General features: G+C 37.9%; 1 protein-coding gene across 3 annotated transcripts; it reads right to left on the reverse strand.

The window, feature by feature from the left end:
- Window positions 1–18,691: 18,691 nt before the first annotated feature.
- LOC149259929 (uncharacterized) lies at window positions 18,692–79,760 on the reverse strand. Of its 3 annotated transcripts, XM_089419393.1 has the most exons (11): window positions 78,630–79,760; window positions 48,850–48,897; window positions 48,626–48,695; window positions 47,266–47,389; window positions 47,087–47,151; window positions 46,865–46,935; window positions 46,546–46,680; window positions 46,364–46,424; window positions 46,039–46,173; window positions 19,598–19,643; window positions 19,278–19,484 (listed from the first exon to the last, which is right to left on the reverse strand). In XM_089419393.1, exons 1-10 carry the CDS (start codon window positions 79,299–79,301, stop codon window positions 19,600–19,602), a joined length of 1,425 nt encoding a protein of 474 aa, XP_089275519.1. In that variant the 5' UTR covers window positions 79,302–79,760; the 3' UTR covers window positions 19,278–19,484; window positions 19,598–19,599. The 3 variants fall into 3 exon arrangements, with proteins under 3 accessions (XP_089275506.1, XP_089275515.1, XP_089275519.1); XM_089419380.1 differs by lacking the exon at window positions 19,598–19,643 and having other exon boundaries at window positions 18,692–19,484; window positions 78,630–79,754; XM_089419389.1 differs by lacking the exon at window positions 19,598–19,643 and having other exon boundaries at window positions 18,692–19,484; window positions 47,299–47,389; window positions 78,630–79,749.
- Between the last annotated feature and the right edge of the window lie 64,419 nt (window positions 79,761–144,179).

Consider the following 144,179-nt stretch of genomic DNA (forward strand, 5'->3'; position numbering starts at 1 on the left):
AACTTGACCTTTTGTTCAAGCACTTGTTCCCGGAGAAAGTGATACTTGATTGGTATGTGTTTAGTCTTTGAATGCATGACAGGATTCTTTGAAATATTGATTTCACTTGTATTATCACAGAAGATGGAGATAGGTGGATTACAAGTGATTTGCATGTCTTGCAATGTTTGCATCATCCAAAGGAGTTGTGTGCAGTAGGATGCAGCAGCTACATATTCTGCTTCAGTTGTAGATAATGCAATAGAGCTTTGTTTCTTGTTGAACCAAGATACTAATCTAGGACCCATGAAGAATGCACCACCACTAGTGCTTTTCCTGTCATCCACGCTTCCTACCCAATCTGCATCTGTGTATGCATGAAGTGTGAGATTTGTACCTCTAGGATACCATAAGCCATAGTTTTGAGTTCCTTGAAGATACTTGAAAATTCTCTTAACTGCCTGAAGATGAGTTTCTTTTGGATTTTCCTGAAACCTTCCAACTATTCCCACTGCATGCATAATGTCTGGTCGGGTACCTGTTAGATAGAGCAGACTACCAATCATGGATCTATAGGTTGGTTGATGTACTGCTACCGATTCGTCATTTGCGCTGAGGCTGCATCCTGTCACCATAGGGGTACACACTGGTTTCGAATCCTCCATCCCATATTTCTTCAAGATCTGCTTGAGATACTTGGTTTGTGATAGAAAAATACTGTCTTTGTTTTGTTGGATTTGTAAACCAAGGAAATATGTGAGCTCACCAAGCATGGACATTTCAAACTCCTTTTGCATCACCAAGGCAAAATTTTGACTCATGTCTTCTTCATTGCTGCCAAAGATGATATCATCAACATACACAACAAGTATTAGCAATTTTTCATTATCAACCTTTATATATAGATTGCTATCAGTTGATCCTTTTATAAAGCCTTGTTGATGGAGGTATTTATCCAACCGATAATACCACGCCCTAGGAGCCTGTTTAAGGCCATAGAGAGCCTTTTGAGTTTGCATACAAGTTTTGGATCATTTCCAAGAATAAACCCCTCTGGTTGTTCAATATATACTTCTTCCTCCAAGTCTCCATTCAGGAAGGCAGACTTCACGTCCATTTGAAATACTTTGAACTTCTGAAAGCTAGATAGAGCAAGGAACATCCTTATAGCCTCAAGTCTGGCAACTGGTGCAAATTTTTCTTCAAATTCTATGCCTTCTTGTTGTGCATACCCTTTACAAACAAGTCTTGCCTTGTTTCTAACCACATCCCCATTTTCATTCAGCTTATTTTTGAAGATCCATTTTGTCCCTATGACATTCTTATCTTTTGGTCTAGGAACCAACTCCCAAGTATTATTCTTTTCAATCTGCTCGAGTTCTTCCTCCATGGCCTTGACCCAGCATTCATCTTTGCAAGCCTCTCTTACATTTTGTGGTTCAGTGGAGGAGAGCAATGCTAGATAACTTGAAGCTTCTAAAATGGTTCTCCTTGTTTGTACACCTGCCTCTTTCTGCCCCAAAATTTGAGATTCTGGATGATTCTTCTAAACGTATCTGGATGGAGTCTTTTCTTCTATCCTTATCTGTTCTTCTGGTGCTTCATGGGTTTCTTCTTCATCATGAATCTGATTTGATGTTGACGGATAGTCTTCACCATCTTCAAATCCTTCTTCATCAACCACCACATCAATGCTTTCAACAATTTTACCAAGTCTTTTATTATAACATTTGTAAGCTTTTATGTGGGGAGAGTAGCCAAGTAAGATACCTTCATCTGCTCTAGGTTCAAATTTACCAAGATTCTCATCAGTCCTTTTAATGTAGCATTTGCTTCCAAAAATTTTGAATTATTTTACCGTGGGAGTCTTACGGTACCAAAGTTCATGAGGAGTCTGAGTGTTGTTTACCCGGACATTGGTCTTGTTGAGAATAGTAACAGCGGAAAATGCGGCTTCACCCTAGAAGGTTGCAGGAGTTCCAGACTCATCAATCATAGCACGAGCCATTTGTTGAACTGTTCTGCTCATCCTTTCCACAACTCCATTATGTTGAGGAGTCCTTGCAGCAAAAAATTCCCTTCTTATTCCATGTTCTTCACAAAAATCGAAAAATTCATCTAAGGTAAATTCTCCTCCCCGATCAAATCTGAGGCATTTGATTCTGCGATCTAATTGGTTTTCAAACAAAGCTTTGAATGACTTGAACTTTTCAAAAGCTTCATCTTTATACTTCTTGAGTCCTATCCAACACATCCTTGAAAAATCGTCAATGAACAATATGAAATACTCTTATCCTCGTGGTGACCTCTTCCTAGTTGGACCACATATATCAGTGTGGACAAGTTCAAGTGGCTTGCTAGCTGATCCTTCCTTCTCAGGGAAATTAGTTCTGGTTTGCTTACCAATTTGACATGATTTTCATATTGTATTGTTTGGAATTCTGATATCAAGAAGATCTTGAACTGCCTGATATTTGCATGCTTTCCTTATCTGAGAGAAGCTAAGATGCCCCAGTCTTCTGTGCCATAGCCAGTGTTCATCATTCTTGCTTAAATAGCATTGTTGTTTTCCTCCCTTGAGTACGTATAAGTTATTTGGAGTTCTAATGCCTCTGATCATTGTTTTTCCTGTATCAAGCTCACGAACAATACATCCATTTGATCGAAATATTACCTCCGTTCCTTGATCACACATCTAACTGACACTCAATAGATTATGCTTTAAGCCATCAACATACATAACATTTCCAGCCTTGACCTTTTCTTTCAAACGAACAGAGCCTTTACCTTTTATGTATGCAGGGGTGTCGTTTCCAAATGAGACCTTCTTTTCCTTTTCTAAGGCACTATATGACTAAAGTTTCTCTCTATCACCTGTCATATGTTTCGAGCAGCCACTGTCGATGTACCATTGATTTTCTTGTCCTTCTGCATATAAGGTTATCCCACATATTTCCGGTTGTGCTTCTTTCTTTTTCCGTATTTTATAACTCAATGAAACTTGCTCCTTCTGAGTTGCTTGTCGAAACCTGCTCCTACATTCAGAATCTTCATGACCGAAGTTGTTACATATAGAGAATTCTATTTCATTTTCAAGAGCAGAGAAATTATTGTAGGTTCTTTTCATGATTCCTGTCATACTCCTTTGTTTTTAACTTCCCTAGTCATGATGGTCTTGTAGGCAACACATTGAGCAGCTTTATGACCAAAGTTATGACAAGAGAAACATTGGCCATTGAAGAAACTCTTACGATTATCAAATCTACCAACCATATGATTATAGTTCCCATCCATTCTTGAGCCAAATTGAGAATGATTTACCTGTGATCTGTTGAGGCTTCTGTTCATTCTTGAAGTAAATTGCCCTCGATTTACTTGTTGATCTGCATTATGCTTTTGCTGTCGATTGTCCACTTGTTCACTTCTCCTTGCTGCATCAAGATAAATTTTGGAGGTGGATGGCTTCTTTGCTTGCTTCTGAGCTTGAGATACTTCTTCGGAATATCCGAGACATGTCTTGATTAAAGGAGGACGTTGCACTTTGATAATCTCATCTAGAGTTTCAGATCCTTTAGCAAATCTGAGATTAAGGGCTTTTGTTTTCTCAATTTCTTTTCTAAGTCCCACAATTTCACATTCTAACTCTTCATTGTGTTTATCTTTTTCAGCAAGTTGGAATGTTAGAGTATCTATAATCATATTCTTTTCCTCTAAACTAACTTTAAGTTTAGAGATTTCTTCATAAAGCCCTTCTTCATTTGTAGCATCCAAGAAATCATCATCTTCAAAAGCCATCAAAAGTCTATCATCATTACCTGGTTCTTCTTCATCACTATTTGACAATCCATCACTGTCTTCATGAGTGTAATAGCTCTTCTTATTTACATTCTGTTTTTTGTTCCATCTAACAGGTTCCTTACCTTTGTCTAGTTTATCTTTATGAGGACATTTTGCAGCATAATGACTGACTCTTCCACAAGCAAAGCATTTGAAAGGAAGCTTACCTCTGAATCTTCCAGATCCCCGTTGGAGGTTCTTGACAAAATTTGATTCTTCCTCATCTTCTGACTCATAGTAATCTCCTTTTCCTGAAGTCTTGAATGCAACTTCTCTTCTGTCTGATGGTCCTCCTTTTCTCATTTCGTAAGCCGTTAGAATTTCGTGCAGCTGTGACATGGTAAGGCTCTATAGATTCTGCTTTTCTTCTATGGCAGAAACTTTTGAATCAAACTTAGGAGATAAAGATCTTAGAACCTTTTCAACCAAAACCACTTCTTTTATTTCTTCACCCAAGTTTTTCATACAATTTACGATCTCATCTATACGTAGGAAATAGCTAGCCACACTTTCATCATTATGCATTCTGAGACTTTCATATTGAATTCTAAGAGTTTGTAATTTTGCTCGTTTTACCTGTTCATCTCCTTCATAGCTTAGAACGATCTTGTCCCATATTTCTTTTGCACTTTTGAGCTGCATCACCTTGACAAATTCTGATTGAGATAGACTTCCTAATAGAGTATTGACAGCCTTTGCATTTGTTTCATACTGCTTCTTACCAGCTGCATCTGTAGGAGTTGTTGATGGAAATGCATATCTTGTTTCCACAATATCCCAAACTTCTGTACCAAGAGATTGAAGATAAGCAGTGATTCTTACCTTCCAATAGACGAAGTTGCTCCCATCAAAAATCAGTGGCCTGATAGATGCTTCTTTCCCGTAGTTGCTCATGATGATATATCTTCCTTCAAGTGATCAAGCTTTTCCTGAAGGACCTGCTCTGATCCCAATTGTTGGAAATAATACTGAGAGGGGGGTGAATCAGTATTATTAAACTCTTTCTAATTTATACAAATATTTGTAGATCTGACTAATGAGACTTGCGTATACCTTCCAGACTTATAATTTAATGTATTTTTCAGATGTGTATCATTAATCTGTGTGTTATAACCATATAACCATAAACAAGAACAAGAAAAGTAGAGCAAATAGTCACACACACAAGATATAAGGTGGAAACCCAATGTGGGTGAAAACCACCTGCTGCAATATGTCTCTATCTTCTTTCAATTAGAAACTTCTTTTTACAATGATCTTGTACTGGTGCAGTCTTATACCAGTACGCAGGCTTCAACCTGCAGAAGGCTACAACCTTCTCTTTTTCCTCAAGGACCACGTTTCATGAATTTTCAGACTGGATCCATGAATATCAATCAAACATCAAATAGATCTGCAATTAACCAACTTCCTTGTGCAACTACTGAATCAATAACTTCTCAGAACACAGTACCAGTAAACAATTCAGAACCCTGAACACTGCAGTAATGAGCAAAAGCAGCTAAACAATATTTCAAGAAAAGGTCCACAACTTCACCAACAGTAACCTGCGCACATCCGCGCCTTATCTATGTCGAATCTGCGGGTCTCCGCGCCCACACTGTGTCTGTCCTGCGAACTTCGCACCTGCGGTGTGCAAAACCTGCGAACCTCCGCACCTGCGCCTTGACAGGCCTGCGGGTCTCCGCACCTGCGCCTTGACTGGCCTGCGGTTCTCCGCACCTGCGCCTTGTCTGCCCTACGGTTCTCCACACCTGCACCGTGTCGCACCTGCGGTCCTGCGGGTATAGATATTTTTCAGACTTCAAGTATACCCCAGACTAACAGATTTACAGATCTGATCATGCGCCAAGGAGATCTCGACCCATCAGTAGATCCGTCTTGTAATGCTCAGGTTTCTCCTTGATTCAGATCCAGCTATCACTCACCAACCGATCACCAGAATTTCAGATCTTGCTCTTCTTAAGATATTCAACACATGAGTGCTCAGCCAAATGATCTCCTTTCCTTTTTATAGACAAGCCCTCACTCAAACCATGGACCAAAACCATAGAAACCCAATACAAGGGACCAAAAACCTGGGTTCAATACTTTAGAAGCAAAACCACGGACCAAAACCATAAGATCAAAATCGTCGGACAAATACCATGGACTAACCATAAGATTTCCCACGTGCGCGCGTTTTTCTCTGCATGAAAGTTCGTGAACTTTACGACTGCACTTTTTGTTCGGCACACCCGCGAACATGTCCGCACCTTTTGTTCTGCGCGCCTGCGGAACCTGCCGATGACCGCAGCTTTGTGAACAGGAACCTGCGAACCTGCCATTTTCTACCATTCTGAGAGCCTGAACTTGTGATCTGCTACTTGAGTGAATTTCCATCAAGGACAACACTTATGTCATCGAGCGAAACCTGTGTCATAATGCCAACATATGGTTAACAGGTTTCTAATGCATCAGAGGAAGACTTAATAAGCGGGATAAGTCCTGAAAAAATTATATGATGGACAAGATGTGTTGTATTTGACCATGGTGCTAACAAATGGGTTTGAAAGAACCAGGTTTGATGATGGGTCGAGGCACATGATGATGATATGTGATTTGGAGCCGAGAAGCTATGATGAAATCTCCAAGAATAAACTAGCAGTTTTTAGAACAAGTTGTGGGCTTGTGGACGTCTCCTCCCTAACTGAGCGGGAGAGAGGTTATATCGCCTCCACAGTTGAGAGGGAGAGAGGATATAGCTCCTCCCAAGTTGATGGGGAATGAATATGTGGATCCTCCATGGATGAGAGGAAGTGATGGTGTTCTCCATGTGTCATATGCTTGGCCAGGGCTAATCGTCATAAGTCAGGTGCCTGAACATAGATATGGAGAATGAGACTTTGGAAAAGAATCTTGGATAGACATTCTAGTGTTGTGTACTATGACTAGGGCTAACCATTGTAATTGAAGTACATTTGACATGGAAAGAATGGGTGGAGGAAAAAATTTCACGGATGATACTATGATAGGAAATGGTTCTATGAGTGGACATGTTTGGTCCAAGAGAACTATTATTTCATCATGATATCTATTTGGGAATGGTCATATGAGCTAGACTTAATTAGAAATCCTAGGTAGAGTATGTGGCTTGATTGAGAAGAGAGGAAAGGAAGGCCTCCCAACATTATGTGCTTTGATTTTGTGGAGAGATAGAGCTTGTTATGATAGTGACAAGGCCTTCGTCATGTGATAATGTTGGTTGTGATGAAGATGCTTATCAATCTGCAATCCTTTCCTTTAGATGACAATATCTGGATAAGTCATTATGAATACCTCCCTAGTTAAGAGGGAGTGTTGGAAAATGTAACTATGTTCACTCTTCATAATATCATTTTATTGATTATTGTAAATAAAGAAAGAAAAGTAATTGATATATGAATTAAAAGAATTATATTTGTAATATGTCCCATTGTGACATATGAAAGAAAATTTATTTGTATTTGAGATAGTCCCATTCAGATTATCGGAAGAAAATAAAATGAATTTTTATTTTGCAAATCATAAGTCCAGGGGAAGATCAAATCGACCCTCCATCATGTAGGCTCAAGACCCTAAGTGGCACCACATTGAACCCCATGGACAACTATAAATAAGAGAGGCCTTTAGACCTCATTAGCATAGTTTGTATTCTTCTCTTTTAAACATCTACTGCATCTATACGAAGGTGAGAAAGAGGACTCTCAAAAGGACAAGAAATCAAGTAGCTAGAATGAAGATTTTCTACTCTTGGGAAGAAAAAAATTTATGCTTTTGACCTAGTTTCTCTCTTCAGTAGTTCACACGTGTGGGAGGCAGTTTTTGTTGCAGGGAACGAGTTTTTGGGGGTCTGTTGCAGGTCTGAATTTTGCTCTAGTAGTTGCAAGGTCGAACTACAACATCTTGCCTGAATTTGAAGTTGATTGGCTAGAGTTTGCTAGGGAAGATTTGACCTGGACTTGGGAGCCCTAGTTTGTATAGGACTTGACTTGAGCTTGGGTGGAAAGGTTGAATTTTATAATGCACATTAGTATAAAGAAGGATATTTTGGTTTTTCCCCTACGGGAGGGGTTTTCCCAAGTTAAATCTTTGTGTCTTGTGTCTTGTGTCTTGTGTCTATGTGATCTTTATTTTCTTGCATATTAGAATTATTGTATAATTTCTTGATGAATAAGAATAACATTTAATAAGTAATAAGAAAACTCATATAATTCACAAGTCATTATCAAGAATAAGAAAATCAAGTTATTGTGATCAAAACCCTTGATTTTCTAGTAGTTTAGTCCCTATTAAGTTTTAGGTTCAAACCTTGTGAGCATTGAACATGGTAGCCAACCTTTGGAGAATAAACTATCCCAAGGGGGTTACAAGATTGATTGGGCTTTGAACAATCTTGGTGATAACATCCCACTAATAAACAAATTGTTCTTACATCCGTCATTGGGGTTGGCCCTAGCTTTGGCTTCGCATAGTTGTCATTAATTTATTTTAAAAAAAGGCATCCGATGCAAATGGGATAAGATTAATCAATAGGTCTAATGCATATTTTCTATAAATGCAATTTCCTATAAATTGGGGTCCCAAACCCAAGACTTTATTTTTGTTTATTTTAGCTCACAATCCAATACATATATAGCTTCCCTTCAATATAAAATATATTTAAGTTCCAATTTATAAAAGAAATCGTGCAAAAACTGCGGGAATCAATCTCCTTAATCTCCACATCCATTAATTTCTTCACTTACCACCACAATTGTTATATGGTTCAATGTGTCGCCTATTCGTGGATGGTTAACCTCTCACCTCTTAAAGATTGCCCCGAAGAAATACAATTTAAGTGAAAACTATGTAAAAGTTTCTCCATATGCATCTTTCCTTCAAGGCACTTAATTTTCATGGGGAAGCTTTCAAGAAGGATGCAACTTTGGGCAAGAATTTATGATAGTTTAGATGGCTAAAATATTTATTTTGGATTATTTTTCAATAGTATAAAGAACATGTTCCTCTAAATATGGATTATGGGCCTATGGAGAAAACACAAGTTCAAGGTCTCCAACTTCCTATGATTCCAAAACAAAATGTGTCCTTTCAGCATTGCATCCATAGCTAATGTTTCCATATATGTCAGAGTGCATTCAAATATTAAATAATTACATAAAACATCCCTTAGTTAATGTTCATTGAGAAAGAATGTAGGCATAATTTAAATTAATTAATCAATTAATTAACTTGGTACTATTTAAGTTTCTTATAACAAAATAAAAATAATATCAAGGTTTCTTAATATCAATCAAACCATATTCTCAATAAATTAAAGTTATTAAAATATCAGTGTATATTTATCTTGGATTCTCTTTACGAAGAGTTGTGACTATTGTTAGGCAAGATACCTTGATATGGAACATTAAAATTGAAGAATTCATGGCCATATAGTTGATTTTGTTTATAAGTGACTATGTTTATATAACAATTTGACATTGGAAATATGATGGAGGTGATAAAAGGAGAATGCATATAATATGAATAAATCCTTTGTTGCTATGGAAGCAAACTTCAAAACAAAATTCATGGCAATCAATAGCAAACTTGAGAGAATTGCTATTAACACAGAAAGGCAACATCCCCATCATGAATATTAACATTATCTTAGATAAAATATTATAACAAATGCCATTCTACTTAGAGAAGTGAAAGCGAGAGAGGATGATCTTTAGTGTGCACCTACTATAGTATGTTGACGACTCACACCAAATAAATTGGTTTTAGTTTTATGGATCTTTATTTCTTCTAAATTTATAAAAACTACATAAAAAAATCTTTGAAAATACCCATCATTAGCCAAATATTTCAAAATACCCATCTTCAATGTTTAATAAGATGAATAAATTCTCGTGGCAGATTCATGGGTTTTTGCTTTGTACTCAAAGCATTATTTTTTTGAGTGATTATGTATAAATAAAAAAGGGTTTTTACAATCATTCCCTAAAGGTTAGCACAACCAATTAAACCATTGACCCAAGTGTTGCATGTAAGGATGCCATATATCACAAAGTTAAAATCTGATCAACTTCCTTGTGATTACCAATCGTTATTGTAGCTAACAGTTAAATCATCCCCGATCTTGATATATCAGCCAAGAGGAGGGGATCACAAAATGTCACACGAGATTACCAAAACTACAAGCCCATTCAATAAAATGATATCTAATATCCATGAATTACAATATTAATTTAGAATGTGTTTAAATATTTAAAAGTGCTATGTAAGTTTACTTCAAGACTTAAATTCAATTAGTATAATCAACTTATGTGATTTCATAAAGTTGATAACATAATAAATTTGTCGCCTATAGGTACAACGATTATATGTGTGTGTAAAAAGTTGCAATCATCTAAGTTGGGTATCAATTTGTCAACTTCCACATGGAAATTTCATCAGTATTTTCCTCCATTGGAAATTATTATTATGTCCCTGCGTGACATATAGGGATGGCTCAATACTATTAGTTGCATAGTACATAAAAAAAAAATGCAAAAAAAAAAAAAAAAAATTGCAAATTTTTAAGAGATTCTAATGTTAACTTTGGTTTAATCTTTGCAAGTCAGTGGTGCATGTGTTGCACCACCATATTAGGGCTACAATGCCCCTGATAGCAACATAGCAAGTGTACGAGTGATATAAGCTTGAGTACAATATCAGGTGTAAAAGTGATATTATAGTCATGAGTGATATAAGTGTGAGCACAATGCAAAAGTTTGATATTTAATAGTTGCTTAACTTATTATGGGAAATATATTTTGTCCTGGAGCCAAGATGCCCTTTGGAACAAACAATCTTCCTCTTTACAAATCATTTCCAATGTTGTTCTCTGAAATGCTTCTTCCATTATGTATGAGTTTTATGACGACCAAGACATTGTACCACAAGGATGTCATTTTCTCTACAAGCCTCAAGAACGACCTTATTTTGATCCAGAACGAGCTGCAAAGGAGGGCTCTCTAGAAACAATTTGTTGTAATGAAGGATGGATACATCGTAGAAGATATCCTCCTCGAGAGTAATAGTGGATGTGTGAGAATCCCATCTAGAAACGGAAACACAAATGTAAGCTTGTAATCAGGTTAATCAAATATGACATAGCGAAAAATTGGGAATTAAGCTTATAAATTTAGCAGAGAGGAGATCTTACCTAGCGTGTGACTGTAACTCTAATTTCAATGCTTTGCACCATCATTCTCCCTGTCATATTCTCTCCACGCGAAATCTCTTCAACGATCGAACTCGCTGGTCACACCTTGACTTCACAAGCCAGGGAGGGCAGAGCATTCTATACTTCACCAAGTCAGGGTCATGCTTTGGATTTGCTCACGGGTCATCCCCCTTTTCATTCTCTTTGCAACAGATGATTGGTGCAAGGCCCGACCAGACGACTGGGTCCCACCTGAGTCGAAGGACGGGTTGATCAGGACTCCTTTCCTGACTTCATCTCATGGTGTGCCTGAAGGCCTGACTCCTCTCCATTTCATTTTATTTTAATATTATTGTGGGCCATTGATTAAATTTTCCCCTCAAACTATTAATTTGGCAATACAATGACAAATTCCAACCATTAGACTAAATTCCTCTTTCCGAGAGGACCAAAATTGACCTTTGAAGCACTTAATTTGGACAAGGAAAATATATTTTTGATGATGAAACCCACATTGGCACAATTGTTCAAGTTGGCCTCGAAGCTCAACAATCCCTCCTCCAATGCATGTAAGTACAAGTAATTTCCTCCTCATTTTGCATCACAACGCACAACACATTCTTCTCTCTCCTCGTTTGATTTGTTCGTACATCTCGAGAATCACAAGAATCTTTCACACGTGCCAAGGACATGCGTCTCTTCTGATTTGTCAAATTTCAAATTTGTTTCAGGGCCTTGACAAGGGGCATTTTAAATGATTTTTCTTGGGATATTTTTGTTTGACTAGGTTGTATTGGAGGGCACAAAACCCAAGCCATTTAGGGCACTTTAACCACAGACTAATTTCGGACTTTGATCGCAAGCTTCATCATTGCGTTCACCAAGTTTGACCGCTCAAATTGGCATTATTTTGACTAACTTTTGAACAACAAAGGAGGTTGAATTGGAAGACCCTTGATTGAGCTCTTGGAGCATTGTTTTGACTGTTGACTGGTTAGGGCACACATTTCTATTGTTTTTTTTTTTCTGAGTAAAGACTAATTCTATTAAGAAAACGAAGAGTATAGTACAATCAAGCTTGCAAGCAAGCGAAGCAGAAAAGCAAGGGAGCCCAAGGAGATAGGCTCCACCTTGCTCCTTGGCGAAGAATCAGGAGAGGGCTATAGAGAGAATGGAATAACAAAGAACTGGAACTAAGCAGAGAGAACTACCCTGAGGGGGCTATTACTGTCACACGACTTTTTTTTCCTTTTTTCTTGCTTACTTTGACCCATTCAGTGGAGTTTGGCTGAGCCGAAACAAGTTGAAGATTGTTCTGCTCTGGCGGCGGAATATCCTTCTCAGAGTCTGAGGATGAAGTGAAATGAGAACGTTTCTGGGATATCTGAGAGACCGAGGGGTTTGCCGGATCGTCCAAGGGAGCATCCAGCGGAATCTCAACATTCTGCCCATCTGCAACAATTTCCTCCTCATCCGAACTGGAGGAATCTAAATCGTCCATAGGGGGAGGGGGCGCACAGGGGTTCCAACTTTTGGACTTGGGCTTGCGCTTTGAAATCTTCCTTTTGTCGAGGTACTGGGGACAGGAACTTTGGAGGTGTCCTGTCTGATGACAATGGCGGCAACGGAAGGATGTATTCTCGTAATCCAAGGTTTGATTCCAATGGAAATCTCCATGCTTGAGATTAATCTGATCCGGCAGTCCTCTGCTTATATCTATTTCTGCACAGATTCTACCATATGTGTAGAGCCCATTTTCCCTCCGAGAAGAATCTACAGCCAGGTAGCGTCCTAAAGTTTCTGCAATTGCTATGAAGACCGAGATATGCCATAGATGCGCCGGAAGGTTCGGGAGCCTGACCCAAATGGGAATCTTGGTGATAACAGCTGTAGAAGGGTCGAAGTCTGGAAACCAAGGAGTAAGAAAAAGCCCAGCCGAGCCCCAAAACCAAGGGCCTCCCGTTAAGGCCTTCTGGTAATCTTCATTTCGGTCAAAAACCACAATGAAGAATCCTTTTGAACATAAGTATATCTGGCTTTTTTTAGTCCAATTGGTATGAATCCATTGGTATAGATCTGATGTGCGAGGCCATAGCCCATTGAATCTGCAAACAAGTGCGGATTCTGCAAAAAGTTGATAGCGCTCATCAATCCCAGGATGGGAGAGATTGATGGAAGGAATGTCCTCTAATTTGTCTACCAGAAAAGGCTTTGGAGCCTCAAATGGATGGCCTGCTGATGAAGAGGGCTGTGAATGGGCAGCATCTTTGCGGACAGCATCTTTAAAAGAGAAAGAAGGGGCAGAGGAGGTCTGCCTGAAGGAACCCCCTCTCAAACGAAAAGTAGCTACAATAGAGGCGTCCCTCTGAATGTTGTAATAAGAGAGAGGAAGGGTATTCATGAGTTGCTTACCCTTGTATATCAGTCTGAGGCAAGATGAGGGGATCCCTAGCCGACCTTCAAGATTTTGCAAAAGGTCCTGCACAAGATCCGTTGCGCGTGCCCATTGCATTGTTGTCTTGCCCGAGAGGTTGACTTGGATCTGGAAAACCTGTGAATCTTCATGCAGATCCGGTTCAGATCTGGCTCCTCCTACCCGGCTCCAACACTTACAAATCTCAGATGAGAGAGAGCTGGAGCTTTGAAGGGCCTTCTCCTCCTGAACTTGCCGCAGGGGAATGAGAGGAGAAGAGGGGAGGGTCCAAAGATTAATGAGTCTGTCAATGCGCTCTGCCCAGGAGGGCTTCCGGGTGATCCGTCCAGGCAGATCCAGGAAGCTTGAAAAATTTTGCAGATCTAGAACAGGGTAATGGTTGTTCTGGGGGAACACATAAAGCGCTGCCAAGAATGGGCTTCCTTCTAGAGCGGAGAAATTCTTCTTGGGGGCCGCTGCCTGAGGATGGACAAGAGAATACTCTGCGCGTTCTTCCTTAGCCGCTACACCTTCATTCTGATGGGGTCGGTTGGCGCGAGAAGCGACTGCACAGGTCCACGATCTGTCGGCTACAGGGCCGAGGGCTAAACAACTGAGGGGGGCTTTCAGAATATGATGGAAAGCAATCGTATTAGAGCTGGAAAAAACCAGAAATTTGTGGATGGAACGCGCCTCTCCGAAGGCAGGTGTAACAGAAGTGAGGTTAACCAGAAGCTCGTGGGAGGAACACTCATTCCCTGCGTCGACAGAGCCGTCTCGAGGCCAGACGGCGGCCAAAATCATGGAGGCGGCGACATTATTAGGGTTCATCTTTCCGCTCTCGTTTCCTCAGCACACATTGCTATTGTTAACTGTTATTGACTTGGACAAATTTTCATTTGCACCAAAGTTGATTTTCATTGACTCTCTCTCTCTTGTCTACAATTTGGATAATTGCTTGGCATATTGACATGATTGGATATTGGATATTGGTTTTGGATATTCGCTAGTCAAAGCTTAACTTTGACTCTTAGATGATGTACTTTCTCTGTTGAACATTTGAAGACAATCTAATAGAAGAATAAATACAAAGGGTTTTCCCTCTTTTGGGGTTTTTTCCTAGTCATTGATTAGACATTGTGTCTCTTGTCTCTTGGTTGTCTTTCATTGTGCATGTTGTATAATTTTTCTATCTATTATTGCTCTATTGTTATTGGTTAATTGAAGAAGTGGAAAGCGTAAATAGATGATATTGGAGATATTTGAAGTGATAGTTGCAGCGTAGAACAATGCTCGAAGAAAATTTACAAATAGGTTCTTGAAAAATAACACCCCATAACATTAGGAAAAAATAATTAATATTAAAAAATGCAATATTGGTCAAATTAACTTAAAACAAAAAGACACTTCTCACATTTCATTTTATTGATTATTAATGTTTATACTAATTTTTTATAGTTGTGTATATAATTTATATTTGATATTGAAGTGATATTTGAAATAAATGTTTTTCTAAAAATAAATAAATAAATAGTATAATAAGATAAGATGCATAGTTTCATCTTTATTTTTTAAATTTAAATGTGGAAATGGAAATTTTAAAAAAATATATAAAATATCAATTTTTATGTTTGTTAGTTTAAATTTGAAACAACAAAAGTACATATAATAATTTATAACTTTTTAACAATTTATTTAAAATTAAATAAGAAATTTTAACTTAAAAAGTTATATGTTGAGTTTATATTGAGTATTATCCTCATGGTTTTTAGTTCTGTTGTTGTGCATTTTTGAGCGGTAAAAAATATTTTTACCCTTTTGTTTTTCATGATATGTATATCTTTCATAATAATAATAGTTAAAAAGTGTATTCCTTTATTAATGTTATTTTTACAACAACAAAAAATCATAATCATATTTCAAAAAAATACCATAAACGTGATTAAATTTAAGAGAATAATTTATAAGGAAAAAAAATCTTCAATTTCATTCTATTTTATTTTATGAACTAATATATTATTTTAATTGTCTATTAATATAATTTGTAATTTACTTATTCCCCAACGGGGTGCGTAAGAGAGAAAGATGGGCGATGGGATCATGGTTGCCATAGTTATGAGCACGAGGAGATCTGTGCGCACCACCAGGGCAGTGTGTAGGGCATTTGGTTGGTAATTGTTAATATGTGGTATTCCATAATGAGGGAGCTCAACTCTATAGATATCCACTCAGAAGTGAGGGGTCGGTGACTTGCTAGAGGGATTTCATCATCTTAGTGCAACGTCAGCTTATGAAGCTTAGGTCAGCAAGGTTGTCTATGGGATATACTTTGTAGATATCCACTCTAAAGTAGGGGTCGACGACTTGCTAAAGGGATTCCAACATCTCAGTACAACATTAGCTTGTGAAGCTCAAGTCGACAAGGTTGTCTGTGGTATATAGCTCGGGATCAAACTTTCCCTTTTCCTCTATGGATGCTATGCTTCTCGACTAATGTATGTGCGAGGGTTTCTAGCTCAATTTGGGTGGTAGTGCTCTAGAACATGTTTCTTGTTATTTTAAGTTGGAATCCATTTTGAAGGTTGTGGCTCGGTCAAGTTTGAGAAGACATGGCACCAACTCCACCCGAGGTCATGGTTGAGGAAGGTTGTGAGCCAACGAAGCAATGGTGGTGAACCAACTAGGGGTAGCAAAGGAGAGGGGCGAGATCATGGGGCCCACCAAGGTGCAGAGGTGGCCAATAGATACAAAGCCTCCACATCAGACTATGCCAGAGCTATAATGGCTAACTGGGAAGCAATAATTGATTCAGAGGAGGAACCAAGAATAGATGAACTTGTTAGCAACTTAAGAGACATAGTCATGTAGCCTGGATACACCAAGGAGAGAAGATCTCTTTACTCCCAAAACTTATTATTATAAGGGTACGCAGGGAAGGGATTCATAAAGAAGTTACACGGCAAGACCTTGATGGCCAAGGTTTTGGCAACTACACATGTAGGACCTTCACAAACACCTAGAGAGCTAGAGGAGACAAAAAGAGAACTACAAATTAAGTTTTATATGATACAGATGAACGGGCGCTTGCTGAGAATAGTGTCTCATATTGCATACATTGCTCCATCTGCGTAATCAAGATCAAGTGCAAAGGATTGGACACCTATAAACTCCTCTAATGAGTAGAGTTTTTTGCTTATAGCTAGCAACCTCACGGCATGTTCATGGTAGTGATAGATGTCAACAAGATATTTTAGCTATTCTTAGCTTTTCATGATTTGATTAAGACTTGTAATTTTTGGAAAAGTTATGACACCACCAAATGGTCAATAAACCTAGTTTCCTAATGGGCGGGTTGAGACCATTTGGTTCCATATGGAACTAGCATGTACAATTTCCCTCTTTTGAAAAAGAGAAAGACTAAAACCAATTTAACAAAAAATAAAAAAAAAACATATGAGAGAGAGAGAGTTGAAAACAACATAAAAATTTTCAATATTATTAAGAAAACAACATAAAATCAAATCATTAGAAAAACTAAAATTCTCCTATACAAAAATACCATGGGAAAGCAAATCATTAGAAAAACTAAAATTCTCCCATATAGAATGCTTAACGTCCATACCATAATAAAAATAATAACCCTTTCAATGAATTCATTTTATGTTAAATAAAAGCGTAGTTAAATTTTAAATATATAAATATTTTAATACATTTATTTTATTTTTAAATAGAAGTCTAGTTAAAATTTTAAATATAAACCTTTAGTTAGGGATATATTTGATTTTACATTTGACTGGTCAAATTATATAAGTTTAAAATTATACATTGTTTAATATTATTTTCAAATAACATTTCTAACTCAACTAACTATATTTAAAAAAACTTCTCGGAATTTATCAATTCATTTTGATATAAAAATATAATTGATATTTTAAAATAAAAATCTAATTGAAATTATATATATAAATTTCATTGAAAATATTTTATTTCAAATAATTTTAATTCCACACATCATTTCAATCAGATAAACTAAAAATTAGAGGCTCACAATTTATATATACAAATAAGCAGTGACATGCCAATAAGTGGTTCTTGTAGAGCATGTAGTATTCCCTAAAACTGCTTCTGCTTGGCTAAGAGCTCGTCTTCCTCAAACTTAAACAAGTTAACAACCCAAGACCTAGAGGCATCTGGCATGAGAAAAAGCCTGACCCCTTACAGACCACCGGCGGGTTATTCCAGGTGGCATGTTTTTCCTTGAATAACGGTGATGAGTCAGCATGCATTTGCGGATAACAGCTAGAGATGGTTGTTCTCGCTGCTGGTTTGACAGCTGAGTTATGATAGGTTTTCCCACATGTAAAAAAAAGTGGCTCTTGTTTTGAAAGAAATCATTCTTATTTGAGTGATTGAAATCATTCTTATTTGAGTGGTTGAAAGATGAAGCCATAGTTTGCACTACTTTAATGAAAATTTGAATGATCCCAAATAAAACGATCTTTTGTAATACCAAATTTGTCTCTTATACTGCCATATATATTTTGATTGTTTACAAGGATTCAAGACATCATGCTTTCTAAATCTTACCTCTCCGTCATTCATATTAGCTAAAAAAACAGAAACCTTGATAGCATACAAAGAAAACCATTAGACCATTTGAGATTGCCTCAAAATATGGAAACCTTAAAAAAATGAAGAAAACAATACATCATCCAAGTAGTAAGATGGGTACAAAACTTTGAATACCAATGATGAGTCAACCTGCATTTGGGAAGAGCAAACAGTGATGGTTGTCCCAACTGTTGGTTTGACAACTGAGTTAAGTTTTCCAACTGTAAATAAAGTAAGATGAGTACAATCACATTCTTCCTTTTGTAATGCACTTTTGCAATTATTCTGAACATTTTCTACTTCATAGTCGGTTAAAAAGATTGTCTTAAATCTGTACCATGCACATGTCTCAGCATAGTTTGTTTACTTATGCATCGATTTTTCTTCACAAGACTGTGTACAAAGGTTGAATTTTACAGATAATATAAGATAATGTTGGACATATATGCTTATGCAGAGGAAAGTCAAAAGACTGATCCATTGACCATGTTCAATTATATCAGCCGGTATAAATTGGGAGGAAATCTACAAAGGAAACTACGAAAATAAATCTGTACTGTAAATTCATTTTAGGACAAAAAATTTCAAAGCAGAAGACAACTCAGTAATTTGAGGAACTGAACAAAAATATGAGACCAATCTCAACAGAAACAACTGCCAGCATATAGAAAATGATATTTTGTTCCAACAATATTATTTGTACAACCAGCTCCACTAAAATCACAAGAAAAAATTTAACTGCCACCTATGCTGAAAAATAGAAGAAATGAATACCACAAAAAGGTGCTAAACTAGTGCCAACCGCAAGGCCTAGTTATGTAGCACCAGCCTAACAAGGTTGCATACAGGACTGACTCTATAGGAATGCTTGGTCAGATCAGCATCTATTGAAAGTTGAACAATAACTTCACTATTCAGAAGAAAGATAGACCCATAGCACAAGCAACACTTATCTTCCGAGTTTCCACCCTTCATGTAAGCAGCAGCTCAAGTGCTATATGGCAAAAGCCCTGAAGGAACCTGATAGGAAACACAGGTACCCGCCCACATCATTTTGCATGCATTGTGTATTGCTCTGAAATTGTGTACAACAAAGAAGAATAATTCTTCTAGTCATCAGTAATTTACATATGACATCAACCAAAAAAGTGACTGCTCCAACAATCTGAATAAATAACGATCTGTGAACATGAAACCCACAACTGACACCACCAACTCATCTTCTCATAACGAATTTATGTCCATGCCCTTTAACCACTTGCAATAATCTGTCCATAAAGACATTTACTTGAGCTACGCTGAAGATAATTTCTTCTTTCATCCAATCTGGAGCTACCTTGTGCAATGTACCTAAAGAGACAACCTGATAGATGAGCTCTCCGTCTTCAGTTAGTTTATTTTCATGGTGGGCACATTGCAAGTGGAATGAATAGCCTGCATTATAAGAGATACCCAAATTTTTAAATGTTCTGAATTAATCTCTGATGAAATGCACAAACCTTCGTATACAACAAATCCTAGAGCTTGAAACATGCATGAAAATATACCATCAAACAGCTGCAGCATCGGATGGGTGTAAGGAACATACAAAGCCTTGCACAAAGAATTAAATAAAATAAAAAATAAGTAAATAAATAAATAAAACACAACTGAGTTAAGGGTACAACACAAAGCTCAGATTTTCCACAAGCGTCAACAAACCATAGGAGCAGGCAACAAAGGAACCAACATTGGAATACATTTCAAAATAGGAACAGAAAAACAAAGCAAGAAAAGACTAACAACAGCATGTTTCGATAAACAAAATTGGATTAACATTTCAAAATAGAACCAGAAAGCAAAAGAATAAACCCACAACAGCATGTTGTCAAGATAGAATATTAGAGAATACAATTTACATCTTGCAATGTATTTTATTAGTAACTCCATTTCTCGCTACTGTCAATTACTCAAAACAAATTCTGCAGTTGGATCAAAAGGAAGTAACCACTTAACAAAGAGCCGCTGTAATTGTATGTAACTGCTTCGTACATCATTTTAGAAAGAAGTAAAATACCTTATTTTGATTTTCAAAATTCAAGCAAATATTATTTTAATGTGGAAAGGAGTGAAATGTCTTTATGCAAAACACATTGCCATATAGGTCTACCCAAACTGATATCAAGATATCGCCAATTGGTATTACACCTGGTTAATTATGTTAGAACCATACCCGTAAGTAAGGAATTTGACGAACAGTTGAACGCAAGTCAAATTTCATATTACAAGACCACTGCCAATGAAAATTGTAAACAACTATAGAATGGCACGGATTTTGAATTGTCACTTCAAAAGTGAACGGACAATTACAAGCAAATTTCAAGAGAAAATTGGTTTACTAATTGCCACGATAGTGCAAATGATGAGAGGAAATTGCAGAAATATTGAAGATACTTTGAAAGAAGGTACAAACAAATTTTAAAGAACAGTTGAAACATAAACTGATTAGGTCATTAGGACAAGTGCCGAGAAACGGCTTCGCATTCGGCATCTAGTATATACCTTAAAATTTGTCATCGATATGTATTATGTATATCCATATCTTTTCATTATTGACATCTCGAAATCAACATAACAATAATCATATTCATTATCTAAACTGAAACAGAATTATAAATAGAAGACAAATCAGGTAACTAACACTTGCTAATAAAAACTCACAAGACATATACCTGCTCTACATGTAATTAATTGGCTCTAATCTGTTGCTACAAGCCAACATGCATGTTTCCATACACAAATCCAAACAATTAGAAGTCCAAATACTCAGCTGGCCAGCAGTTGTACGAATTTGCAGCAAAAACAATTGAGTAATAATCAACTCTCGTTTCTCACTTACAACATGCATTTTAGGCTGTATTATTGGTCTACTAACCTTTTTAGTATAATTGTTACTGTAAATTTCTTCAAAAACACTCGTTGTAATCAATCTTCTGAAGCTGAATAAAATGCCCAAGTTTGTTGGTTTTCCCCACATTGGGGTTTCCATGTTAAAATTGTATCAAATAACTTTTATGTGTCCGGATTTTTGTTTATTTATTTATGTTGTGCATACTGAGGTATAAACCCAGTGTATTTCTTGTCATAAAATTCAGATCTAAAGAAATTATTTTTTTATTTTTGTTCTGGGTATAATTTTATTGGACATTAAATCTGACCTGGGTTCACGAAAACTAACACGGTATTAGAGCAGTAATCTCTAAGAACAAAACCAAGCGTGTTTGGGATAAGTCCCAGTTCAAGAAATTGCAAGCGTTTAGCAAGCAAGTGTTTAAGGGTTTAGTCTATCATGGCTACTAATATTTGTTATCAATACAAATTGGAAGGGTCCTCAAATTATCTTCAATAGAGGGTCTGAATCACAGTCGTCCTAATGGAAAACAAGTTGTGGAGCTTTGTAAACACCACTATTGTTCAACCCGTCTCAAATCCTATTTATATAGACCTGCACAAGATGAAAGAAGCAAGGGTGTAGAGGATCATTGTAAATGGACTCAAGGACCACCTTATTCCACATTTGTTTGAGAAGTCAAATGAAAGAAATATGGGATGCGCACACCAAGGTTTACCAAAGCGATTATCAAAGCCAAAAGATGGTACTAAGGAACTAGCAACACAACACAAGAATGTCTAAAGGTGAGGTCGTAGCTTCCTATTTGACCAAGATCACTCAACTACAGGATGAGATGGTGATTGTAAGAGAAATAATACCTAAACTAGAAGTAGTGTGTATAGTCTGGAACAACTTTACAAAACAGTGGGATGTCTTCGTCAAATGCTTCATGGGTCGAGAGCACCTTCCGACTTGGGAAAGAATGTAAGACGATTTCATACAAAAAGAGATCAAAGAAGGCACTCAACATGGTGACCATAAGAAGAAATTTGAGAAGGAATAAAATATTGCCCTAACTGATAAGGGTAAGATGAGGGCAAAGGGCCATATAATGGGTCGACTTCTAAAGGTGAGAAGAAGAAGGACCCTAGTAAGATAAAGTGTTTTGCTTGTCATCAGCCATGACACTTCACCAGCCAATGCCCTAATAACAAAAAGTGCAAGCAAAATAAGAAGGTTACTGCTCCAGCTAAAGTGGAAAAATTTATACCTAGATTTGAAAATGAGGTTTCACTCATTTCCCATCTCTCAAGTTCAGTAGCCAACAACGTGTGGTATATTTTTAGTGAGGCTTCTTGCCACATGACAAGAGTGAACGAGTATTTCAATAGCTTGAAGGAGAAAAAATTGACTTCTACAAAGAACTTGGGGACAAGGAAACTAGAGTTGGCACTATCAAGTTTCAATGGGAGTTTGGCAAACCCTTGCCAGTGGAAGATGTATTGTATATTCCATGAAAGACCAAAACTCTAATTTATGTTTCAACCTTGGAAGATAAGGGCTATATTGTGACCTTTGAGAATGGCAAGGTATACATTCGGCCTAAAGATTTTAGGATAGCCAAGGTGATAAGAGAGAAAAAAGGTAACCTATTCAAACTTCAGTTTGAGCTTGCACAAGCGTTGGTAAGTTGCAACGGAGAGTTGGGCAAGTTCCGGCACATGACAATGGCTCATCTGCACCATAGAGACTCAATTTGCTCAATGAGATCGTGACACAACTTCCAAAGCTCAATGTCAAGCAACATGATGTGTACAAAGGTTGTGCATTAGGAAAGTATGCCAAGACAACCTTTCTAAGCATGTCAATCCTAATGTGTGGGCCCATGTAAGCAGTGACATTGACTGAATAACATTATTATATGACCTTCATAGATGACTTCTCCAAGAAGACCTGGATATACTTCCTGAAGGAGGACAAGGTTTTCTTTTAGTTAAATCACTTACAAAAAACCAGACCGAGAGAAAGATCATGTTATGAATAAAATATAGATATAAATAATGTAAATGTAAATAATAATAACACATTATAAATGATTATTAATTATTAATTAATTAGTGAAGAGGTATGTCCCTAAGGACATGACCGTTCATAAAGGGACACCTGCCTAGGGTATATAAGCAAACCCTCATCCTCATTTGTAATCATCTCATCAATTCTTTTATACAATATTCAATATACAACTATTGTCCTACAATAGGCACCTAGTGCAATACAAATCAGCAACAAAATAAATAATCAATGAGGCTCTAAATGGCCTCTAGAGTCCAAAAACAATTCTACAAGCTATGGGGCCATTTGCCTACTACAAGTCTACATATTAGTGATCAACATGGTTGCTACTAATCATGATCAAACTTAGTCAGTTGAGTCTCCACTCTCAAACTTTTCAACTGCTTGAGGCACAAACTTCTCAACTAATTGACTGACTTGAGTCTCAAACTTATGAAGGTACTCTTCCCTAATATGCCCTATTACTTCATTTGGAGCTCTACATAGCTTTACATGGCCTCCTATCACAGCCAAGTGTTGTTTGAACCTGTAAATACCAGTGTTATCAAGACCGTACCAAACTGGTGTGAACCGGTTGGTCCAACCTGTTTGAAGCCAAAATCGGTTTAGACCAGTGTCCTGAACCGTTTTTGGCCAGTTAATTACCAAACCAACCAGTTTTTCTATGAAACCGGTGAATTTGAAACCGACCAGTTCTTGTACGAAACCGGTTGGTTCTTGTATGAAACCAGTTGGTTCTTGTATGAAACCAGTTGGTTCTTGTACGAAACCAGCCGATTTGGTAGCGATCTAACCTTGTTTTATTGAACCAACAAGTTCAATACTAAACTGACTGGTTTTATACATTGCTACCAAGGACCCTTTGAACACGATTTTTTTTTAAATGCAATGATTTATGACAGGGGAGGCCTATTATTTGACTATATTGCCCTACTAATGCTATGTAGTTCATGGTAATGTTAAATTCTTCAAGTAAAAATGACATTCTCCTTTATCTTTCATTTTCATCATTTTACTTAAATTTTTAACATTACCATGAAATGACTGAAAATGTTTGAGAGTGGTTCTAACCTCATTGGATTTCATATGGAGAAAGTAGAATTTTAGATCTCACTCAAAATCCAGCAAACTAAACAGTTTTCCAAGATTTCAGGATTCGAGGGATTGCAACGCTACGTTGGATTTTGTCATGTATGAGGGATGGAACTAGTATTTAATCAAGAGCACCAAGCCCTTTATGTAACTTGATGTCAATGGCATTGGTTGTCGAACTCTTTTACCAAGAGCCTACTAAAAAAAATACCCATCACTCAAACAAAATCTTGAATTTACCATGATTTTTCTATCTTATTTTAATGCTTACACGATGATATTGATGACAAGGACCCCAATATAGGGAATGATTTTGATGATATGTAGGATTTGTTGTGGCATAACTTTTTTGGATGCCAGAGACCATGTGGAGGTTGTTTGCCGATGTATTCTCAATTTAGAGATGGATTGCACTCAGTGTTATTTTGGTTGTGTACCCATACATGCTATATAAATGAGACATTTTGCTTATATGTGTATAAATGGTTTGGATTTGTATGGATGCACATAAATATATATGTTTTTCTTTAAAATTTGAATATTTGATGTGTTTTTGGTTGACTGGGCTTTTGGTCTCATTTTTTTACTAGTTTCCGTTCGGTTCTGACTAGTTCCCAGTCTAAGGGGTCTACCATTTCGATTACCGCTCTTGCTTTGATAACATTGGTCAATATCGCCTCCTTCAATATATTTTTGGTGATATTTGCAATTCATTTTTCCATCAATCATATCACAATGAGCCCACGCAGTTGCCTTAGGATTTTGAAGCATGGTGGCTACCACTCAGCCAAAACTCTCGGTTGTTCTACTTCTCCAGCAAAAACTCAACACTCTCCAAGTTCACAATGAAGCACACAAATATTACAAATGAGATGTGTGAGGCAAATGAGAGGGGAGACATCCTTTTACAGGCTTCTAGAGGTTGTTTTCAGAGGGAAAGAACCCCTAGTTTCCCTCAAAACCACTTGAAAAACTGTGAAACAACCTTATGTGGGGTTCGCAAGCAGCGTGTCAATAAAGCAGTCGATTTATGACAGAACCAATTGCTTTATGGAAAAATCGGTTGGTTATGTCATAAACCAACTGGTTTATGGCCAGTCAAACCCAAAAAACACCTCCTAGCCCTAGATGACCTCGTTTTTCAACTAATTTGAAGGTGCGTCCTAATGAACAGATCTGTTTGACCAATTTAAGGTTCGAACATGTAGGTTTTGAATACTACGGCTGCAACATGCAGCGAAGATGCAAGATGGAGGAGTAAGAGAAAATAAGTGGTGGTGAGGAAAAATTAGCAAGTTAAACTGCCTTCTCAAAACGAGTGTTTCTCGATGGTGAATCATGAATAATATGATGCATTTGCTATAATGTAGACCAAGCATCTAAGTCTACGAAGGAATCAATGATGAGAAGAAAAGAGAGATGTTAGGCATGAAGAGCACTAGAGAGATTCACTAAGAGACTATTGTGGAGATCGTTATATATTTGGTTGAATTAAACATCTAATTATGACATAGTTGTTATGGTCACCTATTGTTATATAGAGGCTTGGCAACTTCTAAGAAATTTATGCACATCACAAAAAATTGAAGGCCAATAATATCCAACTCTCAGAATTTTGTAGGAAATAGTTCTAGCAGCACCACCACAAAACCCTGAGTGAAACTCAAGAATCAACTTCTTGGACTCAATTTCATCAACACATCTAAGTATAATACCCTCAAGATTTCTCCATCCAAGGCCATCCTTCATAAGGCAATACTTGGTTGCTTTTAATCTAAGAGACCTTCTTTTATGAGCAACTAAATGATCAAGACATGATGTCCTTATACCAATCATGCTATCCTAACCTTTGCAGCTCAGGTGAAGGTGAATTGTTAAGACAAATCAAACCAAGAGCTTTCTCATTTCCTTCAGTAAACATTTCAGCCAATCCTTGACCTTTGACCAGCTTGGTGGGTCTAATCTTCAAGTCATATTCTTGAATTTTAGTTACCCACCCAGCGCGAGTTCCTAAGCAATCAATTTGAGAATATTTCTTTGACAGTTGAATGTGGGACAAAAGCAATGATTTTAGAATAACCACATAAGTCTTGAAATGCTTAAGAAACTTGACCAAGGCATATGCTTGTTTTTCCATGGTAGTATAATTTAATTCAAAATTTTGAAGAGCTCTACTAATGAAAGCAATAGGTTGTTCGTGGCCTTCGTTATTTTTCTATCAATAGTATCAGAAGCGAAAGAGAAAATCATGAAATCCTTTTAGTTAAGACTAACTAACACAAGAGCTTTAGCAATAACACCCTTGATTTCCTAAAAAGCCTTTTTGTCGTCTTCTTTCCATAAAAAATTTACATCCTTCTTCAAAAGACTTTGAATGGGCTTGGCTACGTTTGCATTAATTTGGAATAAACATTCTAAGAAAAATTCTTTTTCCAAGGAAAGACTGAAGGAACTTAAGCTTATGGGGAAGGGGAATCTTTTGGATTGCCTCAACTCTTTCAGGATCAATCTTGATCCCATCTTTGAAAATGATGTGACCAAGTAATTTCCCTTCAATTACTCCAAAGGCAGACTTAGTTGGATTCAAGGAAATCCCAAATTTTTTACACTTGTCAAAAACTTGCCTAAGACGACCTATATGACTGATACAATCCTTGGAGAAAACTATAAGATCATCCAGATACATTTCAATCATTTTTCCGATTAAATCCTTGAAGGCATAATCCATGGCCTTTTGAAAAGTAGCCCCAGCATTGGTTAATGCAAACGACATTCGATATATTCAATCCTATGTTGCACGAAACTTCTAGGAACCCGACGTTTCCGAGCGTACTCGTACCCAAAACAATGAAACTCGACCATCATGTAATCATCTATGAGAGTTAATATAGACTTGGTTTTCCTTCTAAATTGTCATATATGGGCCTTATTCCCTTTTTTCTTGCAAAATAATGTGTTATTCACTTATTTATAAATTTGTTTTTACATATATAAACATATATGGCATTTTGGCCAACATTTCAACCGATGTTTCCATTTTTGGGAGGTGACATTTCTAAACGTATTCATTTCAGAAACTCCAAAACGTTTCGGCACTTTGTGCAACTTAGATTCAAACGTACCCCATGGTGTACTGAAAGTTGTCGTGTGTTGATCTTCTTTTTTAACCCATACTTGATTATACCCAAAAAAACCATCTAGCAGCAACATCATTCTTGAACCAATTACTCTTTGCAACATGGTCTCCATGTTTGGCAAAGGGTAATTATCCTTCTTACATGCTAGCTTAAGGTTCCTAAAGTCAACACAAAGTCTAATCGTTCCATTCTTCTTTCTAACAATCAATAGGTTAGAATACCATGTCTAATGCCTAGTTTGCGCAATAATGTCGATTGCAAGTATATTTGAAAGCTCTTTCTGGACTAAGGGAGCCAACTTAGGATTTATTTGCCTAAGCTTTTGACGGAAAGGTTTAGCATTTTCATCTTTCAAAGGGATAGTGTGCTCCATGACATCTTCCCTATAACCCTTTAATTCATCATAAGAAAAAGCTAAAACATCTCGATATTCACGAAGTAAATTGGTTAACTTCTTCCTTTCTTCATCATTAGTACCCTTACCAATTTTGACAATTTTGGGATCACTAGAGGTACCAATGTTTACTTCAATGAATTTGCCAGGATCCATTTTATTTTCCCCTTTCGTCCTTATGGTATCATGTCAATCAAAGTGTTACTCTAATATCTTCATGATCATCAAATCCATCCTCCTTCAAATTTATCTAAAAACTTTCAAATTCATCCAAATTATCAAGAAAATGAATCACTTGCTTTTCATCATCAAAAACTTGCCAATGCTCTAAATTATCTGGAACAGAAGGTCTAAAAATAATTTCCATTTTTATTTTATCCTTTATTAACTCATCAAATAACTGCAAAGTAGAAGCTGCTACGGCAAGTTCATCTGCCAAACTATTTTTCTCTCTTGGGATAGCTTCAAGGTCAAGGGCATCAAAGTATTCCATAGTATCCCATACAACGTTTCGATAATTCTTCAACCTTTGATTTTTACATGTAAATTTATTTTTAATCTACATGATAACTAAGTCAAAATCTCCCTTGATACTAAGCAGCTTAACTCTTAAAGCCTTTGCCAACTCAAGACCCAACAACAAAGCTTCATATTTGACAACATTATTGGTTGCTTTGAATTCCAATCTATAGGCAAATTTGAAAACATGACCAAGGGGAGATTTTAATACTATTCCAACACCTTTACCATGCCTAGATGATGCACCGTCAAAATACATGTACCATACTTTATCTTTCAAATTACCCATTTTCTCATCAACCTTGACCTCTGGGGGAATTATAGAATTAGACAAGATAGCATAATTCCCAAGGCTTGGTTGTTCCTTTATTATTTCATTGTGGGGACTCTTAGGATCTTCAACATGGAATCTCCTTTCGGGCTCTCTATTGAGTCTAACAAATCCATCACCTCTAGGAGAAGGGATCATAGCATATGACCAATTCATCTGAATGCTTCCTCCTAGATCAGAGGCCCATTTTCTAGATAATAGCATACCCAATGTTACTTGGGCGCGGGAGCGAAAGCGGGAGCAAAAACAAGAGCAGGAACGACATTTTCAGAAGCTCCCGGTTTTGGAGCGAATCCCGGAGCGATTTAAAATATATATATATATATATATATATATATATATATATATATATATTTTAATTTTTGATACATATACATCAACAAAAACATGTAGAATGATGAATAGATATAAAAAACATTGAAAAATAAAAAAAAATAAAAAATAAAAAAAAAAAAAAAAAAAAAAAAAAACATAGATTGATCATTGAACCATATCACATCAATCATCTAGAAGTTATAATCTTCATCAACCATGTCCACAAGTTAGTAAAATACATATTACAACTGCAACATATTGAGTCTCGTGAATCATGATTCATCAAATTCAATCTTAAAGTTTCAACTTCAAGCTTTCAAAATTGAAAATTCAATATATAACATTTATCATCATTGATCACCAAAGTTGTACTGGTAAGCTAAGTTTAACCATTACAAGAAATAATATCTTAGATATTTCTAATTTCTAACTTCTAACTATTAACATGAAATGAAATGTTATAAAATGAAACATGAATAATGAAATGAAATGCAACAACTTTAGTCTTTCACGAAGCATCATATTCATAATTCACAATCATTACCAATGAGTTATAATTGCCAACTTCAAACTTCAAATTTTCATTGTCACAGTCATGTATTGTTTACAAAAAATATCATTATGATATGAAAGAGTCAAGAGTCAAGAGTCAAGGACTCAAGACTCAACAATTATGAAAACTAATAGAAACTAGAAAAGAGAAGTAAACTGTAAATCTACATGTGGCCCTTGCCACAAGAGTCTCCAGGAGTATAAGTGGTGGCCTTCTAGGAGTCTCCCGCACAGACCGACGACCAAAACTAGAAGGCACATGCCCTCCACGTGAGGGTGTAGATGGAGGTGGCGACAGCAAAGGAACAAGACTCGGAACTCGAGCACTGCTACTGGATGGTGGACGTGGCATTTGTTGTAGCTACTTCATCTTCATCCCTTATAAGTTCCTCTTCCAGTTCTTCAAGATGTATAGTGCCATCCTCCAAATTGTCATCCTCTGGGTGATTGTCCCAAATTTTATATGTGGGATCCTCATAAGCCCGATCACAGTAATGACTCAACAACCTCAAGTTGTAGTGCACATAAACCAAGCTTTCTGCTCGGTTTTCATTGAGTCTGTTTCTTTTCACGTTATGTATGAAGCTGTAGGTGCTCCAACACCTCTCTGCAGAAGAAGTATTTACAACCTATGATAGAACTTTTTTTGCCAATTTTGGCAAAAGTCCCTGGCCGCCATATGTTTCCCACCATGTGAGAGAATCAAATATGTCCCTGTCTTCCATTACATGGAAGTTACCAAACAAACCAGTGCCACTCAAGTATTTGCCTATTTCAAGGCGCACAGCTGCACATTCCTCCCTGTCAGGTATCAACTTTTCTAATGCTTGCAAATATCCACTAGTTACCTCTGCATCTAAATGGGGTTTGGTCCTAATCCCACCCCCTGGTGCAGGTTGGCCCAACCAAGATGTGGAGTAGTATTTTGGCGTAAAGATATACGCCAACCAATGTAGTGGAAGATTAAGTTTATTCCACCATTCACACACACAATCATGAATCAGTTTGTACAAGTCGGTATCTCTGTTATGAACAATATCTTTTATTTGCCCCAACATGGTATCCATCTGCTCATACACCTCGCCAATCACTAGTTTATTTGTATCTGCAAACTGAATCATGTGATAAATGGGCTTGGTGAAATCCAATACTTGCCTCACACTTGTCCAAAACTGACCATCAAGAGCGGCCTCCTCCACCAATTCAAAACCTCGCCTGTCAGCTGCATTTGTAGCCCTTTCCTTTAATACCTGCCAATGTGGACTTGATACCATGCTAGCCAATGACTCTCTTACCTTCAAAAGGTGCCTGAAGGTGAGGTAATAGCTATCAAATCTGGTCTTCGCAATCTTCAACAACTCCAATCTCGAGTGACTGCGAAAAAGGCCATGGGTATTGCTATGATTTGTAATAAATTTTATCATTTGTTTGCCTTTCTTGTACAAATCACCAATCCATTTGTATTGCGCATTTTTGTTCTTGACAACATCATCCATCAGAAGGTTCAATGTGTGAACCAAACATCCAGACCAAAATATGTTGGGGTATTTATCCTCAATAATTGCTCCCGCTGCCTTACAATTAGGAGCATTATCAGTGATGACTTGGATGACATTGTATGGCCCAATACGGTCAATTGTTTCAAGTAATGTTTCTGCAATGTTGATGGCGGTCCTGAACTTGTCTGAGTAATCATGTGCAGTTAGAAAGATGGCACCACCAACAAACACAGCAAGAACACTTATCAATGGCTTGCCTTTTACATTTGTCCATCCATCAAATACAATTGACACCCCATGGTCAGTTAAGAACTTGTCATTCTATTCAAAGAATGTGATATTTTTGCTTTTCATGATCAAGTCCAACGGTTCTTGCCTTGTCATACCCAGGGCTCTTGTATCCTTTAGGGGCATCATTTATGGCAGAAACCATTTCGTGCCAATAAGGTGAGCGAAGAACAGTGAATGGTATCCCACATGCATAGAGAAACCTATAAACCTTTGAATCCACATCATTCCTACACCCCTCATCAAGGAAATCTGATATGGTTCTACGCCTTAAAGCTGATGACATGTGCCTCCATATCCACTGGCTTGGGAGGGATGCTGAAGGAGTTCTTTGTGCTTGTGATTATGAGCTTGGTTCAAAGAAACCCCTTGATTTTTTAGATTTGTATTGGGCTTCCTCCTCTTCCCTTATGTATTTGGCTCTATCTGCTGCTGACACCGCTGGACAAGTTTTGATTCCTATTTGTTTATCTCCATCCCATGGCATTTTCCCGCAGAAGTGTTTTCTGGCACGGGTGTATGAACCTGTGTAATTATTGTTGCAATGGGGGCAATGAAATTTAGTGGTTCCACCCCCTCTCCCTGCTTCAGGCCTGTTAACATATTTCCAGAATGGGGTTTGGTCTTGTTTAGTTTTCTGAGAGTCATGTTCACCCTCCTCCAGCTCCTCCTCACCGGGGTTTTCATCAAATCCACTTTCTCCAGCTTCTTCATCCCTCTCTTCATTTTGGCCCCTCCGTTTCCTACTCTCCAACACCATAATAACCATAAAAGAGACCAAGAAGAGGAAAATGCCAAGAAATATAGCCAGGTCCATGATGCATGATATTTGTAGGCTTTTGAATCTGCAAAATTTAATGGAAATGGGAATGGGAATATGAATGAGAAAATTAATTTAATTTATTTAGATTAATTAATTTAATTTAGATTCATGATTTTTTTACTAAATAAAGTTAATAAACTAAATTAAACTAACTAAACTAAACTAAATTACTACCTAACTAAGGTTTAAAACACTAAACTACTAAGTTACTAACCTCTTTGCAAGCTTGCTCCTTGCTCCTCGGCGCTTGCTCCTCACTTCTCCTCGCTCTTTTGCTCTTGCTTTCGAGCGTCTACTCAACTCATTCAAGTGATAATGAAATTTTTTTTTACCCCCAAGTGATTTTAAAACATAAATTTTTTAAATTAATTTTTTTTCGCGTCCGCGATTTTTTTTCCACGCGGAACGCTCCCGACTTCACTCAAATCGCTCTCGGAGCGAAAATTTAACGCTCAGGAGTGATCGGGAGCAATCGCTCTCGAGCTGTAATTTTTGCTCTAGGAGCGACGCTCCCGATTTTGGCAAGGAGCGCAAATTGTTTTATCGGGAGCGCGCTCCCGACCCGCTCCCGCTCGGAGCGCGGATTGGGAGCGGGTTCGAAAGGGGGGGGAGCACTCCCCGCAACTCTGAGCATACCCCAAGCATCAAGCACATCAACAACAACGATGCCCATAACAATCATAGTGTCAAGGTAGACAGATAGGTGCACTTGCAAGTCCTTAATCAACCCATGCACTTGTAAAAAGGCCTAGAAATTCTTAAGTTAAGTTGTTCCATAACTCTCTTGGTCATAACACAAGCCGAAGCACTGGAGTCTAACATGCAATTATACAATCTATATCCATTCACAAGCAAAGTAATAAAGAAAGGTTGATGTTCTTTATTATCTGAGTCCATACTTTGCAAATATATAGGGGCATCCTGATAGATAGCCTTAGGAGCCTTTGTCTAAGCAACATTTATACGATAACCTTCAATGGCACTTAATAACTTGGCCTTTTGGAAAGGGAGTCTTCCTTATTTCGGTGACAGGAACCAAAAATTTTGAATTATTTAACCATCCTCCCAAATCAATATTTAATCCAAAGCTTGACTCAGGGTTGAAACTTTAAGAACTAATTTAATTATCATTTTGATCCTTATTTATCCTTTCATAAGTCAACCCTTTATCTTTAGCGATTTCCAGAACTTGCTCCATGGAGGCTTTTCACCAAATAATTTAGCTAACACATCATTCTCATGGCCAAAGTTATTGATACTACAGGAAGATGTAAAAGGTCTAACTTTTTGACTATGCTCTTTAACTTCTACCCAATTTTCCTGAGACAAATGATATTCTTTACCAACAACATTGACTTGATTATTTGTCCCAAATATTCCATTATCAACAATTCTCCTAATAGTGGGACAAGTGGCTTCTTCATGAAAAGCATCGTATGCCCTGCAATAAGACGGAGCCTCATTCACTTGATTTGTAGATTCAAGCGGATTGGGAGGTCTCTGCTCACTAGATTAGCCTTTTCTTTGCCAAGTATTATTGCTTCGATTATTGTTATTCCTAGATTGGAAATTTTCAGCTTGAGCTCTTTCCATTTGGATCAACCTAGACTGCAAAGTACTTATTTCCTTAGCATGGTCAGAGATTAATTTCGAGTGGTTAAGCTCCAAGCTTTTGAGTTTTTGCAATAACTTTTGCATAGTGCATAGGGTCATCATCAAATTCTTTAACTTCTTTACCCTTGGGCTCTTTTAATTTAGTTGCAACCCTATCAAAGCCAAGAACTTCAAACTTCCCCGATGCCTTTTTATCCTTTTCCAGCTCTTCTGCTAAAGCTTGGCAAACTTTATAATCACCAGATTTAGCTCGTATTAACTCATATGAGGTATCAGGATTAAAAGCATCAATGTAAAAATCTAGAAGAGATTTATGAGGGAAGCTTATAATCTCGAGATATTTCCTTAATAATACCATTAAATCTCCTAGTAAACTCTTCAACTGTCTCATTCTCTTTCTCTTTTATGATATTGATAGCCTTAACCAAATGCCTTTCTTCTTTTCTATCTCCAAATTTATCTTTGAACACATTCATGATTGATTGAAAAGAATCGAACATGTTATTGGGCTTTTCTGTAAACCATTCCAAAGCATCTTGCTCTAAGCTAATAAAAAAAAAAGTCTCATTTTTACATCCTCTTGACTGTTACCTCTAGACCACTTACCCCACCAACCACAAAAAGTGCTTAGATGAGCTTTGACACGAACTGTATTATTGCCTTGAAAATAAGGCAACTTATTGATACCATTTTGAGAAAAATCATGGGGATGACCCTAAATGTTAGCAAAGTTACATGGGGCAAATATTTCCATGATATCTCGCTGGAGATGGTCAAGGAAGAGCGAATGGATATCAGAGAGAACCTCCTGTTCGAGATTATCAAGAAGTCTACGAGAAGAGAGCGTGTGTAATCAGACTCTGAGAAACTTTACAGGATCCGGAGTACGATTAAGCTACTTGGATTTCTCCTAGCACACACTCATGTAAAAAATGGAATAAGTGGAGTCGCCACCCGAACAAAAATCTAACTTAGACACCCAAGATCAAAGACGAGAAGATGAAAATCAATGAAATGAACAACGCCAAAAAATGTTGTGCCACTTGACGGGCTAATGAATGGCCGAAAAGATTAGATTATTAGAAAAATGTCGTGAGGACCAAGGACAGAAATAACCAAAAAAAAAAACTTTATCCCTAGCAACGATGCCAAAAAATGTTGTCGCCCAGAATGTCTAGGCATCGTGACAACGACTCAGAGCGGGGGTTGTCACCCTGATCCCCAATCTCTCCATTTAAGTTGTCTAGCAACAGCATACTGAGGGGGTAGACCATACGAAAATGGAATGAAGGGGAACCAGTTGGAAACCAACTAGCTCGGGAGACACAGTGAAGCAACCAAGTACTTGTTTTAGATTTAGCAAGAATTAGAGGATTCGATTAGATTTAGACAATTGATACCAGTGCCTTATGGAGTCAACTATCTTGCTAGGAAATTTATGACCAAGTAATTGATTAGCAACTGCTGCTTGGATGAATAACTATCTTATATGCAATGAAGATCCTAAAACTAATGTGAGATGCAAGAATCTTGGTTAATTCTAGCTAAATGCCTATCTAAGTTTTAACCCTTTGGTCCTTTCTATATTGAGCCTGATTTTGTAGTAAGTGACAGAGAGAAGATAAGGTGAAGCACACAAAGTGTGATTAACGATACCTCTCCTCAATATCTAACATACCTAGTGCCTTTGGCACTACAGAGACTGTGGCTCTGACAACTACAAGGTCGGTGTTTTAACTTTTAAGTACTAAGAGAAACAAGCTTCTCAAGCAAAGATGGATGGGTACTTATCTTTCTATCGACCAAGCTTATGCTTGGAAGTAAATTTTAATTATGCAAAACTAACTTAATATGTAAGTACACGAGATGATTATAAGATGGACCAAGATGAAGCTAGATCAAGGATTGAAAACGCTTATATCACGATTTATTTATGAGTTATATGCCAAAGCCTTAATTGCCAAAAATAATATTCACTTCACAAGACTGTAACTGAAAGATCAACTTCTTAAAACATTCAGCTCGGCAATGTGCTTAAAATATCACAATATAATGCCCAATATGAAATTAAATCACAAGCTTATCACTTCAATTTATCTAGATTCTTTCTAATGCAATTATAGCTCAAAGAGAACAAGAACTTGTTCATAGTTATCTTCCGATCCTTCAAGATCACCCTTTCCTTAAGAATTTTCCCAAATAGTGCCAATCATGTAGATGCTCAAAATACTCAATTTACGAAATGAAAGATATACAATTTTCGACAAGTTGACAGTAGAGAATTCACTAGAAATATTGATCACAATTACTTGAAAAATCTCAAAATTAAATATCCAATAATTCAAATAAATAAATCCACTCTAAGAATTAATTTTCTTTTTAAACAATGAACGATCTCAATAGATATTAAGCATCAAAAATTAAAACCCAATGCCAATGATCATGAAACTTAGATGAAGTGCGTAAATAAATGAAGGCCTAAGCACTTAAATTTCAATAATTAATTCCCAAGAAAAACCATGGAATTTAAATGCTAATCGAATAAGCACTTCAAATAATTCTGGATTTAAATGATTTTCTAAATAACTCAAATCAAGAAAATATTTATTTTTCCGCTTATAGTCAAACTTAGAGATAATTTAAAATTTTAGTTACTTTGACTATAAGAACCTTCCCACAATCAAAAATTTTCTCAAGGCTAAAGATTTAAATTAAATGTCCCATAACCCCTATTTTAAAATAAAACTCGAAAATTTGGCTTTGAAAAATGTTGTGTCAAAAAAATTTAAAAATAAATAAATATATATATATATAATTTCCTAATGTTTATGAAATTAAAATTTAATTTTTAAAGGGGCCAAAAGCCCACACTAACAATAAAATAAAATAAAAAGTTGTTTTTTATTATTTTTTTTGGCTTTGAGATTAGGTCGAAGGGGAGGAGCGGGAACGAAGAGGATGTGATGGACGCATGCTCGAACAGGGAATTATGGAGAACACAGGTCAGAAGAGGGATGGGCAGTGAGGAACATTGGTCGAGGGAAGAGTTGAAGAACGCTGGCAACAAGGAGAAAAGCACGCAAGCAAAGAGAAAAGTTAGCGTGAAACGGTAAGGAGATGGAGGGGAGAAAAAACGCAGAAAGAAAGGGAGTTGTGGAGGTATGAGGTTTAGAAAGAGAAAAAAAAAAAAGCGGAGGGAAATGAGAGTTGTGAGTTAGAGGAAAACGCAGGAGAAAAAACAGAGAGGAAAAGGGAACCACTAGAGAAAACGACACACAAGAGAGGGATGAGGGCTTGCAGAGGGATTAAAAACACAAAGAAGAAAGAAAACACAAAGGAAAAGAAATTGCAAGGAAAAATAACACAAAGAAGAAAGAAAATGCAGAGGAAAAAAAACTGCATGGAAAAATAACACAGAGATTGGAAGAGGGTTTGCAAATGAGGGAGGAAAAAAATCGAAAATGCAAAGGAACAAATAATTGGAGCTTCAAGGCAGCAAATGGGAGGAAAAATGGTAGCCTAAGGGCCCTAAAAATAAAAATAAAAATCCCAATTTTTTTTATCTCAAGCAAATATACTTCTGCTTCAAATATTTTATGAGAAAAACTCAAATCTGAAAATTTTAATTTGAAGATTTTGATCGAAACTTCTCATTGCAAAAAATTGTTTCTGAGACAAAATCTTGCACTCCAGGGCCTATATCTCTCTCAGATCTTGAAAAATATCCTGGTAGAACTTTAGATATGCTCCTGCACAAGCGTAAAACAAAAACCTAAGACCTGTTATATGTACAAAAATCTAAAACAAAACCCAAATCCCAAGTTAAAAAACCAAAAATTAAATAAATAAATAAATTTCATATCTATACACTTAAATTACAAATCTTTCAGATCTGAGGAGTATAAGTCCAACTCCGCTCCCAAATCTGTAGATTTGAGACTCTTTCTAATCAGATCTAAAAATTTAGCACAATATTTTGAAGATAAATAATTTTAATTTATTTTAGGAATGAGCAGTCAGGAACATTGGTCGAGGGAAGAGCTGAAGAACACTGGGGAGAAGGCTGGCAACCAGGAGAAAAGGACGCAGGCCAAGAGAAAAGTTAACGTGAAACGGTAAGGAGATGGAGGGGAGAAAAAACACAGAAAGAAAGGGAGTTGCGGAGGTATGAGGTTTAGAAGGAGAAAAAAACGCAGAGGGAAATGAGAGTTGTGGGTTAGAGGAATACGCAGGAGAAAAAAACACAAAGGAAAAGGGAACCACTAGAGAAAAAGATGCACAAGAGAGGGATGAGGGGTTGTAGAGGAATTAAAAACGCGAAGAAGAAAGAAAACACAAAGGAAAAGAAATTGCAAGGAAAAATAACACAGAGAAGAAAGAAAACGCAGAGGAAAAGAAACTACAAGCAAAAATAACACAGAGATAGGAAGAGGGTTTGCAAATGAGGGAGGAAAAAATTCGAAAATTCAAAGGAGCAAATAATTGGAGCCTCAAGGCAGCAGATGGGAGGAAAATGGTAGCCCAAGGGCCCTACAAATAAAAATAAAAATCCCAATTTTCTTTTATCTCAAGCAGATATGTTTATGCTTCAAATATTTTATGAGAAAAACTCAAATCTGAAAAATTTAATTTCAAGATTTTGATCGAAACTTTTCCTTGCAAAAAATTGTTTCTAAGACAAGATCTTGCCCTCCAGGGCCTATGTTGAGTCTTGAAAATGTCATTCATTTCCATTACACTTTCACTATTATGTCCATTATATCACCTCCATTTCACTACTATGTCACCACATTCATCTCACTTTCATTATCATTGGGCCACCTTTATGTTTTTCCAATCTTTATTATTTCTAAGCCTTTTAAGTGAAATTGTGGTTAAACATTAGAAAATAATGTGCATATGCTTATACCTAACAAATGGGTTGAGATTGTTGACATGTGTAGGTTGAAAGGAGGCTTCTAGAAGACTTATGTGGCACTCTAAGGCCAAATTCGAATTTGAGTGGAAAGAATCATGGGATCATGAGGATATGTGTCACATCTCCTAATTGTATTGTAACTCTAAGAAGACATGTGTCTTATCAGTTCCTATTTTAATTAGGACTCTAGAGGTAGAGGGAGAGATTCATGGATTCTCATTAATGAGATGGCTTCTCATCTTTTTGTATAAATAGGAGATCTCTCTCCTTCATTTGGGAGCTTAGCTTATTAGTCTTTTTAGCTTGTGAGTTCTTTAGCTTGGAGTTTGTAGTTCTTCCTTGATGGCTTTTGAAAGCTTTGGAGAACTTTGTTGTACTTTGTAATTTTGAAGAATTTGAATAAAGCTTTGATGTTCTCAACATGGAAGGAGATGTGAAGTAGATGTCATGGAGCACATTAGAATGTAAGGTAGAGTAGATTTCATTTTGTAAATTTTGCTTTGATTTCATTATGTCATTTGATTGCTTTCAAGTTGGTAGATTAGATTTTTCATTCATGCAAGTTTGTTCAACCGTTTGATTGTAGGTTAGTAATGCACATAGCTTTTTAATGACTAATGACATGACGGAATCATCTTGTCCTTCTGCTGATTTATTTTTTTTGAGTTCTAATTCCAGCATTGTTATTTCAATCAGTTTTGTTTTGCTCATTTACTTTCCTGCAATTTAGATATCATATTGCTTAACTTGTTCATGATTGCTTCCTGTAAGGTAGATTGAACTGAAGGGTAAAGGATCAGAAGAGTTGAAGTAGTGTGATTAGTTTCCTTTATGCAATTTAATTTCTTGCAATTTAGATATCATATTGCTTAACTTGTTCATGATTGCTTCCCATAAAGTAGATTGAGCTGAAGGGTAAAGGATCAGAAAAGTTGAAGTAATGTGATTAGTTTCCTTTATGCAATTTAATTTCTTGCAATTTAGATATCATATCGCTTAACTTATTCATGATTGCTTCCCATAAGGTAGATTGAGCTGAAGGGTAAAGGATCAAAAGAGTTGAAGTAGTGTGATGAATTAGTTGCTTTGCTTTCAGCTTTGAGTTGCTTTAAGTTCAGTTTTTACTTTCTTTTTCATACAGCAGCAAGGATACTAGGTTTCATAGTCACTAGCTCATTGATTGGTTGTTGCATTCCATTTTGATTGAAGTAGCTGCATATTTACGCTTTTGTTCAAGTACTAATTCCATCAATAACATGTTTTAAGATCCTTTGAAGTACTAAGTTTTGGAAGTTACCATTAGGGACATAGGTCTTGTCTTGAAATCTCTATCCATACTTGTCCTTTAAAAGTATTCTTAAGACCTTAGAATAGGATTTCCATTTGCATTAGACACTTTAGGAAACCAACAAAAACAAAAACCCAAAACAAAATAAAATCTATAAAACAACGAAGTAAGAAAAAGGTTAACTAAGCACATATGGTGCACCACACTTCATCAGTTTACGATACTCGGATTGATAATTTATGTAGAGCAATTTAAGACATTAAATTGACTAAACAGCCTATATCTCTCTCCAATCTTGAAAAATATCTTTGTAGAACTTTAGATATGCTCATGCACAAGCGTAAAACAAAAACCTAAGACCCACTACATGTACAAAAATCTAAAACAAAACCCAAATTCCAAGTTAGAAAACTAAAAAAATAAAAAATTTAATTTTTCATATCTATACACTTAAATTACAGATCTATAAGATCTTAGGAGTATGAGTCCAACTCCGCTCCCAAATCTGTAGATTTGAGACTCTTTGTAGTTAAATCTAACAATTTAGCACAATATTTTGAAGATATACAATTTTTTTAATTTTAGGTACTAGCCCAAGACACCCCTTGCAAGATATAATTCGTTAGAAAAATTGGGAATTTTAAATCTAAAAGGCTCTCGAAATCTTAAGTTTCGAGAGTCAGCTGGTTCAACCGAGAACTTCCCAAACACCCAAAATTTATGAATCAAATGATTTCTGCACACATATAAAATAAGTCGTTAAACTAATAGAGGTATAAAATAAGTACTAAATCTTTAAATATTAGACATACCTACTAAGGAAGTAAAAACCTTAATGCTATGTTAAAACCCAACAACCTAAGCAAAATACTTATACAATAGATTGATCTACAAGAGCTAATAACCAATAGCTTATAAATAATATAAACAAAACTTTAAATATAAGTTACCATAAAATATCGAAGATGAACATTGTCGTCAAGTAAAACTGCAAAGACTTTGTGTTGTATTATTCTAGAAAAAATTTACAAGAGCTTCAAGAGCTAGCACATGATTCAATGATCGTATGATTTGAATGACAACTGACCTCTAATTTATAGATTAATTCTCCAGCAACTAGTTGGCTTGATCCTCGTCAAAGTAATATCGACCGTTGAAAAAGATTTAATTATCTTTTAATTTCCTCCGTTGAAATTATTTTATTTTTTGAGGAAATTCGAATTTTTCATTTAATTGAATTTTAATCAACTCAAAATTAATTATTTTGAGTTTATTTCATCAAAAGTTTGACTTTGACTTAACTACCAAGGCCCAAGGGTCCAAAATCTCTTGAAATTTTCAATATTTCCTTGGTCGGAGACCTCCAAAAATTAATTCTTCTAGAACCCATGAATTTTTTAATTTGGAAAATTACTTTTTCCTAGGATTTAAAATTAATTAAAATTCTGGCTTATAATTTTAATTTACTTTTGCCACAAAATTTAATTAATTGACTCGTGAGGGGATTAATAATTTTTCCAACCCTCAAATAATTTAGCCACAGTGTCTAAATATGAAAGACCATGCAGTCGTTCGTTATAGACCCTCAAGTATGATCTAGTAGACCCAGTAATTTGTAATAAAGCAATTTAGCCAATTAGCTTAAATTATTCCCAAATTACTTTACAGAAGACTCGACTAGAATACTAGGACTTACCTAAAATCTTGACAACAAAATCCACCCTAGCTTTGGGGTGAGCTTGGAGGGAAAAACTCTGTCGATCATCCGCGTTTAGAAACACACATGAATAGATGAGACAAAAAACCTCCTAAGATAGAAATCGTCACCAAAAAGGTAGGATTACCTAGGTTGTTACATACATAGATGGTCTTTACTAGGATCATTTACATTATAAACTTGCAAAATGGGTTAACAAACTTTACAAAAATATCATTGAAGAAGATGATGAAATCTAGATAATCTTCACTGCCAGAGCATGATGGAATCTTCTTGCGAGAATGTACATTGTTATAGGGTATTTGATGGGGAGTCGTCAGCAAAGAGTTAATGCAAATTAGACCGAGGAATACCTCAATGCTTGGCAGTGGCTTATCGCAATTCAACACCATGCAGTGTGGTATGGGGGTTGTGGTTGACAAGAAATTATGACAAGGAAAGAATATCTCTACAATTCAAGTCCTTATCAAATCAGATTTGTTTATTAAGGCTCTTGGAAGCCTGCAAAAGTCACACCACAGAATCTCGAAATCATGGCATTATATTTAAACATGAGAAACATTTTATTGTTTTTAAATACGCAGCAAGTCAAAGGAGTTACAACAAAGCAGAGTTCTATGCCTTATAGTTACTTATAAAATTGAATCACATAAAGGATTAAGAAGACTCCAAGTGATCCAGGACGATAAAGTGATTATAAATTGTGCTAATGGGAAAAATCAGCTAGAGAACTTGGCACAAGATCTAAACATGGATAGGATTGAGGAGATAAGAATGAAGATTTCCACTCTTTCCTTTACTCACATATATAGCGAATTCAATGATAAATTTGATAAATAATCTAAAGAAGCTCTTTATCTGTAGGAAGGAGTATTGTCAACTCATGAGTGTATGGAGCATACATCCCTCCCTAAACATGTCCAGTCAGTACACTACTTTTCAAAAAATAAATAATTAATTTTTTATTTATTTTTCAGAGTAGTTGAAAATCTTAGTTGCTTTTGTCATTAGAGAAATTTTGAGCTTTAAAATAGACCTCTTAAGGAAAATAATAAGATAATCCTTAAAATAATAATATTTTTTTAATCATAGTTTCAACTTATCTCCTTGCGGGTTTACTCAAATTTCAAGTGTAGGCACTACTCCAATGCAGAAATAAATTCAACACCCAATGAGTACCCACTCTACATACTTTTGATAGACCAACAATTTATCTCACTGTAATGATAAGTAGATTTATAGAGAATGTTGAGAAGTGTAGCAAGAAAGGCTCAATTTGACTTTGCCTTGGTCAAATTGAGAAAATTCGAGGTAGTTAACTCAAGTGACATGGCTCTTGTCACTTAGTTAGCTCAGTAAATTCGAGTTAGAGGGCTTAGTGTTCAATTATGCATGTGTGATTGCTAAATTATAGCAATCCAATTCACTTATTAATAGTTGTACTCAGTTAAACTAGTTGTAGGTCAGTTGTGCAATGGGACCACAATCTAATTGAAAGATCATCTAACTAACTAATCAATCAACCAAAAAATAGCTCATGCATGCAAGGAATTTGAATTGCTCAGTTGTGGTGGAGATTCCATGGCAGTGTACAATTAATTATATACTAGATTGAGTGTACAGTTTAGAGTATTTGTCAGGTGATCAATCCTTAAGAATTTGCGCAAGGAAATAGGAGCGCGTGCAGGCAGCACGAGTGCGATCAGAGCGAGTGCAGGTAGCACGAGTGCCGGCAAAGTGAGTGCAAGTAGCACGAGTGCAGGAACGCAACTACAGGCAGAGCAAGTGTAGGCTCGGTATTTTCCAAAGCGGTCTCAGGAGGCTGGAGGAGGCATAAAGTGGCTAAGTGTTGGCTAGAAGTCCTCATTCAGTAGGGAGAACAGTTTTACCTTTGCAGGTGGTGCTTAGAGTTGGAGCATGTAATTGTAATTGTTTCTCAATTCACGTGATTAATGCAAACAAGCTTAAGGGGTTTTTAGTAATTGTTTTCCCCTAGAAACATCTGTGTACCTGTGTATTTGATGATGCATGTTTGCGCATGTTGTTCTAAATTGTGATTTAATTTCTACATAGCAATAGAGTAGAATTGTATCTCTTAATTTAGAATAAATTTCTTGAGCAGTTGCAATTCTATCACCATATTTCTACACAGTATCAGAGCCTTGAAATCACATTAGAACCAGTATTTCGAATTTGTTCTCATGTATAGTGATCATTGAAGAATTAATGAGCTATTAGGAGGCAGGGTTGATGGAGCCCTACTTCAGGGCAAATCCAAAAGACCCTATGTGCAGAATCCTTAATGGAGCTAGAAGACTGTTAGTGGGCAGATCAATGAGCCAATGTCTAGTGACACAAAAAGGAGTTGTGATCATTGATAATGACAGACTGAAGAGCAGAGAGATTTCCCACAGGGAGATAGAGACTTAGGAGTCAAGTTTCAAAGGGAGCAACCCTATGGAAGTTGGTACTTCTAGATTTGGGGAGATCAGACTCATTATTGCAATATTTGCAACAACAATGCAGAAGCAACAACCGAACAGTAGTAGTAGTATGAGTAGATCAAACTTCGCCATGCATGCATCTATACCTCCAGAAGTGAGGTGGGGCGAATTAGATCCCTAGCCCCAAAATTGCATAAACTTGGGAGGGTCCATTAAGGTGTTCTCCTCATGGATCATTACCTTGCTACATGGACCCACAGTATTCAGTAGCAGGAGGATTAGTGTTATTCAGATACTAAGGAGTGCAGATTAGTGTTGATAATAGAGCAAGAGGCTCAATAGCAGAGTCAACGGTAGCACAGTTTTCCCAATAGATAGTTGCAGAAACAGTTGATTCAGTGTTTTTTGGATTCTTCTAAGTTGCAGTTGCTGCAGTAGCAGCAACAACAATGAGATGTAGTGCTACAGTACATTCCACATGTATTGGATACGGGTGGTGTAAAATCTCTTTCTTGTTAAGAGGGAATGTTGAGAAGTGTAGAAAAAAAGGTTCAATTTGGCTTTGCCTTGGTCAAATTGAGAAAATTCAAAATTTCCACATCAACATACAACTTGGAGGTAGCTAATTGAGGTGACATAGCTCTTGTCACTCAGTTAGCACAATAAATTCGAGTTAGAGGGCTTGGAGTTCAGTTATGCATGTGTGATTTCTGAATTATAGCAATCGAGTTCAGTTATTTCCAGGTGTACTAAGTTAAACTAGTTGGAGGTCAGTTGTGCAGTGGGACAGCAGTCTAACTCAGAGATCATCCAGTTAACTGATCAATCAACCAAAAAATAGCTCATGCATGCAAGAGATTCAAATTACTCAGTTGTGCTAGAGATTTCAAGGCAATGTATAATTTACTATACACTAGATTGAGTGTATAGTTTAGAGAATTGATCAAGTGATCAATCCTTGGGAATTGCGCAAACGAATAGGGGGGGAATATGGGCTTATTTCCTCAAGATATGCACGAGGAAATAGAAGCGAGTGCAGGTAGCGCGAGTGTGAGCAACGCAAGTGCAAGCAGCGCGAGTGCGGGCAGCACAAGTGCAGGCAGAGCGATAACAAGTTTACTCTTGCAATTTGTCCTCAAGTTTACTTGTGTATTTGATGATGCAAGTTTGCACATGTTGTTCTAAATTGTGAATTAATTTCCACAGAGCAGTAGAGTAGAATTGTGTCTCTTGATTTGGATTAAATTTCTTGAGCAGTTGCAATTCTATCACCATATTTCTATGGGGAAAGAAAGAAAATTATTGATTTTCATCGTATTTTTAACTTATCTTAGGACAAGCTTACTCGAATTTAACGTGTAGGCTGTCGTTGGATGTGAAAGCAAATACCACATCCTACCAATAGCCACTCTGCATACTTTTGATAGACCCACAGTTTTTTCCCTCCAAATCTATTTAACATTATAGTTGACATCATCATCTTGAATTCCTCTGAGACTTTCAAAGTTGATGTTCATAGGACATTTTTTGTTTTGAGACCCATTTTTTACCTCAAAATTTCTGTAATAATGTGAATGATCCTCACCTGGCAATGATATGTTTGCCATTTTTTGTGCTGAAAACGACAGATAGGTGCTTGAAATAGCCCAGGAATGACTGTAATCTTAAGTTAAGGTTGTCCTGCAGATTGCTTTGAGATAGGAAGCTACAAAGACCTTTGGCTCTGGAAGTTATCATAAAGACATATTGAAGTGATTCAAAATTTTGAGTTCAAAATATTGAATATAAATCTCCAAAATTGACAGTAAAAAGCTTTCTTGAATAAAATCACATGTGATTATTGTAATTCCAAAGGGGAAGCTGTTCGCTGAATATATGAACCCGATTCTCCAGAAAACATAGAAATGAAAGACCACATTAATTAGAGAAGTAGCCTGCAACAGATCTTCAATGCTATAAAGTTGTACATTAAGAAAATGGTGTTTTGTCAATGTTTTATACAAAAGAGAATGTAATTTGCTCTCAACAAGCCAACAATATAAGTCTAATAGCCTCAAACAGAAGAGTACAAATATCTTTTGTATATTAAAAGAATTGAAAAGAGCAGTTTACCACTTGACTGATGAAGAAATAACAGCTGCGGTGATTTCCCTTCATCAGAAATTTTGATAGTGAATCCAACCATGCACTGTAGTAGCATTTGAATTAAACTATTTACCCTTCCTCCAACCATTTCAGTTGCTTCTCCTGCACTTTCCATAAACACATGAAACGAGTGTTGTTTTCAAAAGCAAAGGGAGAAAACTGCTTAACAACGGCATATGCAATGTATACAATAAATATAGTTATGTGCATTGCCATTTCTTGGTATTCATAGTAGCAATAGGGTATGAAGCTATACTTATATGGGTAATAGCAGTGTGGTAAGAAGATTAACCTGTCTGCTTATCCTTTCGCAAATATTGGCCAACAAAACTCGTCGTTTTACCCTTTCCAACCTTCATACCAATTTATATATTAACAAAAATGCAAAACATGCACTAAGGGACCTTGTAATCATGTTCAATGAAATTGTGGTGAAAAAATATTAAAAAAAATCTTGAATACTGCTGATCTTACCTGAACATTGTCAGCAGTAGATTGACTAGTTACACTACCAACATATTGTACCTCTTCGCTCACAACATTAACTCTGCTATTAAGGCCACAAGAGTGACAAATATATCGAACCTCTTCTGTTTGCACAGCAGAATGCTGGAAAGTCAAATTTGAACAAGAAACCTTTAAAAAGAGTTCTGAAATTACAAAAAAAAATCAACAATATAGTCTTGACTTTTAGGCAATTTCCAATTTGCATATCTTAGAGAAGAAAATACTGTCCATTGGTAGTAAAAAATTGAGTTCTACAGGACTGATAAAGCACATTAATGTTTCGAACCTCCTTGTTTACATTCACATGCCCCGACAGTAATAACTGAAGCCTATTGACCTCTTTTATGAGTGTCAAATCTGTCAAAAAAAGACAATTATGGCTAAGCTTCATCCAACTGAAATCTATCAACATCTTCCAAGTACTGACATAGAGTTATCGACAATGTAGAAAAGATTAAGATTAATCATTTAAGCGATAACAAATTTAATTGAGCAATGGACAACTCACTCTCTGCATGTTCCGCAAGCAATTTATTTTGACACACTATGTTTTCTTGCTCCAGAAACTTTGATCTGCAAAATTACAGCCATAACAAACATAAGAAAACCAATTTAAAGATCTAAGGGAACCTTCAATTAGATATCAAATTATCAGAATGAAACCAGCCCCAGTGAAAGATATTCAACTCAACAAACCAGTAGTATACATAGGGAATGTGCCTGTTCAAAATCATTGTAATATTTTCTGGGTCTTGATGTAACTTCAAGAAATTATTCTCGCATCTAAGGAAATCCAGCAACTTTTGCTGAGCTGTTAAACAAAACAGTAAAACAATGAAATATTATCACATTAAGAAGTTTTTGCATCAGACAAAATAAAAGAGTGTGATAATTAGAAAACAAATGTTCCCCCAGGTTTCCAGGATGCAGGGACACAGATGCAGGAAAACACATCAGGGAAACACATGGAATCACCCTCCAAATTCCAGGGGGCATTGGCATCTCTGCCATAGCATACCCCGCCCAAAATACTAAAAAACTAAAATTAATTGTATGAGACCCAAAACAGAAATCTTTGAAATCATATACAGAACAATCTCCCAATATCATACATCATTACATGTGACAAGATCAATCATAAATGGTATGTGTAATGACTTCACGACTCACACAAATCAACTGTCACCATTGTATTTCTTTTCATATTAGAAAACTCAAAAGATATAGATCCAAATCTTAAGATAACTGATCTTTGAACATGTATAATGATAAATGACCATCATTCTTCAAGCAATGCCCTACTAGTCTCTTCATCCAGCAATTATATGAACGAATAATGACAAATCATGGGAATGTTGCTCTCTGAATCAGAATCATTTGCATTCTTCAGAATATTTGACAGCACAACCACCAACCCGGGTCATGCTTCCTCAATGCCCTCCTTGTCTATCTGTGCATTGCATTTTATTTTTTATTTTGCCTTTTTGTCTTTATTTTTTCCTCTAATAAACAGATTTAGGTCAGAAAGAAGCATGGGAGCATCTCACATTTTAAGGGGGCTGTTCCAAATTGCAACCCCCAAAAGAGAACACAGAGAAACGTACCTCTTTGGAGCACCCATGTCGAAGGACAATGGGAGGCACAGGAGGCACGCCCCCTACCCTTGGGAACATGGCCCCATGTAACATTGTAAAAAAAGCATAATAAGCCTGAATAAAAATAACATCAATACACTGTTTATAAGTTTTCTGACATTTATAAGGCAGTATGGTCCAATGTTACAATGTTGGGGATCTAGAGCTTAAGCTCAGAAAATCTAAACAAGTGCTATACCACTAGCACAACTCTGGGACTAAAAGCTCGTACAAATAAGACTGTTCAATTGCTGTACATGCAGGACACAAATAAAATCACATGAAAGGAAGTTATTCAAAAACAGCTTTTGAATTTCATAAAAATGGCATCAAGCTTGCATCACATACAGATGTAAACATATTTGAAAATATACCACAAATAAACTCCAAAAGAAACTTGTAGATAACATTACCTTCTACATATGCAGTGAGATTCTTGTTTTGTTCTCTAATACATTCCTCGACTTCACCAAACCTTCTTTCCTTTACAAAGGAATACCAAAAAGGCGTTAAGTGAATGCTAAAGCAAACACACACAATTTATAAAAAGAAGTACCAGTATCATTCACAAGGCTATGTTAATGAATGTTATTCATGTTGTACAAGAAGTAATACTGGTGAATGGAAATGTTTAAACCTTCAATCGTTTGTACTTCAGATGCAACTTTGAGTACAATTCCTGCGTCTTCAAACCATGAAAATCAACTCGTTAATAAAACTGATATAAGCATAGAAACTTACTCAAAAGGAGGGCTTAAAAGTCATCTAAGCATAGAAAATTCATCCAGAGGACTTAAGACTTATATAGGAATAGAAAAAACATCCAAAAAGAGGACTTCAATTTGAGCAGAATCATGGTGTATAGAGAAATATTACAAAAGTTGCAACTTAGATAAATTAATGCAAAAATGTTAACGAATCCTACTTGGGAAATCAATCTAAAATGCACCAGGGAAGACTGATCCCTTCTGCTTGCACAATCTATTTTGAATATGATCTGGTTTATGGACTTGATTTTCAGTCTGCCTGGATAGTATACAAAAGTTTCTAGACACGTTTTTTTCCTTTATCCCACCATGTCACACTCTGGTTTTTAGACTCACGTAACCATTTATATAGTTAATCTGGCTATTAATTTTGATTATTTGTGCTAGGAGAGTCCTGCTCTAGTAGCCCACATTTTTTGTATCGAAATGTTGTACATATTGTATGATAGAAATAAAATCTTACAAGGCATTTAGTACAGAGATAAGATGCACAAAGGTGACACACTGTAATTTCTGGAAGAAAATGTTACTCTTGCATCAAAGGTGTGAAACTCAAGTCTTAGCAAATGAGAAGAAAAGGCAAGCTCAACCTATAATGATTCTCTACTGTTAGAACTTAACATAATCAAGGAGGTGAGAGCAAAGGGATAATAAATTGTTACAGCAGTGATATGGCTGAAACCAGTGGAAAATATTTCTAGAACTCCATAACTTATTTATAGTCAAGTGCCTTGAGACCCAGTTCAGGGGGTCAACCGATTCAATCAATGGTTCGGTTCTGATAACATTGGCCATAACAAAGAGTGCCATGCTCACAAGTTGTGCCGTCTTTGCAAATATGATGGGTCCAGACACATTAATCTTGCCACTTGCTTGCAGCAGACAGAAAGCTAAGTAGGAGGTAAACCTTGTTTCTCCATAACAACATCCTTTCCATTTTGATAAATTTGGAAGTTGAAACGAATGGAATACAGTATTCTATTTATCCTAAAAAAAATTGTATGTAAAACATAATGATAACAATATGATACTACAGTGAGCATTCTGATGGAGTTGCAATCATAATGTTGAGCTTGTCTATCTATTACTTTTCATAACATGGTTTAAAAACATTATTAAAATAAATTGAAAAAAAAAGTTATGTATATATATATTTATATATATATTTTGTAAAGGCTATCACAATAATCAATCACATGAATAAATGTTTAATATTTTAACGATCTGGTGTCATGACTAGCATTTAAATTGGGCACCAGCATATTATAGGTTAATAAATATTTCACTGGTCAACTTGCAGGGAACAGCAGCATTGCTCTATAAGGTACATTAATTTAGGGCTCTGTATTTTTCCTTTGGCAAGTTTTGAGCTAGGTAACTTGATTTAATATTAAGAAGACACCTAGAATAAACCAACCTTTAATAGGCCATGTCTACTCATTTCTGGAAATCCTTGCAGATATAAATTTAATCCTTCTGGCAGGCTTTTAGCTGGCACCCTGTACAACATATTAAGCAAGGTCACTGGTCTCCAACTCGCATTGTATCACTTTCTGTCCCTTTAGAAATATACTTGATGAGGCCTGTTGATGTTATTTGCTTGCACAGGTGCTTCTGCATGGGCTAGGTGTCAAGCATGCAGAAGCTGTCAGATTGCCTCTTAAGTGATTGTTCATGAGTAAGTGATTATTATGATTTTTTCTGAAGTTTTGCTTAGGAAAAGTGCATTATTTAATTTATTAATTAATGTTGACTATTGAGCCAAATTTCTAAGGATAAATGATTGAATTATTTAAGTGGCTTAGATCTAATCTCTACCATTGATCTCAAGTGAGGCCTAGGATCTAATCCTAGCCATTCATCACTCATCACTTAAGATGATTAAAGTTATGGATTTGGCTTAATGAAATTATAAAATAAGCCTAACAGAAAGGTGAAAGACATATTGTGGTTGAGAAAGTGATTTTCTCAAGGGAATGAAAGACTTGAGACTGAAGAGCATAGAAAGGTGCCCAGCTAGAGGTTCAAGTAAGTAAGAATTTTGCAGTTTGAGCACACAACACAGATGAAGAGGCCGAATTTGCTACGGGTCAAGGCCAGGAGTTTGTGAACAGGAGGCCAACAGTTCTGAAGCAGAATTCCAGCAGACAGACAGTGAATGGGAGGAAGCCGAGACATTTGAGGTTGCATTTGTGGAGGGGCCAAATTTGAGGCTGCATTTGTGGAGGGGCCAAGAAATTGGAGGCTGCATTTGTCAGTTAAACTAGTTCGAACTGTTGGAGGAACTAGTGGAAGGTCAGTTGTGTAAGTGTGACTTCAACCACACTCAGTGATCAATCAGCCCAAAATAACTAATGCATGCGGAGAATTTGAGTTACCCAGTTGAGTTGTAGATTGTTCCAAAACTTGCAGGGAACAGCAGCATTGCTCTATAATGTACATTAATTTAGGGCTCTGTATTTTTCCTTTGGCAAGTTTTGAGCTAGGTAACTTGATTTAATATTAAGAAGACGCCTAGAATAAACCAACCTTTAATAGGCCATGTCTACTCATTTCTGGAAATCCTTGCAGATATAAATTTAATCCTTCTGGCAGGCTTTTAGCTGGCACCCTGTACAACATATTAAGCAAGGTCACTGGTCTCCAACTCGCATTGTATCACTTTCTGTCCCTTTAGAAATATACTTGATGAGGCCTGTTGATGTTATTTGCTTGCACAGGTGCTTCTGCATGGGCTAGGTGTCAAGCATGCAGAAGCTGTCAGATTGCCTCTTAAGTGATTGTTCATGAATAAGTGATTATTATGATTTTTTCTGAAGTTTTGCTTAGGAAAAGTGCATTATTTAATTTATTAATTAATGTTGACTATTGAGCCAAATTTCTAAGGATAAATGATTGAATTATTTAAGTGGCTTAGATCTAATCTCTACCATTGATCTCAAGTGAGGCCTAGGATCTAATCCTAGCCATTCATCACTCATCAGTATCACTTAAGAGATTAAAGTTATGGATTTGGCTTAATGAAATTATAAAATAAGCCTAACAGAAAGGTGAAAGACATATTGTGGTTGAGAAAGTGATTTTCTCAAGGGAATGAAAGACTTGAGACTGAAGAGCATAGAAAGGTGCCCAGCTAGAGGTTCAAGTAAGAATTTTGCAGTTTGAGCACACAACACAGATGAAGAGGCCGAATTTGCTACGGGTCAAGGCCAGGAGTTTGTGAACAGGAGGCCAACAGTTCTGAAGCAGAATTCCAGCAGACAGACAGTGAATGGGAGGAAGCCGAGAAATTTGAGGTTGCATTTGTGGAGGGGCCAAATTTGAGGCTGCATTTGTGGAGGGGCCAAATTTGAGGCTGCATTTGTGGAGGGGCCAAGAAATTGGAGGCTGCATTTGTCAGTTAAACTAGTTCGAACTGTTGGAGGAACTAGTGGAAGGTCAGTTGTGTAAGTGTGACTTCAACCACACTCAGTGATCAATCAGCCCAAAATAACTAATGCATGCGGAGAATTTGAGTTACCCAGTTGAGATGGAGATTACTATCAGTTGTAGATTGTTCCAATGTGTACAGGTGGTGCATGCAATCAGAAGATTAGCCTAAAGTAATTGCGCATTCAATTTGAGGAAGTTCCTAATTAATTGGGGACTAATTCCACAAGGAACATCGCAAGGAAACAGGAGCTTGGAGGGCTTAAAATTTGGCTAAGTTTTGGCCAGGGGCAGTCAGTCAAGTAGAGAGATAGACTATGCACTTGCAAGTTGTGCTCAAGCTTGAGCAAGCATATGTATTACATCTCTATTCTTTGATTGATGCAATACAAATAGGAAAGGGTTTTGAGCAATTGCTTTCCCCTAGATAAATCTCTATGCATGTGTGATATGTCTTCTTGCATGTTTATGTTTTGTGTTCTAGATTGTGAATTGAATTCCACAGAGCTAAAAAGTAGATTTGAGTCTTGTGATTTAGTAAAATTTCATGAGCAATTTCGTATCTACACATAATTCCTACATGGTATCAAAGCAGGTTTCACAGTAGAACGAAAATTTTGAAGTTGTTTATCAGGAGGATCGACTTTGCAAGATCAATTACTCGTTTATCTCCAATAATATTGTGCCTATTTGATAGATCTGGCTAAGAAGAGCTTGTTTCTACTGATCTGGGAGCAGAGTTGTACTCATACTCCTCAGATCCAGTAGATTTGTATATTATTTGTGTAGATCTGATAATTTATTTAAATAATTTTCTAACCATTTTTTGCAGTTGGGGTTTTTGGGGTTTTGGGATCTATTTTAAATTTTTGTACATATTTGGTTTCTGGGCTTTTAAAATTTTATGTGCAAGTGAATTACAAAGCTAGATTTGAAGAATTGTCAAGGGTTTCAAGATTTTTCAGTCCTTGGAGAAATTTTAAGAGTGTTTCAAGAGGTGGATCTAGGCCTAGGAAGGCAAGATCCACCCTTTATTTTCACCCCCAAGCTTAGAATTCAAGATCTGGAAAAGGATGTCAAGATTGAAGTAGTTTTTGTGACCTTTTGAAAATAAATTTTAAATCTGAAGCAAGATTCGAAATTTTGGTAAGGGTTTGAAAAAATTTTGCAGGTACCCTATTTCAGGATCAAAGACAAATTCGAGAAATTTTCTAAGGCATTAGCCTTCACCAAGCTTAGCCGTTAGAGTTTTGGGCACAAGATTGTTGTTAGAGGAGGCCATCCAGCAATAGGAGGAGGTCTAAGTGGATTTTGAGGCTAGATCTGGCCTCAAAAGGCTCAGATCCATCATTTTAACCCCCTTCCTGATCAACATTCAACCACAGTTCGAAACCACAGGCCTTTCTTGTCTTTTAGGGCCTCTTTCAATGTTGTCTGAGCTTTTTCTCCTCGGCACTCTCTATTGTAGCTTCATTTCCCTTTTTTCCCTTCACCACATGCCTTTTTTAGCCTTGGAAACCTTGTTGTGGTCCCTCTAACCCTGTTGTCAGTTTGTTGTAGCCTTCTTTCAGCCCTAACCATGGGCCAGCCTCCTCTCCCTGCGGATTCCCTCTCCTTGGTTGTTGTTTGCACTCCAAGCCTTTCTCGTGCCCTTTAGTCCCCTCTTGAGCGTTCCTTCTCCTCTTCCCTGTTTTCCTGCTCTCAATCTCCTCTCGGCCAACCCCTGCTGCAAGGCTTTGAGGCTTCAATCCTCCCCAAACGTGACCCATATTAGACTGTCTAGCAACACTGCAATTTGATGTATTCTACAGACCCTAATCTCAAGAGGAACATCCAAAAGGAAGCTCTAAAACATTTTAAAATTAACTCATAACATTCAAATGTCAATCACAAGTATTTTGAGGACCGATTGGGGCTATGAATGGACTGACAAAATTATCACAGGGGTCTGATATAAGCTTGCAGGGATCTGATCTAACTTTACAGTGATATTTTTGCATCACTTATAGCATCAAGCTTAGCTATTGTGCTTTGGCTCTTTTTATCTATATCTGATAAGTGATATTGGCATCTTGTAGACTGTCATATATTGAAAATAAGCTACAAAAGACTTAGCCCAATTTGACAGTGGTAATTTCTGAGGTCTGGTGTATTTCTTTTATCACTAAAGTTCATCATTGGTTAATCAATATTGTGGCACTCAAATAGTTAGAGGCAGGACAAATTGATAATTATATTGGACTTTCTCATATGATCTCATAAAAGCGTCAAGAATAGCCTCTTAGTGAGCTCTTCATTTATGATTGCATGGTTATAAACTGCATCTAGTCTCTAATTCACAATCTCGCTTGACATTGGTCACTTGTTCTTGCAACAGTCAAAGTTTTATTTAGCCATCATCTCACATATGTGAAATGCATTCTTAAATTTTGTTGCCTATATTATTTTATTAAGTAGTCCTGAAACACTTCATTTGTTGTCTTTGGAATCCTGGGATCTTGTGTCTGAAGTTTCCACTGGTTTATAACTGATGATTGATGAATTTTCTAATAAGCACAAGTTGTCTCTATTGAATGACCCTAAGGAGTCTCATTGACTGCTGAAGGAATCTTTCAGTTTTGCACTTTGCATCCAACATTTGTCTCAATTGTTGCATTGAGGAATCTTGACCATTTTTGGCATCTTGTGACTGGGTAATCATTGAATATCATTTTTATGTTCAGGCTTTAATAAGCTTGACTTCTCAAGAAATAAATCTAAACTTGTTGCTCTCATAAGCAACTTTAAGGTTCTCATTGGTTTATAATCGTGGAAAGGATTTATTTCAGTGATGTAAGGGATACTAACTTTTGTGGTTTGTTGTGAAAGTTTCATGCACACAAAATCACTCCTTAAAACACATTGGTATCATAACCTGGTTGCTTAAAGAAGTAAACTTAAGAACTCATTGATATTGATATCTATCACTTTTGACACAAGAGCTTTGGTGAATAGTGGTTTCATTACTCTCATTCTTATTCATTGCTTATATATCTTCTTGAGTGATAACCTTACACTGGCATCTTAAAGGATTTGTAAGTCTTCTTGTTTCATTTAAGCATCTCTTAAATTGAGCAGTCATAAGCATTTTCTGATTTAAATAAGAAGCATTGGTTACATTGTCTATTAATCTTTGGCTAGGAAATTGTTGCTATTGGTTTATATCATTGCTACCTTGAGCATCTTGACAAAACATTTATCTTATTGGGCATATCTTGATTAAGTTAGCACTTGTTTTATGGTTAAGATCATCTTTTGATATCATCATCAAGTACTTGTTTCTTTAACTCAAGATTATAATCTAAGTACTAAATCATTAAGAGAATCTTAGCCTAAAGCTCACTCTCCATCATTGCATATCATTTTAAGCTAGTCTTGCCTCTTAAAACTCACCTCCAAGCATAAGCTTGGTTGATAGATTTCTAAGGCATCCCTTCTCATTTAGCTTGAGGGACCTCGACAACTCTTCAGTGGTTAACATGGTGACCTTACAGTCGTCAGAGCCACAGTCTCTTTAGCGTCGAAGGCATTAGGGGATAGGAGCCTAACAGAAGGTATCGTTAATCAAGCCCTTGTTTGCTTCCTATTGGCCTCCTTCCCACAACCTACCTTAGAGCCCAGCGTCAAAATAGTTAAGGGAAGGTCACATTTACATTAGGCATTTGAATAAAATTAACCAAGATCTTTGCATTTCACCTAGGACTCAAAATCTGCATTTCATATAAGCTAGTAAAATATCAAAGCAACAGTTGTTCATCTAGTACTTGGTCTCAAATTAATAAAGCAAGGATGTTGACTTCATAAGGCACTGGTTTCAAGTATAAATGAGATCTAATCCTTAAATAATCTTGCTAAATTTCACTAAGTATCTAGAATTCTCAATTGTGTCTCCTGGACTCGTTGGTTTCCAATTTGTCCTTCATCATCTCATTTCCACAAGGTCTACCCCCCATATGATGTTGTTGGGAGACAACTAGAATGGGGAGGTTTGATGCATCTGATGGTCGAGAGCAGCTCGATATGCGAATAAGATGGAGTCCTACGATATGCAGGATTGGGCATGGCACATCTGAAAAACAACCCACAGACTTCCAATATTGTATTTCTAACCCTACTCCTTGTTACTTATTTCTATTGTTAAATTAGTTTTCAGTTTAGCATTTTGTTTCATAGATTAAATTTTCATTTTTGTTCCATGTTAGTAGAATTGTTACTAGTTACAAAGCTTCTATTTCATCTACTTATTGTTCTTCCCCTCTAATTTGTCCACCCATCAGACATAATTATGCAACCTATAAACTTCCATGAGCTTTTAACGCTCTACAATTGTGCCTTGACACGTTCGCGCCTCACATCTAGCTCTTTCCCCCTAAGCGCATTATAATATAGCGCTTTATATCCAAGGCCAGCACTTGCAATGGCATCCACCATGGGCTGATAAAAATAAGATTTTGCATAATTGAATGAAAGACTAATATGGTACCAAAACCTCCTCACTGCCATATTTGTCTCCTTCCTCTTCTTTTCATTAAAACCCTCCAAGGTTGGCCGAGATCCTAAAGTTGTACGAGGAGCGAAGAAAGGAGAGGTTATACTCTTGTTTGCCACAACACTTGTAGAGGATTGCCTACACTTTGATTTTGTGGTTCATTCTATGATCTACCTATCCCAAAAACCTCAACCTTCCTTCTTGCCCTCTTAGAACTCTCTTCTTTAATGTCTGCCAAAGAAGCTACAATTACAGCAGTGACTTCTTGAGGGTAACGTTCACAACATTCCACACCATTCACAAGCATTCTAGCTAGGTGGTATTTTAGCCTGTTTATGCTCGCACGCATTGTGGCATTGCAAAAATTGCACTTGACATGGTGGTCATTACTGGGAATGAATCGGACACAATGTGCCCATGCCGAATCACGAGACTATCTACTATCTTTCGGTGGCATGGTGATGGAATCCGGAACAAAAAAAATGAGAATTTAAATTTTTTTAATTTAATTATAATTAGGCCCTATGTGTGGTTGAGAAACTCAATCACAGGTTAGACTAAAAAAATTAAATAAATAATAAAAATTGAAACGAAAAAATAGCATGAAAACAAACAATCAAGTTTCATGAAGCTTACTCAGTTGTGATGAAGTTGGGTCTGATGAAGCCCCCTTTAGCCTCTTGCAAGAGCTCCTTCATTGTGCAAAGGAGTCACTTAGCTCCTTCAGTCGAGACTCAACACTCGTAGAAATGAGTCAAAACACTCAAAATGAGAAATGGGAGGGAGGGAGGTGATTATAAAGCATTTTCTTCCCTCCATTTTCCCTTTCCCTCCACTTGATCTCATATACAAAAAAAGAAAAATAAAAATAAATTTAATTTTGAGGGTCTTGACGGGTCACAAGTTCAATGCAAGTCATACGCAGATAGACGAGTTGAATACAAGTCAACGCAGGTAGAGGCAAGTAGCATGGGTTCTATGCAAGTGACATGTTTCACTATAAGACCCGTCAAGACCCTCGAGTATTCACGGGTCTTATAGGGTTGTGCTTCACTAGTCATGAGACACGACATTTTTCTAACCAAATCCCTCAAAAGTGTGTCTACATTAGGGATAATCTACCCAAAGTCATGGAGGAACAAATATTTATCAAGGTCAATGATAAGATCATATGTTAGATTATTAGGTATATCAACATTCCAATCATATCTTCTTCTACAAGACCCTAGATTGTAGGATTATGGACTACTCACTTATATCCAAGGTCCACTTCTTTGATTCCTCAACCTCTCAAAAATAAAAGGTTATGACCTCTATGTCAACAAGTGCAACAAGTTAAATGTGGCTACGAGCATGGCCAACTTTATGTTCACAAAACAACAAGCATGAAACCCAATAGATCCTCTAAAACTACTTCCTCCAATGGGCTAAGAAGTTTTTGGGTCAATCACCTAATTTGATGTTGGAAGGACAAATTGATGTCAAAACTAAACATGACTAGAGAACACACAAGAAGAATATCAATAATAGGTGGGTGACACATGCATTGGAGAACAAGGAACTATATTAATTCTTACAATGTGTTAAGTGGTAGGGATAGCAAAATGGATGTTTTATGTAGTTGGTTCTCCATGAAAGTTACTTCATGGAATCTATGGTGTCTTACAAACCAAGTCAAGGACACCATGATTCATAGAGATAACCCACTGGTTTCAAATTTGGATATAATTTGTTTGTAGGAAATAAATGTAATGAGTTGCATGCTTAACACAACCTTGAACTAAAATTGGCTCAATGCTACCATGTTTCATAGAATACAGTGTACACAAGCACAAAACAAGGGACTAGTCGCCATTTTCTTGCCAAAGCTTGCAACATGCATTATTTGTTTAGGGAATTGAACCATCTAGTTGAGTCCTATGGGTGCACGTGTATCTTGGTAACAAAATCTGAGGCCTTGCAAATAGGTATGCACCAAATAATGTCAAAGGGGAGCTCTATTTTGGGCCTAGCTAGTTGAATTCTTCTTGCAAGTAGAACATCTTGTATGTGGATATTTTAATAATGTGGAGTCCTTAGATCACAAAATTGGAGTAACCTTGTTCACATGCCTCAATGGGAGCATATGAGCTATAATAGCCTGAAGTCTAGACTAGACCTCTACAACATAAAAAATATATCGAAGAGTTGATTAATTGAATCTATGATTCATGTCGTCAAACCTTAGAACTAGCACTAACCAAGTTTTGTGGAATATCAACAAAGCTATGATGTCGAAACAAAATACATTCAAAATTCTTTTTCGATTGTGATGGAGATAGGTCGATGAAATTCCTCACAAAGACCACTCTCTCTAACCACCAACCCATTGTTGTCTTTATTTCTTAGGGAGTGGCTAAAAGGAGAATGCCTAGAGCCTCAATTCCTACTTAACAATTCCCACAAATGAGTTCGAAACGCCTCGGCAACTTTTTCTCCTATGTGATTTCTAGTGAAAAAGACTCGTCGTAATTCCCATCTTCACCACTCAAGTTACATCCAAGTCGTGTTACAAATTTGGAACTTGATGGTTAGGCTAGGGGGGAGGACAGATGGAGTGCATGATGTAATTGTACCATTGATCAAATCGCAACTTTTTTATGAAAGTTTGGTTAATAAATAGCAAACCCACAACACACACCATGAAGCTATGAAGAAAGAGTTTGAGAAGGTCTCATAATGTCCACAACTTATTCCCAAAGATGAAGTTCTCCAATCGTGTGCTACCATATTGAGGCAATCTTTGAAGGTTGAAGAAATTTCTCAAGCATATGGTGCCCAAATTCAATCTCAACTCTAACGGCCTCAAACTACATATCGACCTACAATGAATTCTTCAAAACACTAAATAACATCAACTAATTGTTTTAGAACATCGGTGCCTTGAAGACAAAGTCGAGAAGGGCAACCAACAAAGAGCAATTTAACTAAGAATAAGTTGAGCATTATAATCTGATATTTGAACCACATGACATCACTAATCATAGTTTTAGAACTTGAACTTGTTCAACTTGAAACCGGTCAAATAGACCGAATTTATGTGATCAAGTCAACTCAACTTAACCATTCAAGTTCATTTTGGAACCAACTGAGTCACCTATGATTAAATAATTGCTTGAGCTTGGTTCCCAAATTGCTTAATTGTTACAATTACAACGAAAATGCAATAACTAATTCATCTTTTAGGTATGTGCATCATGACAATTACCTTTATCTTGATCTATCCTCTATTTGGATCATTGGGTTTACCTTCAACTTTATTTCTCACTTAGTTGATATCAATGCATTTGGCAATTTACTTAAATTGTTGGAATTTCTTGTAGCACATTCCCCTTCACATATTGAATTTCTAGAGCCCACATGTTTGTGCTCGTTGTAAACCTCATGCCATAGCACAGACTTGCACCATACCTTTTATGTTAAGGGTGAAAAATACTACCTACAGCTATCTACGTCCACCTTAAGCCAAATATAACAATACATAGTATAGCCATACATTGTGCAAGTTTTGTGCATTCACATACACCTATAGCTAGCCATATAATAATATAAAAATGTGTCTCTCTTCCTGAATGGTAACGAATGTTTGTTATTTTATCATTGTTGGGTTAAACAAATTTAACACACAAATGTGTATTGTTGGTTGGTTTGGGATCTTAAAAATAATTTCTTCATTAAAATTCAACTACAATATGAATTTTTTTGAAAATGGAGTCATTAAATCAAATCAACCCAGATCGATTTGAGTACTAGTCAAAACACAAATTCATAGTTGGCCAAGTCGAAGTCTGAGTCTGAGTTTTAAAACCATGCACCAGATGCATGACTAATACTCATCCACACATTCTTTCATCTTGTGCTTTGAAAAGTTTCCACTAAACAAGAAAAAAGTGTAATAAGGATTTGACCTTTCGAAAGCTAACAAAATCACTAATGTCGATGACCAATTTTAAATCTCCTAAGCTAGACAAATCCCAAAGAGAACTTTTAAAAACCACATGCAATTGAGATGGGCCTAACTTGCTCAAGGTTTACAAAGAGGTTATACAAAAGAAATCCCAAAGAGAACTTTTAAAAACCACATGCAATTGAGTTGGGCCTAACTTGCTCAAGGTTTACAAAGAGGTTATACAAAAGAAATTTCACATACCTTTTATTAAGGTACCTCTCATAAAATTCATCACAAAGTAAGGAACCCAAAAGTTATTATGAACCACCAACCAATTACTCTCTCCATCCAAGGTCTTGACCTTGCAACTTTCCTACCTCCTACCTCAAATCAACAAGGTGAAGCAAATTGTTTTCATTCACAAGTAATTTAGCCTTCATAATGTAGTAGATATCTTCATCAAGTTCGACCTTGAGAAAGCATGGGACAGCATCGAACAACTATTCATTTTGACCATGCTACAAACTCTAGGCTTTGTTCAATTTTTTATCTAGTTGATGGAAACTCTTTTCTTGATTTCTTCAATGTGACTATCTCTTGATAAACTAAATCTAAGGTTTGGATGTTTAAGTTGATCAGGCAAGATTGCCCCTTGACACTAAATCCATGTATTTGTTGGCCACAAAGGCCCTTGCCTAACTCCATTATGATTTTATGCAAGAGTCGACTAAGGGTACTCCCCTTCATCGACCTAATGTATATCAAATGCTTACTAGGCATTTTGTTGACCATCCTTTGCTTACTACATTGGAAGACAAAGAGCTAGGGGATAACACTATGGATTGTATGCAAATTCTCAATGAGGCCTTGTGTTCAAAGCTTAAAATGGCCAAAACACAATGCTACACATTGGCATAGGATGTCACCCGTAATCAACTAGAGTTTCAAGGGTTGGCTTAGATTCAATAAGGGCATGTGCTTAAATTCTAGGGATTCCCTTGGCCTTTCAAACCTCACCAGAAACCTTTTACGAGGCAATGTTACAGCAAGTAACTAAGAAAGTGAACATGTTGATTTTGTGGTTTTGTCCTTAGCAACAACATTCCATATTTGTTCTAAGGCTATATCTTCTACTCGTGTAATATACATCGTGTCGGGTTTCATCAACGATTGGACAAGCTCCTCCAAGACTTTCTATAGGTTGGCCTTAATTTAAAAAAGGGCTTCCATTGAGTTAATTAGTGGGTTCATTGCAATCTAATGGAATGGCATGGCTTGGGGACTATTAGGTCATTCCATTAACCCTAAGCCTTTCGTACAAAAAGGATGATCAAGTTGTAGAGGATCAAGAGAATTAGAAAGTGTCGCTACACAATTGCATTATGAGATGCCTCCCATTGGGAAAAAGTGTTGGAAAAATCTCAATTTCGAAACTTTGTTGTTGATTCCAACCTAAGTTCAAATCCAAGGTACACTTACGGCTTAGAGTATTTCGAAGGCCTAGGAAGATATCAAGCATCACCTTTGTTGGAAGGGTGATGCTTTCTTCTCATAAGTTTGTCCTTCAAGAGTCAATGCATTTAGTGGCACACATACTACACGAAGGTAAAACTTTGGCAAAGCCTTTCGAGTTCTTGGCCAAAAAACTATCTTGAATCCACCTAGTTCTCTTAAATGGTTGCACTCACAATGATCAGTCTAACTAATAGGTGGAATGACCTTTTTCGCTAAAATATGAGACTACAACTTTGTCGAAAACAGTAGCGAGAAAGATCCTTCTTTGACTTGTGCCTTAGTCAAAGAAACTAGAAGTAGGTTTTCCTTAGCATGCACAAGTTCCTATAAGTTAGGTACCAATTCCTATAAGTTAGGAGCTAATTCCTAAAAATTAGGACATGTTCCTAAAATTTAGGGCAAATTCCTAAAAGTTAGGACATGTGCATGAAACAGTTTGACTAGTGCATAGTTAGAGGCTTAGTTATTTGTCTCCTAATGCGACTTTATATGGGAAAGGACAAGCTAAGAGAGCCTTAACTTTTAAATTAAGGCAAGACGAGTTACAACAATTTGATAGCCTTTGAAGAGTCTTTATTAACTCTTCAACCAACAATTTGATTTCCTAAAATAGAGACTTGCCAGATTTAGCCTATTGGAAAATCTTAAAAGGAGGATCAAGGCACTTTGTTATTGATTGTCTTGTGAGCATGAGTTGGTGAGACAAGGCAGTAGAGAACACAAATTTGTGTTTGTGTGTGTGATCTTGTGAGAGGATTAGCATACCAAGAGAGGCTTGTGCACAGATCTATAGGAGAATTTCCTTGGGATTTGCACGCAAGGAAATAGGGCAATAGGGATCATAGTCTTGCAAGTGTTTCAGCTTAGTACAAGCAATGAAAACCAAATTGGTTTCTATTGAAACAAGATTGTGTCTGTAAGAGATCTATTGCTCATTCTTCTATCAATAAAATTGCCAATCAAGCAGAAGGTTTTCACAGTTAGGTTTCGAAGAAAAATTGTATTTTTTATATTGTGTGACTGTGTTATTTATGATCTTATTTTGTTGCAAAATTAGTAGGGATATTTTGTGTCTTTATGAAAAGAAATTATATTTCAGATTGCTCATATAAGCAGTTGCAAAGTTTCGTGGAATTTCTACAAACTTCAAGCAAAATAATAATTTGTTATTGTTTAAAATGCATTTTTGAATGTATAAATGGATTGAGCATTCTAAACCCATGGGGTACACGAACTTTGCAGAACAAACGACTTAAACTTATGATTCTTGACAATATTTGTCGGATTTCAAGCAAAATTGATATGTAAAAACGCTTGAAAAAGGGCCATTACTGCTGTTAGTTAGACAGTTAGACTACATTGCTCACAGTTGTTAATTGTGGGTGGTGTTGTACAGAAAATTTCAACACCCCAAGTTTAACAACTTATTAAGCAAGTCCATAACTTAAACATTGATGACCCTTTCCTCAATTTGTTTGTGTTTAGCCTAGTGTCTTGTTGGAGAGGCTACAAGTGAAATTTCTCGAAATTCTTCATGAATTATAAATTTTGTTAATAGGTACAATGGCTCATCTCTAAGCCAATCTAAGATGCCAATATTAGAAGGTTTTTGAACTTGTATCTATTTAATCTACCTTGTTTTTTTGGATCCTCTCAATTTGGAAATTCTTTATTGAGACTAAGAAGGTTGTTTTTCTCTATCCCTACTTTTGCGTGGTATTTTCCTAAAGTATCTAGGAGTATCACAACTCAAGTGCCCTTTCCACCACAGAGATGAAACTGTCAAACACTCGTCCAAGTTTTTCCATGTTCCCAACTCACCCTAGGAGTGGGCCTCAAATTTATGTGGTTAGCTTCTCCATGTGTCTATAACTTAGGAGTCCATTCTCCTGGTCAATAAACCACCAAAACCAATAGGGTTCCAATCAATTTTCAAACTTCTTAGAATAGTGTTACTGCATGGATTAGAAACCTTAGCAAGGTCCACTCAAGGTGTAAAATAGTAAGAACACAAGAGATTCACCCACTATCACCTCAATGCACTCTCCTCTCACTTTAGGCCAACTCCTAGAATGTCATTGGGGGTATCCCAATCTACACACACTTCACTATCCTCTTAGAAGACAATGCCTATAAACTCTCAATATGATGAAGGTTAGAAGTTAAAAATGTAATAAATGTTAAATTTGATATATAATATTACACTGTGGGAAAAACAAACCAATAAGCAAAGCTCACTCAAAATAGCCAATAAAAGATTACCTTCAAAGCTTGAGAGTGAGAAGAAGGCACAAAAATTCAAGTTAGATGATTTACCCTTGATTACCACTTGAGTTGGGACCTTAATGGGACAAGCTTGTTGTTTTCCTACACTTCCACATCCACAAAATTGTCTTTGAAACAACCGAAAAGTGTAGAAATACACTAGAATCACAGATCCTTGGGTGTTTGAGCTAAGGGACTGAAATGTGATGCTCAACACCTCTCCGCTTTTTGCTCCTTTGAAAAAGGTGACTTATTGTCCGCAAAATGCCTAAAGACTAAGTCAAATAAAAAAAATTGTTTTTACATTGTTTACAACCCTCAATTAGAAGAGGCTTCCACTAGATGAGGCTTAAATTACGTGAAGGAGCAGTCCATTTGGTCAGAGTGTGCAACGTTCCCTTAGATTTTGTTATGAATATTTTAAGAATGCTTGGAAGGCCAAATAACCCCTTTATCTCGCTTGACATTCCCCATCTTTGAACTTGAAGACCTCCAAAAGCTAGTAGAAGGTGGAGACCATCCTTGATTTGGTCCACCTTCTTGTTTCAAGTGTGCTATAAGCCTTGATCTTGCTTGTTGTGAGTTGCCTCTAGTCTAAATCAATATCCTTTGCTTGCCTTGACCCTTTTCTTGCCCAAATTAGGTACTGTGTTGCTCCCTTGGACCCTCACAACTACCTCAAGTAAAATTGGCCCCCTTGTAAGATGACCACATCCTTGAAAAGGTACTTTTAGGACGGCATTTTGAGTGCCTCAACTTAAAGATGACTTGGCTTCACTTAGAGATTATAACGGACCTTCTCTCTACCTTGAAGGATGTGGGACTTTGCCTTGGGGAGCATTGATGCATCACGAATTGTAACACTACCATGAAGAATGATTGCCATGGTCAAAGAGGTGCACATACATAAGAAGATGGTCTATGTGGGGAACCAATAAGTGCATTGAGATAATGGGAAAATGGGCTTTAGACAATAAGTGTTTCTTTAGATCATGTGTCGCAATAAGTCCAACTTTGGGATGCCCACATACCAACCCAAGACATAAGAATGCTCATCAAGGCAAGGAGTTACCACCAACCACGAGGTAATTAGCGGAGCCACAAAACCAAGTAGCATGAAGATGAAGCTAAAGATTGGCCATGATTGTCTTGTTAGCACTCAAACTAGCAAGGGTCCTAGGGATCCTATAGAGAAACTAATAGATCAAGGGGCAACAATGGAGCGATAGCCCACGATCACCTCAGCTAAGGCTCCCTACTCTTTCTGACCTTTCGCTAATGGGAGGAGACACAGTATAAGAAGAATCACTAGATGAATAGATCAATAAGAGGATAAGGAGTGATTCCTAAGGCCTATTCACAAGAGAGGCTCAATTAGATATCTTGCTTGCTTAAAAACCAAGGTGTTGGGATCTCTAAGAAGCATAGTTTTAAAACTCTGACTCGGCCGAGGATTGACTCCGACTCCGACTCCGAAACGGTAATGACTCGGCCGGCTCGATTTCAATGACTCGGTCATTGTAAAAAATACATTAAATATTTATTTTTTTATAAAAAAAACATAATTTTGAATATTTTAAACATAATTTTAAAGATTTTCATTCATGTTTCGAAACACACAACATTATAATATAGATGGAAGACAACATATGATCAAAGTAGGCTCATGAACCAATCCATTATATCAAAATGGTACCCAATGGCAATACATAGTCAACTGTCATACACGATTAAAGACTCAAAACAAAATACACATAACCAAGGAGGCTAGAAATGGCCTCTACAACAAAAGTAAACTATGATGGTGACCAGACTCCAGTACTAGTACTACTGGCTAGTAGTTACTGCCAGAGGAGCCAAGATCATGTCGATCAATCTCTGGATCATCATCATTAGAGTCAGACAGGGGGCCCCATGGCTCCTCATCATCATCATCATCTCCAGCTGCAACTGTAGAAGTGGTACCACTAGCAGGTTGTGCAACTGCAGCAGATGCAAGCTGAGATAGAGTAGATATCCGATTGCGCTTCTGTCGTGGCTGAGCAGAGGAAGCACCTACAACTGGAGTCCTTGCTGGCTGTGAGACTGAGGCTGGTGGATTGGGATCTGCGTTCAACTGAACCAGAACAGCATGTTCAAGTTCAATTGATGTCTCGATATCTAAATCTAAATCAAGATCCTCATCAAGATCAAACTCTACTGGACAACTCTCCACTACCCAATCTGATGTTGGATCAATGTCTTCCAACACAATGGGATCTGAATCAAGTCTTTTGTTCAGCAAATGGTTTCGTCTGAGCCGGAGGTTGTATTGGACATAAACTAGATCATTTAACCGTTTTTGATCCAAACGGTTTCTCTTCTTGGTGTGAATCCTCTCAAAGACAGACCAATTGCGCTCACACCCAGATGCACTGCAAGTTTGACTCAAAATGCGAATTGCAAACCTTTGCAATTCAGGACAATGGCCACCAAAGGCCTCCCACCATTGTGTTGCAAAAAACATAGGAGTGTAATGAGTTAGCTCAACAAAATTACAAATTATATCTAACTTTCAAATTATAAATGATTTAACAAACTCTAAAAAAAAAGTAAAACTATTAAGAATTTGAAAATTGAAATTTTTGTTTACCTGGCTCATCTGCTTCTCTTGCAATCTTTGCTAGGTTCTTCCCAAAGGTACCTGATGCATTGCTGAAGATATTGGCCTGTCGGTGTATCTCCAGCTGATCAGACTCCAATGGGATCATGCGATCAATGCAATCAATCAGTCCATCTCTGACCTCCCCCCTCAAAGCTCCTGACTCCTTAGCTTTATAATGATATCGTGGGTTCAAAAAATACTCAACTGCATGTATAGGGCGATGGAGTTGATTGTTCCATCTTTCATCAATGATTGCCCAAATGGGCCCATACTTTGCCACTCTATCCTTGTATACCGTCTTTATTTGCTCCTTTGCTTGATCCATAGCCTCATAAATGAAGCCCATAGCCAACCTTTCCCCATCCACCAACCGCAACACCTTAACTAGTGGCTCAGCAAGCTTCACTATCTCTGCTGCCTTTCTCCAAAAAGTTTCTTCATAGACTTTCCTTTTCAATTCTTTGCCTTTCGGTTTCTTAGACCAATTGCTTTCATTCCATTCATCAGTAGAAAACATCTTTTGCAAGTTTCTATGTTGGGAAAGCATAGATTGCAATGTCAAAAAATGTGTAGCAAATCTAGTGATGGCGGGCCTAATAATATCCTTGCCCCCAGTGTGTTTCCTCATGAGGCTCAAAATCAATGTATGATTGTAGATAAATTTTGTTATGCTTTTGGCATGATCTATAGTGTTTTTGACCCACTCTATTTTTCCAATATTCTCAAGCATGAGGTCTATGCAATGTGCAGCACATGGGGTCCAAGAGATGGTCTTGTGTTTTTCCTCTAACAGTTTACCAGCAAGAACATAGTTAGAGGCATTATCTATGATGACTTGAACAACATTAGCCACCTCCACCTCCTCAACAACCTAATCCAATAGTTGTAACAACAATTGCCCATCTTTTACCTTATCAGATGCATCAACTGATTTTAAAAACATGGTTCCCCGTGGGCAGAAGACAAGAAAGTTTATGATGGTACAGTTTCTTTGATCAGTCCATCCATCTGACATGATGGTACATCCTGTTCTTGCCCATGAGTCCTTGAACTCTTTCAAATACTCATTAATGGATTCAATTTTTTTCTGCAAACGATACCCCCTTAGCTCATGCATAGTAGGGCCTTTGAAGCCTTTTCCAGCAGCATGTATGGCATCAAACATATGCTCATAATATGGTGAACGAGCGGCATTAAAGGGGATATCAGCATCATACCACCATCTAGCTATGTACTCACAAGCAGTCTCCCTCAATTCTTTCTTCCAGTGGTCATTTAAAGTGGGCCGCATTTGATTTTTACTAACTTCAGGACCATGTGCATCTGATGGAGAGGAGGGAGTGAAATAACTTTTGATAGTCACATCACCCTTTATCATTCTACCCTTTCCCTTATCTTGAACAGAACCAAAAGAGGGAGGAACATATCGGAAAGGGTTGGATGTATCAGTTTGAGGGATAGAGGAAGAACCCTCAAAATCATAATGGGGGTTGGTAGCCATCATTTTTTGTATCTCCCTCTTCCTGCCAATTTCAACCTGTATGTCTTTTTGCCTAGCCTTATCTTCTTTAAATTTCTCAAAGCTGGCCTCTAGTCCCTGCCAAGTCTTGTTTCAGCCTATTAATGCCCCCAGGACCTTCCTTAATTTTCCTATGGCAAAATTCGCATTGCATTTGACTATCAACCATTTCAACATATGCCCAAGCAGGATTTCTTGCTCTAGGTGCCATTTTTTTACTAGGAAATGAAAGCAAACAATCTGAAAATGACTAAAAAAAAAAAAAACATTGATTCAATGTTCATTTCTTTGACAAAAAACACTATCTAAGCTTTCTAAATATGCACCTAAAATTTACTAAGCAAAAACAGATTTATAGAGGGGAAAAAATACCTCCAAGCACAAACTGCATCCTCAAGCTTGCTCCAAGAATCAGCTCTTCAATGCTACTCCAAATGGCTCCCCAAGAAGCTCCTCACTCCAGCTACAATGCTCCTCCAAGACTCCTCACTGCTGCTCCAAAAACAAGCTCAAGAACTGCTCACTAACTCTCAAATAAGGCTCTCACTCAAATGCACAAGATTGTTGTGAGAGAATGAGAGCACTTGAGTGTGTTAAATAGGGTTTGGGAGGGGGAAATGGACCCCAAATGACATTTAACTTATTCACACAACAACTTGGAGTCCAAACCAATCAGCAAACACCAAAAAATTCATAAAAAAATTGCTAAATCGCTGTTTTTTTTGGGTTACAGGCCGTTGTGTATGACTCGGCCGAGTCAATACGGAAACGGTCGAGTTGGCCGAGTCATGGCTGACTCGGGCAAATGAGCTGTTTCATAGGCCGAGTCACTCCGGAGGGCATCAAATCGGTTCAACTCAGCCGTTTCGGTATCGAAACGACCGTTTTTAAAAACTATGGTCACTGCCCAACAGGATACACGGCAGCATAGAGACGGCACTTGGTAGTTAGGGCAGTAGATTACCAATTTATCGCAGGACACCTCTACAAGATGGACTTAGATCAAATACTGAGGTGTTGTGTCTTTCAACATGAAAGGAATGATGTCTTATGGGAGTGCCACGCAAGGGTCGTAGGAGGTCATGTAGGAGGTAAGGCCATCGCAAGAAAGATACTCCATGCAGGACTATGGTGGCCAACTATCCATAAAGATTCTAAAGAATTTGCCAGGACATGTGACGTTTGTCAAAGGGTCGAGAAGCCTTCACAACGCGATGAGCTGCCTCTACATCCGTTCACACAGTGCAAATCTTTGATAAATGGGCGGTAGACTTCATTGGACCCATTTCTCCACTGGTGAGGCATTCGCGAGCAAGATACATCATAACAGCAACATAATACCTCACAAGGTGGGCAGAAGCAGCACCCGTAAAGGACTGCACAGCAGAAACAACAACAAGATTCATATTTGAGAACATCATTTCACGGTTCAGATGCCCGAGGAGCCTCACAAGCGACCAAGGGACACATTTCCTGAACGAGACCATTGAGTCTCTGTTGAAGACCTTCATGGTTCAACATAACAAGAGCAGCCCGTACCACCCACAAGCCAACGGTGCAGTAGAAGCATTTAACAAGATACTGGAGAAAGGGCTAACGAAAGTCGTATCTGCCAATAGGGACAACTGGGATGAAAGAATACCCGCGACTCTATGGGCATATAGGACGACAGTAAAAAGACTCCATAAGCAAACTCCATTTCAACTTGTATATGGAAGGGAAGCGGTGGTACCAACAGAATTTATACTACCTAGCATGTTCATTTCAGAGGCAACGGGAATGACAAACAACATTGCCTTACGAGACAGACTAAACCAGCTGATGGAACTTGACGAAACCCAATTTTTAGCAGAGTTCCATCAATCAGTGGAGCAACGAAGGCAAAAAGCTTGGCACGATAGGCATATCAAGAGGAAGTTGTTTGAAGTCGGGGAACAGGTACTCCTTTACGACAGCAAGTTCCAGAAGTTCCCAAGGAAACTGCAGATGCACTGGTTGGGTCTGTTTATAGTCATGGAAATCAGAGATTCGGGCGCAGTAAAGATCGCACAATTGGATGGAGTCTTACTACATGGATGGGTGAATGGCACACGCCTGAAGCCCTTCCGCAACCAAAAAAAAAGAGGTAGCGGAATAATAAGGTTGCAACAAAGTCTTCGCATACAGCAACCCATTTGTGGTCGGGGGGAAGTAGCATCAGTGGACACACATGTAGTCCCAGTCAACAGAGTCAGTGGGGGGTAGCGTCAATGGATACACATGTAGTCCCAGTCAGTAGAGTCAGTGGCCACACACGTAATCCTAATCAGCAGAGTACACGTAGGCATGCACTTTTTCCAACATTTATGACCACACAAATACCCATCCTGTTCGTCGTACCAGTAGTCATTTCCAAATTAAGTAACTAAATAGGCAACTGTCAAAGTAGGAGCTGCAATATCTTTTCCCATTAAGCATAAAGTTAGTTAATAAATAAACCCATCATAGCAAAATAAATACGCCATGCAGCCCACTCTGTACTTTCCAGTCCACATCATGGTTGTCACATCCAAGTCGGCCGACGACGACAAGGTATAGCTAAAACGCATGGGAAAATTGACAGAGTAATTAGTTATTAAGGCCTCGTCAGTCAGGGAACGTCGTGTCAAGGCTGGCTACTTAAGTCGCAAAATAATGAAGGGAATTCCAGAATTCCAATTGCAGACAACAGAAGAGTTACAAGTTCGCTCTGAAGAACAGGTGCAGAGACAAAGAAGCAGGAAACCTTGAGTGCAGATAGTTTATCACAAGAGAAAGGAGATGGCAAAAGGACTAGTATCAGTCCCACAAGACACCTTGGATGCACGAATTGAAACGGTTGATAATCTGTATGGCAAGTATGACAAGGTGAATTTGATAGACAACGACTTCACATACTGTTTCTAGTTCCCAACAATGAAAAGAGAAGTTTATGCAGAGGAATTCCAAAAGGAGGATGGCACCAAGACCTCCAGGGTCAGGGAAGACTTTAAGGGAATACAGAGATCGACAATACTCCATTTGAGGAGTCTACTTGTGTTCAGCACTCAATTTGTCGCGATGCAATGTACCAAGCTGTTAGTGAGCAAGATGCATGGAGGATCACTATGGCTGGATAAGGAGTACCCCATCTATGTGGAGGACATCAGTCAGCTCACAGGACTGGCCAAGGGTGGAATGCAGTTAACACAGCATTCCAGACAGGGACTAAGTAGGGCAAGAAGCAGAATGAAGACAATATTTATGCCAGATATGGGACTGAGCGAGCAGGAGAGGAGCGAAGCTAGATATGATTAACAAGGATGATATTAGGTTTGATAGGAGGAGAGGTGCTCAACTGGCCAGCCTTCATTCTCAATGAGTTATTTGAAGTATGTGAAGACGTTTACAGAAGGGGTGTTGGGTTCATGTTCGAATATCTTTTGATGTCGCTAGCGATGTGGAAATGGAGGCCACCGAGGAGAGGGAAATGGCACCCATCATCGAAGGCCAACCAATTGCACTCCGGTATGATCCATGGAAGGCATCAGGAGACCCCAACACGAAAGAGATCAAAGAAATAGCCTTCAAAGACTGGTACGAGCAGATGTTGGCCACCATAAGGTCAACAAAGAGGATACCCAAGGCTCTGTTGGACGAATTCTCAGAAGAACTCTGGTTTGGTGCCTCCCACACGCATACTTACCTGAGACCAAGGTGTGTCCACCTAGACACGTTTAAGATGAGACCGCAAAGGTTTGTCCTAACAACGGAAGTGCTACACAGAGAAGTGGGATCATGGCCGAGAGTGGCATGTGAGATAACAAAAGGCAACACAAGTAACTCTTTGGAGCGTTGACTCTGCAAGGGCAAGGGGAAGATGGGGCGGAGAGTAGTAGGAAGCGGCCAGCCGAGGAGGAAATCCAGCCAATGGTGCTCCAGATGGAGGAAAAGATGTTCGAACTCAGACAGACAATTGCTAGCTTCGAGTCAAGTGAGAGCAATTACCCTACCCAATTTCAGGGCTCCACCATGTTTTCTCCTATCGTAACGACATTGTTGGCCATGAAGCTCCCAACAAGAGTAGCTCAAGCTCCCTCCCAGCCACGGTCCCCAAGCCCAAGAAAAAGCGAGTCGTCCACACCCCGACTGTCAAAAAATCGAAAGTTATTCACCAACTTCAATCGTTGACCTTACTGTGGAGGTCGAGCAATCAATCCCCGCAACCACCGTAATTAAAGAGATCCCCACCACCACCTCCACTACATTACATCAATCGCAGGAGTCATTCCCGCACATTGCCTCAACCTCCGCGACCTTATCCGAGACCCTTCAGCCTGGCCAACGAAGGACAACTGCGGAAGCAGAAGTTCAGTCAGTCGAGTGGACAGAGGGCACCACTCCTACCACTGAGACGCAACCAACAAAACTTACATCACCAATGCTTGGGTTGGACCCACCAAAAGGGGGAAAACTAGATGCCAATCTGCAGGAGGAAAGGGTTGAGCCGTACTTGCCACCTTTCCCTATAAGGCTCACAGTCCGCCCGAACCCCAGCATCATTCCACCCACTCCACAGTTCACCCCACCGTCATAGCAAGCCCATTTGCCCGCCTCCCATTCCGACAAATCCATCGCCAACAGCCTACCCCTACAACAATAGTTCCCAGAACCTAGCACAATGCAAGCCGATACGCTCCAACACTGGTCATCAGCACAATTGTTTTCATTTATCCAGCAGGCAGCACACAGGGTCGAAAGGATCCATGAGGACTTGGCCAAGGAACATGAACAACAAACAAAGCAGTTGCAGGCGGTGACAAAAGAGCGTGATCACCTGCAGCAAGCAAACGCGAGATTGCAAGCCCAGGTTGACCAAGTCACACAACGGTTCAGATCACTATGGTCAACCATCATCGAGGCCGATACCGAAGCACCGACAGACATGGCTACCTGCACGCTAGTCAGCTGCTACGACCACATCCAGGCGGCATACTCGCGCCTGGCAACTACCAATGCCGAGATGAAAAGGAAATTGGAAACAGTGAGATCTGCACTACCGGATCCAATGGCAATTTACGCGAGGACGGTCGAGGGAAAGATCATGGAACTAGAAGCAAAGAAACAAGCTTTAGTTGATGCCCTCGTCAACGGATATGCCCTGATGAACAAGGTCCATGACTGGTCTAGCAGTCTGGCATTGAAGAACCACTTGGTTTACCCACTCAGAGAGCAAATACAGACCCTGTTTGCCAGCACGAAAGACTGTACAGACCTCGCCCAGCTGCAACAAATCAACGATCAAATTGACACCCTTCAGGCTCAAGTTGATAGTATTGAGGAGTCATCCACGAAGACGAAAAAGATAATCAGGGACCTGCAGCCACCAATTCAGATGCAGGTGTTGCTTCTGAACGAGGTGTGTGACTCCAGTGAGCAGCAATGGAACGACCTGCAAAGCCAGCAGCCAACCAAACTAACGTCGCACTCGGCCAAAGTGTTTACTCAGTCCATCGATGCAATACTCAGACAGTGGGACAGCTATTCAAAATTATATAATGTTCAGGCAGCGGACCATAACCTCTGTCCCAGAGTTGGAGCCTTCGTTTGGAACGAGGGAACCTCAAGAGCGAGAAGGTGCAACAGAAACAGATGCCACTCCGCAAGCAATGATCAAGGCAGAAGAAGTACTAGTACAGCAGACAGCAGAACTAGCACAGGTAATAGCGCAGCCACCACCCACAGGACCAACAAGACCGATAGAGGTTGAAATGACTTGACTCGGGGACGAGTCAAGGAATTGTGGTCGGGGCCTGTTGGGGCCTTCATTTAATTTTGAAAAGGTTTTGACCAATTTTGGTTGACCAAAGGACGAGAAGGAAACAAGTGGCAACAACGGTTGGTTGGCGGAACAAGCAGTTGCGCAAGAGTTGCGGCAAGGTGGCAGCGGAAGGCAAAGGCAACAGGGACGAGAAGGTACAGAAGCAGCTAAGGGGAAGAACAATCGAGCAGGAACTGGAAGTCTAGGTAACAAAGAAGGATATAAAAGGAAAAGACCAGAAAAGAAGGGGGGTTGGATTTAGCAAATTTAAGGAGAGGAGCCGCAAAGCTATGAGAGCAAGTGAAAGGATCCCCAGTTGCGACAGACAGAGGGAAGGTTGCAGGAGCCTGGAAGACTTGGTCCTTGAAGTTGAACCAAACCTGTGGAACTGAGTCGAGTATTTCCTGTAGTTGTTTGCGGCAAAAGCCAGAGTCATATTGTAATGTTTGTTGTTAAGATTAATATAATAACAACTAAGATCGGTTGTGACTTGTGATGTATCTGAGCCCTGTGTATGATAAATCTTAAAATTTTTGAATGTCTTTCAATTGCATGTAATCGGTAGTTCTTAGGTTATCACGAGTATGTTGTTATCTCTGTGTTATATGTAATGTTTTCGTACATGTGATCGAATGCAACTCGATTAATACTTTCTTGACTCCATGTTGAACCCTTCTCCCTTTTGGTCACGGCACGACCCGGGTGAGACTCCTTGCCCCTTGGGGTAAGGTGAAAATGTCGGTGTTGTCCTAGACTACAATGGACTATTGTTGGCCTTTTATGCCCGAACCCAAGGTCTTCCCCCTAATGACTCTTTTGAGCCAACAATTCTAGTCATGACAACTATGTTGTTTGATGCTTTCCTTATCTACTTTCTGTATCGTGCATATGACAACTGAAACACTTGAATTTACTCAAGTCCTTATTTCCTAACTCTTAACATTAGCTCCTCCCTATTTTTTTGTACCCTTGCTAAGTCTTTTACTTTTATCCTTATTTGTTGAACCAAACACGAGTAGGTTCTCATCACAACCCTTCTTGATAGTTTGACGCCATCCAAGTCTCCTCCTAGATATAGTCATCTCATAGCCTTACAAAGTTAGAATGGTCCTCACAGGCACAAATACCTTTAACAATTAGTTAACTAAGAATCTATTCAATCCCATGTTCAGAAGCTCGACATTCGCAATTGCATTCCCAACTATTATACATTGATCACAAATTTGAATCACCTTCATAAGGTATTTAGTGACTGAATCTAATCCAATCATCTCTATGGATCTAAGTTTGCTTATCATTACTGTCTTCCTATTTATGTTCTCACTCTAGTAGAGGCTAACTAGAGCATCAAACATTTCCTTTGTTGTCTTCTTCTCAGATAAGTGAGAAATCAAGTGGTCCTCAACTACATCCTTTGTCATCCACTTGGCCTTCACTTCCTTCTTCTTGTGAGCTATCAACCACTACATATCTATAAGCGAAAACAGAACATCCTTGACAATATCCAAGGATCATTCTCTTCCAATAAGAGTGTATCCCAAACTTTCCAAAACAAGAAATTTGAGGCACCATCTAATCCATCGTTGAATCTGAAGCTCATTGACACCATCTATGACATCTAATACACAAACTCTTATATCTGAAAATTAGTCCTAAAGAACAAAAAAAAAATATTGAAACTCTCCAAGTATTAGTCATTCTCCAACAATTACTTTACTAATGCAAACCCTTAAGAATCTCAATTAAAGAAATAATTATTATACCTAACCCTTGTTGATTGTTGTCCTAACATTCACCCATTAACTAACTCAAAACATAAATTATTTAATGCAAAAAAAAGAACATTGCACCAAACACACAATAGTTGAAAAATGAACAATGAAAGCAATAAAACAAAACACATGCATACTAGTGTTTAAAAAATCAACATAGGCAAAAAATCGGCGAGGGTCCAAAAAACATCTTCTTAGCAACATCAATGAAATGATTGACAAACGACGACAAACATTAAAAAATACAAAATATATTCATTTTCCAAAATCAGGAAATATCAGCAAAAAGCAAGAAATTTTGGGGGAAAATCGAGAAGATTGTTGAAGAAAAAAATTGCAAGGGCCAAAAAAAATCATGATTTTTCAACACATCACCAAAAAACCAGCAATTTTACCAACAATGTTATATACATAGGAATTTCTCCATCAACTCATTTTCGATTCCTTTGATCAAAGCTTACAAGGCGACCTTTGCAGCCTACTTTTATCAACATCCAATCAATCAAATCACCTCAAACAAAACTGTTCAACTTGTGTAAGAAAAGGACAAGCTACAACAATACATCCTACCCTTTCCTGTCCATTATGAACAACATATCATTCTTCCTCTCCTCTCAAGATTGAAGCATGCTCCAACAAAGGTGTATGGCATGTGCATAAAGAAAGGACACCTACTATAGTGGTATGGTCTATAAGGCTTTATTGGTATCTCGCTAGTCTCTTTAGCAAATTTGCTCCTTTTCTTCCCGATGCACTTTTCCTTCTTCCAACTCTGTTGCTCTCTTCCCATGTGGTCGACCTCTCCTATCTTGTCCTTTTCATGCTTTGAGAGAAAAACTAATTTTCTCAACCCTAGCCACTACCTATCTCAATGAGATGGACAGCTAAGATAAGTCATAATCTAAGTCACTAATGTTCTAATGTTGTAGAACATTTCATTTTGATCCCTAGACTAAGTCAACTTCAAAGAATTAGACTTTCACCATTTCCAAGTGAAATTACAAAATGAAATTAGTGACTCCACGGTGGCCACTAACTAACTGTTTCGAACCACATCCTGCACATTCACACTGAAACCTGTGCAAGAAGTTCATGCTCGAGCTACATTTCTCAACAGTTGTGCACAGTTCTGATATGCTGCTTGTCAGGAGCCGTGGATCCCATCAGAAGTTATATTTGACTAAAGATAGACCTGTTTGGACTGTGGATCCTGCATTTTACTATTTAGGCCTTATGCTGGCTAGCACAGTCTTTCAGAAATGTAAAATAATGCAGTTTATTGTGCTTTGAGCCACCAACATTTGTAAATATAATATAAGTGTTCATGTTCCCTTTCTGAGCATGGGTGACAGTCATTATAAAAGACTACAGTTTGTCTTTGTAAGCTTTCAGCACTGCTTATATCTGTCCTGTGTTTACCACATTTCCAAGGTTTTTCTTATGTGATTAGAGTGTTATTCAGTTTACTGCCATCTGTCCTTACACACTTCTGAGTGATTTACTTTCTTACACACTCTCATTTCCTGCAATTATGTCCCTCTATCGATTAGGGCAGTTAGTACAGGAAACTTGAATAAGCTTCTTTAAGTGTGTGCCAAGCACTAACTACCTATCAAGAGGCATGCACCTCCACACACTTTTTATAGTGGTGTAAAAAGCCAACCCAACTTAATGGCTATGACAGTTTCCCCTGCTCAACAACCGTCCTTGCAAGGGCACGCTGACCTGCACGGGACAACCCTGGAACTTCTTCACGGATTCAAATCCTGGTGGAGACAACAGTGGCTCCCCGCTTTCACCAACCTAGCTCACCTCTGATGATAACAGAGTTAGTATAGATCTGTTACTTTAGTATATTGTCATTTATGTAGTAAAAATTGAGCGAACCCATAACCATCGCGGAGTCTGCCATATGTTGACATATTGGCTACTAATTTATCAAGAAAAAGGGTTGATTACGAATCCTAACTATATTGATGCGCAAGATCAATTTGTTTCCCAACTAGAACGATTCTCTAGATCTATATATTGTCATTATTTTTCAGAAAAGAAGAAACAGTTTGATTATATCAGTCGTACAATTTCAATGTTCTGCGAACAGATGAAATGTTCTATGTAAACTGACCAAAAGATAGGTTGGGTTTTCGTGTTTTTAAACCAATAATATCATGTTTTCTGACCCAGAGATGCACTGGATCTTTATGTTGGAAATCAAGTGCAGAGCAGCGTTACCTTAGACAAAGGACCGGCGACGGACCGTTCCTCCAACAGATCTTCCAGACCGGTGATTTCCATGAGCAAATCATTGGTGGGTTTGCGATCGTCTACGCCATTCGAAATAATAGCAAGCGCATTTGGCAATGACGTCTCGCCTCTAATACCTACATCCGAATCATCTTTCAGTAAACGTTCTGCACTTTCCCCATCCAAACCCGCATTCAGCCTACCGTTAGCTTCATCACTTGAATGAGCTGTAGGCGCATTTGCAAATCCCGTGTCTCCACCGGCTGGAACACCATTACCCCCCTGCAAACCCTCTGACTTTTCCTGCGCAGAATTGTGAGCAACATCTTCAAGGACATCGTTTTTGCTCTCCACACATGTCCGTTTTCTGTTATTATCCCTGGGAATCGAACTCGTTCCCTTGGCCCTCTTCTCTTTTATCTTCCTGGATTTCGAATGAGAACAGCCATTCTCAGTCAAAGCTAGCCGGTTGTTTCCGTCATTTGGGGGATTCCTGCTCTGCGAACCACGCGTGACCATCGGTATAGCGGCATTCTCTTTATCCTCGATACCACCACGCCTTCGAGCTCTTTTAGTTGAGCCGTGGGGATTTTCATGGCATGGAGTGGTGATTTCGACTGCGGCAGGGGTAGAGGTTTGTCTGCTTCTTTGATATCCCATGCTTTGATAACATTATTAGAATTTGAACATCAGATCTGGTGAATAAAACTGAGAAGAAGAACCGTAAAGGATGTGGGTATTTCTGAGAATGTAAAATCGCTGGTGGGCAGGTGGTGAATTGAATCACAGATATTGGATTGGGCGATGAATGTTGCGACTTGAGAGCAGCACAGAGCATCCAAAATTTTGAATATTCTGGAATAAGTTCATTAAATAATGAATCGAAGTACACATCTACTGGATTGGGCGGCAAAACATCGCAGTTTGAATTTTTGTGATAGGCGGGCAGCGGGGGCTAGGACACATGACCGTTCTCAAACCTCAAAGCCCAAACCCTGGCCACTATTGCCCTTAGATGGCCCTCACAGCGCCGTCCTCGAATTCAAAATAACACAGTTTCGCTTAGAACTATCAATGACCATGGGGAGGAGATGGTCCTTATTTATAGATAAATAGCTATATAGATATAGAAACATTAATCAAAATAGATGGACTAAATTTTTAAATGGAGATTGTTGAAATAAAGTGATGTTAATGTGGAGGTTGAAGTAACAAGCTTTGGGGCGGAAACTCTATTTTATTGACCTCTCTATGAGAAGGAGAAAATAATAGTACAGGGACGGTGAAAACGCTCATATTGTGTATCTGCGTAGTGTTAACGTCACTTGGTTGGGGTTTGTGTTGGTAATGTTGGTATTAATGTCAAAATGATCATGTTATTAATCTGATTGTGTTGATTGATTATTTGAAATTAAGGTTGATTATTAGATGTTGTTGTTGTTAGCTAAACTATTATTGTGGATTGTTAGAATGTTATTGTTGATTGTTACACTATTTCAAAGTGCAAAGGTTGATAAGTGATGTGAAGTGCAGAGGCTTATCATTGTTGAATGTGAGTGGTTAACTATGCTATTGGTTATCTTGATGTATGGCTTACAATTAAAATGGCACATGAGATTTTGAGACATAAGTTGGAAAATGGACGCTTTTATTAAACAAAATCACTTGCACATCATTGTAGTATATTACAAGTCATGAAACTCATGAATCTTCATGTTGTTGGTGCTAAATATATTACAGAAGAATCCTCAAAGGCATTGACATGTGGTTCATGTGGTTGATACAAATCTGAAATATAACTAAAAATGTAGCTAATGCAAATCTGAAATGTTTTCAAGCTCTGTCTTTTGCAATCATTGTTGTTGATCTATATTATTTCAACTCTTCTTTATATGAAAAAAGTTCTTTAGCTGAAATTCAGATTTGGAAATGAAGAGGCACAATGTGAATAGCCTTATAAGACCAAGAGACATCTCCTCCTTTTGATTTCTACATAGAATACAAATAGTCAATAAGCTATACTTATAAAAAATGTTTTGTTGAATGAGAATTAAGTTTTTTGTGAGTTGAGAAGCTTGTATGAGAGTATTCATGAGTAGCATTATGGTGAGGAGAAAAAAGAGAAAAAGTAGCAGAAGAGGAAGAAAATTGAAGAAGAGAAGCAACATACATGAGGGCAGAAATTAATATCAGGTAACTAGTAAACTTGATTTTGTGTTGTGATTGGAAGATTGCAATCTCCTTTCAAGTTGTAGCTTCATTAAAAACAAGTTGTAGCATGTTGAGACGGGAGCCTCCTGTGGGTTGTAGCCTGCTAAAAATTTGTGGGAGTTGGAGCTTCCTTGAGTTAACAACCCCCTATAGGTCGCAGCCTACAAAAATTTAATAAGGGAGTAGGAGCTTGCCTTCACATCACTTTGGGCAAAAAAGTTGTGGTTTTCTCCCTTTATGGGTTTCCACTTATATCGGGTGTCTTCATGTGTTGCTTGTTGAATGTCCCACTTGTGTGAATTATCTTGAATTTTGAATACTCATACACACACATGTCTCTCTCTGATAACTGCAAAATAAACAATTAACAACTGAACATATGCATATGTCATTAGCTGCATAAGAAGATATCTGAAAAGGAAATTAAATTGAGTTAAATCATTGAACCTTACACTTACCAATTCAACCCCCCTAGTAATTGCCAAGCATTTATCAATTTGTATCAAAGCGGGTTCCTTCAACATCAGTTTAACAACTAGAAGGAGGTCCTAAATCATTAGAATGGCTAGTCGGGAAGGATGATCAACAAATAAAACCCCTTTGTTTACTGGCACAAATTATGCCTTTTGGATAGTGAGAATGAAGACATATTTAATGTCTCTTATAGTAGAAGTCTAGGATGTTGTAGTGGTAGGGTATGAAGAACCAAAGGAAATGAGTAGTGACAAAGATGAAAACTGGAATTTATAGCCAATGCAAAAGCTATGAATGCACTTCTTATTGGATTAAGTGAATCAAAATTTATTAAGGTGATGCATTGCAAAACATCTAAAGAAATATGGGATAAATTACAAAATATTCATGAAGGAGATACCAAAGTTAAGATGGCCAAGTTACAAGTATATAGAATGTAGTTTGAGACGTTAAAAATGAACAAAGATGGAGATATTGCTAAGTTTTTTCTAAAAGTATATGAAGTTGTTAATATCATGATGGATTTAGGAGAAACAACCAAAGAAAGTGTAATGGTCCAAAAAACATTGAGGTCATTACCTTCAAAGTTTAACCCTAATGTTTCAGCGATAGAAGAGACAACCAATTTCGAGGCTCTAAATAGGCATCAACTACATGGGTCTTTGATAGCATATGAGATGAGGATTTCAAAAGGAAAGTTGGCTACCAAAGATGTAGCTTTTAAAGCATACAGACCTATAAAAGACAAAGTGTTAAAATTGGCAACTAGGACCAAACTCCACCTTGGACAACTCATATGATGGAGATGATATTTTTATTGGATTCCTCTTTCCAAGAGGTGTAGGTTTGATCTAAAGATCATCTCATTCTGACAAGTAGAAATGGAATTATGAATTTATTTCTTCTATGGACAAATTGTCAAGGTCGGCTAGAATCCTGATGTAGGCTCATGAAGCCCAATAGACGTGTCTCTTCACCATTAACATTGTGTATATATAGAGGAGTCGTTTTCCTCATTTGGTCACTCATTACTCACACATATTTCTCTCTCTTCATTTGATTGGGTCGTACAAATTACAGGGCAACCTATTCTTCTCCACACGTGTGAAGGTTTGACTGAGATTTATGATTTTTGCGTTGACCAAGTTGCAGCCAGCTTTGACCAGTGTTGACCAGGCAGTGTTTGACTTCGTTTGACTGTGCTTTTTGTGGGAATATCTCTGTTTGGGCAAGCCGCATATTTTGGCACAGAAACCAAGATTTTCTGGGTTGTTTGACCAGCATTGATTGTAACAAGTCTGACCACAGCATTAACCTGCGTTGACCATCTTTGATTGAGAATTTCCATATTGTTTTGGCCTGATTTGGACTATCATTGGAGGCCGAGTTGACTAGGTTTGGCTGAGCTGAATTGGAGGAGAATTTCTGCTAGTTTGACCAACATTGACTTTCTGGTTAGGGCATCCTATTGACTGCAGTTTGACTGGACAATTTTGAAAGTGTTTGGGCAAGTAAATTTTGTATATTGTACTCTCTCTCTCTATTAAACTTTTGAAGAATAATAAGAAGATATGATCAAAGGGTTTTCCCCACATTGGGGTTTTTCCCTGGCATTTGCCAAATATTGTGTCCTCTTGTCTTAGCTTGTCTTATGCTTATTGTTTATGTTCTATCTGCATTTACTATCAATGTTAATGTGATTGCTAATTTGGAAATTGATTTTGGGCTTATAAGATAAATTGAAGTAAATTGCTCTAAAGCATAGAACATACCATTGTTATCTAAAATTAACATGGTATCAAAGTTGAGGTGAAGGCAAAGCCCCAACAAGAGTGAGAAGAGAAATCACTAAGATTTGTTGGACAAGGACAAGATTCAATGGCCTCCTCATCTTACTTCAAACCTGATGACAAGCTCCATGATAAGTTTGATTATCATGCATGGAAGATGTCTCTTGATTTGACTTTGGAAGAGCATGATGTTATGGACTATGTGCAGGGAAAGATTACTGAACCTCCCTTAAATGCACTGAATATCGCTAAGACAAAGTACAAGGAAGGTGAAATCAAAGCTAAGAAGATCATTTGGGATTCTATTCATAAGCATTTAGTTGCTTACATCTCTGATTTGGACACATCTAAGGAGATGTATGAAAAGTTGGTTAGCATGTTCAAAGCTAACAATGCAAACCAAATCCTCTTTCGCAAGAACAAGTTGAAGGACATAAAGAAGGGAAGAGGAGAAGATATCCAATCCTACGTCATGAGGATTGTCGAAATAAAAAATGATCTTCTATCAATTGGAGAAGTTATTGCTAATATGGACCTCACTCTCATTGCCCTTGGAGGTCTCCCTCGTGAATGGGATGCATTCAACACTACTATCCTCAACAATGACTGGATTCCGGGTTTTGATGAATTGTTGACTAGATGTACTCAAGAAGAAACAAGGATGATAGAGAGAGACATGCCTTCAAATAGGAATGATCCTATTGCATTCTCCGCTCATGCTAAAAAGAGGAACAATGCAGGCTCAAAGAAGCAATGTCAAGGAAGACCGAGATTCAAAGATGGAAGAAAGGGTACATGCTTCATTTGTAACATATTTGTCCACCATACTAGGGAGTGTCCTAATAAAATGGATACATCTCGGAATGATGACAACAAGAACCGCAACAATTTCAGGGGCAACAATAATCAAAGAAATGGCAAGTTCAACAAGAAAGGAAAAAGGAATGCTCCCGCTACTCAACATGGAAATGATCGACCTCCCAAAAGATCAAGAAACTCCATGTATGATGAATCTAATGTTGCAGATAATAAACACAAAGAAGTTTATCTTATATATGCCCTCTCTACTACCTCTCCTCCGAATACCTTGGGAAATTGGTTGATTGATAGTGGTGCCTCAAGGCACTTCACTGGGTATAAGGAAGCTCTTTCAAATATGATAGAAAAGGATACAAATTTGGAAATCATTCTTAGAGACGATGCCAACTATCCCGTGAAAGGAGTTAGGAATGTTACTCTTCAATTGAATCAAGGTAACATCATTCATCTACAAGAAGTACTATATGTACCCGATATAAAGAAGAACCTGGTATCTATCTTGGCGATGGAGGAAAAAGGATTCAAGGTGGCATTCATAGATGGAAAGGTATGTGTTTGGAAAAGAAATTTCAAAGAATAATTTACTCTTGGATTCAGGGTTGATAACATATATCAAGTTGGAGGAAGTCCATTGGGAGCTATGTCTTGCAACACATCTCTTCAATCCGAATTATGGCACCAGAGGTTTGCTCGTCTTCATTATAAAGCCCTACCCGATGCAAGGAAGATGGTGACAAGTATGCCCGAATTTAAAGTAGAACATGAGGGTGTTTGTCAGGGATATGCCAAAGGAAAACATACAAGGGGACCATTCCCCTCAAGTGATAGCAAGACTACCAACATTTTGCAATTGGTTCATTATGATTTATCTGGTATGTTGCCCGTGACATCTTTGGGAGGATATTTATATTATGTTATTTTCTTGGACGACTTCTCTTGCAAAACTTGGATTTATTTTTTGAAGAAGAAGGACGAAGTGTTCACATGGTTCCACTCTTTCAAAGCCTTGGTTGAAAATCAAACAGGGAAGAAGATCAAAATATTGAAGACCGATAATGGAACCTAATATGAATTAAATGAGTTCAATGACTATTGTAGAGAAGCAGACATTAAGAGGGAGACTACTACAACATGTACTACTAAGAAAAATGGTTTTGTTGAAAGGAAGAATCGTTCTATTATAGAAATCACTCGTGCCATGCTTCATGATCAAGGCCTTCCGAAGTTTCTATGGGGAGAAGTTGCTAACACTGTCATGTATGTTCAAAATAGATGCCCTCATTAAGCATTGGACTCCAAAACTCCCAAAGAAGTTTTTGCTGGTAAGAAACCAGATGTTTCTCACTTTAGAATTTTTGGTAGCCCTGTGTATTTTCATATGCCGAAAGAAAAGAGAAGCAAATTAGATGCATTTGGGAAGAAGGGAACATTTGTAGGCTACAATGAAACTTCAAAGGCATATGGAATCTATGTTCCTGGTCAAAGAGAAGTGGAGATAAGTCATGATGTCACCTTCGATGAAGATGTTTCCCTTGGGAAGATTAGGAACCTTCCTATTCCAAGGAAGGACAATGAAGCAGATATAGGAAAGTAGGGAGAACCGCAGGATGAGTCTATGCCCGATGTTGAAGAACCGATGGATCCCATTGATCCACTTCCCCACGAGCCCTCTTCTTAAAAAAGGAGACCCTCATGGCTTAGGGACACTCTCGAAGATGTTGGGAGACATATTGCACCAAGGGGGGTATTTCCTAAAAGTAAGAAGCCGAATAGCTACCAAGGGTACTTAGCTGCCATGAGCACCATTGTTTAAAGTGAGCCTTGCACATTCGAAGAAGATGTGAAGCACCAAGTTTGCAAGGATGCTGTGAACGAAGAATATGAGTCAATTATGAAGAATGATGTCTGGGATGTGGTCCCTAGACCCAAGGATAAATTTGTTGTCACCTTGAAATGGCTCTACAAGATCAAGCATGGAGCTGATGGAAGTGCTAAAAAGTTCAAGGCCAGGTTTGTTGCTCGAGGCTTCTCTCAAAAGGAAGGTGTGGACTATGATGAGATATTTGCACTAGTTGCCCGATATATCACCATCTGTTCGATCATTTCCCTTGCTGCCTCTCAAGGATGGAATTTACATCAAATGGATGTCAAGACTGCCTTCTTGCATGGTTCACTTAAGGAGGAAGTCTATATTGAACAACCCGAGGGGTTCAAAGTTCAAGATCGGAAGACACATGTATGCAGGTTGAACAAAGCCCTCTATGGGTTGAAGCAAGCTCCCCGAGCTTGGTATGAGAGGATCGACAACTATCTGATGAAGTTGGGTTTTACAAGAAGTGAAGCTAATCTAAACCTTTACTTTAAGGTTGAAAATGATAGATCTCTCATCTTGGTAATTTATGTGGACAATCTCTTTCTGATAGGTGTAGACCCTGTTATTTATCAATGCAAGTGGGAGTTGGCTTCTGAATTCAATATGAAGGACCTAGGATTGATGCACTACTTCCTAGGATTAGAGGTCTGGCAAAAGCTAGGTAAGATTTTCCTTTCCCAAAGAAAATACGTTGTGAAGCTACTTGAAAGATTTGGGATGGTGAATTGCAAGTTGGTGACGACTTTGATAGAACTTAACTTCAAGAAATTATGCGAAAGTGCTTTTCGGTCCAATTTGGGAAATCCTTTTGAGTATTGTCAACTGGTGGGTGCCCTAATGTTCTTGGTGAACTCTTGTCCGGACATATTCTTTGTAGTGAATACATTGAGTCGATTTATGGTCGAGCCTCATCACATACATTGGATTGCTGCCAAGAATCTCTTGAGAAATCTCTGGGGCAAAATCACATATGGACTGAGATACACTTTCAGGAATTTGAGGCTCCATGGTTATTCTAATGTTGACTGGGCTGGCAGTGTGGTGGACCGTAAGAGCACATCAAGATGTTGCTTCTCATTAGGTTCTGCTTCGATATCCTGCATGAGAAGGAAGCAGAAATCGGTTTCTTTGACCATCGTTGAGGCTGAATATATTGTTGCTAATATGCCTCCTGTGAAGCTGTTTAGTTGAGAAACCTCTTTAGTGAGTTGTTTGGGCATGTTCTGGATACCACCGTGATCTACTATGACAACCAAAGTGGGATCTGTCTTTCTGAGAATCTCGTGTTTCATGACCCCTCCAAACATATAATATCAGTTACCACTTTATCCAGGATATGGTACAATGGGGAGAAATAAGGCTCCATCACATTGGGACTGATGATCAGGTCGCAGATATTCTTATGAAGCCCCTGGGGAAGGTCAAATTCTTAACCTTCCATGAACGACTTGGAGTCGTGGAGAGACCCTCTTATGAGGGTCCCATTTGAGTTGGATATTGAGCTCTGGGAGCTCTAGGGGACCTGGGGTACTTCTTGGAGTTATGAGCGACCATAGGGTGAGTGGTTCACCTTCCCTTAGTTGTGCGTTGTGTACATGGTGAGTGTTTCGTCTTCCCCTGTGATACCCCATGATGGTTGATATATGCATAGGATGAGTTGTTCACCTTCTCCTATGGCATATGAGCAGGATGAGTGGTTCACCTTCTCTTGTTGATACATCCTACGCATGTAGTTTGAGACTCATGGGAAGTACCTCTCATCTAGCCAATGAGTTGGGAAATGAGGATAGGGACCATAGTACTACCGATGGACGCATCATGTACTACCGTACTCCCTATGCTAGGATATTTGATATTGATCAGGAACCAATGGAGACTGACCTGGGGCCAGTGGGGAGTGGTATGATACACTCTCAATCATTTCTTCTTCATTATTTCTTCATGGTTCAACAGAGCAGAGCATAGATGGTACATATTGACAGATAGTTTGGTAGGTGGAGTTCTCCCTAGTTGAGAGGGAGTGTTAAAATTGGCAACTAGGGTTGAAATCCACCTTGGACAACTAATATGACGGAGATGATATTTTTATTGGATTCGTCTTTCCAAGAGGTGCAGGATTGATCTAAAGATCATCTCATTCTCACGAGTAGAAATGGAATTATGAATTTATTTCTTTTATGGACAAATTATCAAGGTCGGCCAGAAGTCTAATGTAGGCTCGTGAAGCCCAACAAATGTGTCTCTTCACCCTCAATGTTATGTATATAGAGGAGTCATTTTCATCATTTGGTCACTCATCACTCACACATATTTCTCTCTTCATCTGATTGGGTCGTACAAATTATAGGGCATCCTATTATTCTCCACACATGCGAATGTTTGAATGAGATTTCTGATTTCTGTGTTGACCAAGTTGCATCCATATTTGACCAGGATCGACTGGGCAATGTTTGACTTTGTTTGACTTCGTTTTTTGTGGGAATATCTCTGTTTGGGTAGGCCGCATACTTTGGCACAGAAACTGAGATTTTCTGGGTTGTTTAACCAGCGTTGACTGCAACAAGTTTGACCACAACATTGACCATCTTTGAACGAGAATTTCCACACTATTTTGGGCCGATTTGGACTATCTTTGGAGGTTGAGTTGACTATATTTGACCGAGTTGAATTGGAGGAGAATTTTTGTTGGTTTGACCAGCGCTGGCTTTCTGATTAGGGCATCTTGTTGACTGCAATTTGACTGGACAGTTTTGACAGTGTTTGGGTAAGTAAATTTTCTATATTGTACTCTCTCTCTCTATGTTGAACTTTTGAAGAAGAATAAGAAGATTTTATCTGAGGGTTTTCCCCACATTTGGGTTTTTCCCTAGCATCCACCAAATATCGTGTCCTCTTGTCTTATTGTAACAACCCCTATGAAAAGTTCATGTAATAAAAGTTAATAAAGAGAAAATAAGACCCCAGTTAAGGGACACTTATTCCAAGCTGAATGTTGAGCAAAGATATCCTAGTGGGCATCACTAGATGTGTGTTTTGGCTAAGGAAAATTGACAAAGGCTAAGGCAAAGGCATTAAAAGTCAAAAAGACATTTTTGGCACATTTATTAATGAAAATAAAGGAAAATAGGAGAAAAGGAAGGTAAAAGGTCCCAGATTGCATGCTAGGAGGAAATTTAAGGAAAATAATGGAAAATGAAGAAATTAGAGGCCTCATTAATAAAAAGGCTTATGAGGATCAGTGGGCAAGATTTTTCTAACATTTTGTCAGTTCAAGTTTGGAGCTCTCTCATTATTCTCTCTCTCTCACTCTTTGTCACTTAGAGTTTTCTTGGAGCACTCTAGCTTTGGAACAAGGAAGGAAAGACAAGCAAAGGGAAAGGAAGGAAAGCAAGGATCAAGGAAGAAGAGTAGGATCAAGCAGCTTTAACATCAATACTTGCAGACAACCTTTTGCATCTGTGATTTCCTAGCTGATTTGGACATGCATGTTGTTGTATGGTTCTCTTGCTATCTGTGGTATGGTTTTGTCAGGTTATGATTGTGGTTTTTAGCATAGCCTTGTCTTTTCCGAATGCCTTGGTGTTGGGATGTTTATCTTGGTTTTGAGCTTTGGATTTTTGGATGGATTTCAGAATCGAGGGTAGAGGTGGTCTTAAGTTCCACTCCCAAAGGCCTAGGAATCCCTTGACCGGTTTTAGCGAGATACACGGTGAAGTCTAAGGGAGAAGTCTCGGTTTAGGGCCTAGATATCCGGGTTTGGATTGTGGTAAATCCTAAAAGACTAGTCTTGGTTTAGGGCCTAGTGAGCCGGTTTGGATTATGATAAATCTTGAGAGACAAGGAGATGGAAAATTCCTTAAGGATAATGATGGATCTGGATGGCATTCCAAGTTCGGTTCGATTGTGATCGAAGCACCAGTTTTGATGTGATCACGATTTGGTGAGGGTGGAAGTGGTTTAACCTCTAGATTCTATTGGTTGTTCTTGGATTGGTTGTTTTATGAGATCCCACATTCATGCTTGGAATATGGCACGGGGGTGACTGGCTGAAAGAGAGATTTGGTTCAACCATGTCTATGGTCAGGTGGTACGTGGAAGTCCCGAACCTGGTTGGATTCGCCTATGATTAATAAAAGCTAAGTTCTCTTACTTTTTCACTTATTTATATGTGGATTTAATGGTCACCATATCTCTGATATTTGTATGGTTTTATATTGGTTATAAGCATGGTTAAATCATTGGTTCATGTCATGGTTATTTCATGTATTTACTTGTAATTGTTAAATGGATGGATGCAAGACATAATTGATGGTATGATAGTTCAATGGAGAAGGAGGTGATCCTTCTGCTTATGTTCCATATGCTCTTTCAGTCATTTATGCTTTGTCTTGTATCCTAGACCCGTAGGTTGCATTGATGCCAAGTGTTTGACAGAATGTTAGTCCCAGTTGGGGATGCTTAGGCCTAATCCTGAAGTTGATTTTGAGTATTAAGTATTGTTATCATGTCTTTGAATTATTTTGAAGGTTGTAACAAGTTTTGGGTAGAGGTCAGGATTATGGGCTAGAAAAGTGGCTCAAATCTCGAGGTCATTGGCACAAAGGCCTATGAGAGTGACTTTGAGTTGTTGGTAGTTGTCTTTCCTATTGCATGAGAGCGAATCTGGCTTAAAAGGCTTAAATAATCAGTGGGACTCAGGGATAGGCTACCTGAGTGGCTGACATGTCTCCTAAGGGTGTTTTGCTGATGTGGATGGGTTTGTTTGATATGTTCTATCAATTCCATTTCCTTAAGGTCACCTAGGAGATTGAATCCCTTAGTATCCTCTCTCATCACATGTTTTCCCGAGTGGTTGGTTGCTTGGGTGGACCTAGGAGGAGGGGGTGTTACTTGGTATCAAAGCGTGGTTGCGATCTCCTTGGGTGAAGGTGCTTGGTCATGCATGCATGTTAGTTACATGTGTGTCCCTTACACTTGCATTCCATGTGCTTGTTGCATTGCATCATGTTGATCATGATTGTAGTAAGGTTGTCATGAGGAGCTCGATGTGATTTTGTGGGATGCATCATTGGAAGTTTATGACTGGTTTCATATGGTTATATGTCGCTTGACTACATCCTTGTACGTTAGGCACATTATTGAATGTTTTGATTACATGAATCAATCTTGTAGGTTGATTATAAGAATTGATGACTTATGCTCAACTACATGCATTCATACGTATGTGTATTTGATTAGGCATTGCTTATGCATGTTGATAGTTGCATGTGGCAATGTGTGCAATGTGTGCAATGGAATAATGGTTGTTGTCATGCACGAGGTCACATCATGCATTGTTGATATGGCCTTGCATTAATAACTGGACCCTAGCTAGAATGGAGTTTATGTGTTGATACACTTATTTGATATATGTCTATATGTTGTTATGATTATGTTATATATGTATCACGTTGATTTGATGATCTTGTAGACAAGGTATCCTCCCCGAATTATGCTAAGGTACGTTGGTTTATTGTGAATTGGTTTAGTTGACATAGTATGCCTTGCAGGAAAGAGATAAGATGGCTAGCAAGGTGGTAGACTACATAGAATCTCCCTACGCATCAGATGGAGCGTGGTGTGGGGCACTCTTATGACCTGACAGATATATTGAGAACCCTGAAGAAAGAAATAAGAAGTTGCAAAGTAGATAATGACAAAATCATGTAGGCACAAGAGAAACAAGCAGAGGTGAATGCGATACTACTTCAAAGTTTGTCAGATTTGCAATGACATGGACCACTTCAGATCAACCATGGACATGAGGAAAAAAATAATGGGGCATATGGCAGTAGGTATCCTAGTAGACACGGGTTAGATAGATCTAATACGATCAAAGATGGCAAGTTGTTGGACACTCCGAATAGGAGAGGTGATCGACACAAGTACTATTCTAGTTCTGGTTATGATAGACATCATGATCGTCATTATCATCATCCTTACAGGAGGAGTGATAGGGGATACTTGCTGGATGAGTTTAAGAAGGAAAAGCCACCTACCTTTGATGGAGAGATGAAGAAATCATGGGATGCAGAAGCATGGTTGCTTGGTGTGAAGAAATTCTTCTGATTGCATGATTATTCAGAAAACATGAAAGCAAAGATAACCACTTTCTGTCTCAAGGATAAAGCGGATATTTGGTGGGAAGACATGAAGAATGTAAAAGGTATACATGAGGAGGATTTAACTTGGCATGCATTTGAAAGCCTCTTCAAGAAGAAGTACTTGTCGGAGAGGTACTATGATGATAGAGCTAAGAAGTTTTATGAGTTGCATATGGGTTCAATGACAAATGATGAGTATACTAGTAGATTTTTGGAGTTGTTGAGGTATGCGCCTTACCTCAGGGAGGAGAAGGCCAAGGTTTAGAAGTTCATCAGTGGATTTCTAGTTGCATACAAGGACCAGATTGAGTTCGACAAGCCTAGATCATTGGAGGGGGCCATCCAAAAGTTGAAGCATTGCTATGAGTATTCAAAGCGCATAGTTGAGCCTAAGAATGACTAAAAAAGAAATGAGAAATATAAAGGAAAATGGCCACCAAAGAGAGGAATACTTCACGATGCAAGTGAGAAATAAAATGCAATTCCTTATAAGAGATTCAATACAGCTGAGAAGGGAGGTGGAGAGCAGCAAGCTAGAGGCGGTGGTAGGGAACCATTGCAGTGTTGGATATGTGGTAAGGATTATCGTAAGAGGGATTGTTCGCAGTATCAGAGTGGTGGTAGACACCAGGTCTACATTGCTCAGGAGGTGCATACAGTTGGTGATGTTGGTCATAGCATTCCTCGGATTTATGCAATTATGCACAACACGCAGGCAGATCATCAAGCATTGATCATTGATATGGACGATAAGCTTTGTGATCAAGTTGTTTCTATTTTGATTGATCCTAGATCTAACTATAGTTATATTAATCATGACTTGGTGGATAAGTGTGGTTTGAGAAAAGAAGTGCATGCAAAATCTTGGTTGGTACAGTTGGCTACAGGTACAAAGAAGCGAGTTCACCATTGGGTAAGAGCTTGTGCATTTGAGTTAAATGGTATGCCTACAACAACACATTTGAATGTATTTCCATTAGGTTTGTATAGTATGCTTTTGGGTATGGATTGGCTATACCTTCACAAAACCAAAATGGATTACTTCAATAAGGCCATCGAGTGTGTGGATGATAATGGGGAAAATAGGATTTTGCAAGGGAAGAAGAAGCCTGCATCAGTGAGGATGGTTACCACTTGCAATACAAATTTATAATGACAAGGGTAAGGAGGTTGAGGATGCAGATGTGTTAAGAAGATACCCAATTTTGCAGTAGTTTCAAGATGTATTCCCTAAGGACATTACAGAGTTGCTACCTCATAGGGAGGTATACTTTTTTATTAAGTTGGTGCCAGGGGCAGCCCCAACATCAAAATCACCTTACAGGATGAGCACACCCGAGTTGGTCGAGTTAAAGATGTAGCTGAAGGAAATGTTGGACAAGGGGTAACTTAGGCCGAGTGTATCACCTTAGGGTGCACTAGTGTTGTTCGTGAAGAAGAAAGATGGTACTCTTAGATTGTGCATTGACTAGAGGAAGATGAACAAAGTAATGATCAAGAACAAATACCATTTGCCGAGGATTGATGATTTGTTTGATCAGTTGAAGGGAGCAACAATGTTCTTTAAGATCAACTTGAGATCGGGATACCATCAGGTACGCATCAAGGAAGAGGATATATTCAAGATTGCATTCAGGACCAGGTATGGGCATTATGAGTTTGTTGTTGTTCCATTCGGTTTGACTAATGCTCCAGCTACATTTATGTGTTTGATGAATAGTGTGTTGTGTCCTTATCTGGACAAGTTTGTTATTGTATTCATTGATGACATATTGGTATATTATAAGAATGAGGAAGAACATGCCGAGCATTTAGCAGCAATGTTGAGGTTGCTAAGAGAGCATCAGTTGTATGCTAAACTTAGCAAGTGCAGCTTCTTTCAGACTGAGGTACATTATTTGGGGCATGTTGTCTCCAAGGATGGCATAACAGTGGATCCAGAAAATATAAGGGCTATTATGGAGTGGACAACTCCTACGAATGTGGATGAAGTGAGATCATTTATAGGATTAGCAGGCTACTACTGGAGGTTCATCAGGAACTTCTCACTCATTGCATATCCTATCACATCATTGTTGCAGAAAGGTAAGAAGTTCAAATGGACAGAAGAATGTGAGGCTAGTTTTGAGCAGCTTAAGTAGTTGTTGACTCATGTACCAATGCTAAAGATTGCATATATGGATAAGAAGTTTGTAGTGTGTACAAATGCTTGCAAGAGAGGACTTGGTGGAGTTCTCATGCAATAAGGGTAGGTAGTGTGCTATGAGTCATGAAAATTGAATGAGCATGAACAAAACTATCCAACACGTGATCTTGAGCTAGCAACGATTATACATGTATTGAAGATGTGGAGGTACTATCTTCTTGGGAGGAGGTTTACATTGATGAGCGATCACAGTGGGTTGAGATATTTTTTTTATTAGTTGAATCTGAATTCCAAGCAAGCTAGATGGTTAGCTACCCTTAGTGAGTTCGACTTCGAGATCAGATACATCGAAGGGAAGGAGAGTTAGGTTGCAAATGCTCTTAGTAGGAAGGTACAGGTAAATCATATAGAAATTATGAGCTCTTATGGGACAGAGTTACAGGATAGGATATTGCAGGCAGGACAACATGATGACAAATACATGGAGATTATGCACAGGTTACAACAGATCACAGGTGCAGGTGATCGGGATGCAGACTATTGTGTCACGGTATATGGTTTGGTGAGATTTAGAGACATGATCTATGTTAGGCCCCTATACTACTAGTGTAACCCCTTATTGTTATTAGTACAACCCCTTTATTATGTTGTTGTACCCATGTAGTCCCCATATTGTTACTATTGTGCCCCATAGAAACCCACTATTGTTATTATTGTGCCTTTACATTATTATTGTTATGTCGGCTCTGACTACATTATGACCCCTTAGACTCCTATATATAGAAAGGAGGTATTATCATTTCTATCATCCAAGAATTGTTCATTTATGTAATGTAAAGGAGGTTGCCCCCTCGAAGAGACTGAATTCTAAGGCATTGATCTATCTTTTCTATCTTTTTATTGAGTTGGTTTCATAACATTCGATATCAAGGCTTTGGATTCCAGGGTTTCGCTGCTCCAAATAGGTCATCGTGGCATTTTCGCTATAATCTTTTTATTTTTTAATTTAATTTTATTATATTTATTTATTTTATTTATTTATTATTTATTTTTTGTTTTATTTTTTTATTTTATTTTTATTTTATTTTTATTTTATTTTTTATTTTATTTATTTATTATTATTTTTATTTTTTTGTGATGTTTCATAAGCGAAAAAAAAACCCATTTGAGAGGAAATCGCACTGAACCTTGGGTCCAAATTTCAGAGCCATTCGCACTATATTTTGCGGAGATATGATCTTAGGAAGTTGGTCTTTTTGCAGACTCCTGAATTACATTCCAAACAGGTGACCTGGGAAAAATCGTCATAACTTTCTCTCTGAGCATCGGATTGAAATTTCGTAAGAAGGTACAGAAAGAGAATGGAATGTAGTTTCTTGTAAATATATTTTTAGAGCCAAAGGTGGAAACAGTGACACGTGTCACGTCGTACAAGTTCGCTCTACTGAACAAGTCTATAATCAGGTTATGTGGGAGATTTGGCATAACTCTTCCTTGGAGAATCCAATTTGGATCAGACTGGTGGCATTGGAAAGAGGACGCATAGGGCTACCGCAGGTCGCAATTTCAGAATTGGAAGAACCGAAATTACAAAGTTATAGTCATTTCAAGATCAAGTTCCTAAAATCAAGAAAAGGCTATATGAAGAAGTTTGATGGCAAGGATCCGGTAAATTGGATACTACAGATGGAGAAATATTTTGATCTACATGGTGTACCACTGTTATAAAAGGTACGTATTGCATCTAATTATTTAGAACCAAATCAATTTTTATGGTATAAAGGGCTTTTTAAACCACTTCTCACGTGGTCAATTTTCATGGAGGAAATGATAGCACATTATGAGGATACAAAGAGAAAATCCTTCTTTAGCCAATTGATAAATCTCAAACAAAAGGGTTCAATGAAAGAGCACATTGAAGACTTTCAAAAATTGAATAGAAGGGTAAATTATATTCCAAAGAAGCAAAGGATTGATGTCTTCATAGGGACTTTAAAGGATAACGTTCAACACGAGGTTCGTTTTTGGGACCCTGATTCATTGGAGGAGGCATTTGAGTTGGCAGGAAAAAATTGAAAGCGAAATTATGAAAACAAGGAATCCCACCACTCATGACTATAATTATGGAAGTGTTTCTTCTCCTAGCATTCCACAACCTACAAGGCTTACACCACAACAATTGGAAGAAAAAAGAGAAAAAGGACTTTGTTACAATGTGATAGCAAATGCACTAAAGGTCATAAGTGTGCTGAGAAGAAATTATTTTAAATAGAGTGTGAAGAAGAGGAAGAAAAGGATCAAGAAACATCAAAAGAAGAGGATATACGCCAAGACCCAACCCCAGAGAAAGAAGAAATGAATCAGACCATATCTTGTATAGCATTGGCAAGAATTACCACTTCTCAAACTCTCAAGATAGAAGGACATATCAAGAAGAAAAAGGTGCAAGAAGTGAAAGATCACATCGAGAAAGAAGAAATGAATCCAACCATATCTTGTAATTCATTGGTCGGAATTACCACTCCTCAAACTATCAAGATAGAAAGACATATCAAGAAGAAAATGTTCAAGAAGTGAGAGATCACATCGAGCATCAAGAAATGAATCTGACCATATCTTGTAAAGGATTGGAAGTAATTACCACTCCTCAAATTCTAAAGATAGAAGAAAATGGTTCAAGCAATGAAAGATCACATCGAGCATCAACAACAAGTTCTCCAACTTTTAAAGGATAACGCCACTTTGGTGCAAAATCGAATGAAACAACAGGTAGATCAACATCGTAGTGAAAAATGTTTTGATGTAGGTGATTGGGTATTTTTACTGCTACATCTCAAGCAAGCTATTTATGAGAAGGAAATGTTGGCAATACTACATGCACTTAAGAAAGGGCGACCTTACCGAATGGGAAGACACTTCAAGGTAAAAATGGATCATGATAGTCTTAAATACTTTTTAGAACAACTATTATCTTTAGAAGAACAAAAAAAATGTGTCACAAATATGATGGGTTATGACTTTGACATCATCTATAGAAAATGGAAGAAAAATTTTGTTGCAGATGCACTCTCAAGAAAGGATGAGGATGTGGAAGCATTGTTTTGTGCTATTTCTATTATCCAACCAGATTGGATAAACGAATCAAGGGATGAATGGAAAAAGGACGAAGAAGTATGGCCACTTATTCAAAAGTTGCAAAAGATCCCAATTCAAACAATATTGCCAGAATTTGAAGAGGAAGGAAAAATCATATTGGAACCTGGAGCGGTCAGAGAAACAAGAACCCGATAGCTACGGAATCGATCAATTTCAGAGTATCTCATCAAGTGGAAGAACTTACCAGCTGAAGATTCCACATGGGAGGACAAGAATTTTATATAGAAGCATCAAGAACTACTCAAGCGTTGAGGACAACACTTTTTGAAGGAGAGGGGCATGTTAGGCCCCTATACTACTAGTGTAACCCTTTATTGTTATTAGTACAACCCCCTTATTATGTTGTTGTACCCATGTAGTCCCCATATTATTACTATTGTGCCCCATAGAAACCCACTACAACCTATAGCGATTCCATAATGGAAATGGGAGGTCATTTCCATGGATTTCATCACAGGTCTTCTAAGGATAGTAAAGCAACATGACTCTATTATGGTCATGGTTGACATATTTAGCAAGGTAGCTCACTTCATTCCAGTAAAGACTACATATTCAACAAATGAGGTTGCACAAGTGTTCATCAGAGAGATAGTGAGACGACATGGTGTTCCGAAGAATATTGTGTTGGACAGGAATGCAAAGTATCTTCCAAGTTTTGGAAGGAGCTATTTGCAGGTTTAGGCATAGAGTTGGCCTTCAGTACATCTTATCATCCGTAGACAGATGGACAAACTGAGAGGATCAACAAGATCTTGGAGGATATGTTAAGGATGTATGTGATGCACCAACAGAGGAAATGGGAAGAGTATCTTCCATTGGTTGAGTTCACATACAACAATGAGTATCAGGAATCATTGAAGATGAATCCTTTTGAGGCATTGTATGGACGGAGTTGTAACACTCCCATCAACTGGAGTAATCCAGTGAAAATAGTAATTATTGGACCAGACATGTTGGAAGACGTGGAGCAGGAAATGCAAGTTATAAAAAAGAATCTGAAGGCAGCATAGGATAGACAAAAGAGTTATGCGGATCAGCACAGGGTATTCAAGGAGTTTTAGGTTGGGGAACATGTGTATTTGCGCATCAAGCCCAAGAAAATCTCTTTGAGGATTGGATCATGTGCCAAGTTGGCACCGTGCTATTGCAATATTTTTTAGATCCTTAAGAGGATTGGACCAGTGGCATATCGACTTACACTGCCTCCAATAGTGAAATTCCATGATTTTTTCCATATTTCATTGCTTAAGAAGTATATAAAGGATGTTGATCACATTATTGATTGGTTTGCATTACAGGTGGAGTAAGAAGGAGAGTTCCAGTCGGAGACTCAATGCATATTGTAGTAGAAACATCTCATGCTTAGGAACAGAGCCATAGAGCAACTTAAAGTGCAATGGAAGCACTTTGGGCCTAAAGAAGCTAGATGGGAGATGACAGATTAGATGTGAGCCCTGTGTCCTTCATTGTTTGTTGGTTGAGGCAAAGCAATTTTGGTTTGATGTTGGTATATGTTTGGCATATGTCTTGTTGATGTTTTAGTATATGTATGTATATGTATATGGATGTAAATACTGCCATGAGCTAAGTTATAAAGCTCCAATAAGCGGTATCAGTGTCATATTATTATGGTTGTTATATTGTCCTGTCATGATGTTTTTCTTTTGAATAGGTCTTTCATTGTAAATACTGCAACGATATAAGTTATAAAGCTCCATGGGCAGTATGTTTGCTTTTCAGGCATTTTGTTGAGGTCATGGTGTGGTTTAACACCAAGGATGGTTATCCCCAAGGGGGAGGGTTCTGTAACAACCCTGGTGAAAAGTTCATGTAATAAAAGTAAATAAAGGAAAAATAAGACCATGGTTAAGGGACACTTATTCCAAGTTGTATGTTAGGCAAAGATATCCTAGTGGGCATCACTGGATGTGTGTATTGGCTAATGAAAATGGGCAAAGGCTGAGGCAAAGGCATTAAAAGGCATTTCTGGCACATTTATTAATGAAAATAAAGGAAAACGGGAGAAAAGGAAGGTAAAATATCACAAGTTGCATGTGAGGAGGAAACTGAAGGAAAATAGTGGAAAATGAAGAAATTAGAGGCCTCATTAATAAAAAGGCTTCTGAGGATCATTGGGAAAGCTTTTTCTAACCTTTTGTAGTTCAAGTTTGGAGCTCTCTCATTATTCTCTCTCTCTCCCACTCTTGGTCACTTAGAGTTTTCTTAGAGCACTCTAGCTTTGGATCAAGGAAGGAAAAGAAAGAAAAGGGAAAGGAAGGAAAGAAAGGATCAAGGAAAAAGAGCAGGATCAAGCAGCTTCAGCATGAATACTTGCGGGTAACCTTTTGCATGTGTGATTTCCTAGCTAGTTTGGACACGCATGGCTTTGCATGTTGGTGTATGGTTCTCTTATTGTCGGTGGCATGGTTTTACCAAGTTATGACAGTGGTTTTCAGCCTAACCTTGCCTTTTTTATGGGTTCCATGGTGTTGGGATGTTTATCTTGGTTTTGAGCAATGGTTTGCCGGATGGATTTCAAAATTCGGGGTGGAAGTGGTCTCAAGTTCCATTCCCAAAGGCTTAGGAATCCCTTGACCGGTTTTGGTGGGATACACAGTAAAGCCTGAAGGATAAGTCTCGGTTTAGGGCCTAGTGATCTGAGTTTAGATTGCGGTAAAGCCCGAGAGACTAGTCTCGATTAGGGCCTAGTGATCGGGTTTGGATTACGGTAATGCCTGAGAGACAAGGAGATAGAAAATTCCTCAAGGATAGTGGTGGATTCCGGATGGAATTCCAAGTTCGGTTCGGTTGTGATCGGAGCATCGGTTTTGGTGTGATCACGGTTTGGTGAGGGTGGAGGTGGTTTAACCTCTGGATTCCCTTGGTTGTTCTTGGATTAGTTGTTCTATGAGAGGCCACATTTATGCTTGGAATATGGCACGGGGGTGACTAGCTGAAAGAGATATTTGGTTCAGCCATGTCTATGATCGGGTGGTACGTGGAAGTCCTGAACCTGGTTGGATTTGCCTATAATTAGTAAAAGCTAATTTATCTTACTTTTGCACTTATTTGTATGTGGATTTAATGGTTGTATATCTCTGATATTTATATGGTTTTATGCTAGTTATAAGCATGGTTAAATGATTGGTTAATGTCATGGTTATTTCATGTATTTACTTGTAATTGTTAAATGGATGGATGCAATACCTAATTGATGGTATGAAAGTTCAATGGAGAAGGAGGTGATCCTTCTGGTTATGTTATGTTCCATAAGATCTTTCAATCATGCATGCTCTGTCTTGTATCCTTGAACTGTAGGTTGAATTGATGCCAAGTGTTTGACAGAATGTCAATCTCGGTTGGGGATGCTCAAGCCTAATCCTAAGGTTGATTTTGAGTATTCAATATTGTTATCATGTCTTTGAATTATTTTGAAGGTTGTAACAAGTTTTGGGTAGAGGTCAAGATTCTGGGCTAGAAAAGTGGCTCAAATCTCGGGGTTGTTGGCATAAGTCTATTGAGAAAAGTCCACAGTCACTGGCATAAAGTCCTATGAGAGCTACTTTGAGTTGTTGTTCACTATCTTACCTATTGCATGAGAGCAACTCTGGGTTATGTTAGCCTTGGAGGCAAACAACCCAAAAATGGATCCAAAAATGCCCCAAAGTCTCCAAGTGTGCTTAAAAATCATGCCAATGGATCCATTAATGCTCTTCGAGTCTTCGTAAGTGCTTAAAGTCATCCATCGATCAAAATCCGCGCAAGAGGAAAGCCCTTAGAAGAGCGGAAATACACTATCGGGAGGCCTGAATCACTCTAAAACCATGAAAAAACCCACAGGCGCAGGCTTAAACAGTGGTTGCACAACAGCCATTAGATCTAGCCGATCAACGGCCCACATCTAATCGGCGGATCGCATCGGTGGATCTAATCGGCGCAGGCGGGCAATGGCAATCAACACTGGACACCGTTGATCAGCGATCACCAATGATCGGATCGGTGGGTCGCAATGGCGAAGGCAAATCGGCGCAAACCATGGGGCGATGGCAATGGTGATCGGCGATTAAATGAGGATCGTCGATTGCGCACATAGATGGACGGCCCAAATCACATCGGCGGATCACAGATCGAGGAGACCAAGGGGTAGGACCTTTACATATAGCGATATGCGATTGTGATCAGATCGCATCGCAATATCACATTTGTGAAACCAAAGGGTCCGAGAAGGGAAATTAATAATTTTTGAAGTCCGAAAAGGCCAATTGTTCACGGTTTTTAAGTGTTTTATGCATATTTCACAATGCAAGGAAAATACACAGGGCAGGCTTCTTTGTGACTTGCAATAGCAACAAGGGTGGACCCGAGAGGATATAAACCATCTTTGAGGACTTTTTGAAGTCCGAAAAGGACACGGAATGGTGAGATTTCGCAGTATGGTTGTGCTTTCGATTGATAATAGAAAACACTCATTATTAAATAGATTGAAGAGAAACCGAGGATGAGAGGCATCTACAACGCAACAAAGCATGCCCAACTAGCCCGAAACAAAAATATCATGGGCATCTACAACACAACACAACCTGAACCAGATACATCATGGAGCACCACAACGCGACACAACTGAAATCAACAGAAGATATTGTGGGCATCTTTGTCAAGAGAGAGCTCCCTGCCAGCACACCCAAAATATCTGAATGCGGTTATTCCTCTGTCAGGAAGAGGAAAACCTCCCAGCCATGCTTGCCCATGGAGTGAATCAAACAATTAAGGGATAGATAAGACAGATTAAGACTCCAAGCCTCTTAGAGCTCAGGAGCATTGTAAACAGGCTATAAATAGCTGTTAGTAAGATGTAATACGGGTTCAACTTCTTGAGACTAATGAGACTTTGCTACTCAAGCTTCTCATCTTCATTCATTAGTAATACAAGCTTCTTTTGTTGTTATATGTTCAATGTCCATTTTCTCTTTTGTTCTAAGCTTGCACTTGAACAGGTTGTTCATGTTTCTTCTGTATCTAATGCCAGATAACTGTCATCTTATCTCTGCGTTGATAAATTAGATTTGCAAGTTTCTTTTACTGCCTGTAGCTAGCCATTCATATGTGTTCATATATGCATCTGCCGGTACAGTCAGTATTCTCATTTGCTGCCTGTAGCTAGCCATTCATTTATGTTTATGTATGCATCTGCCGGTATGGTTAGTATTCTCCATCCATTCATTGAATCTACAAACGATTGAACATTAGTGGTCTAAAGCCTTGTAAGCTGACGATGTTCATGCATGTCTTGAGTAAAAACATAGTTGAAATGGTTATCTCGCTTGATCCAAACCATCATTTATTCCAATAGTTCAGAGAACAATATTGAAGATTATAGGTTAAAAGGCTTAAATCATTAGCGGGACTCATGGATATGTTGTCTGAGTGGCTAGCATGTCTCTTGAGGGTGTTTTGCTGATGTGGATGGGTTTGTTTGATATGTTTCGTCGATTCCATTTCCTTAAGGTCACCTAGCAGATTGAATCCCTTAGTAACCTCTCTCATCACATGTTTGCTCGGCTAGATGGTTGCTTGGGTGGACTTGGGAGGAGGGGGTGTTGCACTTGGCTTATCTTCTGCTTATTGTTTATGTTCTATCTGCATTTACTATCAATGTTATTGTGATTGCTAATCTAGAAATTGATATTGGCATTATAAGAAAAAATGAAGTAAATTGCTATATCCCCTAGCCTGATTAGACATCTTGAATCCAAAGGAATTCTGTTCCTAAATCAGGTGGAGAAAATCGGTCACTCAACCATATGGGGACAAGCTTGGAAGTCAGGGGAGGAATTGGATCTTCATCCCCATTGGTGGAACGATTGGAAGGTCTACATTCAAGAACTTTCTAGATCAAATGTAAGGTTTAAGGACAAACCAGATCAGCTGGTATGGGCTCATGCTGATTCTGGAAGCTATTCCCCAAAATTTGGATACAAGTTCCTCATGACAAAAAAAGGTTGGGAAGATCCAGAATGGTGGGAAAAATCGATATGGAAGTTAAAGTGCCCTGCCAAAGCAAAACTGTTATTCTGGTGTATTTTGAAAGGGAAAGTCCCTACATGGGACATTCTGCAATCCAGATTTAAACAAGGGCCGGGAAGATGCCCAATGTGCAAAAATGACTCAGAATCTATAGCGCACCTGTTTATTGGCTGTCTTGTAGTCAAAAAAGTATGGTTGGAGGTGGAGAAGCTTATTCATTCGCCAATAGCCTGGGAAGGGGATAATACTGCTGAAGCTTGGCACAAATGGTGGCACCAAAATTCAATTCAGAAATTAAGGAATCTGCCTCCTATTATATGCTGGGGCATTTGGATTGCAAGGAACAGATGCATTTTTCAGGACAAGGAAACCACTGTTGAATCAATTGCCGTCCAGTGTTCATCAATTTATTCAAATATCCCGGATTCAGAGGAAGAAAGGACGCCCAGACAGGTTGGAGAAGAACAAATCAAGGATGGAGTGCCATGGGCTTACTTTGACGGAGCCTCTCAAAACAACAAAGCTGGAGCAGGTTTAATTATTCACATAAACGGAAGACATTCCCTAAAAGCTTCCATAGGATTGGGTAGTGGCTCCAATAATTTTGCAGAATTATCTGCTCTTAAGCTTCTTCTATGTTGGCTGATACACAGGAACATCTTCACAGTTCAGATTTTTGGGGATTCATTAAATGTTATCAAATGGATAAATGATCAAAGCAGCTGTCATAATTATATCTTGCATCCTTTATTAGAAGAAATACAACATTTAAAATTATCTTTTAATACTTTTTCCATTCATCATATCTACAGGGAACGAAATGACTCTGCAGACAAGCTTTCTAAAGAAGGTCTTCAACAAGATCTGGGCAGCTGGAGAATAGTGGAGGAAATCAATGGAGAAGTCCACCTTTCAGACCAGCCTCCTTATTTTCAGATTGCATAATCATGGCACATAGATGAACTGGTCATACTGTTTTTCTTTTTGAATATAGCTGAAAAGTTTGTCATCTGAAAAATCTGTTTCAAGTCTTTTTGTTGTGCAATCTTTTTCGTCTTGGGTTGTTTTCCTTGATAGAGGAAGCCCGGGAAAAGATGCCAGCTGTTGTTTTTGCTATCAAACATAAGGAAACTGTTGGCTCTTTTTGACAATGCTGAGAAAGGGAGCTGTTTTTCCTCTTTTGAGGAGGCTCTGCTCAAGCTCAGAATAGCTTTCTAGCAGAATTATATGATGTACTACAGCAAAATGGAAGCTGCGGCATGTATATGTAACTTTTTATCATAGTAATAAAAAGTTCGTTTTTTTCTCCAAAAAAAAAACAATAATAATAATAATAATAATAATATATATATATATATAAATTAAAATAAATAAATAAATTTTGCTCTAAAGCATAGAACATACCATTGTTATCTAAAAGAATGTTCATGCTCAAACTCTGATGAAGAAGAGGTGAAATTTGATAGAAAATTGAAGAAAGGTACATGTAAATACAAAAGAAAACTCCCATATAAATGTTTCAATTGTGGAAGAATAAGGCATTATGCCTCCAAATGTCCTTGCAAGAAAGAAGAATATAAGTCTGGTGGGAATGCTTATAAAATGTAGAAAGAAAAAAGATTTTAAAAAAAGAGTCTCTATGTGCAAGAAGATAGTAGTACATTTGAAGAGTCTAGTGAATCCTCTAGTGTAGATGGAGCTAGTAAATTTATCATGATGGTTCTAGAAAACTTGGAAGAAGAACTTAATGAATGAGAAGAAGAAGAAGAAGGCGTGGTAGACCTTGAGGGGGAATTGATCAGTTCCCTAGAGGAAATAGATAGACTAAAAGAGACAAATAAGACACATAAATATATATATTTTTAAATATGTTAAAGAAGAGTCAAATTTAGAAGAGCTTGTCAAGTTGAAAGTTGAATTGGAAGAAGCAAAGAAGATGGAGGACATTATGTTTAAACAAATAAAAGAGAAAAGCAGGCAGTGTGAAAGACTGGAAGAAGAAATAATAACCTTGAAGAAAAAGCTAGAGAAGGCACAAACTGAATTAAATATGAACCTTCAATATATAAAAGGACCTGAAAAGTTGGATGTGATATTAAATGCTCAAATTTCTCCACTTATGAAAGTTGGATTAAGTTGTGAAGGAGAATCTAGTGAAAGTAAGACAAAGGACAAAAAGACAATTACTTTTGTAAAGGCTATCAAGGGAGACAATGACAGTCCACATCAGTCTGAGAACAAGAAGTTGAGAAACACATCTAATCCACAACAAGGAAACATTACACCTAAGGAGAAACAACAAAGAAGCACTTCCAACAAATTGCAACAGACAAAAGGAGTGGACAAACAAACAATAAGCTATTAGAGACTGTACTTCTTAAAGAGACAAGATTATCAAATTCCAAGATGGTTTTATCCTCAAGTATCATCCATTACCAGGTATGGAAACCTTTTTTATGGATATTGTTATTGTTGTAAAAATTTTGGACACAAAGCTATGAATTGCAGAGCTTATGTCAGGAGAAATGAATTGAGGAACCCTAGAAGAAGTGAAGTAAACAACATATATGCAAACATCAAAACAAACATGAATATGGATAGGAATCCATTTTCTCCTCTCTTTGATATCACAAAATGTTTCTATTATCACAATTTCGGTCATAATTCATATGAATGTTAGCTCGAGAATAATAGTTCACAATCCCAAAACAATTGTAGAACAAAAGAACATTAGTGGAGAAAGAAGACATAATAAAAGAATGTTGATAAGTGTGGCCTAGTTTTGTATGCACAAAATCAGAATAGTTAATGGTATGTGAATAGTGGGTGTTTTGTACATATGGCAGGGGATAAAAGTAAGTTTGAATCCTTAGATGTAAAGAAAACATGTCACATTCGGAAATTGTGCAGAAGAAAAATTAGAGGAAAGGGTACAATGAGTCTAAATAATGGTAGAGGAAAGGCTCAGGATGTACTATTTGTTGAAGGACTTAAACATAATATGTTAAGTGTTAGTCAAATATGTGACAGAGGTTGTGATGTTCTCTTCAAAGCTCAATATTGTGAGATATGACCAACAACAATAGGGAAAGTGTTGGCTAAAGGAGTTCAAATAGAAAATCATGTATACATATTGAAGGAATTTAATAAAGACTGCTACATCAGTAAACAAGACGAGTCTCGGCTATGGCATAAGAGATTGGGGCATCTCAATTTTAATCACATCATCAAGCTTAGTAAAAAGAGAGTAGTTAGATATCTACCAAAGATAAAGAAACCTCAAAGCCCTACTTGCAAGTCATGTCAAATGGGAAACAAACTCGAACTTTATTCAAGGTCAAGGACAATTTTTCAAGTAGTAAGCCTTTGCAATCAATGCATATGGATCAGTGTGGTCCTTCCAGAACAAAAGCACTAGGAGTAGAAAAATATTTCATGTTGGTAATTGATGACTATTCTAGATTGACATGGGTAGCATTCATACAAATAAAGTAGAATTATTTGAGAAGTTCAAAATATTCAAGGCACTGCCTGAAAATAAAACAAGGTGCAAGATAAAGTGTACAAAGTTAGAGAGAGGAGGTGAATTTACTTCAGATGAGTTTGCAGACTTTTGTGATGAACTTGGCATAAAAAGGAAGTATACTATTGTAGACACACCACAACAAAATGGAGTTGCAAAGAGACATAATAGGTCTATATAACAAATGGGCATAGACATGATGTAAGAAAGAAACATTCCTCAAACCTATTGGGAAAAAGCAGTACACAACTGTTCAAATTTTGAATAAGGCTCATCTTAGACCAAATTGTGACAAGACACCATATGAATTATGGCACGGTAAACCAACATCTATCAAAAATTTTAAAGTGTTTGGAAGTAAGTGCTACATTAAAAACAACGATGAAAAATTAGGAAAGTTTGATTCGAGATTAGATGAAGAAATATTTTTGGGATACTCGTAAAAAGTAAAGGATATAGGTGTTATAATAAACAAAATCCTAAGATTGTGGATTGTATAGATGTAAAGTTTGATGAAGAACTGCCTGACAAGAGCAAGAACACAGGTGCAAGATAAAGTGTATAAAGTTAAAGAGAGGAGGTGAATTTACTTCAGATGAGTTTGCAGACTTTTGTGATGAACTTGACATGAAAAGGCGTATACTATTGTAGACGTACCACAACAAGATGGATTTGCAGAGAGACAGAATAGGTCTATATAGCAAATGGGCAGAGAAATGATGTAAGAAAGAAACATTCCTCAAACCTATTGGGAAAAAGCAGTACACAACTGTTCATATTTTGAATAAGGCTCATCTCAGACCAAATTGTGACAAGACACCATATGAATTATGGCACGGTAAACCAACATCTATCAAACATTTTAAAGTGTTCGGAAGTAAGTGCTACATCAAAAACAACGATGAAAAATTAGGAAAGTTTGATTCGAGATTAGATGAAGTAATATTTTTGGGATACTCGTTCAAAAGTAAAGGATATAGGTGTTATGATAAACAAAAGCATAAGATTGTGGATTGTATAGATGTAAAGTTTGATGAAGAACTACCTGACAAGAGCAAGAACACAGGTTTTATCAATCCTCCAAATCATCATGGTGACAATGAAGAAAATGAAGTACAGGATGAAGAACCATAAAAGACAAAAATTCGTTCAAAGGGTCCCTCAAGGCACATACAAAAGAATCACCCTGACAATCAAATTATAGGAGATAAAAGTGAAGGAGTTTAAAGAAGGAGGCAACTTGCAGACAAAATAAATCAAACTCAAATTTCCATGTTGTTAAAGATTGAACCAAGAAAAATTGATGAAGAAATCAAAGACAAACACTGGATAGATGTTATAAACGAGGAGCTAGATCAGATTGAAAAGAATAAGAGTTGGCCACTGGCCTAAAGACCAACATGAAAGAATGTCATAGTTACAAAATGGATATTCAAAAACAAGATGAACGAATAGGGACAAATTAGAAATAAAGCAAGAGTAGTATGCAAATGTTACTCATAAGTAGAAGGTCTTGACTATGAAGAAAATTTTGCACCAGTAGCATGATTAGAGGCAATCAAAACGTTTCTCACCTTTGCATGTTATAAAGCTTTCATACTGTACCAAATGGATGTGAAGTCTGCTTTTTCAAAAGGAGAACTTGAGGAGGAAATATATAGAACAACTTGAGGGCCTCTTACTACCAGACAATACTGATGATGTATGCAAGTTAAAGAAGGCATTGTATAGACTTAAATAAGAACCACAGGCTTGGTACTCTAGATTGGAAAAGAATCTGTAAAAGTAGGGTTTCAAGAGAGGTGCGAATAATAATAACCTATACGTAAAGGCAAATAAAGATGAACTCCTAATTATGGTTGTGTATGTGGAAAACATTACGTTTCGAAGCAACAAATATTATCTAGTAAAATGGTTTTTTGAAGAGATGAAGTTTGAGTTTGAGAAGTCAATGATTGGAGAACTTACTTTTTACCTAGGGTTGTGTTGATGCTTTGAAAATTGCTGCATCAACATCGGGGAAAACCACCCGATCCGGACCTTAAAGGCAACTCCTTTTCCGTTTGGTGTGGTGGCTCCGACTGGATATAATGGGACCAGTTTCCCAATGATTTATGAATGGGATGAATAAGTGTCTAATTTACTTATATCTAATGGAAAATACTGAAATATTTATTATAAAATGCAATCATGTAATTAACTAATCTATCTCGGGAAATCTCTGTTTTATTGCAACTCTTAATGGTTCTTATCGAAAAGTAAGCATATAGATGACTTTACTTTTAAACAAAAATATTCATTCATATGATAATTACTTTGTTCAAATACTTGAGCAACGTAATAATTAAAACATCATTGCACTGATCTTTATATATCATTGACACATATATAGATGAAAGATAACAACTCTTGAACATTCAATAATGATAAGTAAAAGAGATTGATGTAAGAGCTTATACATACATCAATAATAGCAAAAATGAATGAATGCTAGTTCACATAAAAAAATGAAGCAAAACCTAGATAATAGTACCATATGTGTTTGAATCCTTCCGACATGAATTTGCATTTGGATCCTGCTCTCTAACTTAGAAATACTTTTATAGGAAGCAGTAGTGCATATCAGACAAAAGTACTCTTCATTAAAAGCTCAGAATTCAGGTCTAGTTTCATAAAAAATATATATTGGAAGCACAATAGTGCGACTTCCAATCCAAGTCTTCATACAAAATTTTAGGACTCTTTCTAAAAACATGAAAGGGTCTATAAATACTATCTAGACTAACTAATTATGAAATAAAAACGCTGTGAATTGGTGTAACCAAATCACAAATACATGAAAATCTCCCCGAAATAGATATGCTTGCAGTCGATAAGGATGGTTCATTGTTTCGGCTGACTATCTTTTGGCTTGAGCTGGCATATGGCGAGCATTGGTTGCAGTTTTGGAGGATGACTCATACGCGAATGCAGCTGGGCAGTATAGGTGGCATTAGTGATTTCAGGAATCATGTAATCGATGGCATCAGTTAGGCATTTGATCGTTGTCCTTTGACTATATGGTGTCATAAGGAAGAACCAAAAGGTTTCCCATGTTAATGTTTGGATGCCCACGATTAATCTCTGCCTCTTTTCTAGCTCCTGCTTCCATGTCTGCTCCAATGCTTTGACTGATGGTAATTTCCCTGGGGTACATTCTGAAATTAAATTTGACAAATAAAGAGTATTATTAATCAATTCCACTAAATTACCAGTGTCCAATCTACATCTTGATGTTGCCCTTTCAGCCTTCATCAATTGAGTTTGCCACTTGTCTAGTCAATTTAATGTCTTAAATTGCTCTACATAAATTATCAATCCGGGTATCGTAAACTGATGAAGTGTGGTGCACTATATGTGCTTAGTTAACCTTTCTCTTACTTCGTTGTTTTATAGTTTATGTTGTTTTTGGGGTTTTGTTCTTACATGCAATAATCAAATAATGAGAGAATGACTATGAGACCCAGTATCCTTGTTGCTGCAGCAAAAGGACAAGATGATTCTATCACGTCATTAGTTCATTAGAAGGCTATGTGCATCATTAATCTACAATCAACTTGAAGGCATGCAGTAATTCAAACTGTACATTAAACTTGCAAAGAAAGAGCTTGAAAGAAATAACTTGAAATGAAACTGAAAGCAAAGCATAAAAACTACTTTCTAATGGCACTAGTCACTACTCATGCTGCTGCAAAAAAAATAAGAAAAACTACTTTAAAGACCAGTTATAATGTTCAACTCTTCTTAACTCTCTGCTTCCAACATATGGGATTATGTGAAACACGATTAAGAAGTAGTTAGAAATAAGTCTAAAAAGTAATCAAAATAAGAAAAATCCACTTTAAAGACCAGTTATAATGTTCAACTCTTCCTAACTCTCTGCTTCCAACATATGGGATTATGTGAAACACGATTAAGAAGTAGTTAGAGATTAGTCTAAAAAGTACTCAAAGCAAGCTGTAATTTATTAATATTCTGATCTCTTAAAGATGAACAACTTATGATAAAGAGACCATCAATATGTTAGCATACAACTTGAGAAACTAAACTAGAAATCAAGCTAGAAAAATAAAATAAAGGCAACAACTTATGAATATGACAACTGAAAATACCATTAGAGATAAAGCAAATACAACAAAGACACACAATCCCGGGAGAAAATAACTTGCATAAATTAAAATTGCATGAATGAAAATCTAATCTACCTTACATTCTACAAAGCAATATTTACAAAATGAAATCTAATCTACTTACATCCTAATATGCTCCATGACATCTACTTCACATCTCCTTCCATGTTGAGAACATCAAAGCTTTATTCAATTTCTTCAAAAGTGCAAAGTACAACAAAGCTCTCCAAAGCTTTCAAAAGCCATGGGACTAACAAACTAAAAGGACTGAGAAAAGACTAAAGGAAAGACTAACAAATGAAGGAGAGAGATCTCCTATTTATACAAAAAGATGAGAGCCATCTCATTAATGATAGTCCATGAATCTCTCCCTCTACCTCTAGAGTCCTAATCAAAATAGGAACTGATAAGACACATGTCTTTTTAGAGTTACAATACAATTAGGAGATGTGACACATATCCTCATGATCCCATGATTCTTTCCAACCAAATTCGAATTTGGCCTTAGAGTGCCACATAAGGGTCTTCTAGAAGCCTCCTTTCAACCTACACATGTCAGCAATCTCAACCCATTTGTTAGGTATAAGCATATGCACATTATTTTCTAATGTTTAACCACAAATTCACTTAAAAGGCTTAGAAATAATAAAGATTGGAAAAACATAAAGGTGACCCAATGATAATGAAAGTGGGATGAATGTGGTGACATAGTAGTGAAATGGAGGTGATATAATGGACATAATAGTGAAAGTGTAATGCAAATGAATGACATTTTCAAGACTCAACATACCCCCCAACTGAAGTTATTGCATGTCCTCATGCAATATATATTACATTAGCTCTTTTGATCCTTGAGCTTTGGCTTAACTTTGCATGATATCATTTGATAACTTCATATTTCTGCAAAGTGTTTCACTTGAATTGCAACATGGTTGGTTCTTGTGTTACAACCATTTTTTTTTTTTTTGCCTTCTATTTTGATCTTTGAACTTTGCATAATGATATTTTGATTATTGTTGCAAAGTATATCTTTATTGGATTGCATGATGGTTGGTTCTTGTGTGACAACCATGATTTTGTTTGTATCCAATTTATCCTTTAAGCATTTTTTTCAAAAGCCATTGTATGCTCATAATAGCAATGTACTAATTAATATATGTTGGAAGTATGTGAGCTCCTGAATATGATATGGACATGGAAAGATATGAATATGAATGTATTTCCACCCCCCAACTGATGGTATTGGCAATTTTATGAAATGAGGAAGAGAAATGTTTTTCCAACAATTATCATTCTAGCTTTTTATGGAATTCTATGGTTAAAAGTTAGAAAATGCCGTACCTTCACTTACCCTTTGGAATGGATGAGTTGTATGTGTGGTGGCTGAAAACTTCTGATCATATTCTTCTTCAAGTGGCTGAACAAGAGGGGTCATGGATAGAGAGATAAGATGGCTTTTTATTGCTTCTACTAAAACTTGCTGAATCTGCTCCAAAATGCTGAAAATAATAGTCTTCATGTCTTCAAAACTCATTGGCATAATTCCTACTATGTGAAAAGATGTTCTGATGTCGAACATAGTAGGAAATTGTTGGCTTAGTGGCCATTAATGAATGCCACTAGTCAACACGAGAACTCTCACCATTGATGACAATGAGAGTCAAGATGCCCAAACACATCTTGCTAGGTACGAATGAATTTGCTGATGTCGAGTCACCTAGAAGATCTAACGAACAAGGGACATTAATGTATTCCCATTGTTTGTCAGCATGAGGACTTGCCATTAAGGCATGCAAGCCTCAAGGTGTTTTTACAAAGAACTTAGACTCAAATGACTATGGACTCAATAATTTGCATTGAAGCAGGGCTTATTTGCAGAATGAAAATGACAAGGAATGGAAAATGGAAATGGAAAATGGCAATGGAAAACAGAAATGACAATGGCAATAAGCATGTGAATGAGCCTCTTGCTTTTATTTGTGGGTTATGAATGGACAAAAAGAGATGGAAAGTGTATGTGAATGAAAATGGAAAATATGGAGTGGAATGAGGTGAATGGTTTATTATGAAGTATGGATGTGATGGATGGATGTGATGGAGACAATAGTATCTGAAAGTTTTTCAAGTGTTTGGATCTGATTTTGCATCAGCATATTTCCTCTTTGTTGCTGATCATCCTCTTATGAAACAAATTGGTCTCTTAGAGAGACACCATTCTCTTGTAGTCATTTGTCATTCCTCCTGGAACCTGAAAAAAAACTAATACTTCTTCTGCAATGGAATGTAAGATTATCAAAGGAGAGAGGTAATCAATCTCTCTAGTTATGATATTTACACACAAAACTGAGAAGTTGTATTAATGAAACAAGTTCTCAAAGGAAAAATCAAAAGAATTTATACCTGCTTTGGAATTAGTGCCTCAAGTTGATGTTGCTTCTTTCCAGCAATTTATTTCATTATTTGCCATTTCAAACTCTAATGATATATTTCTCATTGTATAGATCTTGTTGAGATCTTTCCAATGGTACTTAAATCATCAAAATCTGATTTTGTATGAGAAAGATAGGCTGATTTGAACAATGAGGTTTTTCTGGCTGCGGAATTGGGGAACAGCTCTGTAGCTAAAAATCTTGAATAAAAAGTTAGCCATTCATCTTTCATTATCAGTCCAAAATTAATCAATACCTTCAGAAAAGTGAGAAAATAACTTGTTCATTTCATTGATTCAAAATTATTATTTTTTCTTGACATGCAGCGACTTAGTGTGGCGACTCAGTGATAACACCCAATTTGACTTCCCTTTGACCGGGGTCTTTTTCATCAAATTTGATCGAATGAATAGGACACCATCCATGTACTGACATTTCCTTAGCTACCCATGTGACTTGTTTTGCTTGATGACACCTGCAACCTAGAGTTTAACAAAACAGCTGCGGAATCTGGGATTGGCTGCGGAAACGCTGTATTGGCTGCGGAAACACTGTATTGGCTGTGGAAACACTGTATTGGCTACGGAAAGTGCAGAGTGTAGTAATTACAACAAAAACCTCAGATCATATCAGAGGATCATATGACAAAAAGTCCATAACAAAATTATTTTGATCCTTTGGAGTCCAAATCTTAATGTTTTGTTGTTTTTTTTTTTGTGACATGAATTTCCTATATGGGAAGATGACCGCATCATTCTCTGCTCTCTTAAGGGCAGCAACAGCAGAGTATATCTCTCAAGGGCAGCAACAACAGATTTTGTAACAGCAAAAAGCAGTAGCACCTGGTGAAGAGGCAGGCATTATGGACATGGGCTTTTTCGTCAATAATATTGATGCAAGATTAATTTAGTAGGATAGCCATAACAGGTTGCCCATATGTAGCAGAGCCATAACCAAAAAAATTCATGTAAAGTGGCTATAAGATGGTTACAAATGACGGCATGTACAAGTTCAACGTGTTCTCGAACTTCATTTGACAATTCAAGTTCTACATAAGCCAATTCACTTAAAGCCTGCTCCAACTGAGTAGTTACATTGTGAAATTTGCCTGCGGCTTGCTATGAACAGCTTGCTGCTCTCGTGGCCAAACTTGAGGGTCTCCACAACATGTTTAAGAGCCAAGCGCAGAGATGACAAGGGTATTATCCTTAAGCAGGGAATCCGTCAAACATGATTTTCTCCCAACATCTAACCGACAACGATTTCATGGAATTTAATGGCAGAGAGTCGTGTTCAATTGGAACACGTCTCCAAACAGGTTGAGTTTAATGAGAGGGAAGGTGTGTAATCGGATTTCAGATGCCAGCAATATACAATGATTCCTAATTAGAATTCCCTTCCTCAGGCACGCAGAACACATTCAATCTATCAGTTAATCAATTCAAATCCAGTTTTTTTCACGCGGCGGCAAAAAAGAGGCTCCAAAGAACCGAAGATTTCTCCCAGACCACCACGAATTTCCCCAAACGGTTTCTGGGTTATCTAATTAACCCACCTGGAAAAAAAACCCATGTTTTAGTTTTTTGAAATTCGTCTCCATTTGGGCAAATAGAACGTTTGAAGTTTGACGTTTTTTCCTGTGTTTACGTTTTTCTGAGTTAACAGTTCTGCATTCGGCCTTTTATGAATTTGCATTCGTTTTTCTTGTGGTTTTATTTGTTGTTTTGCAGGTATGTTACACAAGTTCAATTCAATGCAGTCAACCATTTAGAACCTTCCGGCTCTGCTCTTAATAACTTGCCCATTTCGGTTATCAGCTCACTCTGCAGCTCTGACAGTGGTGTTTGCACGCTGGAGGAGAAAACTATGCGGAAAAACAGTGCTCAACAGTGGGTATTACGGCTATAACAGAGTGGCTGTGATGAAATTGCAGGACTGGTGATCGGGGTTTTAAGTGGATAGGTGAGGAAAATGGAACAGAGAGGTTTACGATGAAACAGAGTGGTGAATGAAACCGAGAGTGAAAAAAATGGTGGAGTGAGGGAGTAATCATCAATACGAAATTGTTTCCTTCAAGTCTGTCTTTAAAAGAACCAAAGGCACATATCATTTCTTTGCTTTATTATGCACAATATTCTAGTAGAGGTTTTACCCAAGGAATACCACTTTTATTTTGAAAAGAGTGGTTCACTGTTAAACGCTTACTTCTCTAGATTTCTCCTTCTGAACATCAGGAAGAAAACCTTGATGACATTGAGGGATGGTATGCAGGGGCAAATGGATACACAGAGGGACTTATATGAGCCTATACTGAGGTAAGCACAAGCTGGTCAGGGTCCTAGTACATTTTTCTTTTTGAAAACAGAGTTTGTTTCAGGCCAAAGCTTGAACAAGGAGGCAGATTTTTATTGAAGCCACAGTGAAAACTAGAAATGGAGATAGCCATAGATTGTTTTTCTCTTTTTTTTTTTTTCTTCTCTGAAATTGTAAAATTTTATAAAAAGGATTAATGATTTTCAATTTCAGGCAGCAAATACTTCAAGAAAAACATGTTAAAAACAAGACTTTGACTGAGGTTTTAGGCTGGTTTTTCATCGATCTGAGCTGGGTGACTAGGATAGGATCCATGTCGGGACAATTCTGGAGATGCCCATGTGGTCGGTTTTTTCATTGGATGCCTGTAACCTGCTAAACCTTGAAACAGCTGCGGAATTGTCAGCTAGCTGCGGAATCAGGGCAGTTTCCGCAGCTAAGTTGCAAAACCTTATTTGAACAAGATACAGTGTTTTGAAGACCACTACAAAGCATAACCAGACAATTTTGGACAATTTGAACCTATCAAAGCAGTTGAGTTTCATTTTTTCATTTTTATTTTTTTTTTCATTTTTTTTTTATTGAATCAATTGAAATGTTTGAAGTTTATTTTGTCTCCTATTTTTTCTTTTAACAATTCTTTTTCTGATCCTCCAGATCACACAGAGTGCAGGAGGAGAGCATACTCAAGAATTATTATTTTGTCTTTTTTACTTAACAATCCTTTTTCTGATCCTCCAGATCACACAAAGTGCAAGAGGAGAGCATACTCAAGGATTATTATTTTTTTTTTCAGATGTAAGAAATAAGGTCTCCTAATTACACTTCCCCGGCAACGGCGCCAAAATGTCTAGTCAATTTAATGTCTTAAATTGCTCTACATAAATTATCAATCCGGGTATCGTAAACTGATGAAGTGTGGTGCACTATATGTGCTTAGTTAACCTTTCTCTTACTTCGTTGTTTTATAGTTTATGTTGTTTTTGGGGTTTTGTTCTTACATGCAATAATCAAATAATGAGAGAATGACTATGAGACCCAGTATCCTTGTTGCTGCAGCAAAAGGACAAGATGATTCTATCACGTCATTAGTTCATTAGAAGGCTATGTGCATCATTAATCTACAATCAACTTGAAGGCATGCAGTAATTCAAACTGTACATTAAACTTGCAAAGAAAGAGCTTGAAAGAAATAACTTGAAATGAAACTGAAAGCAAAGCATAAAAACCACTTTCTAATGGCACTAGTCACTACTCATGCTGCTGCAAAAAAATAAGAAAAACTACTTTAAAGACCAGTTATAATGTTCAACTCTTCTTAACTCTCTGCTTCCAACATATGGGATTATGTGAAACACGATTAAGAAGTAGTTAGAAATAAGTCTAAAAAGTAATCAAAATAAGAAAAATCCACTTTAAAGACCAGTTATAATGTTCAACTGTTCCTAACTCTCTGCTTCCAACATATGGGATTATGTGAAACACGATTAAGAAGTAGTTAGAGATTAGTCTAAAAAGTACTGAAAGCAAGCTGTAATTTATTAATATTCTGATCTCTTAAAGATGAACAACTTATGATAAAGAGACCATCAATATGTTAGCATACAACTTGAGAAACTAAACTAGAAATCAAGCTAGAAAAATAAAATAAAGGCAGCAACTTATGAATATGACAACTGAAAATACCATTAGAGATAAAGCAAATACAACAAAGACACACAATCCCGGGAGAAAATAACTTGCATAAATTAAAATTGCATGAATGAAAATCTAATCTACCTTACATTCTACAAAGCAATATTTACAAAATGAAATCTAATCTACTTACATCCTAATATGCTCCATGACATCTACTTCACATCTCCTTCCATGTTGAGAACATCAAAGCTTTATTCAATTTCTTCAAAAGTGCAAAGTACAACAAAGCTCTCCAAAGCTTTCAAAAGCCATGGGACTAACAAACTAAAAGGACTAAGAAAAGACTAAAGGAAAGACTAGCAAATGAAGGAGAGAGATCTCCTATTTATACAAAAAGATGAGAGCCATCTCATTAATGATAGTCCATGAATCTCTCCCTCTACCTCTAGAGTCCTAATCAAAATAGGAACTGATAAGACACATGTCTTTTTAGAGTTACAATACAATTAAGAGATGTGACACATATCCTCATGATCCCATGATTCTTTCCAACCAAATTCGAATTTGGCCTTAAAGTGCCACATAAGGGTCTTCTAGAAGCCTCCTTTCAACCTACACATGTCAACAATCTCAACCCATTTGTTAGGTATAAGCATATGCACATTATTTTCTAATGTTTAACCACAAATTCACTTAAAAGGCTTAGAAATAATAAAGATTGGAAAAACATAAAGGTGGCCCAATGATAATGAAAGTGGGATGAATGTGGTGACATAGTAGTGAAATGGAGATGATATAATGGACATAATAGTGAAAGTGTAATGCAAATGAATGACATTTTCAAGACTCAACACCACTCAAGGAACAAGATTTCCTTGTGTGATTCCAGAATTTGAGGCAGATTTGCAGCTTGTCCTTCCTTGGTTTCTTGCCAAGAAAGAAACTCTGTTAGTGTTTCAACTGTCTATTCCAACTTTTGTCTGTTATCAACCGACTTATCAATCATAGACGAGGAAATCTCACATAAGGGAGGAACAAGAGAAATATTATTACATAACAAGTTTAACCAAGTAGATAATGCTTTAGTTATTTGGAGAGCCTCTGATTTGAATTCCTATACCTTAGGAAATTCCTTGAACCTTTCTATTTGTAATGACAGTTGAGCAATCTTTTCATCTTTCGATTTGCTCAACTGTTCATTCATTGTCTTTAGCTTGTTCAATGCTTGAGACAACTCTTTTTGCTTTTGAACTACATGTTGGTCTTGTTTGGTCAATTTAGTGTGTCTTAAATTGCTATTTAAAATGTCAATCCGGGAATCGTAAACTGATGAAGTGAAGTGCGTTGTATGTGCAAGATAACCGTTTTCTTAATCTTTTGTCGTTTTTGAGTTTTTTAGTTTGTTTTTGGGTTTATCTTCTGTGGATTCTCTAGTATGAGATGGCGGAATTGAAAGTTAAGTATGGATGGTAATGGTGATTTCTACAATGATTTTCCAAACTTAAAAGTTCTCAAAAAGAAGGTTTCAAACTGACTGTAATGAAATCAATTCTCAAAAGAAAGTAAATGTACCAAAACAGTGAACTAGTGACAATGGCCCAGTATCCTTACTGCTGTATGAAAAAGAAAATAAAAGCTGAACTTAAAGCAACTCAAAGACTAAAAGCAAGGCAAACTAAATCACACTACTTCAACCCACATTCTGACCCTTCACCTTTCGACTCGCTCCGGCTATAGGAAGTAATCATAAACAAACTGAGTAATATGATATCTAAATTGCAGGAAATTAAATTGCATAAAAGGAAACTAAGATTTAACTACTCACTCATATTTCAACTCTTGAAAATGACATAAGTAATTCAATCTCTAACTTGCAGGAAAGCAAACTAAATCATACTACAACAAGTAATATTCTGATTCCTTACTAATTGAGTTGCTTGGCTATAGAAAGGAAATCATAAACAGATGAGTAATATGATGTCTAAGTGGCAGAAAAGTAAATAAGAAAAACAAAACTGAGAGAAATGACAATGTTGGAATTAAACTCAGTAAATGAAAATCAGTAGAAAGGACAAGATGATCTCATGTTAGTAGTTATCAGAAATATGTAAATTTGCCCGGGCTACCTACAAAAAAAACCTGTAAAAGAAGCACTGATCATCTAACAGTTATGGAAAAAAAACATAAAGGAAATATAGACAACAATGAACATCAGAACAACGCAATATATATACAAGCAATGATTATAAAAGCAGTAAATGAAAGCAAGTAAGAAACTATACAGAGCTTTGGTGTACAGGGGCCCTCTGCAACCTCAGCCAGTCAATTACTTAGTCACAAATCGAATTCAGGAATGCTGTCTTCTCATATATTAAAGTGCAGTAATAAGACAAAGTAAAGCACAGTATAGTGGGCTGATAACAACAGTCAAAATTACATCTGAAAAGCTAACTATCCAGCGTATACCAACGCGTTATTTATAAGTGAAAATGTTGTAACTAATTCCTAGATTTTATGCTGCCAAGAGACACGTAAATCTCCACGGCCTGAGATCTAGCGTTATGGTCATCATGAAAGTTGAATCCATGGAGTGGTGGATGTTCGATTCAGTTCATGGGCTGATCTACAGGTGTGCCAATACCTCCAGAAACTGAGGATCGTGCCACGCAAACCTTCACGTGGGAAAAACAGAGCCGTGCCATCGCAAAACTCCTTGTTTGGCCCTTCCTTTGACCGTCATTGACCATGACCGTTTATGAGTGATTTGGCTGAACTGAGGGGACACACTCCATGTACACGTCACTTGCAGCTTGCCCATGTGGCCGGTTTCTCCATTGGACACCTGTAATATAGCCTTTAACAAAATGGCTGCGGAAACTTGAGCTCGCTGCGAAAAGTGACAAGTTTTCGCAGCTGTTTGAACAAAAATCTAAATCAAACAACAGTTATAAACATAGTTAGGAAACCATTTCATAAGCTCTTTTTAGACTAATATGCAATGATTTGACAGCTTGGTGGATGAAGTAAATGGAAAAAGAAGGCTGAAAGGGTATATAGGGAAGTGCAGGTTTGGGACTCAACATACCCCCACTGTGAAGGTGTTGCATGTCCTCATGCAACCAAAATTTAGTCATTCTCCTCTAATCCATATGTTCTGATGCTTCTGCTAGGACATCTAGCCCTCTTTTTTTCTTCTTTGGTGCTACCACCATCCTTGGTTTCCTTATTAGACATCTGAATTTGAGATTGATTAATGCTCTGCTCAACTTTTTGCACTTTTTCTTCAGTTTTTTGTTTTTCTTTTGCCATAGTCCCAAATGAAGCATAGTGTTATCATGAATAATTTTATCTACTTTGCTCTGCTCCTTGAGTGCTTCATTTTCTTGCTTGATATGCATATTTAGGACTTCTAATTCAAATACCTCCTGCTTTAAGGACTGAACTTGTGCATCTAGTGGCAGAGTGGTACTCGGACCTGCAGCTGATTTTTCTAATGATTCCAAGTAGTCATATACCTCCTGTTGATTGGGATCTACTTCAGGTGTCTTTCTTGGACTGAGTTCAAAATCTTGTGGAGGAGGAGGACTGCTCTCTAGCTCTGGCCGAGAAGGGCTTCCATCATGTGGAGGACTAGTTTCAATGCTTGGCTGAGGACGAGGTGGACTACGGCCAGCTGGAGGTTTCTCAGGTGTCTCTCCACCCAAGTCGATGAAGTGGGGCCGTTTTATTTGTGTTTTACTCCCCTTTCCTCTTAGCCTGGTGCTTCTCCTTAAGTATGGTGGACTAGTACTCTTTTTTTGTATACTCTGTTTCCATTTTCCCTTTTTCTTTGCTATAGCAGCCTGAAGATGTACTAATGTTTCTGACAGTGGTTGATAATCCTCCTCTATGGATGGCTCAGGTGATTGGTAGACTTCTTGGATGGTCCTTTTGCCTTTCTCTTTTCTCTGTTTCTTGTCTTTAGGTATGTTTTCTTCTTCTTTTTGACCAACTTCTTGAGTTTCTGTAGTAGGGGAGTCTTGGACTATGGTACTCTTTTCTCTTCTGCTACTTTTTCTTGGTGTCTTTGGTGTACTACTTTCAGAGGCCTCAGATGGCTCTTGGAAGTAGTTTCTTATCAAGAATTGTTCCCAGGTATCTTTGTTTTTCTTCAGTTGGTCCTCAATGAGAATTTTTACAAGTCCATGATGATATAGATGAGGTTCTATATTGCCTATGTGTTTTTGGACTGTAATACTGATCTTCTTCAAACTCAATAGTAAGAAATAAGGCAAATTAAGAGTCTGATTCTCTAAGAAATTCATCAACAGTCTAGCATGGTACATGTACATTGAACCAAAGTGTCATTCACAAGTGACAAATTTTTGGATAACTAACAGCAGACTAGCCCATTCTTCCTTTAATGCATGAACAAGAATTCCTTTAGTAAACACAGTGGTGTCCATACGTGGGTTTCTTAGCATAATCCTCCATGCCTGTTCATCCACACTTTTGTTTTTGAACCATCGCTCACCTTCTTGGGGTAAGCCTGTGGCAGCTGCTACAGTTGTTTCGGTCACTGTGAGCTTCCAATCTCCAATCTCCACCATTTTTTTATTTTTTTTTCTAGGTTAAGGCTAAACTAAGTACCCACAGGGAATTGAACCAGTGACCTATCGCAAGGAGTGCCTTAACAGCGCACCCATTCACCGTCAATCCAAAGCCCCGTGGGCTCCAATCTCCACCATTTGACCATCGAAAGACCGTGCAAAAACCTTGGTTACCTCTTTGTTATAGCCTTTAAACTTTTGGATGAAGCGTAACCATTTGGCTTTCTTCAACAAATCTTTTGCTTGAGGGTAACCTTCTAGATATTTCGGTCCTTCTGGCTCTGCTCTTAGTAGTTTTCCCATTCCTTCCTCTATTTTGAATTTCAACTGAGGATGAAATTATGTGTGAGGATTTAGCAGAGGGAAGGTAGCTCGGTTGCAGGGTTTATGGTAAAATGCAGTGGCTGCAATCGGTAGCAAGTAACGGGAATGCTTCAGATTACAGGCGGAACAGAGGATAAGCAGCCGCAAATAAGTTCACAAATTGAAATGCGTGTATATGAAGAGGATGATCTTTAATGAAATGGTAAGTGAATGGAGTGGAGTCGAGATTTTTTTTGAATTAACGGTTGCGTACGGGATATCACACGTTTTGATGGATGGCTGCGGGAAATGCGGTGGAGAGGAGCCGTAAAGGGATTGGTCACATCTCATGAGTGCAGGTGGCAAATGAAAGTGCAGTCAACTTGAAAACCCGAAAATCAATTATGAGACCGTTAAGAAATGAATGCATGGTGTGTGGAGTAATATCGTGGAATAGGAGTGGGTAATGGAGCTATCATATCGAATCATTGCACATAGTAGAACTTTTTATGGTTTGATAACTATGCATAATCATGACTTTAATTGTTATTTGATAAAAATTTTACTCATACCTTTGGAAACTTTGTCATTTCTTTGCTCATAGCTTTTAACCAACTGTTCTTTCTTGATGTCTTGGAGATGCTCCATGTCTTCATGGCATTTTCTCAATTACACCTGCATTTTCATGATTATTGCACTAACATTTTGACTGTGAATTTAAAAAACAGAGTGGTGGTAGCTGCAGAAATCGTTTTTGGCTGCGGAAACTGTTTCTGGCTGCGGAAACTGCTTCCAGCTGCGGAAACTGGTACAACATCCACTTAGCTGAACAAAGATGGTTAGAAAAGAACTAACTGAGTGAAAAATAGTCCTGAAAGGAACTTTTATTGATGAAATGAAAATGAAATGAGTGGAATGGAGTGAAAGTGAAGCAGAGTGAAGTGAAGCGAAAATTTGAATGAGATGGATATGGAGTGAAATGGCAAATGAGGTGGAGTGAAGATGGAAAAAGAAGGAGAGGAGAGATTTTTTTTGGAAAATATAGTGTCAGGTGTCCCTGATTTTCCTCTATATTTTCTGTATAAGACCGCCAATCTATGATTGGTTTTCAGGCTTATACATTTTTTTATTTTTTTATTTTTATTTTTTTTTTAACTGAAAGAAACAAAGGCTAGGCTGGTAGGGAAGAAGGATTCTTCTCCACCAGCCTTATTGTAGAATTCTCTTGGAACATCTTGACAAATTCCTCTTTTGAGAGTGGCTTATGATAAATTTTCAATCGGTGGCCATTCACAATAAGAGGAGTCTAAAATTCATCAATGGTCTTGATTCTTACCGCTCCATTGTTAAAGACTTTGTCAATTTCATATGGCCCAAGCCAATGGGTATGAAATTTACCTTTGAAGTCTTTAAACTTGGAATCAAACAGTAGCGCCCAATCTCCCTCTTGAAACATTTTCTCCTTGATGTATCTGTCATGCCACTTAGCTCTTTGATGTTGAACTAGATCAGTCCTTAAAATTGCTTCTTGTCTGATCTCATCTAGCTCATTTAGCTGCTCCATTCTGTGCTTTTGGGCTTCTGATAGATTCATCCCCAACTGGACTGCCATCTTGAAAGTCTTGACTTGAAACTCAATGGGGAGCAGGACTTCTTTCCCATAAACACGTTCATAGGGAGAATGTCCTGTTGTATTCCTCCATGTAGTTTTGTAGGCCCATAAGGCTTCAGGAAGCCTTTCTGCCCAATCTCTTCTATGTAGATGGACAGTTTTGATGATGATGCTCTCAAGAACTTTGTTTGTAGACTCCACTTGGCCATTTGCTTGCGGATGGTAAGGAGTAGATTTTCTGTGCTTGATTTTGTATTCTTCCATCAGCTTCTCCATCAAGTTAGATGTAAATTGACTTCCTTGATCTGTCACAATTTCTCTTGGGACACCAAAACGAGTAAAAATATCCTCAAAAATAAATTGAACAACTGAATTCAGTGGCAGAAGGCAATGCTTTGGCTTCTACCCATTTAGTGACATAATCAGTGCATACCAATATATACTTCTTCTGTTTAGATGGTGGATTAATGGGTCCAATGAAATCTAAAGCCCATTTTTCAAAGAGTTCGATGAGTACCTGTGGTTGTAATGGCATTTCATTTGAAAGAGTCGGTCTCCCAACTCTTTGGCAGCTGTCACACCTTCTGACATATTGTTTTGCATCTTTGAAAAGGGAAGGCCAATAGTATCCTAAAGAAAGGATTTTATAGGCCGTTCTTTTGTCAGCAAAGTGTCCACCGCATGGTTCATCATGACATGCCTTAAGGATGTCAGGCATTTCATCTTCCCGAACACATCTTCTGATCACACAATCTAGCCCTGTTTTAAACAATTCATTAGAAATCCATGAATAATTCGAACTCTCCTGAATAATTCTTCTTTTTTCACTAGGAAATAAATGTGGAGGTAGCTTTCCTGTAACCAAATAGTTAGAAATATTCGCATACCAAGGAGTCTTAGTAGTTACTGCAAATAAATACTCATCTGGAAACTTATCCTCTACAGGAGAATCTTCATTAGTATTTTGGATTCTAGACAAGAAATCAGCTACTGTATTTTGTTTCCCTGGTCTATCCAACACATTAATATTGAATTCTTGTAAAAGTAAGAGCCATCTTGTAACTCTGCCATTAGTAACAGTTTTTTTCATTAGATATCTAATTGCAGAATGATCAGTATGGACAGAAGTTTCATAGCCTGTTATATAATATCTAAACTTATTGATTGCATGAACAATAGCTAAGAACTCTTTTTCAGTTATAGTATAGTTTAACTCGGTGGGAGTCAAATTTTTACTGGTGTAGTAAATGGCATAAGGAACTAAATCCTTTTGACCCAACACAGCTCCTAGAGCTGTATCTGAAGCATCTGTGGAAATATGGAAAGGAAGTTTCCAATTTGGCCCTCTCAAAATGGGTGCTTCAGATATTCTTATATTCAAAGTTTCAAATGCAGATGACAATCAGGATCCCATTTGAATTCACAGTATTTTGTAAGTAATTTGAAGAGTGGAGATGTTATTTTGGTGAAGTTTTCAATAAATCTTCTATAGTATCCAGTAAATCCAAGAAAACTTCTAACATCTTTTTGACAATTTGGAATAGGCAACTTGGAGATGACTTCAACTTTTGATCTATCAACTTTAATCCCATCCCCTGAAATATGATGTCCTAAAACAATCCCTTCAGTAAACATCATAAAGCATTTTTCATGACTCAATGATAGGTTTGTTTCTTTACACCTTATAAGGACTTTTTTCCAAATTCTCTAATGCCTCTTCAAACGAATTACCATAAATTGTAAAATCTTCCATATAAACCTTTACACAATCATGGATTAGATCAGAAAAGATTCCTAGTACTGCCCTTTGAAATGTTGCGGGTGCATTACATAATCCAAAAGGAAGTACTCGGTAAGCAAAAGTTCCCCATGGATAGGTAAATGTGGTCTTATCCTGATCTTCAAGTGTTACCTGAATCTGATTATAGCCATTGAAACCATCCAAAAATGAAAAATACTTTTTTCCTGCTAAAGTATCTAATACCTGATCGATAAAGGGTAAAGGAAAGTGATCCTTCAAAGTTGCTTTGTTCAATTCCCTGTAATCAATGCATACCCTCCATTTACCATTCTTTTTAGGTACTATAACCAAAGGAGAAACCCATCAGCTATCTGAAATTGGATAAATGAAGTTTACATTGAGTAGTTTTTGAAGCTCTTCTTTCACTATCTCCCTAAGGTTTGGATTCATCCTTCTCTGAGGTTGTCTGATTGGTCTACTGTTTTCCTCGATGTAGATGTGATGAATGCAAGTCTTAGGGTCAATACCTTTCATATCAGTATACTCCCATGCAAATGCAGTAGAATGTTTTTGCAAGATTTTGGTTAGCTCTTCCTGTTGTGATCTTTCCAAGTTTTTGTTGATATTCAATGTTTTACTTGGAAAGATCTCAATGGCGGAACTACCAAACTCTTCCATATAGAAAAGAGACATTTGTCTAGATGATAGATACTCAATGTCAAAATCTAACTGAAATTGTGTGTGGTCATATTCTGAAGATGTTTCAAAGGTTTCTAATGTGTTCAGAATTTGACTATCTTCACTGACTTCAGAAATGGTAAAGACAGTTTGTATAGTATCCTCATCATCAACCCACTCATTATCTCCTATTTCTGTAATTTCTTTTGCTGGAGGATACAGATTGAATTTCTTTGTCGAATTACCATCAGAAATATACATATCCCCAGACCTACAACTGATAAAAGCATCAGCTGTGGCTAGCCAAGGTCTTCCTAAGATGAGAGGGTGTCCTCCTAAATTACTCTTGGGAGTTAAAATCATGAAATATACTGGATATTCCCAAGAGTCTAAGGAGACCGAAATGTCTTCTAATACACCATCTGGTTTGATAATTGATCGATCTGCAAGTTGCAGTAAAGTAGGTGTAAAAAGAAGATTAGGAAGTTTCAGTTGTTCCATAGTCTGTCTACTCATAATGTTGATAGCAGCCCCTAAATCAATCAAAGTATTTGGAATTTCTACCCCATTGATATGTGTTTTGACAATTGGACTATCGGGATCTACATACTTCTGCATAGTAATTTTTCCCATCATGATATCTGGAATTTTTCCTACCAGGTGGATTCTTCTTGTATCTCTTGGTTTCCTTCCTGGTCTTTTAAGACTCAACTCCTTTATTGTTTTTGCTAGAATAGGAGTCTCTCTAATGGCTTGTAACAAGGGAATCTTGATACAGACATTTTTCAATTCATCTAGAAAATCATAGTCAGGCAACAAGATTTGTTTTTCCACCCCTTTGTCAATTTGTAATCTTTAAGGAAAAGGAGGTGTCGATGAAGATGCAGGTTGCTCAACTATAGGAGTTGTTGGGATTAACTCTTTTGCTTTTTCTTTTTGAGTGCTTGGGTTTTGAAGAGATGCTTTAGAACCTTTATTGGCTTCAAGAGAATCTTCCTCAGAAATGCTTTGATTTTGGGCATCTATAGAAGGTTTATCTAAAACTCTACCAGATCTGAGTTGTACATCATTGAGAGGAACAATCATATAGGTAGGAAATTGTTGACCTTCTACCATGTAAGCATTTTTAGGGTTTTTATTGTTGGGGTTTGGCAATGGCTGGGAAGGAAGTTGATTTGGCTTCTGTTGGAATGGAAGCAAGAGTTGAGAATTTTGATTCTGTTGAGAAGATTGTTGTTGTTGTGGAAATGGCAATGATAGTTGTGGATTTTGATTTGGAAGTTCTGGAGCTTGTTGGTTTTGAAAAGATGGAGGATATTGATAAAATTGAGCAAATCTCCCATAAGGATTTTGCATACCTTGTACCCATGATTGAAAAGGATTTTGAGGTTGGGACCAAGGTTGTTTCCAAGGATTCCAATTTGGTGGGGTTTGAAAGTTCATAGAGTTGTTAAACCCTTGGTTTTGTTGCCCCTGCCAAGGTCTCCTTGCAACAAAACAGAGAGACTCAATTGTATTTGGATCTTCTTGAAAGACAGCTTTGAGCCCAGGAATTGAAGGACAATCCTTGGTCTCATGATTCTTTAAACAAATCACACATGTTTCTATAACTTTTGCATCCAAGGGACATTCCCTTAGAGCATGTTTCTTTCTACATTTTGGGCAAAAGATGGCCAAAGCTTCAGCTTCTGCTTTCTGCTTATTGTGTATCTTAAGGGTGTCTAGTTGCTTGCTAAGACTCCCTAAGATATCAGTTTTGAATTCATCAAGCATATTGCCAATCTCAGCCCTACTTACTGATCCAGTTGCAGATTTGTTTGCTCTGATGAGAGAAGGATCTCTAGGCCCTTTTCCAGTTTTAGATTTTCCCCTTGAGAGATGGACACATAGCTCTGCTATATCATGAAGTGGAAGTTGAGATATATCTCCTTTTCCCATCATGTTCAAAATATCTATCCATTCATCTCTAATGGCTTTTAATAGAAGGGCTTTCAAGGTTTCCTCATCTAAGTTACTCATTTTTGCTCTTTTCAGGTTGTATTGGAATCTTTCAAGTAAATCCTCCAAGTTTTCATCCTCTCTTTGCAACATTTTGAATACTTCATCCTTGTGATTGGTGGGCATACAATAGTCCAGGTATCTATCCAAAAATGTTTGTTTCATATCATTCCAAGTCCTAATGGATTGGGTGAGTAATCCCACGAACCATTTCAAAGCAGCTCCTTTCAATGTTGAAGGAAACAATTTGAGTTTTTGAGAGTCTTTCAGATAATCATAAGTTCGACACACGACCTCAAACTCAAATAGAAATGTTTCAGGATCCTCATTTCTTAACCCATGAAAGTTTGGGAGGACAGATGGTGAAATATTTTTCATTGTTGCTCGAGAATCCTCATCGACTATAGGAAATCCGAATGAGTTATCCCCATTCCTATTTCCCCCATTGTTACCTCTACCTCCTCCATTGTTTCCTCCTCCCCCTCCTCTACCTCTACCTCTACCAAATCCGTTAACTACCTCCTCTGTCATGATAGCTTCCTTAGAGACTTCAGAGTCCTCTGGTTTTTCTACTAATGGCGAACGAGGAGGAATTTCTCCCTCTTCTTCCTCAGGTGATTCTACTTCTTCAATTACAATGTGTCTCCCTGTAGAAGGAAAGAAAGGATCTTTTCCTAATTCAGATTCGATGGATGGTGTGGGAGAGTCTCTTAATTCAACTACTGCCTCTTGAATTCCAGGAATCCTAAGGCTAGGAGTATGAGTTGGATATGATGGAGGTGTCTCTTGTCTATTCCTTGAAGTAGATGGAGTTGTGAAAATCGAACTCTTGGCTCTAGCTAAAAACCTTCCCCTAGAATCTCTTGCTCTATGCATGTCATTTTTTATTTTTCTTCAAGTCGGGCTAATAATTTTTTTTCTGATCTTCCAGGTCACTCTAGGTGCAAGAAGAGAGCATACTCAAGAAACTATTAAACCAATAACTTTCTCTTTTCTGATCCTCCAGGTCACACTAAGTGCAAGAGGAGAGCATACTCTGAGAGGTTATCAATTTTCCTTTCTTGATTTTTTTTTTTTTTTTAAAGAAATTGGCTACCTAGTTTCACTTCCCCGGCAACGGCGCTAAAATGTTTGGTCAATTTAGTGTGTCCTAAATTGCTATTTAAAATGTCAATCCGGGAGTCGTAAACTGATGAAGTGAAGTGCATTGTATGCGCAAGATAACCGTTTTCTTAATCTTTTGTCGTTTTTGAGTTTTTTAGTTTGTTTTTGGGTTTATCTTTTGTGGGTTCCCTAGTATGAGATGGCGAAATTGAAAGTTAAGTATGGATGGTAATGGTGATTTCTACAATGATTTTCCAAACTTAAAAGTTCTCAAAAAGAAGGTTTCAAACTGACTGTAATGAAATCAATTCTCAAAAGGAAGTAAATGTACCAAAACAGTGAACTAGTGACAATGGCCCAGTATCCTTACTGTTGTATGAAAAATAAAATAAAAACTGAACTTAAAGCAACTTAAAGACTAAAAGAAAGGCAAACTAAATCACACTACTTCAACCCACATTCTGACCCTTCACCTTTCGACTCACTCTGGCTATAGGAAGTAATCATAAACAAGCTGAGTAATATGATATCTAAATTGCAAGAAATTAAATTGCATAAAAGGAAACTAAGATTTAACTACTCACTCATATTTCAACTCTTGAAAATGACATAAGTAATTCAATCTCTCACTTGCAGGAAAGCAAACTAAATCATACTACAACAAGTAATATTCTGATTCCTTACTAATTGAGTTGCTTGGCTATAGAAAGGAAATCATAAACAGATGAGTAATATGATGTCTAAGTGGCAGAAAAGTAAATAAGCAAAACAAAACTGAAAGAAATGACAATGCTGGAATTAAACTCAGTAAATGAAAATCAGCAGAAAGGACAAGATGATCTCATGTCAGTAATTATCAGAAATATGTGAATTTTCCGGGGCTGCCTACAAAAAAAACCTGTAAAAGAAGCACTGATCAGCTAATAGTTATGGAAAAAAAACATAAAGGAAATATGGACAACAATGAACATCAGAACAACGCAATATATATACAAGCAATGATTATAAAAGCAGTAAATGAAAGCAAGTAAGAAACTATACAGAGCTTTGGTGTACAGGGGCCCTCTGCAACCTCAGCCAGTCAATTACTTAGTCACAAATCGAATTCAGGAATGATGTCTTCTCATATATTAAAGTGCAGTAATAAGACAAAGTAAAGCACAGTACAGTGGGCTGATAACAACAGTCAAAATTACATCTGAAAAGCTAACTATCCAGCGTATACCAACACGTTATTTATAAGTGAAAATGCTGCAACTAATTCCTAGATTTTATGCTGCCAAGAGATATGTAAATCTCCACGGCCTGAGATTTAGCATTTTGCCCTTCCTTTGACCGTCGTTGACCATGACCGTTTATGAGTGATTTGGCTGAACTGAGGGGACACACTCCATGTACACGTCACTTGCAGCTTGCCCATGTGGCTGGTTTCTCTATTGGACACCTGTAACATCGCCTTTAACAAAATGGCTGCGAAAACTTGAGCTGGCTGCGGAAAGTGACAAGTTTCCGCAGCTGTTTGAACAAAAATCTAAATCAAACAACAGTCATAAACATAGTTAGGAAACCATTTCATAAGCTCTTTTTAGACTAATATGCAATGATTTGACAGCTTGGTGGATGAAGTAAATGGAAAAAGAAGGCTGAAAGGGTATATAGGGAAGTGCAGGTTTGGGACTCAACAGGTCTATCTTCTATTTCTCTTTGAGCAATTGCTTATTTAATTGCTCATTTGATTGCTTCTGTGCTGCTAACTGCTTTATTCTCTACTGTCTTTCCTGTACCTGTATCTCCAGTGAGATGATCGCTTGATTCTTTTCTTTAAGAAAATTGCTGACTTTCGATGCCTTGTCCATAGTAGCTGTTGTATATGCCCCGACATACTGAGAGAGTTTAGTAAGATCTTCAGAAGGGTTGACTTCCTCTCTCCATACCACATTTGTTGTCTCTACCTGTGTAGGTAAAAGAGAAGATTGATCAAGTTTTCTCTTTTTCCTTTGTCTCTTTATTACAACCCTATGCTTAGGGCTGTAGAAGACATCTAAGGGTGGTATTTCTTCTACACATAGAACAATTTCATCGGAAGGGTTCTCTGGAATCATTCAAGCATCTGTCTGGGTCATGGAAGGGCCGCTAGTTCCTTCAGTTGGAATTGTATTAGTTGCTGTCTTTTGTCCAATTGTTACTTCAGGTGTACTAAATCCCTGCAAGCTGTCAGTATTGCTGATAATTGAGTCAAATTGTTGCCATTCTTTGAGTAGTTTGGGATCAATATGAACGTCTGAATCAATAAGTTCACCGCTCTTTTCTTGTTCTTGCTCTCGCTCTGGTGTTTTTCTTTCTCAAGAACTTCTTCTACTGCAAGAGCTTTGTCAACAGTTTGTTGTTCAGTTTTGCTTGATTGGACTGTCGGGGTTGTGGCTAATATATCTAGAGGCAGAGTTTGCAACCTCTGGTCTCTAAGCATATTAAACGTTTCCAGTCCTTCATCTTGATACCTCATCCTAGCCAATGCTTTAACTTGAAATAATGATTCAGCTGAGGAAAATAGATCATCGAATTCATCGGCTTTATGATCAAACTTAGCAAGTTTGGCTTGAGACATGACATTATAAGTAACCTGTCTTGGATCATATGGCCTGTTAGGAATTGTGGCAAGATTCAGAGTTAGAATCTTTTCTGTCTCCTTCTCTGCATGCTTATAGTCATGCAGATTGAAAATGTTGCACCGTAAAGGGAAGTTTGGCCAAATGTGCTTCTTTGAATCCTTAAAGGTTTTGGATGTCCTTTCTACTGTTATTTGGTAGGCCAACTCCCGAGCTAACAATTTATCAGGAACATACAAGGGAAGAACATGGGGTTTAGTAAGGCTACCAAAAAGCCTTATATAAGTAAATTTCTCCTCCCCGAACCAACTGCCTACTACTATTAAATCAATTTATGCTTCCAGGGATATCCTTGGAGCAGGTTTATTAAAAATAGAATAATATACAGGGAGAATAAAACCATTGCAAATTTTATACAAATGATTTTTGTAATTCGCCTTTCATAACCACTGGTGGTAAATATGGATTGGGTTCGAGTCTTGAGGAGTCCATTTCCACCCAAGTATTGGATATTCCCAATTAAAGCAAATAGTATCCATAATATAAGCACTGTAATAGAACGAGGGAATAATCCGGGAAGTTTTATGCGCATTTGTTCTGTACTCTAAAATAGTTGTGGCTAATTTATCGGACAAGATATTAGCCCAATCCATCACATAACCGTTGATTGAAACGTCTATTATGGGAACCATTTCTATGGTGAATTTGGTTGAATCATGTATTCCCCACATCCCACACATCATAGCCTCGACATAACAATAAGGGGAAGCCAAAGAGTCGACAGAGTACTTACCCGATGACTCGTGCTTGTGCTTTTCAGGGAAATGTCTCCATTGCTTTATCGGGGTTGACTCTAAATCATTCTCCTTTGCAAACGCCTCCAAGAACGCCTTGTTGTATCGCTTCTCAGGTTGAGGTAAGTGGTACATTTTCATTAGATCTTCAGGCTGAAATGAGCCAAATATCCTCCCGTCAGCTGTGCAAAAGGTTGTCGAGACTGGAATTTTTTCCACCACCCATCTTACTATGTTTGTATATGGCGGGATTCTACCTCGCGCTGCTATTCTGTGTAGATAGGAAAAGTCAATTCTTTAAGAGTTCCTTCCGATTTGTTAGCTGAATCGGTTGTGGCTTCCTCTAATAATTCCTCAGGGTCCTCTGCTTCTATTAGATTGTAAATGCTCTCCCAGCTCGTGTTTCCTAGACCAAGGCACGTTGTATCTGAGATTAATCCTTTCTTGCTTGGTCCGGGATCTTTGACTGGATGAGCCGTTGCTGTGGAATTCTTTGATTTCTTACCCATTTTCTCTGGTTCTCTGGTTTCAGAAGAATTCTACGCAAACAGTGATACAAAGAAAATACTGTTGCAAGCCAATATGATAATGAATAGAATTACGTCGATTGGCATAAAATACAATATAGTTAAGGATTACCATGGATGAAATCCTTTGAAAGATCCATCCTTAACTGCAATATTGAATAGACGTTTAAACTGTCAATTGTGGTAAATAACATCATAAATTCCCATCACATCGCCCATATGCCGAATGATTGTTTCAAGCGTGCCTTAGATTTTATTGATCAACGATCAGTGATAAATCGCTGATCGGAGATCGGGAATGTCAAAGGGAAGGCTTTTAAGACTTGCTTTAAATATCTCCGATCACCGAAAGGTGATACAATATAATACATGTAGAATTTCTTAATGTATATTTGCTTTTCAGGATGTGCGCCCAATTAATAGATTGCAGTCGGGATTTGACATGGTCTTTCATATCTTTATCATGTGACTCCGCCGAGTGTCGATCGCCGATTGCGATTAGCTTTATCGCATCGAGAGTTTTTGGTTAGGCCTCTCATATGTCGCTTTATTGTTGGCATGGCCGAGTTGCCGATTGCGATTAACTTTATCGCATCGGAGGAATTGAGGGGCTTCGCTTTATTGCGCGTTGGCATTTGTTTTCCCCGATTTGCCGATAGCGATTACTTTTTCGAATCGGAGGATTGGGTGATGTATTTTTTTTTGTGTTTCCTTTAATATTGTGATATGCGATCTCCGATCGCTTCATCACAATATAGAATTATTTTTTAATATTATAAAGGAACACTTTATTTCTTATTTTTTTTTGACTGTAACGGTTATGGTTTTATTGCTTTGGCGGCAAAAAAGCTACCGCATACTGGTTACAATGAATTAGGATTTCAAATTTCTTGAACCGCCGAAATCTCTATTCAAGACGGATCCAATGACAAGCTTGATTTCATAAAGATCTGAAGGGGAAAAGCAGCGGCTCTGCCTATCAGCTCTGGACATCAGTGATGAAGCGATGGGCCTCTCGATCATAAAACTTGATGCCCCTGTGCGGTTTCAGAAATTGACCTGCTTGGACCTGGAGTTCAATACTCTGACCACTGAGTCGATTGCCAATAGAGCGAACGGATCATAGTTTCTTCAATTGTTTGTCGACTTCCCTTTTTAGACATCATTACATGATTTTCTCTGGACAACCTGTAGCATAGTGATGCGTTTCCTTGGGCGATAACTAGCTGTCTATGACTGATTAATCCAATACTTTATTAGGCTCGCTGAATAGAATGGCAATCACTTACTTGTTTCAGCGTTCCTTTTGCAGAGGTCCGGGCGGGAACCGAAGGGATGGAGCAAGCTGTTGCTGGATCCGCTTTCTGAAGGTAAACACTAGTCTGGAAAGGGACAGACTCTGCGCATTTGTGGACAGAGACAGAGAAGGGCCCCGAAACATGCTGCCATTCAAGGCTTTTCCCTACATTGGATATGGGATCTAAAGGATATACTTTTAATGCTTCCAATATCTCGCCTGTATCGTAGAAATGACCAAGCAGTCCCGCATCGTCCATGACAGATCAGAATTTTGCTGGAGACAGAGGCTTATAGACTGCCAAAAACAGAGAGACCAGGATGACTGATTTCCTTGATTGCCTGCCCTAGGAGAATGGTGAGTTTGGACCTGGAAACCAGAACAGAACAGCAAATCGATTGGTGTCACAAAATTTATCCCATAACTTCAAGAACAGTAGTCTGGAAAAGCCAATTAAGGGATACTACAGAGAGAATCAGCCGAATTGACTGAGAGAGTTCTTTGACTTTTGCCAGAGCCAAGATTTGCTTCCGTATCTGCCTCAGAATTTAACTGCCTCAGAATGTGGTAGAAGGATATTTTCCGAAATTTAGCCACTAAGGGTCTAATTTTCTTGAGAGTATGGTCCAAATGAATTTGCAATGGATGTGAATGTGAATTCATAGCTTGAATGATAACCCGAGAGTCTCCAAAGACTGTCAGGGATTGAATATTCCAGCTGAGAGCGAGTGTCAGCCCCTGCCATAAAGCTAGAGCCTCTGCTCTATTGTTAGTTTCGATGCCTAAACCCCAGTGAAACCTGAATAAACAGGTGCCATCAGGTTTTAGAAGTACTCCTCCTCCACCCGCAGCACCTGGATTGCCTTTAGAGGCCCCGTCAAAGTAAAGACAGTGGTCATCTAGGGCCGATCTCCACTTGAGAAATTCCTGTTCTTCGAGACGAATTTCCCACTTTGCATGGCAAAAGGCTGGGGAAGTAGTGATGGATTGATTTTTAGGGCCAAAATCTTTCAGCCAGAGCTCTTCCTCACTATCGAGCTTTGCTTCATTCCTTAAGGCTGGCTTGACATCCATCGTTTCTCCCATTATAGCTCTAATTTTGGAGATTACGCTGTTTGCTGTGCAGATTTCTCCTCTAAAAATTCTGTTATTCCTTTCCAGCCATAACTTCCAGCATGTGAATTTAGGGGTCCACATCCAAGCAGTTTTTAACAGATTTTTTTTTTTATTGAGGCAGAAGGGTGATAGCTTGGCCCACTCATGGAGGAGATTTGACACATTACTTGGCATCTCAATCTTGTTCGCCAGTGAACTCAGAACCCCCTTCCAGACTGTCTTGGCAAAGGGGCACAACAACATCAGATGATCAGCTGATTCTTCCTCTGAAATACATAAAGGGCATCTAGAAGGCCCTTCCATTCCCCGTTTTCTCAGGTTGTCTCCTGTTAGCACACTGTTATGGGCAAGCGTCCAGCTGAAGAAGTCGATTTTTGGAAGAGAAGGGAAGCTCCATATGAATTTCCATGGCGAAGGATCTGGGGGAACGTTCTGAACAGCTATCAATCTTTTGTATCCTTCAGCTGCTGAGTAGGTACCTGTTTGGGAGCCCCACCCTCTTTTGTCCTTGGCTGAAGCAGACAGAGGAGATTTCCCTTGCAGGTTGTCTAACAGTAAAGAAGCTTCTGTATTCAAATGTTGTGGAACCTCTCCTAGGTTCCAGCTGTCCCATCTTCTGTCAGCATCCTCCGTCCAGTTGGAAATGTCCCAAAGGGTTTCTTTATTGTTAGATTGCAACCATAGTTTAATATTTGCCAGACCCTCTTTCTGGTGTAGAGGTTGATCTCCAAGAATCTGATCTTTCCATATTCTAATTTTCTTCCCATTGCCTGGGATCCAGTAGAGGTTGGTAATGAAGTTCTCCAGGGCTGCGTTACATAGCTTGGAAATAGGGGAACCTTTGGAATTTTTTGGTGGGAGTTCCAGACATCTCTGACGTTTACCGTTGTAGTATTTCTTCCACAGTACTTTTTTGCTCCAGCTTATTTTCCCTGCCACAATATTCCACAAAATTTTTGAACCTAGAGCCATATTTTGAGCTGCCATGTCTCTCATTTGCAGACCTCCTTCTCTGAATGGTTTCTTTATGGTATCCCAATTTACTAAGTGAAGTCTTCTTTCATTATTTTTCCCCCCTTCCCACAGGAATCTTCTCAATAAGCCTTCCATTTTATTGAGAAAAGTTTTGGGGGCAAGGAGAATGGAGTGCTGATAAAGAGGCATGCTTGTAAGGACAGATTTTATAAGAATTGTTTTCCCGGCAGAGTTCAACCAGGAGGCTCCCCAGGCTTGTATTCTGAGCTTTAACTTGTCTAACAAGGGCATCCAGTGGACGACTTTAGGATTGGATCTGAAAATTGGGATCCCAAGGTATTTGAAGGAGTCCCAGTCCTGACAGATTTTCATTTCCATAAGCCTGGCTATGTCAGCAAGGTTTTTGGCTGAGCAATTCCAGCCATAGATTGTACTTTTTGCGTAATTTATTTTACTGCCGGATGCTTCCTTATAGATGTCCAGTTCATTTTTGAAAGCTCTGGCCGAATTAATGCTCGCTCCTCCCAGCAGCAGAGTATCATCGGCAAATTGAGCATGGTTTATATCTTTGACATTCTGCACCATTCTAAGGCCTGGCAGAATTTGGATTTGCTGGCAGAATTCAAGCTGGAAACTTAGAACTGAAGCTTGAATAGCATAAAGCAGAGGGGACAGCGGACAACCTTGTCTTAATCCCCTGGAAGCTGTAAAGAATTCAGTCGATCGGCCATTAACCAACGGTGCAATCCAAGGAGAGGAAATGCAGGCTTTCACCCAGTTTATGAAATTTAGTGAGAAACCCATTTTCATCATAACAGCAAACAGAAATTCGTGCCTCACCCTGTCGAAGGCATTAGCCAAATCTAGTTTTATTACCATTCCTTTCTCTTTTCTCTGGCCACTTGAATGGACTGCCTCTTGAACCAGCACTATATTATCCAGGATCTTTCGCCCTTTGATGAAGCCTCCTTGGTTTTCCGGAATGATGTCTGGCAAAATATTCTTGAGGCGATTGGAAATTATTTTGGTAATCAGTTTATAACTAGTATTACACAAAGATATGGGTCGAAATCTACTGAATTCTAAGGCTCCTTTCTCTTTCGGAATCAAAGCAAGGAAGGCTGAATTGGTACTCCCTCCTATCTTTGCACAGAGTTGGGACTTCCTGACCATTCTCAAGAGGTCTTTTTTAATAGTTGACCAGCAAGATTGATAGAATCTAGCTGAGAACCCATCAGGCCCTGGCGCTTTGTCCGGATCCATGCCATCCACGGCTTTCTTGAGTTCTTCCATGCTGATCATAGCAGTCAGCATATTATTGGCAGAATCTTTCACACAGCTGGGGATTAGATTGTACGGATAGGCTTGAGGGTCAATCGGCTGGTCATCTGGCGCTGAGTAAAGATCTTTAAAAAAGGAAAATGCTGCTTTCTTGATACCTTCAAAATCATTAACCACTGCCTCTTGGAATCTGATTTCTGAAACATTTTTAAATTGCTTTCTAGCTTCGGCATGCCTGTGGAAGAAACTTGTATTTTTGTCTCCGGCCTGTAACCATAAATTTCTAGATTTTTGCCTCCAATACTCTTCTTCTTCCCTACTAGCTTTATGGAGGGCTTTTTGCAGCTCAACTTCTTTTTGGAGAAGACTTTGGGTAATTGTTGATTCCTCCATTGATGATTGATGAACAGCAAGGTTTTCTAAAGACTCTTTTCTTTTGGAAGCAGGGGTTTTCAAAGTTTTAGCCCATTCCTTTAGTCTTCTCTTAAGAGTCCTCAACTTTTCCTCCCACACGAAGAAGGGGGATCCTTGTATTTTCCGATTCCATTCTTCTGAAACCAGCTCATTGAACCCCTCTTGCTGAATCCATAATGGACTAAATCTAAATGGAATAGGGCCCAGAGAATCATCCTTGGAAAGCTCGAGACTTATGGGTTTATGATCGGAAGTGCAATTGGGCAGAATTTTGGAAGAAGCCATAAGCCCGGAGGTGAGAAAGGAGGCTTGGACGAGGAATCTGTCCAATCGAGCAGCTATATGGGTGGGGCCTAGTCTTTTATTAGACCAAGTGAATTTCCCAGCTGATGGTTTGATGTCCTCCAAATCCCAACCAATCATAATATCTTCTACCCATTCTCTGGACGGATCCCTTACCGGGGAACCTCCTTTTTTCTCTTCAGCTGCTAGAGTAACGTTCAGATCCCCTGCAATAATGATATTTTCTGGGTTGTGCAAAACTAGAAATGACTGGAGCGAATCCCAACAAATTTTTTTCTCTGATGGAGAGACTGGAGCATAGAGGTTAAATATACTTACTTGTTGACCAGATTCTTTGTGGAGGAGCTGAGTAAAGATCCAGTGCTGGCTACTTTCTTCCTGACTCAAGTCGTATTTGGAGCTGTCCCAGAAGGAGGCAATCCCACCAGAGGCGCCTCTAGCACTGACAGCTCTACCAGGGCCTTTGCGCCAAAAGGTTTTGCTGTTTTGGAGGAGAAGAGTGTCCTCCAGTTTTGTCTCCTGGATGAGAAAGATTTCAGGCATGTGCATTCTCACAATATCTTTCAGAGCCTCTTCTTTCAGCCTGCTACCTAATCCTCTGCAATTCCAGGAGACGTATTTCATTATTTATTGGAGTGGGGGGAGGTGGCCCCTTTTGGAGCCTTGTTATGCTTGCGCCCGGATCTTGTGTTCATCATTCCCTTTAGGGTTTTCTGAGAACCTTGGAGAACATCCATGTAGGTTATCTCCTCTCTCTGTTTTTTCTTGGATTTCCGGCCCCTAGTCGATTTGATGGGAGTTATTTGTGTGCTGTCTGATTCGGAGTCTCTTTCTTCTGAATCTTCCACTGATTCAGAGGCAAGACTTATGTGTTCATCATTGCCTGCTTTGTCCCCTTGATCTGCCTTGACTGGTTGGACATTTGATTCTTCTTCGGTGTCCTTCCTTTTCTTTGGTTGATCTTCCGTTTCTTCATTTTTCTCTGAAGTCTCCCCCTTTTCAAAGGAGGTTGGGCCTTCATGTGAGACTGGATTGGTCTTGTCATTGATCTGGGGATTTACCTTTGATCCTGATTGCTTTTTTTCATTCGGCTTTGTGACTACCTTTCCCTTTTTTATTTCCTTCCATCCTTCTTCTTCCTCTTTGTCCCCTGAAGGTGCTTTGGGGCAGTTTCGTTGAAAATGGCCGTGCTCATGGCAGATTCTGCATTTGAATGGCAGTTGCTCATAGTCCAACTTCTGGTAATGGTGCCAATCTCCCACTGAAAGCTTGATGGCTTCCGGTAACCCAGCTTCTAGATCAACTTCCACGCATATTCTGGCGCAAGTGTATTGGCCCTTGTTATCAGCTTTGTCTATGAATCTGCCCAAACCGTTTCCTATCTTTTGCAGAGCTTGAAAGCTCCAGCAGTGTATTGGCAGGTTGGGGAGCCGGACCCAAACAGGGACCTCCTTTGGGACATCAACTGAGGGATCAAAATCGGGCGTCCATTTATTCAGGAAGAGGCCTTGGTTTCCCATGAAGTATGGACCGTTTCTGAACACCAGATCTCGGTCTTCTTTGGTAGTAAATTCGAAGATGAAGAAGCCCCTTCCAACCGCATAGCTGATCACATTGTTGGGGAGGAGAGGTCTCCAGTTTCTTTGCACCCATTCATCGGTCGATTTTGAGGATGGCCACCGGCCCATAAATTGCCCTACTAAACCTCTGTCAGCCAAAGCAAGGGCGATTTTGATGGTTTGATCTTCTGGCAAAGCTATTTCTGGGATTTCTTCCAACTTTTTTATAAATTTCGGGACTTCAGGATGAATTCGGGGTTTGCCTCTCTGCGAAATTATGCGTCTAAACGCTTCTGCTGGGGATATCGGAGGGGTGGGAGAGGTCTCCGCACCCCCTGGAGCAGCCATGGCGGCGGCGGCAGCTGATCTCTAACCTAATCGAACGCAGCACAGCGCGTTCCTTCTCTCTCCCAACACTTTATTTCTTATTTAAAAGGTTGTATAAAATGATTTATTTACATCGGGGTTTTAACAAAGATTTTTCTTGTGATGAGGTACATACCATTTTATCACACATCTAACTAAGTTTCTTTTTTTTAAGGGACCCATTTCATGTTAAGATTTTGTATAAAAATTTGTATGAAATGGGGGTTGTTGTACAACACGACAATTGGTGATTCACTGGGAGAACAATTATATTTGAGAAAATAATATAATACATTAACTTCTTGATCTGAAAATCTTAATAGATAGAGAAAATCTAATATAACTAGGTAATTATAAATTCTGAATGTAATGAAAACAATTTTTGTTATTTCTTTCTCATCTCAAAATTAAATACATCCTAAATTTTAAGTAAACCTTACTTGGTTGATAATGATAAAACAAAAGACTTCTCTCACCTAGCTTGTATAATGACTCCTTTGTCATAGGTAGAGCCACTGCTGCCAACAAACATCCATAGTCTCGGTAGGGTTACCTTTTAACCATTTAATTATTCATTGTTCCATCCATTTCAGAGTATAATTTAAAAGAATGAATCCAAAAGACATGTTTCCATATTTTTTGTATTTCATTTTCTTTTTGCTTTATTTTGTAAGATAAAAAGCCATTGTCCTGGTTTGGGGGCCAGCTGTTGACAATGTCATTCACTAGTTGTAATTTAACTGAACAAGCTAGCTCATGATGAAACCCCTTGTCTTATAATTATAAGCCATTACCCTATTTTGGCTTGCAGTATTGGTAATGTCAGTTGAACTAGTCCCCTATGAACATGGTAAGCAATGATAAGACCTCTTATCTCTTATATCAAATATATTTTAGAATTACACTCTGAAAAATCATAAACTTTGATGGATGGGGTGAATAATTTTCTCCTTGAGAGAACATGGATGACAATTTTGAGAGTTGAAGATGCTAAGCTTGAATCAGTCTTTGCTTTGTATTGATAACCGTTTGTAGGCTTCTAAAACTTTTAGAATGATTTACAGTAGTTTTAAGTTTTAAGAAGATTTTACAAAAATGAAAAGGGTTTTTAGAATTTAATCATACCTAATTCCCTATAATTTTCTTTTTTCCTTCAAGGCTTCTCATCTATCAAAAGTAAATATTAAGACTATTTTCTTTTGAGTGAGTTTTCAATATAGTAAAAACCAATATCAGGCTATTTACAACTTTTATTTCTTAAAACAAGAATAACTACAGAAATGTAACTGGAAATTGAATATTTACAAAGTGAGAAGGGGTTACCTCCTCAATTGAATAATTTTTTCAAAATAAGGCCATTGACAGGAAGAGAATCTCTCTTTCCTGATAGATCTTGTAATATGAATGTAGATGGCCCTATCTTCTCACTGATTTGGAATGGTCCAAGTCACATTTTCTGAAACTTAGTTTGCTTTCCTTTATCCTCATGGGCCTTGTCCCACTTCAAAACTAGATCACCAACTTGTAAATGTTTTGAGCCTGTTGAAGTTGTATCAAGAGAAGATTTGATAATTTGTTGATGCTTTGCATGTGTAAATCGGGCTTTTTCTCTTTCTTCCTCTAGTTTCTGGATCTGATCATGTCTTAATTGAATAGAAGATGAGGGATTTTTTTCAATAAACTGCACTAAGGCTAGTGATGGAAGTATTAAATTTGATGGTATGACAACCTCCTTTCCATATACTAGATTAAATGGGGAAGTGCCTATTGGGGCTTTCTGTGTTATACGGTCTGCCCATAATGCAAATATCAAAGATTTATGCCATTTTTTATGATTCTGTTCAATAGTTCTCTTAATGATTTTGATAAGATTTTTATTGGTAGATTCTGCTAAACCATTACCCTGAGGGTAGTAGTTTGCAGAATACTTTAATTCGAATCCTCTTTTGATAGCAAATTCAAGTATAGAATTACCAGAGAAGTAAGATGCATTATCAAAAATAAGAGCGTTTGGGACACCAAACCTGTCAATGATGAACTGATTTATGAATTCAATGATTGCCTTAGAGTTTGCTATCTTCAAAGGAATTGCTTCCACCCACTTAGTAAAGTAATAAGTGGCTGTAAGGATATACCTATGTTGCTTGGATGAATGTGGAATAATTTCTCCAATGATGTCCAATCCCCATTGTTCAAAGGGTTGTTCAATGTTGACTGGTTGCAAAGGAAAAGTTGACTTCTTTTGTCTTCCACTGGTAGTTTGACATGTTTGGCATTTCCTTACATATTCATGAGTATCTTTGAATAAGGTGGGCCAATAATACCCAGCATGAATGATTTTGTGGGCTGTTGTATTAGCTCCAAAATGTCCTCCTGTCGGACCATCATGTAGTTCCTGCAAGACCTTTTGCGCTTCAGGTTTTTCTAAGCATCTTAACAAAATTGAATCATAATTCCGTCTAAACAACACATCATCAACAATCATGAAATTCTTTGCCTTTAGTCTTATGGCACATTTATTTTTATAGGAAAGATTAGAAGGAGCGTACCCATTTTTTAAATAGAATATCAAATCTGCATACTGGGATTCAGGATTGTTTGTACTTATCTCATTGATTTCTTCAATACCGTTTGTACCTTCATGTTCCTGAATATTAGAAGCTCCTGCTAACAACCTGCAAAAACCTTGGCCTTTGACAATCTTTGCTGGTTTTATGTCCAAATCATATTCTTGTAATGCTGTGACCCAATTTGCCCTTTTTTCTCCCAATTCCCTTTGAATTAGTAACTGTCTTACTACTGAAAAAGGGACTATAACTTTTGTATGAGCCTTTTTTTTTGCTGAAGCAAGAGACAATCCTTCTATTCCAATAAACCAAAAGTAATGCTACAACATATACAAAAAACCTGACTTCATCATGGACTCCGGAAATATCAAGGGCATTCTGCCATAGATATGACCCTCCATTCTACAAAAAGTTAAGCTAACCTCTCAAATAATACCTTCGGTTAACCTTTATGATTTTTTAACCCAAAGTTAAACTCCGCTAACCCTCACGTCACTATCTCGAATAGCCTGATAGGACTAGCGACCCCACAAAATAGCATGGCCAAATCTGACCATCGATTCCCTCTTCAAAATTGAACGACTTAGAGACAAATCGCATTGCCAAGATGCTCGAGCATTAAAGCACGATGGCGGGTGGTATTCCTTACCACACCCTTGCCACGTGTTGAGAGCCTAGTGGAATTGCTCTCAAAAATCCTATACCACTTACCATTCAAAAGCCAAGCGATCACCTGGAAACCGCTTAATGCCTAGTTTTCTGTTCCGTAAGAGGATTGCAGGAGAATATCCGCCACTGGAAAGATCCAGCCACCCTTCCCGCGAAAGCTTGCTTCGGAACTCGCATCGGATATAGCCACTGACTGTAAATTGAACCCTGTGTTGCAATTCGAAGGAAAAAGGAGACTGGTTAACTTACACCAGGGGATTATGTAACCGCTCTGAGTTTGCCCTTCTTCAAGGTACCAACCGAAGTACTGTGTTTGAACTTGCTTAGAAAG

This window comes from Pinus tabuliformis, chromosome 6 (assembly GCF_031772625.1).
Source record: "Pinus tabuliformis cultivar Carrire ecotype Pingquan chromosome 6, CPIR1, whole genome shotgun sequence".
NCBI lineage: Eukaryota > Viridiplantae > Streptophyta > Pinopsida > Pinales > Pinaceae > Pinus > Pinus tabuliformis.

What these genes read in the sequence shown, in the direction of transcription:
- LOC149259929 (XM_089419380.1), bottom strand. Translation starts at nt 79,301, where the DNA reads ATGGGATATCAAAGAAGCAGACAAACCTCTACCCCTGCCGCAGTCGAA. An exon ending in TCGCCGGTCCTTTGTCTAAG is followed by an intron (nt 48,898 to 78,629) that starts GTAACGCTGCTC and finishes CATGGTTTGAAG; the next exon opens with ACGCAGGAATTGTACTCAAA. An exon ending in TCTCACTGCATATGTAGAAG is followed by an intron (nt 47,390 to 48,625) that starts GTAATGTTATCT and finishes TTTGTTTAACAG; the next exon opens with CTCAGCAAAAGTTGCTGGAT.